The sequence below is a fragment of the Pungitius pungitius genome, chromosome 17 (assembly GCF_949316345.1).
Source record: "Pungitius pungitius chromosome 17, fPunPun2.1, whole genome shotgun sequence".
Classification (NCBI taxonomy): Eukaryota; Metazoa; Chordata; class Actinopteri; order Perciformes; family Gasterosteidae; genus Pungitius; species Pungitius pungitius.
Genome location: NC_084916.1, coordinates 5,336,619 through 5,455,374, shown reverse-complemented (window position 1 = coordinate 5,455,374; position 118,756 = coordinate 5,336,619). Strand labels below are relative to the sequence as shown.

The window sequence follows — 118,756 nt, the reverse complement described above, 5'->3', positions numbered from 1 at the left end:
TACACTTGACTTGTTTACTGGGGTAGTGTAAAGATTAATAAGACAACTTGACTGATATCTGGATTGGTGTTGGAATTCATTTCAACATTGTGTGTTGTAGTGTGGCGTTGAAATTGGTTTACACTCTGGGTTGGATTTGATTTTAAATTGGATCTGAGGGTTCACTTAATTTTGATGGTGTAATTTGAGAAGCCGTGGTGTACGTGATTGGTTTTGATTTTGAATGTTGAACTGATTCCAGATTGACTGTCATTGCATTGTCTGAGGGTTGGGGGTTGCATCATTGTTCATGTTGCAGGGTTTGTTTTGTTTCAGCATTTGAGGGGATGACTCCGCTCTACCACTTATTAACATCACCAGTAGTTTGACTGGACAATCATAACTTTGATTAATTTTGTGCTTCAATCATTGATTGGATTGAATAATTTTCAGACATTAAAATTTGTTTTCGGTTGACTTTGGACTTTGGACTTTGATACTCAATTTGAATTTTGATGTTGACATTTATGAATTTTTAATTTTCAATTTTTTGACTTTAATGTTTTTTCTCCAGTTTTCTCTCCATTCGTTCCTTTTACTCTGCGCAATCGTAATTGTAGTCTTTGAATTGGATGGTTGATTTTGCATTTTCAGTACAGTATTGTTTGATGTTGGTTGTTGAACTTCATTTATTGATTTGATTTTAGATAGACATTTTTCGGATAGGAATAATTTTAATTTGATTCAGCTTGGCGGTCTAACAGGATAGCTTTAAAATTGCATTGGGGTAGTGGATTTGATGTTGTTCATTTAGTATCTTTGTAAGGGTTAGATGTTTATACTGTATTCATCAAGTTATGGTTATAGTTCATTTTGACATTTCTTCAGACAGGAGTTGGACTTAATTCGTTTCGGATTTATTCACAGTTAGCATCAGAGTAACATCTTAGACAGAAGGGACTGTTTGTGTTTAGAATACACCAGGTTGTATAATGGCTGTGTTTACGACTCAGGAGTTGCTGGGTAGGGCCAGAGAACGGATGGAGGAACAGACAGAGGCCAAGGAAAGAGAGAAGGAGTGGAGTATGATGAAGAGTTATTTGAAAAGATGGCAAAAGAATGGGTGGTTTCCAACAGTGTCACCACCAGTGGGTGAAGACAGGCACAAGGTGTGGAGGGAGACTGTAACAGCAAGAGATCAAGCCACTACGGCTTATGTAGGAGCCACCTGTTCAGATAGATTGAGTAAGAAGAGAGCTCTCAAAAAAGAGGAAAAGAGATGTGTCCGCACCAAGCGGCTGCTTGCCTACTGGAAGTCAGTCGACCCAGCCACTCCCCACTCTGATGATGAACTGGAAGAAGACGAAGCAGGTAGCAGTGAGCCTGGCCGGAAAACACCAAGTGAAAGCCAGAGGGTCACAGAAGAGCTGCATATCACAACAGGACTCCTGTCTATCAAACTACATGTGCAGAGAACCCATCCACACAACGGCGAAGAAGGAGAGGGTGCTTTTGGAGGACGTCATCCCTATAGACATTCAATCCTGGTGAAGATGGCTCCAAACCGCCACGCAGACTACATTCTCCCTGTAAGAATTGAGCCGCCTGCAGCCTCTTTTGTGACACAGTGCCCACTACAAAGGAAAGCCAACGATCAGACAGAGTTTGTGCCCTGGAGTCATCGAGACATGAAATCACTGGAAGGGGCACTGCCGCCATTGGATGGAGGAGCTAGCCTATGGATCCTGCTCTTTGAAAGGCACACAGAAGATGATGAGTTGGCTCTTGGAGACATACGAGCCTTAATAGCCCACAAGGAGGGTGCTGACAATTTAAGAGCCTTAGAAGCGAGAGCAGGAACGACCAACCACGAAGATAAGACTCCATTCAATCAAATCAGAGGAGTCTTTTGGGCCACAATGCGAAACATCTGGCCTACAAAACTAAGGTTGACCATCCTGATGGGGCTGAGTATGAAACCAGACGAAGACATGTCTCAGTATCTAAGGAGAGCAGAAACGGAATGGCATGAGGCCACAGGTGAAGGACACAATAGTAATGAAGCTAGTTGTGTAGTTTGGCGATACACTGTGGAGCAAGGCTTGTCCCTGCCAATTCAAACAGCGCTGGGAGGAGTAGTGGGACTGAACAGCATGGATGACACCACATGGAGAGACTGTCTCACCCACTATCACCAGAGACAGCAGGCAGTGGAGACGAGCGAACAGGAAGAAATTAAGAGACTGACAAAACGGCTCCTAAAGGTTCAACTGGGAAAAGTAGATGCTGAAGCAAAGAGTAAACAGCGAGCCAAAAAACAACTTCCGGTGAGTGATGAACAAACCCAATTACCCGTTCCTCCACAGGCCCAATATCCAGCTCCAGCAGTCAGAGACCGTTCAATGTGTCACCACCAACCACCACAGTACAGGGGGCAGGGCCGAGGCAGAGGGCGTGAATGCACCGGGAGGAGAGAATTCCACCAAGGAGGTTATGGGGAAGATGAGTGTTACATATGTGGACAGGTGGGACATTGGTCAAGAACATGTCCAGTGAAATATGAAGGAAACAGGTGGTCCAATGCCCCTCCCCAGTGGGCTCCCCATACAACGCCGTCCCAGCAGAACCAGAGGACGGATCCACCTCACCCCCATCCCTCTTATGCCAAACCCTCAAAGCAGACAAAGCCCAACAACTAACTGGTGACACACCGACCCCCGCTCCTTACCAACTGCCCAGATAAGGACCCTAGCCTCCACAGTTTACGACTCACATTCCAGGTAGAAGAGGAAGAATAGGGAATATAGACCGCTAAGAGTGTCAGCTGAAGATTGATTTAAAATAAGGGAAGGGAAACAGTCATTGGAAACTAGGAGACAAGGTTATGAAAGATTTAAATGAGTAATGAGGAGAATTTTTGTGTATAGTGTCGTGTTTTGGTATTAATGTTTGTTGTTCTAGTCTTTTCCTACACTCAGAGATGAGCTGTAAATTGTTGAGTGCTGCCATTGAGTGTATAGTGCACGATACACTTGATACAGTATCTTGATGATGGAAGCAAATGTCTGATCAAGGTACATTGATAGTAGCAGTACAGGAAATATGGGAACTTTGTTACAGACGGTCGTCTTGTAATGGTTCAATGAAGAGTACACGCTACAATTGACTGTGCTAAACATGAGAGATCTGTGATCTATCAGTGTTGAATGAATGAGTGGATGTATGGAATCTAAACTTGGACACGAGCTAAGTTTGAGTTTGCAGGTAACAGACATGCCTCCCTGATCCTCTGCTTTGCTTTTGGGCGGCAGAGCAGTAAAAGTGGAGATTAACACTTAGGACAAAGTAGTGGGGGAGGTCCTGACCAGATGGGTCGGATGCAAATTGATTTCACTATCTCTGGGTGCTTTTCAGGATCAAGGGAATCACTATCTTCCCTGTTGTTTTGTGACCCCGTTTTAAAAGGGTTAGAGAACCTTTTGTTATTTCACTGAGGGGGTTGAGACTAACCTTCTGATACATTGTTTAAGCTGTGGGTTTTAAGGATACTATGATACATCTGCAGATGCTCATCCACTTGTGATAGTGGTTTACAAGGTTATAGCAGATTGACTGTAATGATGGGAGACCTCAATGAGGCCATGGGATGGTTCATTTGGAAGAAGGTAAAGGATGTTGAATAGTTTAACAGCAATGAGAGAATTGATTGTAGGATGGTGAAAGGTGAAGCAATATTTTTGTGAATCCTAGCGTGAGCAGATCTATTACTTCAAGGTTAGAATGAACAAAGATGGTTTGGTGGATGGAGTTGATTAAGACATGGAACTGTCATATTACACTTTTGGGATGGGACCTACAAGCGAAAACACAAAAAGAACATCGAATGGGGCATTTAAGACAACAGGGATTAATTTTTCTGAGTTGACCATGGGGGTCAATAATCAGTTATATAGGATATTTGAATTTTTGGTAAATGAATTGCTCCTCAATTTGGTCGCAAACAAGGCCGTTAGAAGAGGGTATTTTTACAAGCAAAAGGTAAATACACTAGGGTCAGATAGATTTATGCAGAAGCATTGGTTGATTGACATGCATAACATTGTTAATCAGGTGATGTTCTAATCCAAAGCAACTTGCAGGGAGTTTGAGCATGAGGGAACAGGACCAGTACAGCAAGAACAAAGAAGAGATTTTCCTTTTAAGAAAGCAAGATTTACAAGTGTCATCTAGGTGCTAATTACTCTAGTTGTAGTGGGTAGAGAAGTATTTTTAGCTGTATAGGCTTTATGTTGTCCTAATATTAGTAGAGAACTCTTTCCATGATTTAGGAGTTAGAGGGACTAGCAATGAGCAGATATAGAATTAGAAGTAAATTAGGGACAAGTTTGAGAGGCTGCATTTCAGAAGAGAGGCAGAGTCTGGAAGGTGATGGCGACATGGGGGAGTAAGTAAGCAGGACTCCCTGCTGCAACAACAACTGATAAGAGGAGGAATCTGATGGAGCCATAAAATCCACAGGTTGTATTTCATCTCAGAGTCACACATGCAGGTTTGAGCATCACACACGGTTTGAAAGGAAGCAATCCTTTTCTATGATTTTGACTTACACAATTTTCTTTAAATATCAGTGCATGACAATTGTTAACTCTGTTTTGCTTTTCAATCAGGAACAGGCGACTTCAATGCAAGGAAGTCCAGATCGGCTACGACACCCAGTAGAACAGCGTTGAGGGGGCAAACCAAAAACATCAGTTTTTAAATAACTGAGTTAGAATGTCTATTCCAACATAGATGTGTAGATTTCATTGATTCAAGGTGTTAGGAAGAAAATATAGTCTTACTTAATAGTTCTCGTAGAAATTACTTCCAAAATGATTAGAATGTTTGTAGCAAAACCCCTGAAGATCCAAAAGGAGTTTAGATACTCGTGTGGCGGTTTTGAGATAACAGCAGACGCAGGACGAACCAAGACACAAGGACTGATGAGACACACAGATGATACAATTAACTGAGTATTAGGGAAATGATTGTGTTAAATGTTGAGTTCCAGTTATGGTTTAAATAAGCACACACTAGATGGGAGAACTGATTTGCTTTAGCAACGGGAGTAGAGCACACGTACATCCACTCTCTCACACACATCTACACACATGCACACATAGCCGCGCCACTTGTGCTTCTCTATTCAACAGCGGATTGAGGAATCTTGTTCTCAGAGCAGTCAGCTCATAGGAACTGTGGGTGTCCGAGGACCAAGGAGGGAGTGTGAAGCTAAATCACACGTCTAGGATGGCAGCTACGTGTCATTGGACCAACCTGCTGACAACAACAGATGTTACAGCAGAGGAACATCAAAGAGAAGTATAGACACACTCACACACAACAAAGAAATCCACGAACACTGAGCTGATGTCACACACCATTTCCGGAGTAGAGGAGGGCTAGGAACTGCTGTTACATTTGAATACACTTATGATGGACATGATCAGGAGGCATAGAAACAAATGCCAAGGAGATTAACGCAGAACAGAAATTGAGGGGTTTGAATGCATTCAGAGCAGCTATAGGGTCACAATGACCATCATTACCGAGGTTAAAATTAAGCAACATTAGACACATGGACATGTGAACCTCTGGGCATACGGTGAAAGAGAAGTTCACCATTTCATAGAATTGTCCTTAAATTAGATAACTGCAGTATTTTCTCAAGTTAAAAGGATTTGTCGTTACAGAGATAATTGTTTTAAGATGGCGAGAGGTTCTTGTATGTGCTGTTTCCATTTCACTCCAAACAGGGCTGAGATCATTCTTCAATGCAAATGACTCCACACAACAACAGGTGGAGAGAGTGTGTCCATTGGTGAAGAAGGGTAAAGCTATAAAGGACAGGGTCACATCCATTGACCCGGTGGTTATGTTCTCTTCCTTAATGTGTAATTTTTATTTTAGAGCACTGTGGCGCTGCCATTATAAAACGGATATTCGGTTTGATGATGTCATCCTTCCGGGAACAATCAGGGGGAGCATTCTTTGAAAGTCACATCCTGAGCTGCCCCTAGTGGGGGTAAATTATATTCCTTATAATACTTGTTCTTTAGTTTCAGATACTTTGTCTCTTACAAATTGATGTGTGTTGAACCTTTAACAACTAAGTTACTTCACAGATTAAGTTCACAAGGAGATCCAGAGGAACATCTTCAGGAAGATTTTCCTACAGCAGCCATAAGGGGAAAAGATTGAATAAGATTTTTTGTGATAGAACTACACTGGTTTCTCAGGGGAGAGACTCACGAGGCACCTATAGAGGGTTAACAATAGACACAGTTACTGGTAGTTAAGATCACATCACTGGGAAAATACCATCAGAGAAAGCCTTGAGAAGCATGAATGAACTACATTAGTCTAAAAGTCACATTTATAAGAGAAAGGATGCTATGAAAGTGCCAAGGAGGGTGCCACAGGAGATTGAATTCTAGAATCAGATCGCAGATGGATTTGTGAACAGTAATAAAATTGTTGATTGGATGAAACTGCATTTGATAACAACAGGTGCTACGAATGAAGACCTGCATGAGTCATTAGATGCAATGAGACTCATGGCCTGGAATAATAAAGTGGCTTTAGACATGATGGTAGCTGGAAGCAGTAGCTTCGGCAAGATGTTTGGGTTTGTTTGTTGTGCGATCATCTCCAACAACACAGCTCCTGATGACTCGGTGACCAGAGCACCGGCTTGACTGACGGCACCACCAGCAGCTGACAGACAGCTAAGGCGACAACCATCCTCTCACCAACGGGTTTGTCAGTATTTTGCACAATGGAAAAGTGTGTTCTTGTCTACGTTAACCCTTCTTGTGTTACAGTTGTTATTTAGTCCACTGCGGAAGAAGCTACAACTCCTGCATTTTTGGACTCCAGCAGGGATTCGTCAACATGGGTCAACACTTAGTGAGATTAGAGTACAGGGAAAGCGGTAGCGAATAAATGTTGAAGGACAAGCTTTGCTGATGGATATGACTGTGTGATATTTTTTGTCCCTGAGAGATGCTCACAGTGAACTGTGAGCAAGGAGGGAATTTGTTAGGAATTTGAGTAGAAGTGCACCCCTAGCGGTGAGAAGTATGTTACGTGTAACAATGTTTAGTATAGAATAGTAGTTGGTGTGATGTTAGATAGTATATATTACATTTGTATGTTAAATGAAGTGAATGGATTATAGACAATAACAATTTAAAGTCATATAAATCATATAAATACTGTACACATTAACATCCTGTCATGATGTAATGTTAAAACCTGGGGACAGAAGCTAAATTTCTGTCCTGATGGATTTCTCCTACCTTTCCCCAGAGAGGGTTTTTGGTAGGAGTTTTTGTTCCTGTCAGGTAATAGTTAAGCAAGTGGATGCAAGACAGCCGCATGAGGCAATGTGTTGCACCAGATAAACTGTGATAAACCATTAAGAACTGTGATAAACCATTAAGTACTGTGATCTTATACACTCACCGGCCACTTTATTAGGTACCCCATGCTAGTAACGGGTTGGACCCCCTTTTGCCTTCAGAACTGCCTCAATTCTTCGTGGCATAGATTCAACAAGGTGCTGGAAGCATTCCTCAGGGAGTTTGGTCCATATTGACATGATGGCATCACACAGTTGCCGCAGATTTGTCGGCTGCACATCCATGATGCGAATCTCCCGTTCCACCACATCCCAAAGATGCTCTATTGGATTGAGATCTGGTGATTGTGGAGGCCATTTGAGTACAGCCAACTCATTGTCATGTTCAAGAAACCAGTCTGAGATGATTCCAGCTTTATGACATGGCGCTTTATCCTGCTGAAAGTAGCCATCAGAAGTTGGGTACATTGTGGTCATAAAGGGATGGACATGGTCAGCAACAATACTCAGGTAGGCTGTGGCGTTGCAACGATGCTCAATTGGTACCAAGGGGCCCAAAGAGAGAAGAAAATATTCCCCACACCATGACACCACCACCACCAGCCTGAACCGTTGATACAAGGCAGGATGGATCCATGCTTTCATGTTGTAGACGCCAAATTCTGACCCTACCATCCGAATGTCGCAGCAGAAATCGAGACTCATCAGACCAGGCAACGTTTTTCCAATCTTCTATTGTCCAATTTCGATGAGCTTGTGCAAATTGTAGCCTCAGTTTCCTGTTCTTAGCTGAAAGGAGTGGCACCCGGTGTGGTCTTCTGCTGCTGTAGCCCATCTGCCTCAAAGTTGGACGTACTGTGCGTTCAGAGATGCTCTGATGCCCACCTTGGTTGTAACGGGTGGTTATTTGAGTCACTGTTGCCCTTCTATCAGCTCGAACCAGTCTGGCCATTCTCCTCTGACCTCTGGCATCAACAAGGCATTTCCGCCCACAGAACTGCCGCTCACTGGATGTTTTTTCTTTTTCGGACCATTCTCTGTAAACCCTAGAGATGGTTGTGCGTGAAAATCCCAGTAGATTAGCAGTTTCTGAAATACTCAGACCAGCCCTTCTGGCACCAACAATCATGCCACGTTCAAAGTCACTCAAATCACCTTTCTTCCCCATACTGATGCTCGGTTTGAACTGCAGGAGATTGTCTTGACAATGTCTACATGCCTAGATGCACTGAGTTGCCGCCATGTGATTGGCTGCTTAGAAATTAAGTGTTAACGAGCAGTTGGACAGGTGTACCTAATAAAGTGGCCGGTGAGTGTATGTTGTGTTGTAATTGAAGTGTACTAGTTATAAGATGAAGACAAACTATGTATATGATGTTATTTTCACTCTTTGAGGCATAAAGCCAGATGTTTACAAGAGAATGCAGGGGAATGAAAGGGCCAGAAGAGACAGAGAGGGTTTCAGGTTGCTGCAGCAGATTCACCCCTAGGTGTGAAAAGGCTGGACCAGGAGGAGATACATTGAAGGAGCCAATGACATTCGAATACACCCAGAAGACCACCCCCCCTGGGAGCTTCAAATCATCGAACCGGGAGAAGAACAGGCAGATTTTTCCTGCAGCCTGAGGAGTCACTTTTGACTTGGCCGGGGAAGTCTCTATTTCGCGAAATATATCACTATTCACATTGTTCTTCACTTTGTAATTGTAGGCCTTACTCTTTGTTTAGTTATTAAATACTTTTTGATTTTTAAAACCCGAGCTAGTTGACTTTTGCTTCACTGTATCCTGCCTGGACGAGAAGAAAGGGAAGCTGGTCTCCCCTTCGGCCTTCAGAACCTAACAGCTCCCAGCGCACTACGCTACTCCATGCGCCACCATCGCCCCAGTTGTGGTTGGTACACATAATCCATACTAGAATATTAGATGGATTTCCTTGGTCAACTCAGCAGACACTTACATGTTAGTGAACGTATATGCTGACAGTTACGGTAAATGCATTCAAACGGTCCAGATCGGAGAGAAAGGGCAAGCTCAAATCAGCACGGCCGAGCTCTTCCTTGTGGCACTGGCACGCAATGGCGAGTCCGTGACTGTTGAGAAAAACTGTCGTCGACGGAGAGTGGGAGGGGGGCGCGGATGGTTCATGTGGCATGCTCTCACTCACACATCACGTTTGGACAGCAGCCCCCGGTGGACTGATTAGAGATAGCCAGTGGCGTTTTCTTGCAGAGGCCAAGGGAAGTCACTTTTTTGCATAATTAATGATTAATAAAAACATGTTTCTACGATTTTTCATAATCCTTCTGTGTTGTATCTCTGTCGTCTCCTCCTTGTCGCTCTTCATTCATTATTGAGCGTTTTGTGATGCGTAGAACAACGCCCCTCTAAATGTTGCGTGGAAAACATGCTACTGCACTCTGTTGTCTCAGACAAGGGCTATTTTGCTGGCCCTATCTGCTTTTTGAACAATCCCTGGGTTACCACAGGATTCACCCACCTTGCCGACCTGTCTCAGGCATTTGAAAGGCACGGCAAATCAAAAAATCACATCAACTGTGTGAAACTGAAGCTGTTTGGACACGTCAGGATTAATGAGTATGAGCACAAAGAAGCACAATGAGCAGGTGAAGAAAAATCTGGATAATTGAATTATATATATATATTTTTATATATATAAACAATAAGAAAAAGTGAAGGGCATTTGTCTCACATCTCACATAGAGCAGAGAGGTGCTGTAACTGTTTGGGAGAAGTACGCACCAGTTTCCGTTTATATTTCGTATTTCGAGCTGAAAGAGAAGTTTGGGGTCCCCTGCCGGAGCTGTTGCCCCCACGACCCTGACGCCGGATTAGCAGGTGAAGATGGATGGACGGCCTAACGACACTCCCAGACTGTTAAATTATTGGACGATAAAGTACAGCCTCTCGCACCTTACTGCTTAAGTACAATACAGTCCTTGATAATACAAGTGTTGTCAGTTGTAATTGATTTAGTAAGAACTGTGGTTTGTCTTGATTCCCCAGGTGGCATCCTTAAGTACCGCACAGGTCACTACGACTCGGCTGTCCCATCCCGTCAGCTCCTCCGAACGCAGCCCTCCAGGCGTCGATTTGTAGTACACATCTGATCTATCCTTTGCCGTCCAGCATATCCCAGCATGTAGTGCGGGCTGACGAGGATTCAAATTATTCAGGACGGAGTCGGGTGATCCCACAGTGCAGAAGAGTTCACTTTTAACTTTTTGTAACGTTAAGTAATATAATTTACTCAAATATTTCCTGATAGAAATGTTGTATTATAATTAGAGCTGTTAAAATGAATGCGTTAATCTATGCGATTAATGTGGCAGAGATTAATGTGATAAATATTTTAACACAATTAACGTAACTGTTTACTTCCAGTTCGACTTGTATTGCGAAAGAAATAGAAGAATATGAAGTTGAATAAAGATTCGAAGAATGCTTCAAAGCATTCCAACAATTGGAACGGTTTTGTACTTAGATATAGCTGGTCCTCCAGCCGCAATACTAGTTCCAATCACACACACAATGACATTATAGAAAAAATAACAAAGCATGAGTGTTGTATGGAGCAGGGTGTCCTTATCAGACCTGTGTCTGCCTGGTTGGCCCTTTCTGCTCTGCTTTCTGATCTTGCACTCCTCAACCAAGACAGTGACTCCATAAATGAGCAACGGAAAAACGGTTTTAATTATCAATTCCCCCTTTTACATAACTTATGTGTCAAAAATAACTACTCTAGATGGTAAAAGCAGTCAGTGAGTATGTGTGAATGTGTTATTCATGTAAATCCATTAACAGCACAGAATTATTTTCTACCATCCCTTTGTGAGGGTTTTGGGGCAGAGGATGTTGCATGTGCACACACACTGTAAAGCCCTGTGAGGCTAATTTTTAATTTGCGATTTTGGGCTGTACAATATAAAATGAATTGTACAGTCGGAAAGGCAGAACAGGAACAGGAGCTTGGTTCTCTAATTGGTCCATGGCGTCTTTCCCTAACTTGTTCCTAGTTCCCTCTCAGGGAACTCGAGCTGCGTAAAAACGCTGTGGGAACGCCTCTGCGTGACCGCCTCTGCGTGACCGTGTCATGAAGCACGTGTGAAATCTAACGAATGGCGAGCTGGTACGTCACAGGCGGGCGACGCCGGGACCAGGGCGCTATAAAGGGACCCGAAGGGCAGGACCATTCATCTCTGTGCCTTCATCTAGTGCGTGTGAAGTTTTTCCTAGTAGTAATGGCTGAGCGGTTTGTCTAGTGTGTCCCCCCGGGTTTCATTACGGGCAGTGACTCGCCCGTCCTGTGTGTTGTCTGCCTTGGCGCAGAGCACGCTCAGCTAGCCCTCGAGAGGCCTGTCATGGCCACCATTTATTCAATTGTCCTGCTGACTGGTGGATAAGAAACAATATTTTACATTCATCATAAAAATAGAAATCAGATTTGTTCTTATTTTGTTCACATAGCGTATAAGAATACACGTTCTCCTGTATCTCAAAACTCAGAACTTCTGTTAAGGCCTTTGTTAAAACTAGTGTTTTTTTTTCATTAATTTGTAATTCATCGTAATGTATTGGTGTGGATATTCTGGTAATTTAAACTCTAGGACTGTGCTTTGCACAATCAATGCATGCCCAATTTTTGTCTTTTATTTTCGTAATTAGTAGAGCTAAATGGTGCACACACACCTCCATCCCCCGGCTGGAGGTATGTATTAATTAAAAACCTGGCTAAAAATAGCCACAACTCTAAATGAAGTCTAGCCCAAAATCCAAATCACCTCAAGAGCTCAAAAGTTAAAACATTTTTCCTTCTTGCTGTGATGCATTTGTTTGCATGTTTATTTGTATTTGTTCTGTAAATAATTCATCATATCAATTTGTGGTTTCCTGTTCAAACACGATAAGCAAAATACAGGATTAAAACCCTAAAACATACAGACCAGAGATAGAGATGGTTGTTTTATTTAGGAGGATATTATTCAGCTTCGCAGCAGGACATATTTCAGCCTGAGAGAAGAACATTATAGAACCCATACAGACAGGTTCAACTACCGGAAATGCAGTGAATGACCAAAAGGCAACACTGACCCTTTAATTTTCACGTACCCTGTGCTCAAAATAATCTACATACAAGGCTTTAATGAAGGAGAAAATAATGAATGTGCCAATGTGTTAGCTTATCCTCAGAAGTCACTGTGCTGTGAAATGGTTTATTTTGGGTTTACTTCTTCCATTGTATTTTACTTTTTAGGATTTGATGGTTTTTCACATTACATGTTATGTCAAACTATTTTGGTGTTATGTCTGAAATTACACTTAGGAATTTAACATCAACTATTCAGTACATTTCTGTGGGTCCATAAAAACATCAGAAACATGTTTCGTGGTAGAATCCCGGCCATGACTCAGCAGTAGACGGGTTCTGGAAGGCTGGAGGTCATGTAGTCCTGCTCTGTAGACGCCTCTGCTGGCTGCCAATGACACTCGATCAGGGCATCGTACAGTTCTTCACTGAGCTCCATGAACTTCCTGTTGGCTTCCACCACATCCAGCTCTGGACTGGGATCTGCAACAAAGGCAGTTGCTTACAAAAGGCTACACAGATATCCTATATCCTGATTTTGGCTGCAAAAATTATTTAAATGCCATGATTCATTACAAATAGTAAAAGTATAAAGTGTTCCAAAGCAGGGATTAAACATGTATGTTCTGATTCAGGACGATTTAAAATGTTGCAATAAACACCTTTGAGACAAACAAATCAGAACTCATACAGGAGTCAATGGAAGAAAGGGAATTTGTTGTCTACCTTCAAGTCCGTCATCCGGAACCTCCTCGGTTTCCTAGAAGAAGAAGACGCGTTAGAGCGAGTCACGTATGTGAATGACGGGCCGACCCAGGTTCTAACTTACCTGTGGTGGGGGGTACTGTGTGTAATCGTACTGCTGGTAGTTGTAGCCGTAGCCTGCTCCAGTCTGATCATAGCCCCAGGAGGGATAATAGCCAGGATAGGCCTGCTGCTGGTACTGGTTGTACTGGTCATAGCTGGGCTTGTATCCTGAGCTGGACTGCCACGATCTGTGCTCTGACGGCTGCGGTCGGTTCCTTAAACTCAAGAGGTAGGGAGAGGCAGTCATTTGGCTCGTGCTCTTCTGGCCCAATTCAACGAGTTGAGCAGATTAACTCACTTGTTAGCAGCCAGGCTTAGTCGTAGAGGTTTACCCCCCAGTCCCACAGCTCCCTGACAGTCCTCAAGTGCACGCTTCTGCAGGCGCTCGTCTGGGAACTGAACAAAGCCACAGCCCCTACAGAGACACAGCATAGCTGACCTTCCACTTGTATAGGATGAGGGCTATTAGTCTGACCAACATTAAACGAAAAGGCCATCGTGAGCTTGATTAATACAGAGATTCTCAAGCAACCCCATACATCAGCCCTCCCCCCTCCCCCCACTAAGGGTAATGGGAGACCACAACACCCTAAATGCATTCCTCATGTCCCCACAACTATATTTGGTTTCAATCAACGCAGAATTATTCACAGAAATAGGATGTTGGAAATGGAAGAAGCATTTTCAGCTTGTTTATGGTGATCTCATCTTATTCCGTCTTGATTTTAATACTTTAAAGACAGAAAGTGTTGTAATGCTAAATGAGGAGCACAACACAAACATTCCTCCATATTGAGGTCTACACTCTAATACTCACTTGGAGTTCCCCATGCTGTCCAGCACCACTTTTCCACCTCTACAGGAAGGGTAGCGGTTGTAGAAGAACTCGTAAAGCATCCCATCGTCCACCTCTGGAGTTAGATCTCCCACAAATAGAGAATACATCTGTCTACAGGAAGAAGAAAAATAAATATCATGGGTCAATGACTCGGTAACTATTCTACACAGCCGGTATTCTACAAGCAGGTCTCTCCTCATGTTCATTCTTTTGACCAGTGGGGACAACAGTCTTTGACTGGTGTCCAGAACTTATGGAGACACAGCAATCAGAAGCCTTGACACCAATCGGAATACAAATGTGAACTGAAGCGTTGCACATAATGGCCACAATTATGATCAAGATTACTTTTGATTTGGTTGTCTTTTGGCGCCAGGTTGCCCCATTATAATTGGCTGCTGTCTCAAGCGATATAAAGGCCCTCTGAGACTTCTTGGTTCTCCATATCCACTCACCCACTTTCTTGTTTCCCAAAGGTGGCTCGGTTTAATTTGAACCGTGTGGGCTGTGGGAAAGAAACAAAAACAAATGTTATTTCTCTGTACAAGTGAGATAAAAAATATTTTAAAGGCTAATGTTTGAACATCCGTACCGGGTTGGCTCCTGGTAAGGCTTTTCCGTTGATTTTGCGGAGACATCTTTCTGCTGTAGCCTCATCAGTCATCTCAACAAAACAGTAGCCCAGGGCCCCCCTGGGTGATGACAAACTGTTTAACGTCAGAATGGATCAGGTCTAAAACAGACAATCGCTTGTGGATTTAATTCTTACCCAGTCATCTTGTTGCGTATGATGCGCACATTAACCACCTGCTCCCCCATGGTGGAGAAGGATCTGGTGATGAACTTCTCATCCATGTAGGTCTCCAGCTACAGACCACCAGATAAGAGACAGCTTAGGAAGCATTCAGCCATGGTTCCCATTCAGAGATTCTGCTTCTCGCCAATCCACCACTTAAGTTGTGAGACACCCTGAATACTGTTAGAAGTGTATAAACTGAACAAAGCAGCTTATCCTTGTGCTCCATTCTGATATCTATATGAAAAGCAGAGTTCTTAAACTAAAAATGGGTTCAAACTAGGGCAGGGCAGTATGGCCAGTAATTCATAAGATTCTGAAAGTATCCCGATATTATTATTATCCCGAAGTTTTCACATTTCATTCGTTCATTGACCCTCAAAAGGAGCGCTGGCCACCTGAACAGCTGTTCACCGCTAGCTGGCTAACTCGCTTGCAACTGGCCGGCGTGTTAGCTCGTTGGAGCTGGTGGTGGTAACACCAGGCGTGTTAGCTCGTTGGGAGCTAACGCGCCTGGTGTTACCACCACCAGCTCCACAAACTTTGCAATAAATCATTTTTTTCCCAAACCAAAAACCCTCCAAACAGACACAGCTCCCCTCTTGGACACAAGTTGAGTTGGTGCATCTCTGGTCTCGTTCCTCCTGCATCACTCTTTTTCTGTGTTTTCATGAAAATGAATGAGTTTCTTCTTGTTGCGATAGCAAACGAGCAGTCAGTTGGGTAATTTTATAAGTATACAATTAACAGCATCACAAACTTGTGTTTTACCCAGTTAAATGGGCCGGGAGTTAATAATTGTTGTAAAATGTTAAACATGACTCACTCTATACACGCAACACAAGTAGCAAATATTTTGTTTGTACAACAGGTCAGCAATTAGCTTTATGATTTTAGTTGAGACACCCGTTCTCTTAGAGGGGGGCGTCAAACTCATTTTAGGTTTGCCCCAGACACTTTGCCCTCAAGTGGCCCGACCCACAGACTTGCCATTGCCACAAGGAAGATCACGGGCCTGCTGTAAACATCATGAAATCTAGTCCAGATGTGACAAATGGAGTTTTATCCAACGTCACAATGTGGTCAAGAGCGATCGAGAGGAGATAAATGTGTAAAACCACCTGCTTGTTGTTGATTAATTGTTACTCAATTGTGTAAGGGTTTTTTTTACTATGAAAGCTCATTTACACCACTGAAAAAAGGAAGTCATAATAATTAGGGCTGCAACAACGAATCGATGAAATCGATTAAAATCGATTATTAAAAGCGTTGGCAACGAATTTCATTATCGATTCGTTGTGTCGCGCGACTATTATGTTTGAGTATTAAAAAAAAGTTGAGCGCGCCGCGCAGAGCTGAGAAAAAAAAAGTTGAGCGCTCGCGAACAGAGAAGACAAACAGCTCCGCCCAGCAGAGCGTTGAGACCCGTAATACTGTGAAACATGCGGAGGAAGAGAAACCAATGCGACCTAAATCCTCCCAGGTATGGGGATATTTCACGGGGGGGGGGGGGGGGGTGCTGCGGTTTTCTTTGCAGCGCCAGTCTCATCTTTTTACGTTCTAATCGCCGCGCTTGACTTCAAGGTGTAACCTTTATTATTGTTCGGTCTAAAACGGCGCGCCCAGTGACGGGTGGTGCAGCAATATTGTTGTCCGGGTGGAAGTAGAGAGAAAGGTCGGTCCGGGAGATTTTCGGGAGGGGCTTTGAAATTCGGGAGTCTGATTGTAAGATATGCAAAAGCGACATGGCCTGGCACGGGAGCACCACGGCGATGATTCAGCACCGTAAACCGAAACATGTTGGAAAAATCTAATCTAAATATTTTTTGTGCCTAATCTATTTAATTTGGCAGCTGTAAAGTATACATCATGCGATGTGTGTTTTTTGTGTTAGTCCATTTTATTTGCTTACTTAGGGATGTTCAAGGAGCAATCTGTTTGTGCAGTTTCTAAATGTTTTGCACTGTCAGTTCTATTTTTCAATAAAGGGTTGGAAATTAATGTTTTTAAATTTTTTATTTTTTTATCCGATTCATCGATTAATCGAACAAATAATCGACAGATGAATCGATTATTAAAATAATCGTTAGTTGCAGCTCTAATAATAATGATCTCATAATTATGGCAGGAATGGACTTCCATACTTCAGTCTCCAGGTTACTGTAGTTTAAGAACAGAAGCACAGTGGGTTTAATGTAGCCCTGGTCTGATTCAGTCTATAGGCAGAATACACACCTTGATTTATGACAAATAGAGTAAATACTTCACAAACAACCTCAGCATTGTGCATTGCGAGCAGGGAGCTAGTATTATGTAATAGACAAGTAACCCCCCAGTCTTTCTTTATGAATCCACTAACTTCCCCAATGAGGATTGTAACATTAATGCAGCACAGTGTTACTACGTTGCGGAGTGGTTTCCTCAGTTGATAAGGGGAAAGCATTCAATCAAACACACCTTTTAGGACATTTCCACTTCATAAAGGAAGGTGATGCCAAAAAACTGATCTTGTTTTATGTGTTTGACTTCCGAGAGCAAAATGTGGAAACTGATCCTCGGTTACATTATTACATTATTCTCCCACACTACTCCACTTCTCCTCCCTCTTCACTGGTTACCAGTGGCTGCCTCATCCAGTTCAAAACATTGGTTCTCACATACCATGCTGTGAATGGATGGGGTCAAACCCTACATCCAAACATCAAGCTGCTTGTTCCTCCCTCCCTCCCTCCCTCCTGAGAGAGAAAAGCACTCGACTAGATCACAACTCTTTGCTTCCTGGCTCCCAGATGGTGGAATGAGCTCTCTGACGACATCAGGACCGCAGAGAGCCTTTACATCTTCCGCCGAAAACGCAAGACACAACTCTTCAGACTATACTTAGACTAAAACACAAACAAATAGTACTTCATCTGTACTCATAATGGCTCTTACCTATAACGTGTTGTGAAACGGCTTATTTGCACTTTCTTGTTCGTGTGAGTTTGTATCTCTATGGTTGAAATGCACTTATTGAAAGTCGCTTTGGATAAAAACGTCAGCTAAATGACATGTGATGTAAATCATTCATTTGGGGTTAGTTGAAATCAGATGGAAATAGTTTAGTCCAGGTTCAGCTCCTCCAGCTGCGTGGAGGGGCAACGCGGGAACGAATCACCTAATAACCGTACGGGTTGTATTTCAGTGAGCCGGTTAACTTCCAATGAACACCAAACCGGACTATAATAATATTACAGCGACGCTTATCTAAACGATGAGTTTTGAATCCGAACCGATTTTCACAACGTATGAGGCGGAAGTTGAGTCCCGTTAGCGAACACGGTGTTGGAAGGATTAGTCGCATTGGACGGTGTTCAGTACTCACGTTCCCCATCCATAACGTACTCATGCTGCTGCTGAAGAAGGGACGATCGCAATGGGAACTCTCTGAGAAGCTACAGGGTCAATTAGGCGGAACCTCCAAAGCTGAACATGCTAACTGGCATAGCAGGAGAGCACACTGACTTTACGTCGACGTCACGTCCGGACGGCATTCTTCTTCGTCTCTTGTTGTTTAATGGCGATCTGCATCCACTACGCTGAATTACCGCCACCTGCTGGTTTGAACAGTCGGCTTTCACACTTGGACACTCCCAGGACAGAAAGCAAAGAGAGCAGGTAACAGTCCCCTGTGTATGAGTTTTTTCAGTGTCCTCCTCTCCACCAGCTGTTCAGGATTCTTCTTCTTTAGTCTGTTTGTATCAACAGCTTCAATGCTGCTCCCCCAGCAGACAGTGAAAAAGTACAGAGCACTGGCCACAACAGACTGGTAGAACATTTCCAACATCTTGCTGCATACATTAGAGGATTGAAGTCTCTTCAAGAAAAAGAGTTGACTCATCCCCTTTTTGTACACAGCGTTGATGTTGGCCTTCCAGTTCAGTTTGTTGTCGATGGAGACACCCAGGTACTTGAGCTCCTCCACTATGTCCACATCCTCACCCAGAACTCTCGATGGTTGTGGCGACATCGTCTTTCTCATGAAGTCCATCACCAACTCTCTGGTCTTGGCCACATCCAAAGTTAGCTGATTTCTACCAGCCCATTCCAAAAAGTCCTCCACTACCACACTACTCCTCCTCTTGTCCGTCCCTTATACACCCGACTACTGCAGTCATCAGAGAACTTCTGCAGATGGTGTGACGCAGAATTGTACAATGTACAAGGTGAACAGGAAGGGAGACAAGACAGTTCCCTGTGGGGCTCCAATATCACTGACCACCACATCAGACAGCACACGGCCCTGTTGGATAACCTGTGGTCTGCCTGTGAGGTATGTCAGTGATCCAGGAGATGGTGGAGGTGTGTGACCTCCACCACCCGTAGCTTCCCACTCAGCAGCAGTGGTTGGATGATGTTAAATGCACTAGTATCATGTACTATGTGTATATATGTATGTGTAGTGTTTTATACGAACAGTTTATAGATTGCAAGTGCTGGGATCCATGGGAAGACATTGAGCTGGTGTCTCCCACTGATAAGATGTCTCCAGGCTGAAGTGTAACAATGTAACAGGTGGTATGTATCACATGTGTTGGACGTAAGCAATGATGCCACCTGTAACTGAACTAAGGTAAGAATTGCTCTGCCCTGTATGTACATTTAAAAAAAAGATGTTCTTGGCCGTCTGAGCGCGTTGCTGTTGTGACCTTTTTTTCCCTTGCAAGGAAATAATCGGAAACATACTTGATTCAGAGACTTTATTTTCCGATTGTCTGTGCAAATCTTCCTCCGCAGTCGATGACCACATAGAACTAGGAGTTTGAATAGGTATATTACAGTATGTATGTATCATAATCAGAAATCCCATCAATTGAAGCAGTGAAAAGAAATGGTGTGTGCTCATCATGAGCACCTTAATCATGTTCTACAATAATCATATGCTATGTGTACCAGTATACCAGTGACACGGTCATAATTATAAGTGCTTTCAGTCTCCATGTAATTGCAACCCAGCCATCAAGAATGCGTTTTAATTAAATGGTGAAATATTGAATAACACAATTACCTCATTCCATAACAGCCCTCTATGATTGTATTCACTGACATGGCCATGACGTTTCTCCAGTATAGCACAGTATGCAACAGCTTTCACATGTAGCTCCCATTGCAGACCCAGTACAAATGTAGCATTTGCAAAATAAAAAGTTTGGATATGGTCATTTTTTTGAGTTACTATTAGCCCAGAGCCGAAATGACCACAAATGGACATACCTGACAGCATTGCCCTTTTTTCCTGGGACCGTTCGTTTTGGCTGTTGAACCACTTTGTGAAGCAATTAGACGACACCCAGACATAAAAAGATTCAACGTCCAAGAGGACAGAATCCTATTTTGAAACATTTTATTAAATTATGGTAAAAAAATATTGGAATGTCACCAAAAACACCTTAAAACAAAATTAACTTGTACCGATGACTCTAAATAACAATTCTGCGGACCTGGCATGATAGAGGAATCCAGCACTTGGAAGATTGCTTTCCTTGTTACCTCCAGTTAAGATACTTTTTGAGAACTAATGCGGGCCCTGGAATGACTCGGCCGGTCATAAGTAACGTGGAAACATTGCTTCTTGAGGGAAATGTGTACATTTTTCTAAAATGTACTGGATGTTGCTGAATGACCTACACAGATCCACGATGAGATGGGAATCCGACTCGAACGTAACTATTAATTAGTAACTCTAGTCTGACCTAACAGCTTGTCAATATCAGTTAATGCCCGCTTCAACTTGTTCATTTTCTGCATCAGCTGTACCTCACCCCACAGAGGCTCCTTCCCACACCGTAGCTGGCTTTGCACAAAGATGAAACCCTTTTGCCGTGATTTCTGTTATAGGAGGAATAAGATCACAGCGGTTTACTGTGAATTTTTCTAACGTTTAACAGTCTCAAATAAAATAGCAGAAATTGCTTTGTGTATGGCCAGGAAATGTATATTAATGACATGGAAGTTAGACTCCCCTAGTCATCGACAAGTGGGGAGTGTAAATGAACAGCTGTAAACCTCTTGAAAAGATTACATATAGTCTCTAGATATCATTTTGGGGGAAATTTGGCAGCCTCACTTGGAAAAGATGGGTACAACCGTGCCACAGGGTTATTTGGAGTCATAAAGTAAACTGCGTTAATGTTTTTTTTTTTTTAAGAAAGTCTTCTTGTAAATAAGCGATTCCTGTTGGCAGCATTGCTAGCACTCGTACAGGACATCATTGTGATGGCATAACAGATCTTTGTGAGCTCGGAGAACTCTCTCCCTGTAAAATGTTAATCTGACTGATATCGCTTCTCCATCAATGAGAGCTGCCCTTTTTTCCCCAGGGGGAGTGATGAACTAATCCAGATGGCTCAAACCTGCTTTGAGAAACTCAAAAGCCTGATGTATGTTATCTTATCCTTAAAATGATCCAGCTAACTCAGTTGGCCCAGTTGTTCCCAGCATTTTATTTTATTTCATTTCATTAAATGAAGAATCAACACATATCAAAGGAAACTGTTGTAGTGTGCTAGTCATGTCGCAGAGTACACCTCAGTGGAGCAAGTTGTGTCACACAAACTGGTCCCACTGTACATAAACCACATTAGCGATTTAATCATCACATACAGGAAAAAACATGGGCACATCTTGTGGTAGTAGGGTAACCTGCCCGAGCAAAAGGTGCTGTTCAATCAAAGCACTTCCACTCACAAACAGTACTGTATCACATCTGCATGGACAGTTTACCTCCAGTGCACACATTCCACAGGAGATGCTGCTGAGGTCCACTTACTACCTTCTTTCCTCAGTTCATATTTATAAGGGCATGTATGATCTTCTTTGCACACTTTATCGTCCTGTTGGACAAACTCTGTGCATTAGTTACGTTATTCCCACAGCGCTCTTTCTTAGACTGTTCTATTGCAAACACATCCTTCGGTCTACAAAAGGGATCCTACTCACACTCGGTTCTTTACTTCTGTGCCGGGCTATTTTTGGGGAGTAAGTGGACGTTGACCTACACCGATACACAGTTCAGATCAGAATGAATCAACATTTTACGAAGTCAACATACAATCAAAAACTCACCTAAACACCATGAGATAATGTTCACAGTGCAGGAATGATGTGAACACATTAGGGATGATTAACCACACACATGCTGCCTGTGAACTAATAAAGAGAATAAGAAGGCCAGGAGACCAGACTATGGTAGGCTGAAGCTTAAGAAGCAAAGCAAAAGCATGTTTCTAAACATTGAATAAAGGAACTCATTTGGATTTGTTCTCTGCAGAGGGGCAGGAGTAGAAGGCTGCATTTGGACCAAAGAAACACAAAGCCGAACCCTCTCAGAGGAAACCAAACCAGATTGAGGAGTGGTTACTGATGCGCCAATTTAAATCACTGTTAATGATCATTTGAAGAAAAAGTATTTGGAATTCACCACCACATAATTATCTGGTATTCTCAAGATACAGTACAACACTGGTAGTTACAGAAATAGCAATATAAAGATATCAGAAAGTTCAATTTGAGAACGGTAACATTGTTCGTAGGCCCTTTTCCTGATGAAGCCCACTTGGATGCCATAAAGCAGCAACATAATGAGACTGAAGAGCATATGATCACAACACTACATCTCCAGGTGATATTACAATTAAAGCCACAATGTGAAGAATTCGAAGTGCCTGAATGGAGACGCTGACCGCATCGCTTGCTGCCATGGATCAACCCAAGGACACAGAAGAACAAAAGGCCATTAAAGCACAACAAATCAACTTGCTTCCAGACCTCCATCAACTAAACAGAGTTATTAGAATTATAAATGGGGACATTATCTTCTCACATCCTCAAAAGGTCTATTTGACTTTAAGGAAAGAAATCTCTGTCTCTGCTTTGCATCCCTCACGAACTGCTCATCGGTCCACTTCCCACTCGGCAGGTGTTTAGCTGGGGAGCCAAGGCAGTGGATGCTGGCAGCACTGAGGTGATTACCAAACGCATGGAGGTTTGCAACACTAGTGAAAAATGATTCCTGAACATAAGGAAACATTTGCATCCAGCAGGGTTGGAGTATACAGAAAGGATGATGATCCACTGGGAATGCAGAGACTGTTCGGGTTTAACTGGAAGACCTCATCACGCACTGGACCCGTTTTAACCTTTGGCCTAATTGAAGGTGCAAGCTGAGGTTAGTCAGCGGGTAGCGACGCTGACTGTGGAGAATGGAAGCAGGCAGCACATTGCATGGCTCGCAAGTGCCAAAATCATCATGGATACCACTCTAGTTAGTGTCATGGGAAGACGTTGTCCACTCAATCCAGATGAGCCACACATTTCGATTTCATTGCTAGTTTGTAAGGTTTGTTACATTCAAAACTCCACCTGCACATATTCTCCATCATTTACATACATAATATCATTTTCAACAAATTACATGTTAAGTTGTGTACACTACTGATCCTCCATCAAACAAAAAGGTGTTCAATCAATTAACTTCATACAGTTTCAGCTTAGTTCTGCCTACAAGGGCAAAAAGCTCTCCGTAAGAGCGCATTTCACTGGACCCGTTAGGGGGGGACATCTTACAACCGCCGCCATTTCTACTCGTTTTTGTAGAGTTTGATGACATGACCTTTTCAGCATAGCTCCACCAAACTTCACCCTGAAGGACGTCTAACTAGCTCGTAATGAAAACCCCTTTTGGGTGTATGGGATCTTTAGCGAAGCCCAACAGAGAAATGCTCGTTGTAACAATATTACATTTAACATTTTGAGGACAGTGAAGGATTAGAAAAATGAGAAGTAGTGTTTTTAAAGAAAACTAAAGTGCGAACCACAGAGCCTCTGTACCACTGAAATAACAGACAAGAGACACCTACCTCAGGTACAGTATGTGAATATAACGTAAACAAGTGTGTGCAGAACAACTGAAGAGGGTAAATATGTTGTAGACAAAGGGGGTATAATGGAGGCAGCAGATCAGTCTGGAATCCAGACCTGAGGAAGAAGATAACGAGGAATCTGGGTCCAGATACTCCTCTCTCTCGCTCTCTCTCTCACACACACACATACACACACACATTCAGTCCATCTTCTCCTTGTGAACCAGTTTGGGGGCGTCGACAAAGTCTTGGCCGTTGAAAAGAATGATGGTGGCTGTGATGGCGCTAGCAGCTCCCCAGAACAGCACATAGGCCAGGGTCTCCGTCCATGTGTCCCCTACAAGACAAGTAGCAGTCAGTTATTCTGGTTGTCAAAACCACAGGAAGCGGTCTCCTGAAGCTGTCCAGCTAGAGGAAGAGATGTTTTAGCCAAAGCATCCTTTCAGACTGCGGGTGCATTTCTTTGGTTTTACAGTGACACAGTGGCTGTGTGCTGGGCTCTGAACACTGGAGTAAAGTAGGCAGTGTAGGCTAAGTGGAACAGTCATTGGGGCTTTCTGCTCGTACTGGTCCTCCCTGCAATAGTTAATGCTGCCCATAGTGGGCCAAACATCTTTTGAGAACTGTTTCCATGGTTTTTCCCGATTACAGACATTATGATCAGATATGTTTAATACATCCGTCTCTGGTAAATCGTCATCTCATAGATCGGTGAATCCCAGTACTTAAACTCCTCCCACATGGTGGACCCCTTTACGTTGTAAACTGACAGATGAATGACCCCTCCAATACATTATAATACAATTACTGAAAATGTCACTAAGTCATTTTATGATGTCTAGTCTGGGAGCTTCATGTAAATATCAGTTGTTGATCCCAGGAAACCAAGAGGTGATACAAAGGTACAAATGGAAGGAGTGCTAATGGTTTAATAGTCATGAACATTGCCGTATTGATTGGACTGCGGAGCCGTATGATTGGTTGATGCCTATAGTTGTGGTATGACAGCTCCCACAATGACATTGCTTTTCATGTTCTGTGAGAAAGTTAAAGTTATGAGAAGAACAATGATGAAAATATATATTGACCTATGAAATATTGCACAAAATAAATATACGGGCTTTAACGCAGTTTGATTGAACATTAGTATGAGGAAGCATCAGGAACATAGCTTGATAGTTAGCTACAGTCCATCCTTTGATGAACTTCAAATATGACAATACCGAACGTAATGTGCCCATGATGGACTTTACTTCCTAACGTTAGCTTTGAAGAGATGTGGTACATCATAGAACATATGTAGTAGAACAGGAAAGTAGAACGTTTAATGAGGTTCTGCAGACACACTGACATGGACTAGCAGAGTTTGAACACTGTGCTAATGCCACTAACAATGCTATTCAATCACAAATTGAATAAGTTCCCTGCAGCTTTAAAGAAGTTGTTTATAGAATATGATTTGTTTAAGCCACGTGGAACTTACCGGCCATGAGAAGACAGATGATGCACATGGAAAATGCCACTAGCATAATGATGGGCAGCTGCAAAAAGAGCAGAATTAAAAAGGTTAGACTGAGAGTCACGTGTCCTGCTGATGAGAAACAATTCAGATAAACTGACCGTGAGGAACTTCCAGTCCTTCTGCACACGAAGAGGAGTGGGGGCATCAGACTCATCGACAGCAAAGTTTCCGAGAAACAGGTCAATGGAATCCTGAAGCCAACAAACAACACAGGGACACCTCCATTCGAAATCAGGTTTGTCTCATTTTTGGTGCTCATTTCATACTCCGCTTCAATGGAATGTTAAAAATGACAGTCATCACTAAGGCGTCTGGACACCAGTTTCTAATTGACCAGTCAATGGTCAACTGTCTGTACCCCCACCTGCACAATGGAACTTCAACATTTAACAGACAGTGAGTGACCTTGTTGAAAATATTTTCCTATAGTGAAGGTGTGCATTAGCTACTCAATAATGTGCTGTTACAGTGTGTGTATTTACAGATGAGTTGATATCTTTGTTTTAGTCCAGTCTACTAAATATCAGTCATAAACTCCACTTATTTTCACAATGATGTATCCTCTCACAGACATCCTACCTGTCTGAATCCATCAGAAAAGTTGTTTTTGTAGTAGCGGATGATTGAGTTCCAGCCGTCCATCAGGAGCCCCCACCTGGTCCTCTTTCCTGTCCTGATGGGGAAATCAGTTTTGATTAAACTACTGTAGGGGCCCTCCAGGAAACACGACGATGGTCAACTCATATGTGGGATCGGCTGGAACGGCACTGTACCTCGTGAAGTCAGTTTTCAGGGCTCCGGTTCCGGCGTACTGTACGGCGCATGCATTGGCATTGTCGGCCCATGCTGGTTAGAGCACACACAAACAACAGTGAGGGCTCACTCCTACAAACACGACACATGCTTCCAGCACACAGAGGACATTACCATTCCTGTAGATCTTTTCAAACTCCGCCTGCTCTTCAATCCTCTGACCCACATTCAGGACCCCCATCCTCTGTGGACACAGGCACAGCACATAAAAGAACTATTACAAACATTGCATTAGTGTATAAATGGGGTTTACTCATAAAATCTAGTAGTCTCTCTCTGAATACATTTGAATTAGTCTAGTTGTATTGATATACAATAATTCTGAAATTTAACAGTAAAGGTTTCTCTTAAACGCTTGCAAAATGAACCATTCTCAGTAAGGTGAACGATACCTGTAGCTGAAACTGAAGGGAGCGTCGGGCCAGCAGGCTCTGGATGACGTTGGTCCTGTCCAGGCAGTCCATGCAGTTACTGCGGAACAGTCCACTCTGTTGGGCCAACGTCTTCCCCTCTGGGTTCACCATGAAGTAACTACACAGAAAAGTCAGAATAGTCCCACACGGTAACCAACAGATATCAGCCCTAAGCAGACACTGGTGAAGCTACCTGTATTGGTCTTGTGTCTCAGCGACATTATCCACCAAGATCTGGAGACGGTCCCACCTCATGTGGCTGCACTCTTTGTGGAAGTCAAAGGCTACGTAGCTGAGGGAAAAGGACACAGGGTCATTGTGTCAAATGCCTTTTTTAGGAGTAGATATCTTTTTAGAGTGAACTCAATGTCTTCTATACAGGAGGGCTGGATGGATAGATGAAAGATGAACCTGCTTCCCCTAACAGCAGCGGCGGGTACACCCAGCAGCATCACAAAACATAAGACCAAACCAGCTTTACAAAAGAAAGTTTGTTTACTAGAAAGTTCATGTGTTTTCTGACAAGAGCAGACATGGCACAGCATCAAAACATCCTGCCCCATTACGTTCTATGTTCAAACCCCACACAAGCAGATGCTCATAGTTAGCCGTGAAGCTCAATTACTGAGTCAAGTGTGACACTTACTGGCAACAATTGGTACACCAGCACAACAGTGTGAACAGAGGGAAGCAGCTCCTCCAGAAGGTCAGGGCTTGTGATTACAGACCTGCTGCTTGTGTGCACCGACTCAAAGATACACCAATAACCTGGAGGCACACTTACTTGAGCATACCATTGTCCATGTCAGCCACCATCTTGGCAAAGGCCTGCTCTAGTGGCCTCTCGGAGCCCTTCTGGTTCACCTGGAACAAAACCTCATCACACCAACTGGCCTCAAAAGAACTGGTATTTATTTTCAAGGAAAGAATGATTATGGGTCCTCACCAGATTCAGAATTGTTTGCTTGCCATAGACCAGAAGCTGAGAGTCAAAATGCCTCTGGAAACCATCCATCTATACAACATTTTCAAATGGTTAGCATTTTCACACCCCCCATTGAAACGTACAAGCACCTCCTGCTCTTACGTGATTAGTGGTTTTGGCAATGACAGGTTTGGGTTTGTACTTCAAGTTGGGCCTCTGACTCCAGTAAAAGGGGATGGAGCCTCGTGTCTGGGGGTGAGAGAGAACGGAAATCCGCATGTGTGGTAAAAAAAAGCCAAGTACCAAGTGAGCCCAACAGCAGCACCGGCCCTCACACTCACCTGTATAAATGAAGCCCTGGCTCCCTCATACAGAACAATCTGCTCAGTCTCCACAAAGTTGGCAGCATGGCCTTCAGAGTCGATGCCTGGAGGCAGCAGCACACAGAGCACATGAGCAGCTAGCATGTCACCAGTGAGGCGGAACAACATGAGCTGCTGCTGCACCTTTATATTGCATTTCGACGGAGAGGGAGGTCTACCTCTCACGTAGTATCTGACGCCGGCCCGGAAGCAGCTCCTCCTGGATATGAGGATCCATTCAAAGATCTTCCCGTTTATACGACATGGCTTCATGACGATGACTGCACCAGGAGGGTCAAGGAAACGCTTTGCTAAGGAATTCATCTCCTTATGTTCCTGACGCCTCGTTACAAACCATCACATATCAGATTCAGCAGAAAGGATACATCCATGGACAACAGGAAGTGCAAACTTATGAAGCTGTGGGGAAGCAGTAACATCATTGTAATGAAATAAGGAATCCATGTGAACAACAAATAGGCAGAGTCATGCACGTTACCTCTGGCTGTGCAGACAGCTCTCTCAAAAGGTTCCCGTTCCACACAAACCTCTGATCAGCCTGAGAAGCACAAGAACCACATCAGTCATCAGGCTCATGAATCGCACAAGCTTCTGATCAACCTCCTGGCATCCTAAGGGCTATTTAAACAAGGAGAGTGTTGGAGTGACCTGGCCTCCACCATCACCCCACCTAGACCCTATTGAGAGGTTCTGGGATGAGTTGGACTGCAGACCTCATGGAGCAGATTGAAACATTACCAAGAGTGAGGAAAGGTCTAAAATATAAAACATTCTGGTTTGTTGTTGATATTTGGGTCTGTGTATTGCTGATGTGTCGTCTTCTACCAGAATGTGCACATGGACGCGCATACACACCGCAAACTTAGATTTGAGAAGGACTGAGCGCAAGCAGAAGACTAGCCTGCATTTTGGCTGTTAACATCACTAAAGTGAAACGGCCCGTAGGAAGAAAGAAAATAGCGTGAAACTGAGGCTGCAGACTGCATGTCTCACCCTCTCCAGCAGACTCATCTCGTGGAAGTCAGGGCTGGTGTTGGCCAGCCGCTGCAGAGTGTGTGTCAGGTCATAGTCAGTGCAGAAGTAGAAGCCGTCCGTCATCAGTACATTGTTTATCATGGACAGGAACGTCTTATTCTCCTGAGTCTGCAGGCAGGAAAGAAACACACCGTTAGGAGTAGCAGGACGATGCACTTCGGAGAAGTACTTATATTTATACTGGTGCCGCGTGTCCGGGATGCATCTCTCATCTGCCTATAACCGGTTCCTATCTGCCTGCAGCTCTCCTCTACCCACACTCAGATTGGAGAACCCTGCATGGAGCATCTCTGCTGATAAACATGCCACCTTGGGCTTAAGTGACACGATACACTGACAATAAAACGTACAGGTTCAAAGAGTATTCAGAGCGGGCACTGTGTTCACTTCCTGCGGTGTACCGATAATACCATTTGTATCCATAGTTTGAAGTTGCACTACACAACTTGGATCTTCTCCTTCTGTGATTGCATGTAACCCCCGCCCACAAGTAACCACTTAGTGGGCCGATGATGAGAGGTGGATGCAGGCTTTAGAGGAAATGAGCAGCCAAGCTCTCAGCTGAGAGGTATAAGCTACAGATAATCACTGCAGCACAAGACCTACATGGGATGGGATCCAACATACGTCTGGTGGGTTAAACAAGGGTACTCTTTAGATGGGTAATGAACACACGGTTGAAAATAGCAGGAATATGTTGATGGATGTATTGGAGTGTGGGACCATCATTGAGGATGGTCCCACACTCCAAGCTGTCATGACAGCTGTCTTAATCAAGAGTAGGTCACTCGGATTTTAATTAAAACAGATGCTTTCAGGGTGGCTTTGACGTATACCGCACAGCACAACCTGTTTGAGCAAGTTGAGCCTGAGCAGGACCACAGCTCACACGGAAAGTGTCCTCAGGGTGCTGGGACATGAGGGCGTCAAATCGAAATGCTTTAGAGCCCTACTGGAATGGACGAGTGACTGCAAACTCTTTGAACCCTAAATCGGATTCAAAACATTTATGTGCATAGATTCAACATAGGAACCATACAATAAAACAAGTCCAGAACATTATACACTCATTGTCATTTGTTGAAATTAATTTTCTGCGGTGCAGAAATGGCAGTGAGGCACAAGCATCAAACGTTCTGATTGCTCCAAACTATTTGCAGATCCCACTTATGAAGGCCTTTGCCGAGCACAGACAATAGAAACACAATAAATTAAATAGTATCGGTTAGCTCATGGTCTCATGTATGAAGCAGTCGTGTAAATATTCAAGACCTTCTCTCAAGTTTTTTTTTTTTTTTTTTTTTTTAAATGAATCAAGTAGAAAGATTGGAAAAAAACTGGAGGACTGTGGGCAACTAGAGTGTAGCAGCAGTTAGTGAAGGGTGGGTTTCTCTCCTCCGTCTGATTGGATAACACAAACCTTTGATGTGTATTAAAGCACATTGTTACTCCAAGAAGCTTCGCCAGACTTTCTTGCTGCCCACAGGAATAAGTAACAGATGAATTGAGCCATTGAAGTGTCTTTGTTTGATGTTTATTATGTGTTTAGGATTTTTCAATGTTAGTCCGTAATAAATACTTAATCACAAACAAGCTTAAAATACATTTGATTTCTCACATTGCACTAACTAGATCAGTTCTACCAGTCCTTATACTTACAGCCTAGTTAGTACTTGCTACTAGAATCTACTGCAACAGTCTACACAGGTGTTACTTTGAGGCCACTCTTTTAATTGGAATAAAGCAGCAGATCAATAATGCACAATGCGCTGCACTGAAATATGATAGCACAGTGTGACTGTAAAGACTTACTGATGCTGAAACATATCGTCTCACTCAGACATTCACACATGTTGGCTGAAACTCCCATCTACTCGGTACTGAACCAATAAAACAGTGCAGTAAAAGTACTCCGGCCAAATTCAGCAGGCAATAAGAAAATACAATTACATAATTTCACTATTTTATTTTGACTACAAGTGGTCCCTAATGAAATTATTTAAAACAACCAAAGACACTCTTTTAAACTCTTGTTTATATTTTATTGTTTATGTCAAAAGTTTGGGTTGTTGGAAGGAGAGGGGGTGAGATACTGCGTCTTATTTTTGTTGACCACTAAAAAAGCCTGGCAGCAGCATTTTGTATCATTCATAGGCTCTGAATGTTTCGTCTGCTAATGCTTAAGTGCGTTGCAATTATCCAGCCTGGAGGAGATAAGCGCATGAATGACCTTTCCAGGTCTGCAGGTGAGAGGAAAAATGTGATATTCCTTAGTTGTCCCAGTTGGGCGAAACAGATCTGCACAACTTTGGTAACATGAGCATCAAAGGACAAGGCAGGGTCAAAACAAATGCCCAGATTGCGTGCTTCATGCTGAACATTTGTGTAGCTTGCCCAGTCCGGAACACAGATCAGACACAACTTGTGCAGGCAGGTATAATAATAACAACCTCGCATATGGAGTCATTCAACTCCAGAAAATTCTTGGACATCCAATTCCTATGTCGGCAAAGCAGGACATGGTGGCTAGGCTTAATAGGGATGTAAAGTTGTGTATCATCTGCTTAACAATAAAACACTATTCTTACTCTATTACTATTTTGCTGAATGATGTGGCCTATGGGTAACATGTTTATGGCAAATGAAAGGGGACCCAATATAGACCCCTGAGGGACACCACAGAAGAGAAGAAAATGAGGAGGCATCTCCGAGCCTTACAGAAAATGACCTGTGAGACAGATATAAAATTAACCAGTCCAATGCTACACCACTGACCCGGACCTATTTTATTAGACGTAAAAAAGTATTGTTTTAAAAAGGATTTGTGACCATGTTTTATCATCAGATCTGAATAATATGTGTTCCTTGCTTCTTTAATGGTTTCCTGATGTAAAAAGAGCAAGCTTTTTAATTTCCTCAAATCTTCAGCAAGCCGTGGCAGAGAAGATGGAGTGCACGTTTTACTGCTAAAGGGAGCAATGGTATCCATAATGTTTGTACAAGAACCGTTCTCATAAGCTCTTCTACAAAGAAGCAATGCTTTTTTTTTTGATTCAGTGAAAGCACAGCAGAAGCGAGGAATACCAAGAGCAGCAGCAAATCATTTAAGTATTTGGGCCGCATAGACTGGGCAGGTTGTTAAGAATAAAACTTACATTTTTAAATGTTTGAGGCGCATTCCTTTGGGCTAGTCCAAGATTCAGTAAATCGTAAAAAATAAAGTTTAAATCATTTGACAAGCTAAATTCATAGTAGTTGCTAAGGGATGGATTTTAACTGCTACAGCAGAGAGAATAGTGGAAACGGTTTCAACATAGATGAGGTTCTTTCTGTGCAGACTGTGTGAACAATTTCAACATATCCTTTCAGTGATCCTGACTGGAATTAGGGAACTGGAAACAAAGCCAGACCCAGTGGAGACAGGACCATTGTGAGTGCCAGCAACAGGACCCGCATTGTCATGGACAGGGTTATGAGAAATAACCAGAAAGCTGGGCACGGTCTTGTGGCGGAAGCCATCAATTCAGGCTAAAAGCAATGTAATCAATGAAGTTCGGGGTCAGCTTTTCAGTACACTTTCTATTTAGGTGTAGTCCTGCTTGGTCCAGAGTGTATAAAATTGGTTAATGAAACCACAATTTAGCATCTAGAGGTGAAGGCTAAAGCGCTCACAGCTTTTGCCTATGGTGGGAGTTGGTCCAGATAGGATGCAGCTTTCCCTAAGCTCTCAAACGTGGAGGCAAGCGACTCAAGTCCATAATGCAACCTTGTGGATTGTCTTGACATCATTGGTGCCAGTGTGTACTATCACATTGAGGACAGAGGGATGCGTGTCATGGGCAGGAATGAGCTCAATGAAATCAGCTGTCTTGCCTCCTGACAGTATGCAATTGCACCTAGGAGCTTAACAAATACGATTATTGTATCTCCAACTATTAAAATCTCAGGTTGTTTGCATTTTGTGGTCCCTTTATAAACTCTGAGCGTTCAGATTGAACGTTGATGAGCTGCTACAACCTGGGCTGATGCATGGGAGGGGGGGAGGCACTGAGGCGGGAGAGGAAGTTATAGGGGGTGACCCAGATTGTGACCTGTAGACGTGCTTCGATTGCAGGAGTGAAAAATGTAAACCTTTGCACCGTGGCTGGCGACAACATGTGTGAAGGGGAGACTGTTTACAAAGTGGGACTAACTACACAAAACTGGACAAAATAAATGGGGAAAAGTTAGAGACGTTCTGCGAATTCCCATGACAAGGAGTTATATTTACTTCCTAAATGGATACACCTAAAAATAACTAATCCGTAAACATCAAAATTCCTAAAAATCCTGTCCCCTTAGCATCAGAGTGAGATAGAAGCTCAATAGACCCATGGTACAGAAATTATATCTGGCCACATTTGAGAGGTACGACTGGGACAGGTGACCTCTATCAATTGGAGGGAGGGAGTAGTAGTGGTCCTGAATATAAAAAGGTTGAAGAGTTATACTTTGGATATACCATACGACAGCTTTGGCTCCATTCAAATATATGTTGTGGTTCTTTTCTGACATTGGAAAGACATTAAAAAGTTGGTTTTCATATAAATATGACTTCAGATTGTAAGGAAAAGGGTAAACAGCAGCACCAACATTTATTAGAGGTGAATCTGTAGCTCATTTGAGACATGAGAACTCTTGCTTACCTGGATCTCTGAGAGATGCAGCATAGTCTTCTTATAAGAGATCACGTCAAAATCCACAGCCTTCCACACGGCGTGCCCCAGGAAGCTCCCCACATTCCTCTTCCTGGTGATGACTATCAGGTACATCCCTGTGTGATGGAGGTGGGAAGTCAGCAGTTTACCAGTAAGATGTACAAGGCGTTGACATCAGCATGCTACTTACCTGCTACCAGGCGGACGGTTCCCATGATGCCACATATAGGTCTGGTGACTGTTGAGGAGGGAAGGTCTTTCTTTCCTGGGAGAGGACAGAAAAAGTGGAATGCTTTATAAAAGCAATACGAATGTAACATTCTATTTAGTCTGTATTCCTAACAAACTGTATAATATTCTTATATTTATATATAATATTCTTATATTTACATATTGATAGTGATCACAAGTCCTTAGTTACTCATACATTTTCAGAAGTTTAACCTTTGTGGTTTTAATGGGAAAAAAAATAAAAAATAAAATACAAGAAAATTCATTTATTTCCCAGTCAGTGAAATGTCAATGACTTTTTACGTGCAGCTTTTATTTGAACTGTATGAAAAATCCCAGCCCTGAGATTGTATATCAATGACACATGTGCTAGTGTTAACTCTGTTTTTTTGTTTTGGCTGGAATAAAGTCTGGTTAATTAGCTACAACATTGATTCTCTGAACATCACACTGAAGCACATTACAGCAGCAACAACACCACACAAAACAAGAAAATAGCCCAAAATAGTCCCATTGGCCTGACAAGGGAAAACGGCTAGATCATTAAAGCCAAAATGTGTGATGACTAAACAAAAGTCAAAAATGGTCCTCAGTGGGCCTGAAGTGTTGATGTACATATACGTGTTAACCCTTTAAGCTGAAAATGTACCACTGCCATGTTGGTTGACGGCTCACCGTAAGCTACACAAGCTGTGATGTATTCTATTGCATGAAGCCAATACATGTGGAGAGCGAGGAATCAAAGCTTGAAGGGCAGTGTGTCTGTCGAACGGTCACACTTCTACCTGTGAGGGTCATCTCGTTTGAGACCCGGTCGATTGCCAGCACAGCATCAGCCCCCTCATCGCAGGCCTCGATGAAGAACTTCTCAGGGGTGGTGTGCCTGAGAGAGAAGAAGTTTTCTCTGTTCATCCAGGGATAAAGAAACAGCTTGAGCACACTTATTAGACAGGTATTGCATTGGGGGCAGGGACTCGTAACCACACGCTACAACCAAGACATGCGCAATACTATCTACAAAATTTGGCGTGATTTGGGTGTAATCCTGCTTTGGATGTTTTCAGGCTACTGGTGGGGATGTATTTTTGTGGGGGGTGTTTTCTGGGCACACTTTGGGCCCCTTGGTACTAATATAGCACGGTCTAAATGCTGCAGCCTACACGAGTATGTTGCGGACCATGCCCATCCCTTTATGACCACAGTGTACCATCTTCTGATGGCTACTCCCAGCAGGATAATGTCACAATAGAGTCACCAACTGCCGCACTAAATGGACCAAAGGTTATTGCACAACAAAGCTTCAAGTCCTGGCAGGAACATGTAATGTTGTAGTGACACAACCGCACAAACACCCTATTGTGGGCCTTCCACACCCCGCATGCCTGTGTTACACAGACCTCGCCCAACTGTACAACAACTCTATATTTTCACCACTGTGAATCCCTGAGGCTTTGGTCGAGGATTTAAAAGCTGCACCAGCAGGTCGTCTTTATCACAAAGGTCCTCATTGTCATGTCAGTGTCAGACAGGATGGAGCAAATGTTGAGGTCATAAGCCTCAGAAGTACAGAGAGAGCTGTTCCAAATCTTCAGAAAAGTACAACTCGTTTAGTTCCCCCGGATGTCAGTGTCCGGGTCACAGACAGCTGACTGAGGTGCGTTAGTCACGTGAGTGGATAAAAACGTTACGTTACCCCCCTAAGTGGACACGCTCCTCTTAGTGAAACAACGAACCCACCACGTTAAACAAACCTGCGCTGCGAGCGATGCCCTTCATACGTGCGTCAGGCTATCACAGACATGCAGAGCAGTAGAACCGGACCGCTTCCTGCTTTAACCTTAACTTCAGCCGCTGTGTCATCGAACCCAGCGGTACTCGAGCTCCTGCTCTAACGGCCCCTCACGCACGCGTGTTGCCTCTCGTTTGTCTTCCATTAGACTTGGAAAAAGAAACATTTCAAGAACCTTTGCTATATTTTATATACTTACAAATTGTATCTCTCGTAGGCTGTCGCCATCTTCGCTCCGTCTACCTGAGCCCAGTGTGACGACAGCAGCTGTGGGCGTGGCTTTCTGTGTGAGTTGCCAGGTACAAGCTGTAAAACCCACAGAGGACGCAGTGCTCAAACAACCTGGCATCCAGCAGGATTCTCTTCTTCTGCTGCTTCTTCTTCTTCTTCTTCTTCTTCTTCTGCTTCTTCTTCTGTGGTGTTTAACGGCAGCTTGCATCCTATTTGTTGCATTACCGCCATCTTCCGGTTCCCAACTATTACACTTTCCCCATCAACACTGTTGCTCACAAAGAGTGTGAAGAACCTTACTTACTAGAAGCCTTAGTCGACCCCCACTCGAGTATACTGTTTAGCTGTCTTCCTTTCATTCTTTCCATTTCTCCCAGCATGTCCATCCTTTCTGAGCTGTGTCTGGTAAAGGGGGGGATGACATGTACAGTTTCTGTTGTCTGGCAGTGTTCACAAAGGCCTGTTGGATGATTCCCTATAATGTATAATATGCTGCTTAGATTGCTGTGTCCTATTATTAATCTTGACATTATAACTTATTCTCCTGTTTCCTCCCCCTTGAACAGCAGATACTGTTTTGTCTGCAGCTAGATCTTTAGATCCATCAGTAAACACCTGCACATGTTCTGCATATTTTGTATCAAACTGTGCACCCAGTGAACCACAGAACATAAAATCACTGAAAACATCACCAAAGAACACGATAAGATATGTGAAATAAACACTGAGAAACACTGTGGACATATACACACATTTATTTGGTTCCTAGTATATTTAGTTACTGTGTTTTTTCCCCCTGTTTATTATTATAATATTTTTACCTACTTACTTATTACTGCTGCTCTTGTCTTGTTTTACCATGCATCTTGTGTGCACTGTCCACTTTGCTGCCGGGATCCTGTAAATTTCACCATTGTGGGACTTGTAATGGAATATCTTATCTTATCTCTGTATTCGTAGAACCCAATTACAAGATCAGATTTCTTTTGTCTTACCATAATTGGTTAGTTATTAAATATCAAAATGTTCAGCTTGTTCAGCTCAGGAGAGGGGTGCTATTACTTTTCAGCTTTCTAGGTCTTATAATTGAATTTATATGAATCAATAATCATCGATATTTTAACATGGTTTCCAATGGAGTTCATTTTCAAATCCTCTCAAAACTTCTTCAACTTTCAACCTTTTCAGCTTTTCCAATCGTTCAGCTACAGACACCGTTTAAACTTAAAAATGTTGACAAAAGTCTAAACTATTTTATGAAATAGACATTGATATCTATTTTACTTTTTTCATAATCACTGATTATGTTTCATTAGTTTTTTAGTCCTCTTCTGAGATTTACATGGTTTTCTATGTACAGAGCTAGAGTGAGACATTGGAATGTTGGAGGGATCTAGAGGGTGGACAAGCGTCAGAATTCGGTAAAAAACTGGCACTTTGGCCCTCACAGCCACAATATTCACTTTTCAGGCTTCATTTTTGGATCAAAACGACGCCGTTCTTGTGCTGGTCGGACTCATATTGGTATTGAATCCCACAGTTATTTACTTTTTCCGTGAGGAGCCTCAGAGTGAGACAAAGTCTGTCTCAAGCCCCATAGGCTCCAATACAAATCTGCTGACATATTTCTAAAAAGACGGTACACGTTTTGTAAACTGCTGGTCGAGCCATATTATAAACCCGACTGACATGTAAACCACAGGGAGCGTCCAGTAGAGTCTTGGGTCTCTCAAAATGCAATTATTTTTGGATACCCTTTATAGTTTTTAGACATTTGTTTGAGGTGTGGATTCTGTGTGTAAGCCCCTGAGGACCACCTCGGCACTGGTGGGCAAAGCTTATTCGGCGGCAGGGCAGGCGGCTTCCTGCCTGCATACGATGGCGCTTGTCCAGGTGTATCAGGCAGAGCTGCTTGCCGACGTGGCCGAGGGGAAGGAGCTAACGCTTGAGGTAGTTCGTGAGCTGTGGCACACGGCTGACCTCGCGTTAAGAGCCACCAAGGAGACGGCCAAGTCTGTTGGCCGCTCCACGGGAGCCACGGAGAGGCACCTGTGGCTGAGCCAGTCCAGCCTTCCATAGCTCCAGGCGGGGGTGAACGATGGGCGTTATCTGGGAAGACACCCACTGGCATCCCGCTTCCTTCGTGGCACCCTGAGGCTGAAGCCAGCAGCCAGCACTAGACTACCGTCCTGGGACCTGGCCATCGTACTAGAAGGTCTCTCCGGTGCTCCTTTCGAGCCCATCGGAGAGGTCGCAGTGAAGAATGTGGCTCTTAAGACCCTCTTCCTGCTTGCTATTTCTTCCCTCAAAAGAATTGGAGATATGCAAGCCCTCTCGGTGGCCCCCTCGTGCTTGGAATTTGCACCCGGCATGGTGAAGGCGTTCTTACTACCTTCCCCCGGCTATATTCCTAAGGCCCTGTCCACTGCGGTCGGGCCTATTGTGCTGCAGGCATTCTGTCCTCCTCCATTTCTTGACGTCGGACCAGGCGAAGCTCAACCTCCTCTGCCCAGTTAGGGCCTTAGACTCCTACGTCCGCAGGACCGCCCTGTGTAGACTTTCCGAACAGTTGTTTGTGTGTTTCGGACTACCCAATACTGGGGGCCCGGTGTCTAAGCATAGGATGAGCAAGTGGGTGGTTGAGGCCATCTCACTTGCTTGCGAATCGGCCGGTCAGCCCGCACCTTTGGCTGTCCGGGCCCATTCTACCAGGGGTATGGCGGCTTCTACAGCCCTTTTGTCGGGTAAAGTGTCGAACTCCGCGCCTGGAGCGCAGGTGCTCTCGTCTGAGTGTGCGCACTGACTTCACACTACGGTCACTTGCTCGTATGGCGGAGTGGGTATTGGCGTTCCCACAGCGTTTCCACGCAGCTCGAGTTCCCTGAGAGGGAACGTCTCTGGTTACAAATGTAACCGTAGTTCCCTGAAGGGAACGAGACGCTGCGTGTCGATGCCATACTCCCGGCTTGCCCGTGGCACTTGATTCGGCCGTTCAGAGATGAATGGTCCTGCCCTTCGTGTCCCTTTATTGTGTCCTGGTCCTGGCGTCGCCCGCCTATGATGTACTAGCTCGCCATTGGTTAGATTTTACTTGTGCTTAATGACGCGGTCACGCAGAGGCATTCCCACAGCGTTTCCACGCAGCGTATATTCATTATATATAGCAGTGAACATCTTCCGCTGTCGGGGCAAAACAAACACGCACGCATAGCCAAACCAGTAGGTTCAAAAACCAGTAGGCACGTAAACATGGCGTTTGGCGAGGAATAATCCTTTCTGCGGTACAACCCGGCTTCGTTCAGGTTACTTTTAAGAGTCCTCAAGCTGATGTTTATACCGTGTAGACTTGACATCATGTCCACGATTACAGCGTACGAGTGGCCCTCGTTAAAATATTGAACGCAATGATGCAGTATGTCTAGTTTTTCCGTCTAGTCCGTGTCCTTTAAAAACTCCAAACACCGACCACACAGCCTTTCATGTGTTTGCCGTAAAACATCCCTCGGCCGCAGTCCATGTTCGGACGGTCACCATGAACTTCTTTGATCCCATAAACAACGACAACTCGAAAACACCGTGCTCAACACTTCCATGTCACTTCCAGTATGTGGTACATTCCCTTTCCGTGAAGAATCTGTCATTTGTAAATTTGTTTCGGGATTGGTAAAAGTGTTTTGCGTCTTGTTAATTTGTTTTCTAAAATGTAAATTTATTTTCTAAAATGTAAATTTGTTTTCTAAAATTTTAATTTGTCTTGAGCTTTGTAAAAGTGTTTCATTCTTTGTAATGTTGCTTTGCACTTCCCGGCCACCATAATGTATCCTTAACATTTAAGAATTTAGCTGCTGCCTTGACAATTTTCTCTGTTTTTGTTTTGACCTGGTCGGAACCATTGATCACAAATGCAAGAATCCATGGGTATAACTAGGGTATTTTTCTGTCTGTAATATACCTGGTTCTGCTGCTGTGAGCTTTTTCTTCCTTTCTTTCAATTTTATATATTTGGACTACCTCCGCATATATCACCTTTTATTTATTTATACCTTGTTGAACTTCTTCTGCCTGTTTTCTGACTGAACACCCGCTGTAAGCTGCTGGAGGCCTTTTCCCACAGTTATATAATTTAATGACTGCTTTTTCTCTGCATTGCCCAAAAGGAGGTTCTACACCACACCTTTCCTTTATATATTTTTCGTATATTCTTCGCTTTTTTCAAGTGCTCAGTGTTCTTACATTTTTTAAGTAGTTTTTTTGTGTGTTTTTTCAAATCTATATCTCCTATTGCCCTTTTCAGTCCAGATATTAGTGTTATTGAGCTAAGCTTCCTATTTTCACTTCCTACTTTAAACTTCATAATGATTTTGTATTCATCCCTCATGATCATCTCCTCTCCGTTTTTCCCTTTTATCGTCTTCAAAGCTATTTTTACCTTGTGTGTATGTGTGTGCCTGGAGAGTTGACACTGACTTATGGGTGGTTCTTGTAGTTCAATCAGTGCAATAAGCGACATAGCCTTTGCATTTGTACAATTATGAAAACTAGTTGATAAGCTTGTCCTGCTTGAGTACCTTGTCAAATAGATCTTCTACAAAACCCACAATCCACTGCTTAAATAGTTCAAATGCCATCAGTTTATACAACAACGTTTACATTTGCAATTACTAGTCAAAGACTGATAGCTGCAGTTCCTATTCAACCCATTATTTCCATTCATATGACATTGTCCTCGCATTGATAAGAAGTTCAATTAGATGGACATATTAAGACTTCAAAGGAGACATTGGTTTACTTTATGTATCCTAGTAGGGTAGGGTGAAGAAATATGTATGTCTACCGTAATTATACATAAAAGATCATTGTGTATTATAAGTTGATCTTGTACTTTCTCTTTGTCGAAATGTAAATGTAATTGATTCATAGCAAGACCGTTGTAGAGTTTACACAAACAGGCATTATTGTGGACATCAAAAGCACGTGGGTGCTGTGAAGGACCCGTGTATATAAAGCCTAGCTGGACCTCGCTTCAGTCTCTCTCGTGCCGCTTTCACTGCAGAAGGACGCAAACGATAGTCCGCCGTAGCTTCAGCACGTGGATAGAAACAATGAAATCTAATGTAATGCACTGCGAGGCGTCTTACATGCTCTTTACGACCATGACGTAGTCCCCTTGTTCAAAGGGAAGGAAAGCAGAACGCGTTGTGGTTTTTCCACGATGACAACATGGTGCTGCGAGCAGGGCACGTGGTCAGACGAATGAAAGCTGGCCTCACCCTGTGAGCCTCGGTCTCTTTGGCCTGGTCGAGAGTGCCTGGATGCGGTGAAAAGTAAGTCAGTGGTATATTAATTCCTCAAAGGAAATGCCACTATCAGTCGTCTTGATAATTTGATGCAAAATGATTGAATTTAATGTAAACTATTTAGTTAAATAACAGGCTACGGTAAAATGATGCCATTGGAAATTGCATTCTAAATGATCCAACAACTTTTGTTTTAATATATTCGTTATAGTACTCCTAGTACTCTTGAAGATATTTCCAAAATGAGGTCTCCATTGAATTGGGTAGTGTCTGCAGCAGCTGGAGCTCCCTCTGCAGGGCTGTACATGCAGGTTATAATCTTAAATGCCAATAACGCCGTGGTATCCGTAGACCGTAACTGAACTAAATTTTCTTGGCTCACTTAACTTCCACCATGCAATCTGAGTAATGTATTGCTATACAGTAAATGATACGTGGCATTTGTTCCTTAACCGTTATGCATGTGGATTTTAAAACTATGGCTGTCTAATTGAAATTAATAGCTCTGTATTTTCAGGCTCAATGACGAAGATGTATACAACTGAAGACACTAGTTCGTTCTCTGGACTTGGCAGTAGTCCTAGTATCCTACCTTCCGCGAGGCGTGGTCTGCAGCCATGGTGAGGGCCATGATGGGATGCCTGATAGATATGCTATGAGAACGTGCTGCTGTGATGATTCACTAGACTAGAGTCTCTGATTATACCATGAAGCTATTTCACAGTGCACTGAGCATGCATATTACTCATTGTAAGCACAAAGAGTGAACATGAGAATTGGTTCTGATACTGTTGTCTCTGTACCCAACAGGTATCTAAAGCAGTGGGACGAAATGTACCACCAGTTCGTTCTCTGGATTGCTGGCAGTAGTACTGGTGTCCTACCTTCTGTGAGGTGAGGGCCAGGATGGGATGCGTCTAATATAAATGTTATGAGAACATGCTGCTGTGATGATTCACTAGACTAGAGTCTCTGATTATACCATGAAGCTATTTCACAGTGCACTGAGCATGCATATTACTCAGTGTAAGCACAACGAATTAACATTAGAATTGGTTCTCATACGGTTGTTTCTGTACTCGACAGGTAACTGGATGTAACACCAGTTCGTGCTCTGGATTGCTGGCAGTAGTACTGGTGTCCTACCTTCTGTGCGGCGTGATCTGCAGCCATGGTGAGGGCTAGGATGGCATGCCTGCTATGCTATGAGAACAACATGCTGCTGTGATGATTCACTAGACTAGAGTCTCTGATTATACCATGAAGCTATTTCACAGTGCACTGAGCATGCATATTAATACTTCTAAGCACAAAGCGTGGACATAAGAATTGGTTCTGAAACTTGTGTCTGTACTCAACAGGTATCTAAAGCAGTGGGACTAGATTGAGACTGCTGTCTTGGTAAGTTTGGGTTCTAAAATGTTGGGTTCTTTAAGATGGCGGTACGTTTTCCAAAGTGATCTTGCCATATAACTACACTAAGGGCATTGAATGTTTTCCCATTTTAATTTAATCACAAGCTGCAGAACTGCTCTTGAGTATTCCATTATTTTCCTCCACAAAATAGCTTATTTTATGAATTTACAAAAATGCCTGGAAAATTAAAGTGTATTTGCTTTATGGAAATTGTATCATGATAAAGTAATCCCTACGTCGCTAAAAGTTTGTGCTATATAAGTATTACTATATTCCTGTAATATGGCTTTACTAGAAACTTAGTTTTGTCTCTGCAATTAGTTTTCGAACTTGGTTATCTGAAACTGGACTAGCTTCTCGTATAATGAAATGACTTTTTACATGTCATTGTTCTTCCAAATGGTGATAATCTTTTAAATTGCCTTTTAGATCGTCAACATGTAGGAGGGCATTGCAGTTGTAACAGCTGCGAGCGCCAACCTCTCAGGTAATGGCCAAGTGTGTCTGCGGCCCAAAGCCAGTTATATTGAAATTGCATTACTGACAAGGCAATCAGCAATGCGTTCTCCCATAGCAGTTATGTCCGAGTTTGGTCAATGATGAGTCAGTTTTTTGGTTCACTGATCTTAACTGAAGTTCACTCGCAGCGCACTGAGACACTCGGACTACTTGTCTGCTATATTCTCCTCAACACGAGCGCAAAGCACTGTTTTCACTGCTTTCTATTTTCTCAGGTATGACTGACAGCCCAAGCTGCATGACATTCAGACTGAACGGCCAGGTTGGTGTTGATGTGACAGTGACGTTTAGGATCAGACTTGCTGAGAATTAACCAAAGATTTCATTTGTCTTCATAGGCGCTGCTTTGAGTAGGGATCCGCTACAGAGATGGACCTAATACCAAATCTTCAGGAAACTAAGCATGAACCATCTCACATTGTATGGATACATTGTCATTTGTTTCTTTGTGCAAAGTTTCCTAAATGTTTGTATTTAATTTATTTTAAATAAAATGAAATGACTCAAGGATTTTGTTTCAGTGATTGTAGTTTGATTACAATTAATAGACAGGCATTTCCTCAATTAGTGTTCTGGATTGATGACACCACTTGACTATAAATATATTAATGTACTGAATATGGTAAAAGCAAATTTCGTCCAGTTGGCTTGTAAATGGGTAGAATGTAGAATTTGAGGCTGTGCAGTTAATTTCCTGCTTTGAAGACCACTCCCCATAATGGCTGGTTACCAACATGTTTCCCACTGAAGATTGTCACACTGGCTGAAAGACGGCCTTTTGGCCAATTTCGGCCTATTTACAGAAATGTATTAATGACGTTACTGAATACAAACTCCATGACTGAAGAAGGCCTACTCAATGGAATAAATATTGTCTGGAATCACCGAACCCAATAAAATATAAACTAAATTGGTTTTATTTTGAAGGATGTCGCCCAACCGGTAGTCAGTCTTTGTTCTGATTAGACTAGCTAGATAGCGTTAACGAGACACGTCTCGGTGGACCTTTGTCAAGCTTCACCGTAATCTAGCGCTGCCTGCCGTCGGTTCGCTCTGCCCGGAAGCTGCTGTTAATCCGAACCACAAAGATCAGTGCGTCACAGGAGGCGAGCGACGTGGGTCTGTCGTCCTATTTGATGCTAACAACGAGGGCTAACTGACGGACAAACTTATGCCGACGTAGTTAAAGGTGAGCATTTATTCATCATATTCGACACAAGGAGAACTTATTGGCTTCCCGAAACATCTGAATCAAGTTTAAACTAGCCTAACGTTACGTTAGTTGCTCACCAGTTTGAGGAATGTTGCAAAGCTACACGACTAACTTTAGCCTAACTTGCCTTTACGTTGACGTATGACTGGACGGAAGGCGTAACGTCACCTAAAGCTTCTCGTGGCATTTGCAGGTGTGGAGACAGAACCGATCGACACGTTTCTCCAGCGGGACCACCGATTCTCGTTGGGTGACGTTTTGAACGCTGAAGCTGAACTCGACCTCTCGACGTGGAACCAGCGCGTCGGCGCGGATTTGAGTTTTTGGGAAGCAGCCGTGACAGAAAACGGTTGTCAGGTTAAAAAACGACATGTAGACGAGGAATGCGGTAATTCATTAACAGCATTGGAAGTAATGCCGGGAGCTGTCCCACCATGTCTCTGTTGAACTGCTCAAACACACCCACAGGTGTGTCTATGGCTTGATGACGTCATCTTGCCGAGGCCTCAACCCGTGTGAACAAGTATTACAACTTTGCAACGGATCTGGCACTACGTACATGCTTCTCTAGTGAGCCAATATAACTTTAGCCAGAGGAGCTGAGAACTGAGTGTCTTTGATTTTTATTGAACTCTTGGAAAGCATGGCGGCTGAAGTGGGCCGAGTGTGGGGGTGGATGCGCTCATGGGGCAGCGTGTCAGACAATACCACAACAGCAATGAACAAACGCCAGATTCCCGTTTTGAGCGGACCGGGCACAGGGGGGTGGACCTCTTGGATCTTGGGAGGGTGGAAACGTCAAAATGACCAAATTAGCCCAGCCGAGGAGTACTGGGAGGCGCAGGAGAAGCTTCCTCCTGTGGCGAGACAGGAAATAAGTGCACATTCAGAGCATGTTTCTAAATGGTGGGATAAATATCTTCCAACTTCTTACCTTCCATGGCCCAGAAAAACCGAACCAAGTGGATTGAGACGGAGGAAACGTGATGTGTGTGACTGTGATATTGACGGGGACTTTTCTGATTACGGAACACCTCCGCCGTCTCCTACACCCCCTTCCTCGGAGCTGTCGTCTCCTTTTCGAATCTTTGCGCATAGCTGGAAGGTGGAAATCCTTCCAGAGCACTATGAGATCAGTTTCAACTTCCTCCGCCACTTGTTTGATCTGTTTGTCGTTGGCTTTCTGTGGACTGTGTCCCCCCCTGCCAAGCTGATCTTGGAAGTGTTGGGGGTCCAGGGAGCCCTGAGGCTGTGGTTCCATGGAATGGCCATGTTTTTTGTGTCCACAGTTGGAATGGCAGGATTACTCTGGTTGATCCAGGAGTATCTGCCTCAGTTTGCTCTGATCTATGGCATCATCCAGGCATTGGTGATCTCGGTCAGTGTTCGTCAGAGTGTCATTCTCGGCGTGGAGGAAGACAAAAAAGACTGTGATGAGGAGGGAAAGATGAATGAAGACAGGAAGAATGGGACGGAACCTCAGGAAAGCCTCGTGTCTGTTGATGACATGGTGAAGGCTATGTAAGGTAAGCACCTTGACTCATCTCATGTGTTATTTAGGTTTAGGTTTCATTTTAACACCGTTATTTCAAATTTCAAAAAGTCTCAAACCAGAAACCTAAGAGCTCTAGATCCCTGGGGCCAACTGTAGTGCAGGCAAAGGACGCACCACACCCGTCAGCTCGGTAGAGGTCAAATCAGCATATTGAGTTGTGGGTGAAGGTGTAGAATGTCCTCATCAGGGCAGTTTATCACTAACTAGTTACTTAATATAGAATGAACCACACAAATATTTATTAATTAGTTTAAATGGTTTCAATTTACACAACAACAGAGGGATATACTACCCCCACTTTCACTGATAACTAATATAAAACCTAGTAAGAAATCACTCACAGGGGCAATTCTGTTACAGTAGTACAACATTCTTTTTGAAAAGATTATTATAATTATTATTAGAACGTATATACTGGAGATTATATATATATATATAGATTGAGAGTGTGTTGTGGAAAGACCAACTCACTGCAGTCCTGTGTGCATCACACGTGCGTACACGTATTGACTATTTGTAAAATGTATTTTTAATATAATTAAAACAAATGATAATCTTTAAAATCATTTTTGATGTTTTCTTTTGGGCTCAAGGTGGGGCCACACCCCATTGCTCTGTATGGACCAGCCGCCACTGCTGATCACTGCTTATTTGTGTGTCTGACACACTGAGGAGGATCGGTGTACCTCTTTCTACATGTTATATTCTTTATATTGCACTAACCACCTATTTATTAAAGGCTGGTATCGATGCTTTCAACAGATTCTGATACCAAAAAGTAGTGTGACATGTCAGTGCTGTGGAATCCACATATAATAAAGGATTCCGAGTTTTTCCTAAAAGTTTCTGTATTCACCCACCTCACAATGACGCTCCGTTCTCCAGACCAGCTGCTCATTGGAAAGTTCTGTCTTTCCCACAGATGCTGAGAAGACGCAGTGTGTCACGGAGTCCAACAACATCAGACTGTTCATTGCACAACTGGCTTCTGCAGGGTCTCTTAGCAGTTGTATTGCACCAATATCACTAAACTCATACAAGTTTTGCAGATGTCACTATATGTTCAACACTATTGATCTGTCCTCATTCTGAATGTTTTAATGGATCGCACTACTACTATATTGGTGGTCACTAATAAAAGGAGCCATTATTATTCATAACTTTTGGTTCGGTTGTAATGCTAGTGCTTTAGGTACTCGTCATTCTGTTTTGGTACCACGTAACTGTCTGTGGTTCTGAAGCTTTAATTTGGGATTCGTCTTAGGCCACCATCTTAAGACATAGTCACATTCAATGTCTCCCAAGCTCATTTTCTTCCCAACTTCCTTTCAATTCAACTGCAGCTTGCGGGACAGAAACATTCCGGCATGTGATCCTTTGGTGTCAGCTCCAGTCCGATCCAATAGACCAGCTTGACTTTGTCCATCAACCTTTGTTCAAATTCAACCAGCTAATTTCCACGCCGAGGACCGAAGCACTGCACTGCATTTGGAAATGCTTATTAATCTAGCACAGCATCGTCACCTAGTAATGTGAAATTTTGCACACCTGGATCCAAGTCCCTGAGTGAATGGATGAGTTGGGACACACACACACACACACACTACAAAATCTTAGCAGTTATATTGTCCTTTGAGGCAGATTTGTGGCTTCTGAAAAATGTATTGAATTGCTTCAAGTGTATTTTGCAAGCGAACACTAAATGAATAAAATGTTTTGTTTTGTTTGTTGTTGAATAAATGGTTCCAGCACTCAGCTGTGATGGTTAAATACTATTAATAGATATTCCCTTTGGTTTAGTATTGAAGTGGAGGATCCCTCCCAACCCATTAGCAGTACTCAATACAACACTGCGATTGCCTGTCAGGTGGCATCCGTTTGGAGATTATACCAGCAGCACTTTTTCATTGGTTTACTGCACAAACCTTTTATACTCCATGTCTATTTTCTCTACTATGGTATTTCTTGTCTCAAACGTAGCTCTTCTCCACTATTGCATTTTTACATTACCATGCTTTAGATTTTAAGGTACAAATGATGTGTTGGTTTAGTGCACAATAGCATGTTTCAACAACAATGTTGTACTCAACCACTCTATATAACATGTGCCTGTATTCCATTCATTCAAACACATAGCTAAGTTTGCCTACCTGTATTACTGCCTGTAAAATGTGGAAGCCATATTGTAATTAAATCATCTTATTGAGATGTAATTGTCCAATTGTGTACACATGATGTATGACAGAATCAGAATATAAATGTTAAAATCCTATATTGTAAGAAGGCAGAGCAGCTACCAAAATGAGAAAGAGAAAACTGCCTTTCCGAGTATTGCTGAGCAGACACAAAACGTGTGTGTGTCTTCTCAGTTTTCAAATAGGAAGACAATCTGCAACCAAACCATCAGATCATTTAGAATTTACGGTTAGAAAATCCATACGTCAACAGACAAAAAAAGTTATCTGCAAATGCATTGATGATTGTTTGACGGGGAATCTGGATGAACAGTCACTGAGAAAATCAATGACTGTTGCTTTCTGGATCGGTGTACCAGGACGCAGTGTGAGCAGTAAACTCACTACCTCCATAAATAAACAGAGAAGAAACTATTTTAGGAAAACGTAATGGCCAGAAATTTTTACAGAAATAGATTGTTATTTGCAGCCATTTAAATTAAAATAATGTTTTGATTTAAATGATTGGTAATGAAAATAAAATATAAATACTCTTATTTACAGATTTCATTGAAAGGAGTGGAAACCAGCTAAAATCAGGTCTTAAAAATAACTTTCAAGTAGAAGTACACATTGTGTAGTGAACAGATGAAGTTTTTCAGACCTCGATGGCATAATATTACTATTGTTTTCATGGAACTAATTGCAGAGAAGAAAGCGTAGTAATCGGGGGGGGTAGTAATCGGGCGGTTCAGTCCCACTCTGGTGCTCTTTGCCCCGTTGTTTAAAGAGGGACATTGTGAGCTTGTATGCTCATGACTATCAAGATACGTCGGCCTTATCAATTACTGGCAGATAATATAGTTCACAGTTAACCAGGGTATGACAGTACGTGTCTATTTGTTCATTCATTTTATTTGAAAGGCATATTATGAAAGTATTAGTTGTATTTTTCCATATATTCTACAGTCCAGGTGGACAAAATCTTTCAGCAAGACGATCACCAGAAACAAGGACCATCAACAAGCACAAATGGAACCATAGATGGAACCAAGACTGTGTCTGCATCTCAGATGGGATTTAGGCTCTGCTTTTAAGTCTATACTCTGCTTCTATAGTATACATAGGCCAAATGTGTGATGCTATTCTCATGTGATTGATATTTGCTTGTTGATACAAAGCCAAAGTTTATGGGCTGTTAATTACCAATAATAAAAAAATCTAAATATATATCTAATATATATTTGTTGTCTTTTAATAGATCTGCTAAGTTACACTGACATTCTGTGACTGTTCTTTCCTTTTGGGGGGGGGGGTTCACCAGAGCTTTGCGTAGCCCAAACCTGAATTCTCTGCTATACCAAATTGTGAGAAAACGGAAAATCTAGAAAACTATTTTAATCAGTGTTTTGTTACATTTTCATCAGTATTTGGTATTTTAATACTTAATCATTTATTTTAGGGGTATTTTGTATTAAACACTGCAGGTCAGTGAAAAGGAGACTTCTAAAGGGGGAAAGTTTCCACAAACAATATGCAAACTTCCTTATTGATGTCATTGATTAAGGATATGTTGAAAAGGTGCCAGAGCATCAGTTGGGATGCAGCAATAGGAAAGTTTGGTATTTCACTAAGGAGTATACCAGTGGCGGCTGGAGCATTTTCTTTTGGTAGGGCCTGCCAATCAGTTTCAGTAGACATCCCAGTACGATTCAATGTAAAAAAGGGTATCAAACACACATTATTACTGTGCAATTTAACATAAGGACATCAAACTATTCCGTATATCAATGAATACACACACACACACACACACACACACACACACACACACACACACACACACACACACACACACACACACACACACACACAGCGGGGGAAATACATATTGAACACGTCACTATTTTTAATAATTATATATTTCGAAAAGGAGCTATTGACATGTCATTTTCACTAGATGTTGGTAACAACCAAAGTAATACACACATACAAGGAAACCAAAATAATGAAGTTCAGAAATAAAGTTATGCGTAATAATGTGAGATGACACTGGGAAAAAGTATATATATATATATATATATATATATATATATATATACAGTATATGTACACTTATTCATTGATATACTGAATTGTTCTTGCAGGTCTTCTTGGAAGGACACGGACAGCGGTCGCTGTTGTTAAACTGCGCGTTGCAAGACTTGCCCTGACGAGAGCGCAGCGTAAGGCTGTAATAAAGGAGAGAAATATTCCATTTTAAATTAGAAATTTGAAAACTGTATAACTTCCATCATTCCTAGCTGCGGTATTCAGGCGACCGGGCCTGCTTTAAAGAAGTTGGTCAATGGTCAAGAACATTACAGTGATCTTCAAGTTTGAAGGGTTTGATCTCACAAAGTGGATCACCAACAGTCGTGAGGTGGGGTGAGATTAGATATTCCAGAAGAACATGGATCCAAGAACTTCATGGAATTGGATACAGAGATAAATTACAAGTTGAACGTGGTCTTGGACTACAAGGGTGCATCGAGACGCCACCTGCAAATGCAAATGTAACATCCGAGAACAAGCCATACAAGACGTGTGATGTTATCAGTGATCATATCAGTACTAAAATATCAAAATGAGGACGAACAGCACCTGAAGGACTCAGATCCTGAGAAATAAAATTCTCTGTGTCTAGTGAAACAAACATTGATCTCTTTGGCCTGAATGCCAAGCGTCATGTCTGGAGGAAACCAGCACTGCTCATCACCTGGCTACTACCATCCCCACAGTGACGCATCATGTTGTGGGGATGTTTTTCAGCAGTAGGAACTGGGAGACTAGTCAGGATTGATTGAAAGATAAATGCAGCGATCTACAGCGAGATCCTCAATGAAAACCTGCTCCAGAACTCTACTGGACCTTTGGGACAACTCTGTGAATGTGTCCCAGCCAGAGCCCAGACTGGAACCTGATTGAACATCTCTGGAGGGATGTGAATGGCTGTGCACTGACGCTGATGGAACCTGAGATGTTCTGCAGAGACAAATGGAAGAATGTGATTTCTGCCAACATGTTATATTTTCATCCTTTATTTTTAATAAATTTAAACATTTTGAACAAGCTTTGTCATTATGGGATGTTGTGCGTCACATTTTGAGTAAAGAAATGAATTTAATCCATTCTGGAGTAAGGTTGTATCATAACAAAATGTGGATAAAGTGAAGCACTGTGAAACCATTCTAGATTACATATTTGCCAGTGTAACACACATTTGAAGACCACTTTCATCAGTTTAAAACTTTAATTCATGTTAAACCCGCTCTCATTAAGCTTAATAGTATATACAGAAAGGTGCATTACCAGTACAAGAACAATGTACACCTGTAGTTGGTCTGAAACTGCAGAGGAGGATGATGATGATGAGGTGTTGGTCTTAACTAAGACATGTGTCCAAAGCCTGTGTCAGCAGTTATGCAGCCCCACCTGTCCCATCCCCTCTGTCCTGTCCATCGAGTCTGTCCCTCCTGTCCTTTCCCTCTCTCCTGTCCTGCCTTGGGAGGAGAAACCTCTGGTCACACACACAATAGTCGTACACCAGTTACCTCATAGCATCACGCAGCAGTCTGACATCTTGCACGTAGCCTCAGTCTTTAAGTACACAGAGCTCAGTCAAAGGGTGCCCCAAGTGTACCGTTACTGAATCCTAACGGAGCCTTAACAGAAAAGAGCTTTGCTTATTTGTCCACACTGGTGTGACTTCACACATTAACATCCTGTCCTTGATTTAGGACTGCCATGCCACCAACAATCCTCGGTCAGAGGAGAACTCCTCCTCCTCCTCCTCAGTCTGTAATCTGAGGAGGTGGGCGTGTCTGGAGTCACAACTACTCTCATCCACTTTCTCCATATGTACTTCACTCACACAGCCTCAGCTGGATCATTCAGTCCTTCCAATGTAAGAGAAGGGAGCTTTTCAAATCAGATGATCTCTACAATTATAGAAGTCGAAGAAACAAGTTTGAAGAATGCAATGAAACAGATTTGAATCAGTGACAGATCAAGTTAATGATTCAGGGCGGGCTTCTCCATCACGAATTACATTCACTAACCCTTAAACGTGTCACCAAACCAGAAACAGAAAAAGCTCACTCAGCTAAACAGAATAGAGAATATAACCACTGTTTATGGGAAGCAATCCTCTCACATACTGCATATGGGTAAGTTACAAAGAAGTCCAGCAATGAAGCAATAATAAGCAACGTGGTAACAATAAGCTCAGCTTTATGGACCCCACCCTCCACATGCTGCATTATAGAATCTCAGAACAGGTTCAAACCCTTTCCAGTACTGCTCCGGCCTCTCAAAGCCACTGAAGCGCACTCATTCCCGTACGGCAGAGAGCTGCAGCTGTCCCATCGGTGCAGCCATGCTTAGATGTGCAAAGGGCTTTGTAGTTAAACAGACTAGAACATGGTGCTTTGATCGCCCTGGATGTTGAAGGGTTTAACAGCATCGTGTTCATGTGTACAGATGAGAACACAACAATCAATGATGCATGGTGACATCACATGTTGAACTTCATAATTTAGGCAGATTACATAATTAAGAAATAATCAACAGTTGAAAACGTAATGCATATCGGCACTACCCAGACAAAAATAAAAGCTCACTGAAGTTCACTGCGAAGCATCGCAAAACTCAATCGTTTATTGTCAGCAGGGTGAATTAAATGGAAACCAATGGCTGCCCAGGAAATAGGAACGCAGTGTTAATGCTACCATTGTTCTAGCTGCTTTGGAGAATGCTCAGCAGTGAAAAAGAGGGACGCACACCACGTGCGATCGGTAGTCAACAGGCTAAAACATGCAAAGATCCGAACAGCATGTCTCCTTTAAGAAATTTAAAACTTTTTGTCATCATTCCACGTAACGCATGTCAGTTTGCCATTACTGAGCATGCTTTTATCTGGCGAAAGAAGAGCAGGCTTTTCATATAGGCTTATTCAATAATCCAAGCTGCTCTGTGGGGTACAGACGCAGTGATGCAGCTTCTCTCTCTGCTGTACTTCAGTGATGAACGGGATTAAAACAAAAGAAAAAAAGGGTGCAGTCGTTGTCATGGTGTGGTGCCTCTCAGACACACATCGCTCACTAGTGGGTGTGTGACCCTCCAGAGCTGGGGGGCACTGTGCTCCCTCCAGCCCCCGTCTGTCCATGGCCTCTCCTGCTGTGGCCCAGGATACAGTGAGCACTGCCACAGCCTTCATCATCATCAATGTCGTCGTCTCCATCGCTTTCAGAAGACGACTCTCCAAACTGCCGCGGCTTCTCGTAGATACAGCAGCCTGGAACACAATATGCAGGGTGAGGATCCAGCTACTTGCTCAGATGATGCCTTCACTGACTCGTAGGGAGCTCCCAGTTCTCCTACAGCACGTCATTGTGTTCAGGAAAGGGGAGCGTGGTGTAGAAATAGATGGTTAGATTTTATAAAGGAAGCAGTTCAGGGCGAAGAGCTTTGTATCAAAGGAAGTTCAATACATATTGAGGAAAAATGAATTATTTATGTTCAGGATTTATAGATCAAAGCCTTTGAGGGTATTTGTACAAATGAACCCTCTGCTTTGTTTGCTCAGTTTTCCCTTTCAGTTTTCAGGAGTGCCATCTTTTGGCACATTTATTGCGTTATAAATGTCTTAGGATAGTTTGATTGATCAAGTAAATAAAGTCGCCTGTGAAGAGCTCAGAGTGTTCACCCTGCTGCCACGATGAAATGAACCACTTCAAAATACATAGCACAACTACAGAAATAACAGGAATAGAACGGTCAGGCAGAGGGTTGGATACCCATGATGTGTGCATTTATTGGTTGTAGCAGCAGTGACTTTGCAAAAATTGCCTTCTAGACCTTGATCAGATCGGGATGTGATAAGTTGCAGAACAATGGCTCAGTGAGATCCAGCGTTTAGGACTATCCGTACTCGATGCATAGCAGCACGTACCATAACTAACTGCATGTTAAATCCTATTCAATAATCGGACCCTCACGGGCAGACAGGAACCCGTGTAGAACTACTTTACAGTGCGGCTCCTGAGGAAGATGAACTCACATTTTGAAGACCTCCTCCCTAGGTGCTCGTTGTCGACCGTGTCACTGGACCACTCCACCTTCTTTTCGGTCTTCCTCTTCCTCAGCTTGATTGTCAGGCTCCGTCCCTCCTGTAGCATAGGAGGGATACAGTGTTAAGTGGGAATGGGCAGGAGTGTTTGACTGTGACCTGTATGTAGTACAGGTGGTACGAGAAACTCACACGGTATTGCTCTGTGGCTCCAGGGCCAAAGCACGAGACAAAGGTACAACTTGAGTTGTAAAACATAAAACATTGGTATGTTTGGTCAGTTTGTCACATTGGATATTTAAAGTGATATCTTCATCATGTCAGTACATTCAGTGGGAAGATGTGTTGCAGATAAAACGTGATCGTGAACATGTGACCTTCCAGGTCATCCCAACGTGCTGATGGGGTCGAGGTGGTGTCATCTGGACAGGGCCCGCAGTTAAAAGAACACCAACGTGTCACGTGTGCAAGTACTCCTCTTCCCCTTCATTGGGACTACAGGTCCAGACCAGAGGCGCGTGAACAGCGTAGCGCCACCACACTAGTTGAGGTTTAGGATTGTTTGTACCATATCCGGGCTTTCTTGTGTTTTCTCCGGACTGAATGCGATTCCAGTTGCGTATCATCAGTACCGACCGCATGCCTTGCACATGGGTCCCACTGGTACCCGCCCTATGCAGAGAGCCGCGAGCCAGCGACTCTGGTGATGCAAACGGTTGTTAGCTAGTGCCGAGACATACCGCGATGCCCACGGTACCGTGACGTCACAAAGCTCTACGTGACGTCAGTGCCATGTTGTTACAGGTGAGGCCTCGTGAAGCTCCATGAAGTCACGTTAGCACGTAAAGCTTGACCAAGCACTGTTAGCTAAACAGTATAACGTCCTCACGACCAGCCGGCTTACCTGCTGCGGCGGCGGGGTGCTCGTCTCGACAGTCTCCGTTATGGTCTCACTCGATGTCCCGGGAACCTCCGCCATCCCTGGAGCTGTTGGCTGCTACTTACTGTTAGCTGGCGTAACGTTAAGAAGAGCCCGAGTCGACCGTCAGGGAGAGACAACGTCTGTCCGTTAGCTAACTAACGGACGTTATAATGGCGGATCTGTGTATTCAAAGATTCGAAGACTGTAGACGTGCAGATTGTGAGGCGTTGGACATGTCTTTGAGATGTGGTCAAGCTGCCCATGAGGTGGTCACACCTAAACGGAAGTTGAAGGTTTTCCCTTCAGAACGATGCTCATCTAATTAAGATACGTGCATATGATGTCGCATGAACAAAACCCAGTCCCGCTAAACCACCGTGCTACTTCACTATCTTATTTATTCCAAACAAGGAGCAGTCAGGCCATTGCTATTGCGTTTCTGTACAATATTGTTTCAACGTGTGAGTTTATTTTGAAAGGTCTTCACGAGGTTTCGTCTCTGACACCAGTAGTGTTTGGGGAAGATATTCACAGACGCACACGGGTTACTTCCTGTTGTATCAGTCTGTCAAAAAGATGATCCACATGCCAAGAATAAAATAATAAACTTACGGTACGAAGTGCTATGGGATGATAATTGTTGTACGGATATATGTTTACAAAGGCCTTGATGAAAAACAGGATATAAATACCCTCTCCTGAAGTGGCGAACTTGAAAGGTCGCGCAGCATTAGGGGACAGTGCGTGTATTGAAAGTACAGTAAGTCTCGCTTACCTCACGTGCATGCTAATGCTTAACGTGTGTGTGTTGCCTCCCGTCAGTGCGTCACTCAGGATGTGGAGGGCAGGACGTGTCCTGAGGCTGACAGCCACAGGAGAAGCCTCCTTGTGTTCCAGCAAGCCAGCAAAACCTTCTTTGTCCACTTCACCTCAGTCCAACTGCTCTCCGCGGTCTCAGGCAGAGAAGCAGAGACGGAGACGAGAGCGCGAAGAGGTCATACTGTCAAATGCACACTCAGTAAGTAGGAGAGAAGCTTCGGGACAACACAACTGCTGTAAAAGCAACATAAATCTAGTCTCAACTATCATCAGGGCTGTTTTCTCCAGGTAGGATCAAGTCCAAGGTGAGTCTGACAGAGATCACACATGATCTCGTCAATGACAGGTGTGCTTGGATGTGCTAAAGGGACTGAACACACATGGACTCCTGCACAGACATGCAGGACACAGCACAACTCAGTTCCCTTCCCTTTAAGAACAAACCCCAAATGTACAACTTAAGTATGTCTGTTTGAGACAGCGCCTTGTCCTCAAGAATCCAGGCTGTGTAGAAGCACAGCAGCAGCGTTGAGCCACAGTCCTGCTGCGTGGGTCCACTGTGGGACGCTCACATCGCAGCTCTGTCACGGCAGCTTCACCCACCACATGCAAAGAAGTAAACCTAAAAAGATGATTGGACTTAGCAGCTTTTGGGCAGTTTCTTTTGGGATATGATGGAGAATTATTTACATATTTTGACCGAATTATTCTGTGGATATTTGAAAATATAATAATTATTTGGAAAGTTGTGAACTGACTGTCAGATATTTAAATAGAACTTTATCCTCAATGCACAGATTTGACATTTGCCCATTTCTGGAGTGTCCCACCCACTGCGTGGCTTCAAATGCTGAAACATTGGGACCTCTAGTGCTTCGTAGGGCTTCTTCTCCATACACTGATCCTGTTAAAAAAGGGATTTCTCAATACAATATCATTACTGATACTAGTAGTTCAAAATTCCCCATCCGCAAGCCCCCACGTTTTAGTTGAATTGATGAACATGTTTCCCATAGTGCTGTCTGCTTGTCTTCATGTTCTGGTGTGGTGGTAAGCATACAGGGAGTGGTAAAGCTGCTGGTCTGCTGCTTTCAGGCCGCTAAAGATGAAGCAGTGAGATGGAGTGAGAAGCAGAAGACGGTGTACGCCGCTCAAACGCCGCCCGGGACAAAGAAAGGTGATTGACCTCTGCAGCAGCAGCAGCTTGTGTATCTGTGCACATCTAAAAGGTGTGTTGTCCTCTGCAGACACCCTGTCTCCATTCCCGTCTTCTTACTGTCCGGAGTATGTGGAGTCCAGCTGGTATCAGTGGTGGGAGAAAGAGGGATTCTTTCGTCCAGAACAACATGTGAGCAATTTCTAACCAAACAGCGCTTTACTTCTCGTAGAATAAGGTCATGTCCCTGCCTTTAATATAATCTATATCCTACTAAAGACAGGTTTTGGACAGAAGAAGGAGCATTACCGGTCCAAATGCTGATGGTTCTTTACATTCTTTGCATTTAGTCCATGATGATGTTGAGGAACCAGAACAAGATACAATTACTAGAGAAGAACAATCCAAATATGTCCATGTACTGTTCCTCCACCAGTTTGTTGTCTTGTTTCTTCGTTGTCACAGTTGAGTCAGAGCAGCGGCCTTATTTCACGGCCATCATTATTGAATTCATAGCATTGATGAACGCTTCATTGCAGCAGTTACTGCACGGCAGTGTAGCAGGAAGTCACTAGTCCCTGGCACTCACCGCCGCCATGTTCACCAGGAGAAGCTGGGTCACCGCGTGGATCAGACCTTCGCTCTGTGCATGCCGCCACCAAACGTGACTGGTACTCTGCACCTGGGCCACGCTCTCACTGTAGCTGTGGAGGACGCTCTGGTTCGATGGTAATATCTGTGTCCTGTGTGGCTGGTTACCATTTGATCGGTTAGTTTGATGAAGTCAAATATCAATGTGTAATCCACTAGGAGGAGGATGCAGGGCTACAGAGTCCTGTGGGTCCCTGGATGTGACCACGCAGGTATTGCAACACAGGTAAGACAGCGTCTAGTCTGGGATTCTAAGGATTGGCTCACATTTTCTCAATTTCCACATGGCCATATGTAAACTGTCTGGAGAGGCCTTTGTGGATGTGACACACTCCGACTAGCTCCAGATTACATTAAAACTGTATTGTTCAAATAAAAAGTAGCATAACAGGGTTTGGTTGGGATGTTGCTCTTCCTCTGGCTTCACGTGGACACCCTCGTGTCGTCCTCTGTGTCTCTGCTAGACGGTGGTGGAGAGGAGGCTGCTGAGGGACAGAGGCAAGCGCAGACAGGACTTCACCAGGAAACAGTTTCTGCGTGAGGTGTGGGAATGGAAGAAGGAGTGAGTCTTCACACTCACACGGTCACTCCTCATCGGGTGTCTATGCGGCAGCATGTGGGCTTCAGTCTGTCCCTGCGTCTCCCAGGACCGGGGACGAGATCTACCACCAGCTGAGGAGGCTCGGAGCGTCTCTGGACTGGAGCAGAGCCTGTTTCACCATGGATCCAGTAAGCTGTGTGCTCTGCTGTACTGTGAGACGTGTCCCACCTGGTGCACTGCCCACTGGGCGGTCAGCAGTGTTTGATGATACTGAGGTCAGGGTTATTCCTGAGGGTGACCAGTCCATTTAAGACAGAGGCTGCTTGCTAACTACAAGGTGACCCCAGCATTCCTTTCACAAGCTCTCCATGTGTAATCAGATCATAATGGCTGTCTAGCAGAGGCTCTTAGATAGAAAAGAAATAACTAACCTCACGTTTTGAAATTCTTTAATTTAGATTAATCACAAATAAAAGACTAACAAGTAATCACACTGTTGTTTAGTTTAGTATTTTATTTACAAACGTGATCGTCTTGGAGGTGGAACACGTTGAACTAGCGACTCTCTGTCCTCGTGCACTTTGCTCTCAACTCTCCATCCATTGACGGCTGTGTTTCAGGTGCCAACAATCTCCCCACAGATTTAGCAGGACGTTTCCCAACCACAGCCATTTAGGGACACAGTGGTGGTCCTCTGCAGGGTAGATGTTAAGATGGAAGTAGGGAGCACTATGAGTCCCAATGTGGTCTGTTTTCACTCGTCTCCCTTCTGTTTGACACCTTAAATGGGATGTGTAATGTGCTTGAGTGTGATTGCAGGCTTTCAGCAGGGCCGTGACTGAGGCCTTCGTCAGGCTCAGTGACTCGGGTCTCATCTACCGCTCAGAGGCTCTGGTCAACTGGAGCTGTGCTCTGGAATCGGCCATCTCTGACATCGAGGTGAGTACAACAAGGACAGGGTTACTAAGGCTCTTCTTATTCTGGGTACCAGCGGTATGCTCCTCTCTCTGCCAGTGGACGACTGGGAAATATCTATTTCTAAAGATGGCTCATTGAATATAGGGGTTAATTGCCCGTCCATTTGTCGTCACATGACCCACAGGCAGAATGGATCTCTGGGGAGTGGTAACGATTGCTTATAGGAGGCGTGAGCTTTCTGTACACAAATGACTAAACTTCATCCAAATGCAGTTGAATGAGCTGGAAGAAGATTGTTAGATGGTTTCAGACAGGATTTTGTTTGTGTCAAACAAAGTATAAGAGTCCATTTTATTCTTGAACGACCTTCTGTGAGTTGATGCCTGGTAAACACGGCCCATCTTTAAAACACGGCTGGTGATGAGTGCTTCTCATAAAAACAAATTTGGGCTGTATCATTTTTTAAAGGGAATGTCTTTGCTCTAATGAGAGAAGGACAGTTGAGTAGAGATGGAGGTTTGTTGGTCAGCCTGTGGATCTGCTGTCAGGTTGACTCAAAGGAGCTGTCGGGACGAACCATGCTGTCTGTTCCTGGTTATGACGAGGAGGTGGAGTTTGGAAGCCTGCTGACCTTCGCCTACCCTTTAGAAGGCCACGGTGAGTGTGTGGGACTGCTCCATGTTCTGGTAGATGTTGGGCCGTGTGATGATCCCCTCCACCTGTTGTACTTTAGATGGAGAGGTGGCGGTGTCCACCACCCGTCCTGAGACCATGCTGGGAGATGTGGCTATAGCTGTTCACCCTGACGATCCTCGGTATCAGGCCAGTACCAGTCGTTATGCCTCCTCTGTCCGTCCCTCTCGTTCTAGCCATTTTGACATGTCTTTGCACGCTGAACAAGAGTCATTTGTTCCATTAATCATTGCTACCTTGCCCCCCCACTGGGATACATCGCATGTATCTATGCCAAAAATAATCGGATGTTCCATTGAATCTGAGCCAAGGACCTGCACAGTGGTATTCAAAGTATTCACCCCTGTGGAACGTCTTCATTCTGTCATGGTATAACCACAGATTCAAAGGTAGTTCATTGTGATTTAATGGAATAGACCACAAAATAGTCCATCATCTGGAAGTCAGGGGAAAGTTTACATGGATTTCAAAATGATTACAAATAAAGGTCTAAAAGGGTTGAGTGCATACATATGCACCCTCTTTTATGTAAAAACCCTTACAAAGATGTTGTTTGAGAGCATTACTGAACAAGGAGCATCATGGAGACCGAGGAGCTCACCAAACATCTCAGGGATGAAGTTGTGGCTAAAGTATGATGGTTCGCTTATAAAAGAATATCCAAAGCGTTGAACATTTTACAGAGCACCATAAAATCATCAAAAAATGGAAAGAATATGGAACAATGCAAACCTACCAAGAGAAGGTCGTCCACCCAAAGTGAATCAGGATTCAGGAACATTTATTACCAAAATATGTTAGACATGGAACAAGGAATTTGACTTGGCGGTTGGTGCATAACATCAGACAGTAAGACAATGGACAACAAGACGGAAAACAACTTATTGCACTGCACACCTCATGCTACTCCTTCTCAGACAGAAAACATGTTACTTAGATATTGTACAGGTGGCATTGGGACCCTCGGATGAATTCATTGTGTCAGATGTATATGTGAGTCGAACCGAGTGGATTAGAGTTCAACTTTTAGACCACATGTGTAAAAAACAACAACAAAAAAATACTGCAACAAACACAAGATTTCTTCCATGTTGAGCAGAATGTATTAAGGAACAATTTTGGGAATGTGTTCATCGCAACAGCTCAACATGCCCCCACAATGTAAACAGATGAAGATGCAGAAACCTCTTAACACGTTATATCAAGGTTTCAAAAGAAAAGGTTATAAAACATTTGACAAAAGCTGATTTGATATATTCCAAAAGATATAAGGCGTCTGTCCATCAGTCGCTAGTTACAGGCAAATGGAGTGAAGTGTCTTTCTCAAGGACACACGGACATATTGGTTCAAATATAGCTGTTAAAACTTCTGCTTGTCTCGTTTGTTCCAGTGTGTGCATGGGAAGCAGTGCAGACACCCGTTCACCAACCAACTCCTGCCTATCATCACTGATTCAATGGTGGACATGGAGCTGGGAACAGGTGACCGCAGCACTACTCCTCACAAACCAAACTTTGATGCCGGACAGCTGGTCGCTGCCGCTGTCATGTGATGTGCGCTCACTTCCCTGTGTTTGCGTTCTGTAGGTGCCGTGAAGGTAACCCCAGCTCATGACCACACGGACTTCCTGCTGTCTCAGAGACATTCATTGCCACGCATCACTGTGATTGGAGGAGATGGGACCATGACTCCGCCCTGTGGAAAATGGCTTAAGGTACATTAAGACCACTGTTATTATGTGCAAAACCCGGCTGGATTTTCATGATCGATTGAATGTTTCTTCATCCTACGTGTTTGTCTTTGCTAAGGGAGTGAAGCGGTTTGATGCCAGACAGATGATTGTGGATGCCCTGGTCGAGAAGGGGCTGTTCAGAGAGAAGAAGACTCACCCCATGACCTTACCTGTCTGCAGGTTCTTATTCAGACTTTTTGTGTGTCTCTCTTTTCCCTCTTAGAGTTAAAAAAAGAACCTTCTTTACAACACATATCATCAGGCCCACAGGCTAAAGGCTCTGACCTTGCAGGTTTCATCACTAAAGAGTGGAAGGTGGAATGAACTTAGAGAGAAGAGCAAACAAAGGGGAATCAACCCAAAACACCCTCTGGGATATTTGTGTAGTTTGAAGCATGCCACAAAGCGAGACACTAATTATTTTCAGCTAATAGAACAATGCAGTGGGACCTTGAATACCCTGAAATGACCACTTTACTTTGGTTTATACAATGGCATATCACTGATGGCTTACAAGCATTCATAAATTCATCAAAGCTCAGTTTACTGATACATTTCTGTTCTGATTCTTTTGAGCAATATGATCGTATCTGTAAAAAATGCAAAAGTATAATTGCATTACAAACTAAAACACAATTCATTAAGTAGAATTTAACACTAACTAGTTTTTGGCAAACACACACATAAGAGGGGGCAGAAGGTAATTAGACAGCCCAAGAACCCCATGTTACTTTTAAAGAGTTTTTCTCAGTTAAACTAGTTAAAAAAATAAACAATTACATGACTAACTGGATTATCATGCTTAAAGGAACAGAATATTGTAAACCCCCACAGACACTGTATTTGATATTTCACTGTCTTTGGACATTTAGAGCAATAACATTCAAGTCAGAAGAAAACGAGAAGATGGCCTTGAGAGAGCGAGACCTGTCAATCGGGGTTCAGCCCCACCCTCAACATCCCCTGCTTTATGGTCTCTGACTCTAAATAGATTCTCATTTACTAAATGAACATCATGCTGAGTTGAAGAAGTCTTGACACTAGAGACCATAAACTACTGATTACAATGTTTACTGAGGGAATAAATCAAGAGAGAAGTAAGGTCATTTTTTCATAGACTTCTGTAGGATCAGAGAAATCGCCTCCTGGTGGTCACTACAGAGAAGAGAAATGTTCTCATAGACTTATATTGGGACCCGTAGAGCTGCCCCCTGGTGGTCACTAGGGAGAAGTTGTCATTTTCTCATTGACCTCTATAGGACCAGTGCAGTCGCCCCCTGGTGTTCAATTCTTCATAATTTATTGTAACTTCCTGTATGTCCTTCTTCCCTCCTCTCTCCTTTCCTCAGCCGCTCAGGAGACATCATTGAACCTCTTCTAAAGAAGCAATGGTTTGTAAGCTGTGAAAAACTGGCTGAAAAGGCTATCCAGGTAAGTCAGTTGAGATGTTGACATAGTTGCACTACATGCTTTTAAGCAGTGGTTCTCAACCTTTTTTTGGTGATGTATCCCTAAAAAAATCTTTTTCTTTTCCTAAAAAAAGGTTTTTGAATTGACTTGGAGCACCTTCACGTTCCCCCATTTAAGAACTACTGCTTTAAAGTAACCATGTCAGGAGCCATCATGTAAATATAGATTCATGACATGCTATAAAAGGGGACTACTTGTTTCCCTGTCAGGCTGTGGAGGACAGGCAGCTGGAAATCATCCCTCACTACTACACTAAGACATGGAATAACTGGCTGTCCAACATCAGGTAGGCTGTCCTGACTTTGAACACTGGTGTTACTGGTGTGATATTTGGGTAAAATGACACCTCTGTGGGGATGAATGAGCTCCTTTTCCAACAATGCACCTCTGTTTGCCTTGCAGTGATTGGTGCATTTCCAGGCAGCTTTGGTGGGGTCATCAGATTCCTGCTTACCAAGTGATGTTTCCCAATTCTTCCAACAAACATGAGGTTCGGTTTTGGGATTTGTGTTTGAATAACAGCATGATATGTGCTAAATGTTAGAATGACTTTATCCAATGGAACCCTAAGTAAAAAAGACATGAATGGGAAGACTAAATGATGTACTCCCCGCATGCTGTACAGTCAGGTCCATAAATATTTGGACATTGACACATTTTTCATTATTTTGACTCTGTACACAACAACAATGGAGTTGAAATGAAAAAATGAAGATGTGCAGACTTTCAGCTTTAATTTGAGGGTATTCACATTCAACAGTGTAGGAATTACAACAAATTAAAATGTGGCCACCCCGTTTTTAAGGGACCAAAAGTAATTGGACAATTGGCTGCTCAGCTGTTCCAAGTTCAAGTGTGTGAAAATCCCTCGTTATTTCATTTACAAGGAGTAGATAAAAGGTCTAGAGGTCAACTTTCAATATGAAATTCAAAGAGCTGTCACTATCAGTGAAGAAAGCCATCATTAGACTGAAGAATCAAAACAAAACCATGAGAGAGAGAGAGCAAACACATTAGGTGTGGCCAAATCAACTGTTTGGTACATTCTTAAGAAGAAAGAACGCACTGGTGAGCTCAGCAACACCAAAAGACCCGGAAGACAACTGTGGTGGATGACAGAAGAATCATTTCCCTAGAAGAATAAGAAGCCCTTCACAACAGTTGGCCACATCAAGAACACTCTGCAGGAGGTAGGTGTATCTGTGTCAAAGTCTACAATCAAGAGAAGACTTCACCAGAGTAAATGCACAGGGTTCACCACAAGATGTAAACCATTGGTGAGCCTCAAAGACAGGAAGACCAGATTGGAGTTTGCCAAAAACATCTTAAAGAGCCTGTACATTTCTGGAAGAACATCCTATGGACAGATGAGACAAAGATAAACTTGTACCAGAATGATGGAAAGAGAAAAGTATGGAGAAGGATCTGCTCATGATCCAAAGCATACCACCTCATCAGTGAAGTATGGTGGAGGGAGTGTTATGGCGTGAGCATGTATGGCTGCCAATGGAACTGGTTCCCTTGTATTTATCGATGTTGTGACTGATGACAAAAGCAGCAGGATGAATTCGGTGTGTGTTTCGGGCAATATTATCTGCTCCTATTCAGCCAAAAGCTTCAGAACTCATTGGACGAAGCATACTGCGAACGCAACCAAGGAGTTTTATAAGGCAAAGAAGTGGAATGTGCTGCAGTGACCAAGTCTGTCACCTGACCTGAATCCAATTGAGCATGCATCTCATTTGCTGAAGACAAAACTGAAGGGAAATACCCCAAGAACCAGCAGGAATGAAGATGGTTGCATTAGAGGCCTGGCAGAGCATCACCAGGGACGAAACCCAGTGTCTGGTCATGTCTATGGAATTGATGCTGACGAGAAGATTGATGCTGTGATTTTTAACAAGGTATTATAATTGACCATTAGATTTAGGATTATATTAATTTGTCCAATTTATTTTGGTCCCTTAAAAACGGGGTGGCCACTTATACGTTTGTAGTAGTTACTACACCGTTCACCTGATTTGTAAAGTCTGCACTTAAAGCACATTTTTTTTCATTTCAACTCCATTGTTGTGGTGTATGGAGTCAAAATAATGAAAAATGTGTCAATGTCCAAATATTTAAGGACCTGACTTTATAGTTTAAGATGTACGTACCACGTGTGTGTGTGTGTTTCTCATAGGAGCTGTGGGTTTGGGGACAGAATGAGGACGAGGCCCGACAGAGAGCTGCCGTTAAATATGGAGTGAAGCCAGAAGACATCACGTTGACTCAGGGTGACTTGCCTCGTATCTCTTAGCCTCTCTATATCCAGCTGGAAGGATATGTGGTCTTATATTTGCTGTTGCTAAAACAGTTTGAGTGAGCCCCTCTGTCTCATTCTGCTGCAGTAATCTGCATAATATCTAGTTATCTAGAGTTATAGCTCAGAAAGCACAAGAACACATGCAAATAAAAATGTATATTATGTTCTACAGCTGAAGGCCTCCCAATGTTTTCTTTGGTAACTCCTGCTTTCCTAAGGGTGACTTTTTGCTCTGGTAGCAAACGGTGCACCTGTCTAGCAGCCAGGTCTTCACTCACCTTTCCCCGCCTCCAGCCTCTGAGAGAGTGTGCACGTGTCCTGTCTTTATTGTAATATATTTTTTAATATTAAATCAGACATTTACTAATTGTACGCAGATACATACGCATACATTAGGTTTGTCGGACAGTAAATAACATAAAAGCTACTCGGTAAATGAAAATGATCACATCTCCTAATGCAGCTACAGATTCTGTAGTTATAGATATTCTTGACCCTGGCTGTCATATGTTGCTGTCTCTGTCATGAAGTGTGCGGGCTCTTCGTAGGATTAGCCTTGCTGCCACCATGGAACTTGTTAACGAAAGCCTGGATGTCCTTGTTGTTTGTGTCTTCATACGTCCTGTGGCAGACCCTGATGTCCTGGATACTTGGTTCTCCTCAGGGCTCTTTCCCTTTGCAATGCTCGGCTGGCCTGAGCAGGTACTGCATCAACACCAGCAGAACATAGTCCTCAATAAACCACCCCGTCTTTGTAGTAACCACACCTTCACTTTCCACAGACCAATGACCTTCAGCGCTTCTACCCGAGCTCCATTCTGGAGACGGGCAGTGACCTCCTCTTCTTCTGGGTGGCGAGGATGGTGATGCTGGGCACAGAGCTGACTGGACAGCTGCCCTTTAAACAGGTTCTTGGTCAACGACAAACCTAAAACACAACAGGTCTGATACAAACACTTTCAATTGATAACTGTGTGTGCCCATCCCGCTGTGTTTCTCTCTCCCTTTCAGGTTCTCCTCCACTCTATGGTGAGAGACAAACATGGCAGGAAGATGAGCAAATCTCTGGGAAATGTCATTGACCCATTAGATGTTATACATGGAGTTTCTCTCGAGGTAGGTACACTTGGTTTGGTCCATGAGGCAAATATCTGGTAATGACTTGCTGACTTCCGTCGCACAGAATGAAGAGGCGGATCTAAGGGCAGGTTCAGGCTAACCTGAGCCAGCCCTTAGATATGCGATATTAGAGGAGTCTTAGGCCTACTCTTCCGAGACAGGAAATGCCTGCATTTCAATAGATATTTTTAATATAAATATTTTCAACAAATTATCCATTGTTATGTAGAAAGTCAAACAACCGTGTGCTGGGAGGGTTTTTTTCTTTACTTTGAAGAATTGGGATGTGTACAGCTAACCCACTGGAAGTAGGACAACCGTCTGTTCTGGTTCCCTCAGCCCTGAGTTGTTGCTTGTTTCCTTACAGAGGCTTCAACAGAAAGTGAAGGAGGGAAACCTCGACCCCAGGGAGAGACTGGTTGCCATGGGAGCTCAGGTCGGCCCCCGTCTCTCCTGTCTGTTGATTTGTGGCTCACTAAGCACACTCATTACTCCGTCTCTTATCTGTCACTTCCATCGGCTCCCCTGCAGAAGAAAGACTTCCCCAAAGGGATCCCTGAGTCTGGGACTGATGCTCTGAGATTCGCCCTGTGCTCTCACAAAATGCAGGGTGAGTGACTCTCATCTAGTCTCAGTGGACGACTGTGTAGATGTGTGACACAGGAAGAGAAGAGCTAGCCTGAGAGCCCTTAACACTAGATGATCTTCGAACTGGGTCAAATAAATGTGCTTTCCCATTGGTGGAAAACTTTAGAGTTCATTTCATCTTGAGTGACTTGTGCCCTGAAGGATCCACTCCCATGGGATGATGAGGAATGTGTTCAGAGCATTCGCTGTCATTGTAGACTTGGGCTCAGGTGAAACTAATTGAAATGTACCTGAACCACTGAGTATTGAGGCTTTAAAGGGGTATTTTTGGTTAAAACAACTTGTTGTTTGGGGCATGAAGTCAGATTCCATAACACTTGATTGTACTGTATAATTCATGAGCTTGTACGACTCATTTGTCCTTAAAACACCATTTGGACCAATTCATGAACCGTCTATTAACTATTCGCCTTGAGTCTGTTTATCTTCACACTGTGTGGGACTCCTCCTTTTCTTCAGGAGAAGACATCAGTCTGTCCATCTCTGAGGTCCTGAGCTGCAGACACTTCTGTAATAAAATGTGGCAGACGCTGAGATTCACACTAGGAGTGCTGGGTGACAACACAACACCAGTGGGAACTCTGGAGGAGGTACATCAAAGACACTAGTTCCTTTTTTATTTAGTTATTCATGTACGTAGTCACTGTTCAGCAGCGTAAACCATCACAAACTCCTACAACAGGAATGTAGTGGTAGTCGATGCAGACACGCGCTCTGTCCATGTACGTGCACACGTGTCTGTCTGCACGTGTTGGGGCGGAGCTGCTACGCACAGCGAGGAGTGGACAATCGTACGCCAACGCCCAACCTGCAGACTTGTAGGACTCTGAGGGTTCAGTTCTGTCCCAGTGTCAAATCTTTGAGTGTTTAAGGGCTCTCAGGCAGACGTTTTGAGCTCTTTATGAACCCTTTCCTTAAGTCAGCATTGGAAGCTGACCAGGCCTAAGGGGATGACCCACAAGTCATTGCAATGTGACGTCAAAAACAGAATAACCCGTGAAGCATGGGTAAACAAAGAGGTTTTTCAGGCTGTGATGATACAATGCATACATTTAAAACCTCAACAATCAAAGACAGTAAATCAGACCATATATCTATTAATGAATCAAAGCAATTTTGACAAAAAATGTAGAGCGCTATTTAAAATGACCGATTCTTTTCATGAGGCAACAGCTTGAAAGACGTTCAGAGAGAAAAATCTATTAAAAAAATACCCTCAATTGTAAATCATATTTTTGACGTTGTCATGGCGACGTGACATGTGGCAGCCTAGTGCTGTCCCATTCAAATTTACACAATTTAAAGCCCTCTGACTCTCACACTCAACTACTGAACAGGTGGGCTCAGTGCGTCCCGGAGGGGTCAGGGTTTAGGGTTTAGGGAACATATTGGGCCATAGAATTTCTTGCGGGGGTGGCCCTCCTATAACACACCTTTAGTAGTAGTCCTTGAATGCTTTGAAAGTTGCTTAAAAATGTAACACATTATTGAAAGCTATGTGTTTGTACGACATAAAGGACGTAAGAGATGTATTAACTAAATGATATAAACGTTTCAGACGAGTGCTGTGAGCAGTTTGGACCGCTGGATCTGCTCCAGACTCTACAGCACCGTAGTGGAGTGTGAGACGGCCCTGGAAGCCTACGAGCTGCATGCTGTCACTTCTGCATTGTACTCCTTCTGGGTCCACAGCCTGTGTGACGTCTACCTGGTGAGGAGCACAACTTTCACTTAGGTTTGCGCGATTATGCTACTGGTCCTTATCACAGTGCGTCTCGTAGAGGGAAAATGAAAAAACACTATTCACTCAAAATGAAGCACTACTTTCACTCTCATGTTGTGCTACATTTTGGCTAATGTGCAAAGTAAAGGGCTGGTCAAAGTATTTATTGGACACATGTCTGAGAAATGCATATATACATATATATTTAATTAGAATGTGTACATATGTCACAAATTAGCATCAGAGGGCTAATTTGGGCTTTAAACTCACTCAAATCTTAAGTCTATTACATTGCTGGTGTCACGCTTTCTGCTCAGTCTCATACAGTTTGGGCTTTTAGCATGCAGCAATTTACCATGTTTAGGCCTTCTTTTTTTACACATAACTTGTTAGATTCAGCCCCTACCCCATCCTAACTGTATTTAGCCCCCTCGCTACATTAGGTGTATAAATTGAGCAAGAAAAAAAAAACATTGTATGGGTAAAGCAACGGTCCACAAAACCAAAAGCACAAAAAACACACTGAAAACATCCTGGGATGTTTACTTTTTGTCCAGGTCATCATGCTGAACGTTAGCATGCTCCTGTATCGAGTGGGCAGAACAAGTAAAACAACTGGTTATAGCTCCAGGTGGGCTTCATTAAAACACTCACATACTTGGAGTAATGGAGCTGGTAGCCGTGGTTTTATCAGCCTGTTCATGTCGCTCTGGTTCCGTACAAACTTCAACTTGTGCTGCACCCGGAGGAAGCTTCTAAGAACTTGGGCATGCGCGTTACAGATGTGATACAGATTTATAAGTAATGTTTCAAACTGCCAAAATAACATTGTCCATAAAGCGTCTTGTTAACGGCACACAGTCTATAGTTCCATGACATTATAAATGAACTAGAAAATGCATTTTCTGCTGAAAATGCTTTGGAATGCATAAAGCTGAAATTTGCTTAAAGTACAGAAATGAAGAAATTAATTCAAAAGATTGCTGAAACAAATGAAATTGCAAAAGCTTAAATTAATTTAAAAATTGCTGAAAATACAGAAATTAGAAAAGCTGAAATTAATTTTTGGCGCTCTCCCATGTTTGAAATATCTAACCGTCCTGCCTCCACATTACTTACGGTCTGCTCGTCCCGGGTCTCTGTCCCAACTCACGACATGCACGTCCATACGTACCGTTAGCTAACCACGGTTAAACCTACACGTCCCTGCACAGTGGATGACTCCTGAGCTACGTCTTTATGGCCATCGAACTTTTCACTTAGGTAGCGCTCACAAACGAACCAGCTGGTCACTAACGAGCTCACAGGGGCAGAGACAGACAGTGATTTACTGAGAATCCACACCTCAAACAAATGCCCCCTGGAGCAAAACAAGCCAAGTTATCCAAAAAATAATGTGATTATGAGAGACACAAGACTCTACCGAACGCATGAGTGTAGTTTTCATGTCTCTATGTGTTTTAGAATTGCTCAACTAGCAGTTTAAAAAACATGTACTTTCTGTTTTTATTTTTTTAAATATGTCAGCAGATTTGTATGGGAGCCAATGGGGCTTGGGACAGACTTTGTCTCACTCTGAGGCTCCTCACGCAAAAAGTAAATAAATGTGGGATTCAATACCCATATGAGTCCGACCAGCACAAGTACGGCATCGTTTTAATCCAGAAATGAATCCTGAAAAGTGAATATTATGGCTGTAAAGGAACAAGTGCAATTTTTTTTACCGGATTCTGACTTTGCTCACACTCTAGGTTTCTGGAACATTCCAAAGCTGCCCTCTAACTTTCCTCATAGAAACACATGTAAAACTCAGAAACTGACCCAAAAACTAATGAAACATAATTAGTGATTATGAAAAAAGTAGAATAGACATCAGCAAGCGGTTTTATGTCAACATTTTAAAGGTTAAATGGTGTCTCTAGCTGAAAGTTTGGAAAAGCTGAAAAAGTTGACGGTTGAAGAAGTTTTGAGGATTGAGGATTTGAAAATGAACTCTATTGGAAACCATGTTAAAAAAGTTGATCATTTTAATTCATATAAATTAAATTATAAGAGCTAGAAAGCTGAAAAGTGATGGCACCCCTCTCCTGAATGAGCTGAACATTTGAATTGTCTTAAGGGGGCGCGGAAGAAAAAGAAAAAGTTGAATAAAGATTCATCAAATATCCAACCAATATTAAATATGTGGAAATCACGTCTTCGCGTAGACCAAATTTCGACCAGTTAATTAATTATATTGAAAAACTGAAAAAATCTCTTTCAACCTTGTGTTACAACATGACACAGCATCAACAAGTTGGTTTGTTCGTGTTTGGCACGCTGTTCTTTCAACCAGATTTTAGCTGGTTGACAACTTGTTGAATCAGCTGTGACCTCATTTCAACCCGATTTCAACACTGCAATGACGTCTAGTGCTCACTGAGCTGTGTGCCTGTGTGCCCTTGTTTGTGTTTAGGAGTATGTGAAGCCTGTGCTGCTCCAGCAGGAGGAAGCGGCGCTGGCCCTTCCTGACAGGCAGGCGGCCACCAGCATCCTGTATCACTGTGTGTCTACGTCCCTGGCCCTGCTCTCCCCCTTCATGCCTTTCATCACTGAGGAGCTGTGGCAGAGACTTCTGCCGTTCCAACCCCAAGCTGCTGCCCAGGCCACTCTGTGTTTACAGCCGTACCCCTGCTCCTCTCAGCTGGTAGGACCACAGCCGACACCCCTCTCCTCCCCCACATACGCCGTGAGAGCACAGAAACGCCTCTGAACCAGCCATGCTGAGGCCTTTGGTTTTCTTTACTATCAATGCGACTCTCTCCCCAGAGTTCCTGTTCCATAAGTTTTAGCCTTAGCACCACACTTGATGTAAACCTTTTGTTTAAAGTATCTTACTTTCACATTACTTTCACTCTGTGGTGAATTTGTAGCCTGAAACGTTTCTTAAATAAGAGTCTAAATGAGACGATTACACGTCGTCACTAGAACAGAGTGGTGGAGATGTGAAGTCATGAACCCACAGGGGTTTCAAAAAGAGAAGCAAACATAAGAGGAGTTCATTGGGGAAGATTAACTAGCTGAACCAAACAAGTATCAAAAAGGGCTTTTTGCTGCAATAACTCAGAATGCCATTGGCTGTTTGTAGAGGGAACCAGTGTGTTCTTGACTTCCTCCCTCTGGAGACCATTTTCCATGCATGCAGTTCTGTGTCTGCGTTGTAGTCAAGTAATGCAATAATTGTCAGGTTGGGACATGGCTGGACCCAAATGCAGAACGGACAGACACAGCCGTCAGGAGGTGAGTGAATACTTTATTAATCAACACGACTGGAGGTGCAGCAGGAGCGGGCGTGAGGGGTGCAGGTGAAGGAGGGGGTCCCGGGTGATGATCTCCTTGACAGTGCGCGGTGCCCGGTGGTCCTCCCACGTGCAGGAACAGACAGGTGTAACTGAAACCAAGGAGGTGAGACAAGAGGTGAGTAACAGGATTTAAACTGAATGACAAGAGAACTACTTTCGGCTCTCGGCTCGACTGGGTGCTGGTCACTGAGACTCGCGAAGACTGAGGTCGACATACGTGACGTGAGTAACGATCCGACGTCGGCCGGTTGTCAGGCTCTCCCTCTTATCCCCTGGTGATTGTGGCTCCGGTGCAGGTGTGCGATTGCAGAGCTGAGACAGGTGCGTGCGAAGCCAACCTCTCCCAGATCCACCAGAGGGAGACCTAAACCAGCCTTTACCTGGGTCCAGAGGGAGGGACTCTGACAGTACCCCTCCCCCCACGACCGCCACCAGGCGGTCCACCTGGAGCCCCCGGCTTCCGCCGATAAAACTCCCGGATCATGCTGGGGTCCAGGATCAGGCGCCGGGAAACCCAACACCTCTCTTCCGGCCCATAACCCTCCCAGTCTACCAAAAACTGGTAGCCCCTCCCTCGGCGTCGGGAGTCCATAACCCTCTTTACTGTATAGGCTGGGGCCCCGTCAATAATTCGGGGAGGCGGCAGAGGAGGTGGGGGGGGAAGGAGGTGACAAACCGATACCGGTTTAACGCAGGACACATGGAACGCTGGGTGTACCCGAAGGGACCGAGGGAGCTTGAGACGGACCACCGTGGGGTTGATGATGCGTTCGATGGGGAAGGGGCCGATGAACCTTTGCAATAGTTTCCTGGAGTCCGTGCGGAGGGGCAGGTCTTTGGTTGACAGCCATACCTTGTCTCCAACAGAGTATGAGGGTGCCGGGGTGCGTCGGCGGTTAGCCTGTTGCTGGTACTGCTCAGAGGCTCTCAGCAAGGATGCCCGGGCGCGGTGCCAGGTCCGATGGCATCGGCGAAACTGCTGCTGTATCGAAGGTACGGCCAGCTCCTTCTCCTGGGACGGGAACAAGGGAGGTTGATAGCCGTAAACACACTGGAATGGGGACATACCTGTCGCTGTGGTGGGAAGCGTGTTGTGGGCGTACTCCGCCCAAGGGATCTGCTCAGACCAGGTGGAGGGTTCAGAGGAAGCCAGGCATCGTAGGGTAGACTCCATCTTCTGGTTGGCCCTCTCTGCCTGGCCGTTAGTCTGAGGATGGAACCCGGAAGAGAGGCTGGCAGTAGCTCCCACTGCTGTGCAAAAGGCCCTCCACACTGCTGATGCAAACTGAGGGCCGCGGTCCGAAACAATGTCGGTAGGCAGGCCATGAATACGGAATACCTCCCTCACCATAATGTCCGCAGTCTCTTTGGCCGTTGGGAGCTTGGGCAAGGGCAGGAAATGAGCAAATTTACTGAACCTGTCCACGATCGTTAACACCACCGTGTTACCCCTGGACGTGGGAAGTCCAGTGACAAAGTCCATGGCTAGGTGGGACCAGGGACGATGAGGGATGGGCAATGGCCTCAATAGCCCCATGCTTGGCCGGTTAGAGCCCTTGTTCCGTGCGCACACCGGACAAGCCGCCACGTACATCCGAACATCCTCCCCCATAGCAGGCCACCAGAACCGTCGTCGCAGAAAGGACATGGTACGTGCGACGCCCGGGTGACAGGTCAGCTTGGAGGCATGGCCCCACTCCAACACTGCCGGTCGCGTCCCCTCGGGGACAAACAGCCTCCCCGGAGGTCCCTTACCCGGGCCCGGGTCCTTCCTAAGGGCTGCCCGAACCGTTCCTTCAATGCCCCATTGGAGGGCTCCCACTACCCGCCTCAATGGCAGGATGGTCTCTGGTGGCGTCCTCCTCGTCTCCTCCTCCTTTGAGAAGACCCTGGACAGGGCGTCAGGCTTCCCATTCTGGGATCCGGGTCTGTAAGACAGAACAAAATCAAAGCGTCCAAAGAATAGCGCCCACCTAGCCTGTCGGGCATTTAGTCGTTTGGCACTCCGGATATATTCAAGGTTTTTGTGGTCCGTCCACACCACAAACGGTTGGTCCGCCCCCTCCAGCCAATGCCTCCACTCCTCCAGGGCCAGTTTCACCGCGAGCAACTCCCTATTGCCGATGTCATAGTTCCTCTCCGCCGGTGACAGCCGATGGGAGAGGAATGCGCAGGGATGGAGCTTGTTGTCCTCCTTGGCTCTCTGGGAGAGTACTGCCCCAGCTCCGACCTCCGATGCGTCGACCTCTACCACGAACTGTAGAGACGGGTCCGGTTGGGCGAGAATGGGTGCCGACGTGAAACGCTCCCTGAGCTCCTGGAAGGCGGACTCTGCCCCAGGAGACCACCGGAACGCTCTAAGATTGGAGGTAAGGTCTGTTAGGGGGGCTGCAATCTGGCTGTAGTTGCGGATGAACCGCCTATAAAAGTTAGAGAACCCTAGAAACCTCTGTAACTCCTTGCGGGAGTTGGGTCTGGGCCACTCCAGGACGGCCTGCACCTTCTGGGGGTCCATTCTTACCTCTCCCTCGGCGATGACATAACCCAGGAAGCTTGTGCACCTGGTGTTAAATTCACACTTCTCCGCTTTCACAAAGAGTCTGTTCTCCAGCAGCCGCTGAAGAACCTGGCGGACGTGCCTCTGGTGTTCTTCCTGATTCTGTGAAAAGACAAGTATGTCGTCCAGGTATACAAAAACAAAGCGACCCAGCATGTCACGTAGGACGTCATTAACTAGGCATTGGAAAACGGCTGGGGCATTAGTTAACCCGAATGGCATAACTAAGTATTCGAAGTGGCCCAGGGGGGTGTTGAACCCTGTGAGCCACTCATCCCCCTCTTGAATGCGGATCAGGTGGTAGGCGTTGCGGAGGTCGAGTTTGGTGAACACAGTGGCACCCTGTAAAGAATCGAACGCAGTGTTCATCAGAGGTAACGGGTACTTGTTTTTGACAGACACGTTATTCAACCCCCGATAGTCGATGCACGGCCTGAGAGTGCCGTCCTTCTTCTTAACAAAGAAGAACCCTGCGCCCAGCGGAGAGGAAGAGGGGCGAATGATTCCAGCTGCCAATGAGTCCCTGATGTAATTCTCCATGGCCTCTCGCTCTGGTCTGGAGATATTGTAGAGTCTGCCCTTGGGTAGGGAGGCCCCGGGCAGCAGTTCAATGTGACAATCGTAAGGCCGATGAGGGGGTAGTGATAGGGCCCGTTGTTTACTAAATACTTCGCCCAGGTCGTGATAAGCGGGTGGTACCAGAGTGAGGTCGGGACCAGGCGTCGAACTCCCCCGCTGGGCACCCTGGGGACGGGCAGACTGTAAACAATTAGCCAGACAGAAATCACTCCAACTCAGAATACAGCTGGTGGACCAGTCAACTGAAGGATTGTGCTTTGCTAACCAGGGGTAGCCCAGCACAACCGGTACCAGAGGGGACTTAAAAACAAGAAAACTGATCTGCTCAAAATGGTTACCTGAGATTTGCAGCTGGACCGGCTCCGTCCTGTCCGTGATTCTGGCCAGTAGTCTGCCATCTAGGGAGTTAGCCTCAATAACCTCCTCTAACGGAATTCTACGGAGTCCTAATTGGTCTACAAGTTTATGGTCCATAAAATTGTCATCGGCCCCGGAGTCTATGAGTCCCTCCACTGCCATTGCTGCAGTGCCGTTGCTGACTGAAATCTTCAGCGGAGTCCGTGATGTGTGGGGGGAGGGGCATAGACTCTCGCTCGCTAGAATCCTCCTTACTTCTAGTGAGCGGGGCCGTTTCCCCCCTTTAATGGGCAACGAGAGCGAAAGTGACCCGACCTGCCACAATATAGACAGCTGTTAGTTGTTCGTCTGCGCAGAAGCTCCGCCTCCGAAATCTGGTAACGGCCCAGTTGCATGGGTTCGGGGTCTGTAACCGTCTCAGGAGTGTCGACTCTGACGCACGGCGCTCCCCTTGGTGCCGAGCCGTGCTCACGCCTCCGCTCCCTATTACGGTTATTAATCCGTGTGGTGAGACAGATCAGCTCCTCCAGTCCCTGTGGCTCCGGGTAGGAGAGCAAACTGTCCTTAATGCCCTCATTTAATCCGTTGTAGAACACCCCCTGTAGTGCCTCCTCATCCCAACCACTCTCCGCAGCTAGGATACGGAACTCTATGCTGTAATCGGCGACACTGCGTGTCCCTTGCCGCAGTGATAATAATCGCTTTGAAGCGTCTTTTCCCCGAACGGGGTGATCGAATATCTTCCGCATCTCCGCGGTAAATAACTCACATGACTGGGCGAGTGCGCCCTGCTTCTCCCACACGGCAGATGCCCATTCCAAAGCCTCCCCGCGCAATAATCCGATGATGTAGGAGATCTTGGCTCGCTCGCTCCGGTAGGAGCGGGGCTGTTGCTCGAACACAAGTCCCACTTGTATCAGAAACGAGCGGCACCGGCCGTTGTGTCCGTCATATCTCTCCGGCGTGGGGACCTGGGGCTCGTGGTCTGGCATGGACATGACCACAGAAACGGGTTCAGGCGGGCTCTGAACCGGAGGCTGGGGTGGTGCGCTGAGGTGCGCCTGGATCGCGGCGATACTGTTAGACAGGGAGTCCAGGCTGGCCATTATTCCCTGCAGGGAGGACTGGTGCTGCCCCAACATGGCTCCTTGGGACGAGATCGCCTGACGTACCGTGTCGAGGTTTGCTGGGTCCATTGATGGTCGGATCGTTCTGTCAGGTTGGGACATGGCTGGACCCAAATGCAGAACGGACAGACACAGCCGTCAGGAGGTGAGTGAATACTTTATTAATCAACACGACTGGAGGTGCAGCAGGAGCGGGCGTGAGGGGTGCAGGTGAAGGAGGGGGTCCCGGGTGATGATCTCCTTGACAGTGCGCGGTGCCCGGTGGTCCTCCCACGTGCAGGAACAGACAGGTGTAACTGAAACCAAGGAGGTGAGACAAGAGGTGAGTAACAGGATTTAAACTGAATGACAAGAGAACTACTTTCGGCTCTCGGCTCGACTGGGTGCTGGTCACTGAGACTCGCGAAGACTGAGGTCGACATACGTGACGTGAGTAACGATCCGACGTCGGCCGGTTGTCAGGCTCTCCCTCTTATCCCCTGGTGATTGTGGCTCCGGTGCAGGTGTGCGATTGCAGAGCTGAGACAGGTGCGTGCGAAGCCAACCTCTCCCAGATCCACCAGAGGGAGACCTAAACCAGCCTTTACCTGGGTCCAGAGGGAGGGACTCTGACAATAATGATTCTCAACATTAGCAGGAAGATTCAGGTGCTGTGTAGGTCAAATCATCATTGCCCTGTCCCTGATGACATTGATGGGGTTGGCTGTAGTTTGCAGGTGGAGTGGGTCCTTTTGGTCTGATTTATGATGTGTTTAACTTTCCATGGGTTTTAGCTGATGTGTTCTTTTTTCCAACATCTTCACCCTGCCAGGCACACTGGCATTTCCCTGAAGAGGAAAAGGATTTCCTACTGGTGCAGGAAGTGATCCGAGTGGCCCGGTCACTACGAGCCCAATGTGCCATGACAAAAGAAAAACCAGCCAGTGAGTCATTTAATGGCTTAAAAGGAACACTTTAATGTTTAATCTGGATGTGATTCCATTTATGCTTTAATACAAAAATACACTGATGATCCGACTGTTAAATGAATGGATTACATAACATGAGGGGAAGTGGTTGACGTGGGTGTTGTGTGCTTCAGTGTGGGCAGTGTGCTCACCCAGCCAGGCCAAGGTCCTCCATCACTTTGGCTCAGCTGTTTGGACCTTAAGCCGGATCTCTAGCCTTCATATCTACTCTCCTGGAGCGGAGCCGCTCCTCCAGGTCCACTCCACCCCCCCACCTGTAGGGAGCCTTGTCGGCGTGGTGGACCACACATGTCAACTACACCTTTACATTCAGGTTTGTACCAATGTCTTCCTGCTTCAGTCCTTAAGAACCTGACTGTAGTGACAAAGTAATAAGTGGACGACAGAGAAGGAATCTCCTACAATTTTAATAATCAATGAATCGTTATTTAAAATGAACAATTTCTGGTTGAGGCTTCGGCATTGGGAGGACTAATGCTTTTCCTGATGTTATTTATATTTTTTAAATATAAATGTAATCTTACACATGTATAATGCAGCAAAGACAACCCCGTCACTGACCCAAAGGAATGAGCAGGCCGAAGATAAAAACACAAATCTACCTCAGTGCACCAACAGTCTACAGTGTCTACAGTGTCCATTGAATTGTCACCTTGGCCTTTTATCAAAGCTGATCTTGAAATACAATATAATCAAATATCTTTGGTTAAATGACTGCCTGACACGTACACTCAGATAATAGTGAAAAATGTCCTCCGTCATTTTTAACATTAAATAGAATGAACAATAAATCCAAGAAAGAATCGACACATTAACCTGCAAAGCTAAAATCTGATAGTTACAGCAGAACCAAGGTATTGAAAGCTTGTTGAAACTTCAAGCAGTCAGCATCATGTTGTAGCAGACAAGGTATCAACCCTTGAAGTAAATGGAATAAAAAGCTGTTATTTTTGGGAAAGGCACTGTATGTGGTTTTAACACATGCTGGCCGTGAGGCCGGATCAAACAAGTCCTTCCTGTGCCATGTATGACACGCCGTCATCAGCAGGTCATCACTGCATGTGGTCAAGCAGTGTCCTGTCTCGTACCCACTGTCCTCTTTTCCACCCTCAATCTTCCAGAAATAACACCACCTACATTGAGTGTTCAAGCCTGCCATGTCCCTCAGTTTCTCCCTCTGCACTATACTTGTTATTATGTTCCAAAAGGAGACTACAACCTGCGTTTCCTTACAATTGTGTTGTACGATGACAGTAAATCTACCCTGTAACTTTGTAGTCTTGAATGAAGTTACCTTGTGCCAACATAAATGAAAAATCTCCCTTCAATCTTGCTTCTTATTGCAATATAATTCTTTGATGGAATAGAAAACGTATGTATGTTAATGGATGTGGTGCGCGTGGATTATGTAGGACACTATGTAAGTATACACATTCAAAATCCAATCCATTACTATTGAAATAAATGCATTTTCTCGAGTAATTGGCATAATCTGGAGAAGTTGAATGTTTAAATGACTTTTCTCATCAGTTTGCTGGAGTTGGCTTGGCGTGCTAGTGTGTCTAACACTCTGTACGATTTGCTCTCGCAGAGTGGAATGAACATCGATAAGCAGATACTGCAGCTCAGCCAGCGCAGAGACAAGCTGGTTCCAAAGCTGGAGAAACTCCTGTGCAGAGTCCAGTCTCCAGACTACCTGTCCAAGGCCCCTGCTCATGTCAGGCAGCAGATGGACACTAAGGTGAGCGCTGAGGAGGCTGCTGCCCCTTTGGTGTCATGTGTCATCATTGGCTGGACATTTGATACGTTTTTTTGGCCTTAACTCAACAATATTGCAAAGCAATGAGCAATAAGGTTAAAGTCTGCTTAAGGTTTGCCGAGGCAGTAATTCTATTATTTGTTAATATAGTGCTTTTGCCTCATTTACTGCCCCATTAGGTTGGCCTCCACTTTGGTCCAGACTGAAACCATGTCACTCCTATCATGATAGTGTTTACCCTAAAGGGAATGCTGCTGTTAAAAAGCTCCTTAGTTTAAAGTGTTGGACAGAAAAAAGTGCACAATATACTTCTGAATTCATTAATCAACATTTAGCATTACAATTAATCAGAGATTAATGTGATTAATAATTGTAATCTTTGCCTGGCACTATTTTTTTACAATGCATTTTTTTCAGTGTTTACAGTATTCATTAATGTAATTAATTGTATATTGTAACTATTGTCATTCATGTTGTCATTACTTGGGTTGTTATCAAGATCTGGTGAAAATTTCATGTCAATAGCGCCTTTGGAAATATATTTACTGAGAGAAGTGGTGACATGTCCAATACTTATTTCACCCGCTGTACATGTTACATACATGTGTATGTAAACTTTTGACCATGGCTGCACGTTGAATTCTTCCCCCTCCTGTGATTACAGACATCTGCTCTGCAGCAGGAGCTGAAGGCCATTGACGACCAACTGAAGGTCCTGCAGGAGACTCAATCCAAAGAGTAACTACAGCTGCTGTGGACATGGTTAATTATTTATAATGTTGTCTGAGCTGGATGGAAGGACATGTTTCATAGTATCATGTGCCAGTGTCAAAATGATATTGCAATAAGGAAGTTATGACAGGCCATTAATCCTTTTATATGATCATTGTTTTTTTTTTAAAAATCAGCCAAACTCAACCAACTGTTTTTGTGAAAATACACATATTCACAGATGGAGTCTGATGTGGCCACACTGGAACAGTAAACCTGATACTCCAGTAGAGATGTTACTCCACACATAAACTGTACACTAATGGTATCTTAACAGGAAACCAGGAGCCCCAACTCACTGTTTGTTAACTGACTGGAGCCTAATCATTTACATGAAAGTCCCACAGACCTGTCTCTGAACAAGGAACTTGGGACAAGGCTATTTTGCCCTAAAAGAAAAGCCCCATGGAGTAACTGCATCCTAACATAGGCATGTTCCTAAATTACTAGGGTTGGATCAAGTTTTTCAAAATAAAGGTGCATAAGCTGCTTCATTCTGGATGATCGCATGATGATATTTCGTCCAAGTGACAAAACAAACAAGGTAAATATTTGGGAAGAGTTTTACGCTGCATATGTTTTTAAAACAATAATGTGCAGACTTACAAAACAAAATGTGTTTATGTATGAGCTGTCTCGTATCATTAGCTGCGGCGATACCGCCACTCAGTTCATCCTCAATGTTGGGCTTGGATCTACATTGAGTTGAGTCGCAACAGCAGTCTGTGTACTTTGGTAATATGGGAAGTTCTTGAAATAACTGAATTTACCCATGCGTCCCACCTGTAATACCGCGGCGACCCACTAGAAGGTCGCGCCCCACAGTTTGAGAATCACTGCATGATTGAGTTGTATCTGAATATTATTCAAATTGTGAAGTCAATGACTCCAATGCCTATTTTTCCATTCTGCATTAACACCTCAATTTCCTCAAATGTAATTAGTGACTTTATATCAGAATAAAACTGACTCAATCCACAGACGCAATTCTAATAAAATATTTTTAGCCAGTTTTTTTTAGATCTTGGCCTATATTAGGCAATTAAAGTCAGAATACGTCGACCTCTGCTGCACTGATTTGACCCATTCTTCTTGTTATGGAGATCGTAAATAAAGGAAATAAAAGTCATTGTAGTTCGCTATCAATAATTTAATAATAATTTTACAAATAGAAAAATAAATTTGTTCGGACTCGACCTAAACATTGAATTATCAGGAAGTGATCGTCATCATACATCGCAAGAGGCCGCCTGTGACAGACCCAGCCGAACTAGGATCGCTCCACCAGGCGACAGAAGCAACATGTCAGTGTGGCTCCGCAAGCCGGATGCAGCGGGACGTTGCTGTTAGAGCCGACACTGGACCCTGCTAACATTAGCAGCTAACATTGCTAGTGCTTCATCAAAGAGCAGAGCCGAGCCGAGATGTGATGGTGTCCAGGGGTGGAGGTGCAGGCAACATTGGAGCCGCCGTGTAGCACCACAAATATGTGCTTTGAATGTGACATCGAAGGAAAGACGAGGGCGGCTCCGAGTGCTGTTACCCAGCTAGCTAGCTAGCTAGCCAGCTAGCCGGTCAGCGCTGCAGCTTGACATGAGCCGCCCCCCCCCACCGTGCAAGTGGAACCGGTTGGTTCACAACGGAACGTCAGGGGTGAGTGACAGCTTTGGTTAGAGGGGCTTCTTCGTGAAAATAACCCGTTCTGTTGTTCAGCATTAGCCGGCAAGTTAGCTAAAGGCACGTACTGGCTAGCGTGCACTTAAGCTACCCTCCTTGCCCCGATGCTAAGCAACTACAGAAGTCATGACGAGACACCGGCCATGCCCCTGCAGCGCGGCGTGCGCAGCGTGCGCGGGGTTTCACTAGCAGAATCGCTCCAAAGAGGACTGAACCCTCACGGCTGGGTTCCGTGTCCATAGGCTGCCGCTGACCCACTATGCGCAGCGTGGACACTTCACCACGTGTTTGCTGCTTTACGGTCTTGGAGGCCTCGCGTGCAGCGGCTCACTGGCTTCCCACAGCGGGGTCCTGCGACCTCTCCGCCGGCTGCTACTCGGTCCGATGCCTCAGTAAGGTCACCTGTCTGCCGCAGGCTCCTCTGTGCGCTCCTACCAGCCCGCTCCACGTTGTCTACCGGGAGGAGGCGCGGGGGGGGGGGGGGTTAGGAAGAAGAGGCTTGAGCTGCAGCTGGTGCGCTCAGTGAGCACAGCAGCAGCAGCAGCTCGGAGGGACGACCTGTGGGTAACGTGTCTACTTTTGCACTTTCTAGTCACGCGCTGCGGACTTCACTTTTAGTCACGTGTGACTCTTGGACATTTGTTCTGTTCTACCTGAATGGAACAGTGTAGTGTTACTGCTTTAGTCCCTCGTATTAGCTTTAGTCCACTCGTGGGGAGTGATACTGACTCCAATGGCTGCATTGTGTATCGGCACATGATCAAATGGAATATTAATTCCTTGTTTGACCACTTTTTTGAAGCACAAAAAGTTGTGGTCTTATATTGTAATTTTACCCGATTTATATCACAAGTAGTTTTTAAAACTAACATTTTATTTCCATAGTCTAGTGTTTCATTACAGCTGAGTAATTCAACACTGGTATCGGTATTTAATAAGGCCAGGTACCTTCTAAGTGTGTGTTCATCAGTGTACTGAGTTTGGTTCACTTTTCAGAGCCACATAGTGGGAACTGTCCGTCTTTCTGGAAATGGCCACGTAGAATAAGGTTATAGTTGACGGTATTAGTGAGGATGTTTGTGGGTCGTTTTATGAGAACTCATATTCTATGTCTGTTTTCAAATTCAGAAGTCATGTCCATTTTTTGTTTAAGCTTTAAATTCCTGCTTATTGTTTGTGGACAACTCTTGTGAGTAAATTTGTAGAAAACATTTTCATGTCTGGACCTGCGAACTAAAAAACGTTTCAATTTATCAGGCAATATTGTAGGATCTGCTTATGTTCGGTCAAACCGAGAAGCACTTAACCCTCGTACTTATTTTTTGTTTAATGTTCCAAATATGACGTATATAAAGTATTATGAACAACAGTTTTTGACTCATCTTAGAATTCTAAAAAGGAATTTGGGTATGTTTGATCATCCCAAAGCCCAATCCCCCTGGCCCTAAATCCTAGCATATGGGTGGTGGGGTTGATTCTTCATAGCCTGATGCAAATATGAAGATAAACCGTGCTGGTAGAGGTAAACATGCAGAGCATTGATGAGAGTGATCAGTGTTTGTTTCTAGTCAAATATCCCCACTACAGGATTATTGCACGGCTATATTTATCAGCTGTAATTGGTTTAGGTTTCTAATTCTGAGGATCTCCTGTGGAGCAGTCAGTGTGACCTTCCTCCCTCACTACGTCCCTCCATCTGTTTGGACAGAAGCCCACCTTCACTATCACACACCCCTTGACCCTGGGCTGGAGGGATGTGCAAACATTTCCACATTTGTACGGGGGCATGTTTGTTCATCGGCAGTTGGACTTTGTTCTGTAAAAAGTCAGACTCTTTCTTCAATATAAAGGTTATTTAAATAGTATGTAAATGTCAGACAACTAAATTACAAAACAAGTTTCTCACTTGCTTCTCATGTCATCAGAGATGTAAATGTCTTTAGTGTCTACATTGACCAGCCATGTCAGCGTGGTCCCAGGAGAAGCTACATGGCTCACTAGCCAGCCGCCGTCCCCCGGCTTACTGGATCCAACAAAAAGGAAGCGCCGTGACTCCTCTTATCCGCTGATCCTCGTCAGGTCCGTCTAATTAATCACAAAGAAAGTTATTTACCAGTGCACTTATTTCAAATATGAATACCAACAAAATAAATATTATGTTTTGTAAAAAATATTGAAAGTATGGCTCCAACAGGAGACCTTCTCAGCTAGTGTGCGTGCTTGTGGTCCATCTGGTATGCATCACTTCAGAGGAAGTGTGCACAAAGAGGGTTAGCTTGGCCACCTGTTGAAAAGTGTAAAAACATTTGCGGTTCACTATGAAACTGTCCAAATAAAAGAGCCTTTGGCCGGCTGCCATTGTCTTAGTAATTGGTGGGAAACACTGATCCAGCTCCCATCTTGTCCACAAGTTTCTTTCCCCTCTCTGGGTGGACCGCCACTTACATTGGAATACTCTATTTCAGTCTTCATTCAGGAGCACATGAGTGTGTTTCCCACATCCCAAAGTGATTTCTTCAGCTGGAGCAGGGGCAACCAGAGAAACTGGTTTACGCGTTGTGTTGTAGTTAAGGGGTCAGACTACTAGGGATGTGAATTATGCTCCTGTGCCGAGTCAGCATTTTCATCCAAGTCGTTGGTAGGCACAACAAAATGGCACTAAGGGCCCATTTGTGCCTTCAGTCTAGAACAGTACCTTAACAGAATCTGAACATGAATGCTCATGATCAGCGCAAAGCTCTTTGATATCTTTGTCCACACCTTGTTCAGTGAAAACTACCAATACATGCAGATAAGCAGGACATCCTGTTTGACATAATGCAGGGGTCCCCGACCTTTTTCCCTCAGGGACCGTTTCCTTGTTAGACAATATTTTGCGGACCGGCCTTGGAGGTGTGGCATACAAACACTACAAAATACGCTTTTATTTTAGGGTTGGTTGGTTGGTGGTCGGGGACCCTGCCTTACTGAGCAGGTTAAGTGCACTTCTGAAGAGGAATGGAACACCGTTAGGTGTGTCTTATGAAGCAGATGTGATGTCTACAATGGGACAAACCTGATAGCACCATGAACAGGAAGAGATGCAATGGCCACAATAATAATATATCATTACAATGGCAGAGTTATTGTTACAAAAAGCTTACTCGACACAGGTGTAAAATCATTAAAGAGCTACTATGGAGTGGTTTGGGCAGTAGTCGCTCTGCCTCCCTGTATGCGCGGAACTACCATGCAAAAGAAACTTGGAAAAAGAATGGATCTCTAGATGTGCAAAGCCATGTGTAGCAACATATTGGCTCATGGGGGTCAATACTTGTGCAACGTTTTGTTCTCATTATTGTTTGTGTCACGTTAAAAGGAATTTTGCACCTGCAAAGCACTAAATGTGCTGATCACATGTGGTAAAGTCGATTTAAGTCTATATGCATTCCAATTTGTAACGCCATAAACAGGGAAAACGCAACAATCAAATATTATGTATTAAGTATTATTTTCCTCTGCTCATCTAAAAACAAGATACATGTGTGCTTATTTGATTACAAATACAGATGTAGTCACTTCTAGGAAAAAGCCAAATGTATTTGGCTCAAGTAAAATGTAATATCTTCGCCCTACTTTCGTAAGTCTAATCTACTTTGAATGATTTGACAATCCAACACACATGTACATAAGAGGCAATGATACAGTTGCTGCCTTTGCTGACAGTGTCTCGTCTCTCTTTCAAGTGTCCAGTGCTTTCATGGAAAGTGCTTTTCTTACTGTTCAGTTAAATGAGCTGTGTTCATTCTGTTGATTCTTTGTTCTGCTCTTCTGTTTTCAGGAGGATGGCCAAAGGGTAATGTCCAAGAAGTCCCTTCACCAACACCCACAGTGACCCCACTTCCCCCTTTTTTAATTCTCCTCGGCACTTGTGAAACCTCCCATCGCCTGACTGACTTTGTGTCCCATCTCAGACAATGTCCCAATCCTCCTCCTGACAGCCTCTCAACCAAAACATAGGATGACTCTCCAAAAAAATCAAATGTGATCAGATCTAACCTTGTGGGATTGCCTGTTGGAGTTTGACTTTGTTCCCTACCTGCAGCCTCCACAAGCACTTCTTGGGTCATTGGGCCATGGTTCGCAAGAAGGGTTCTCTTATACTATGCGGTGCTTTCCTCTTTGTGGCCTGGAATGCTTTGCTTCTACTTTATCTTTGGGGTCGTCCTCCTATCGGCCGCCTCGGAGAAGGTGTTGGAGCAGAACCAGGAGGAAAGGACGAGTGGGCCTTGGGAAGAGGGAAAGGAGGCCGAGTCAACCTGGCCGCAGAGGTAATCAGGCTGGCAGAGGAGGTTGAAATTCAGCTCGAGACCCAGAAAGAGCTACTGAAGCAGATTGAAAGTCACCGGGCATCGTGGGCTCGGCAGAACGACGTCGGGAAAAGAGAAACCGAGGATGCAAAAGAAGTCCAACAAGAGGTTGTCCACCAGCCCTCAACCCCTCCACTCCCTCTCAAAGAAAACCCCCCACCAGAGCCTGTTCATACAGTGTCTTCACACACTGCGGTACACATGCATCAGGTCATCAGCATAAAGGAAGACGTTGCTCAGAGCAACGAGTTGCCGACTTCTGTTGCCAATCCGGAAGTTGTCATTCCCGTTTTAGTCATTGCTTGTGACAGAGTGACGGTAAAACGGAGCCTCGACAGACTAATCCAGTACCGGCCCTCCCCAGCACTCTATCCAATCATCGTCAGCCAAGACTGCGGCCACGCAGAGACGGCTCGAGTGATTGGCTCGTATGGGGATCAAGTGACACACATTAAACAACCGGACCTGTCTGACATCAGAGTTCGACCAGAGCACAGGAAGTTCCAGGGCTACTACAAAATTGCCCGACATTACCACTGGGCGCTCAACCAGGTGTTCAACACCTTCTCCCATTCCACTGTGGTCATAGTGGAGGATGACCTGGAGGTGAGTGCTGTCAGCTATGTGTCAATTGAATGTCTGTACATACTACGATGGTTCATGGATGTAGTGTTGACCGACAGCTGTTCGGCAATGCAGCGAGAATAACGGAGCAGCAGCTTGAAGGGAATAATCCAAGTTACTGACGAGACGCTGAAGAGATCACTTTATCTTGTCTATAGATTGGAGCACTTTACAAACTAGCACCTCTTCAGCAGGTCATTGTATGCTAACCATATCCAGCACTCCATATTCATACACACATTCATTTGCTCATTGTACTGTTGATCTAAAAATATACTAGTACCTCCAGGGTGGGTTAAAGTACTTCTTTGATTTGGTCCAACTCACTGAGACTGGTCCAACAGTAGAGTGCTTCAGAAAAGTTTAACAGACCTCGATGACATCTGTTTAAAGTTAGTAAAACATGCAGATACACGTGTTTTAAATTTGGTCTGCTGCAGCTTTACTGTGTTTACAATGACCAATGGATTAAAAAAGACTGCAGCGTTCCATTGCAAGTTTCTGTGCTTTTATTGTGCTCCTAAAGTTCAAAGACGTTTGGCTGTGCAGGATCAGTGACTCAGTGTATCAGTCCAGGTCACACAGGGACTTTGTAATCATGCTGTGTCTGGTGAGCTCGGCAGTTTACAAGATGTTTGATGGCCTTTCCATTGCCAAAGCGTAATTACATTTGGCTTCTATTCAAATGTGGGTTAATGATAGCGCAGGTCACACTGGTTCCATGATGGCCTCAAGTGTTCACCGAAGAAAAACTCCTCAATATGGGCCACGCAGCATGACTAAGTGATGACTGCACTCTCACCAGGAGTGGATTCCAGTCGCATCCTTCACTATGTGGGGCTCCGTGTGTTCTGGATCACAGACTGTTTCTTCCTCAGAGTTGGTTTTAAGTCCAATATGAAACCCTTAACACTTAAATTGTCCTATTTTAACGGTGGAGTGGCGTGGTCGATATGGTCCACGGGGGGGGGGGGGGTGAAGCGGAACCACCACGGACCAAGGTTTTTTGTGTGTGTGTGTGTGTGTGTGTGTGTGTGTGTGTGTGTCACACGGGGAAACCGGAGAGTTTGCAGCTCCACCATTGGTTCATTAAGGGCAGGATTCTGTGGCACTCCGTTTCCTTCTCAGACAGTCACATTAGTTGCCCGTAACTGGCACCTGTCTCTCTGAGCTTGGTAAAAAAGTGCAACTAACGATTATTTTTGTAATGGACTAATCTATCTGCTATTTTTTGGATCAGTCGACTAGTAAAACAGTTATTTACCACAGTGTAGGAGTGTAGAACCAAACAAAGATGAAGTATTTTGAAATTCAAATGTATTTGAGTAACAGGTTAATACAAATCATAATAAATACATTGAATAGTAATGCCAAATGTAGGTGTAAATATACGTTTAAAAGTAAAGAGAGTGCAAATAAAGTTCTAAAAGTAACTCAAATGATCAATAAAGTCTTTGCAAGTGACGAGCATGTTGCGGATGTTCTCTGTCCAGACTCCTTCATCTGAGGCGGCACAAGCCTTTGCTTAGTACTAAAAGAGACAAAAACAGGGCTTTAATCGTCACGTTATAGACTTTGGTAAGTTGGTATTGTGCTATAGTAGAGCTCTCGTAGTTGTGTTACAATTTTGTTCCACAATCTTGTGTTTTGAAGAGTTTGAAGTGGAGGCTAACGTTAACTATTCAGAACAAACTAAAAGACAGGCTGATTTACTACATTGCATTTAACATAATAGCATTAGCGTCGTCCACGAGACGTTTGGTTGTCCCACATGTCAGTGTAAACCTTACGATAAGCTAACAAGGCTACTGTAGTTAGCTAAACTTACCACGAGACGTGGGGGCTCCAGCACGTTTTCTGTTTTTTCCGTTCTTTTTTTCGTTTTAATGCTCTTATCGACATGGAAAAGTGGATTGGCTTGGTTTATGCAAATGTTTTATTTTGAAAAACAACATTGCCAAACAGTGCGGTACAAAATAAAAAGTGCATATTTCAGGTTAACAAGGACTCGGCCTGTAGTGCACTCAAACCATGGCTTAATACTTACTTAAAAGTTTGCTGTGAACAAAGCAGTCAGGCCTTTGATTTCAGAAACAATGAACCGTAACAGTAAAGTTACCAATAAAAGGTAAACTACTACTGCTTTGCTTTCAGCAGATACTCAACAGACAAACCTGTTGACATTTTCAGACATCCACACCCCCTCCCCCCCCCCCAAAATAAATAAAACGGGTAAAATGGGTTTGCAGTAACGTCGTAAATAACGCGTTTAACTGACAGCACACATTTTTACATTACAAAGATATGAGTAAATGCAGTGCAAGCATTAAACAAGCCCCCCTGATAAAGAGCAGTTTCCAGTTTTTGTTTCTGAATTGTTTGCATAAAAACTTTGAACAATCGGTTTAAAAGAACAACTCCTGCTGATCTCATGTGGGGTTTGTTTTTGAAGTTCTCCTTGTAATAACATGAGCTGGGAACATGCTGACGTCCCTAAAAGGAAGTAGGAAACCCAGGTCCCTCCTTCAACTCTGACCCACTGTGCTTGTTGTATTTGTGCTTGTGTTCTCAGTTTTTGGGCCTAAAGCTTGTTCAGTGCAATATTATGAATCATGATTAAAAACAACGGACCCAGTTATTTTTTTTTAATGCTGTTCTGTGCTAATTAGAGTTGAATTACACGTTTTAAAATGATAGCCGAGCATATAAGTGTAACGAGGCTTTCTGATCTAAGACTGTGTTTCTGAAGCAAACGCTCACCACTGTGCTTCTTTCTCTTTCATTTAAGGTGGCTCCGGACTTCTTTGAGTACTTCCGAGCCCTGTACCCGATATTGCGAGCGGACCCCACCCTGTGGTGCGTTTCTGCGTGGAACGATAACGGCAGAGACGCCTTGGTGGACCCATCCAGAGCCGAGCTCCTCTACAGAACAGACTTCTTCCCCGGTCTGGGCTGGATGCTGCTGAAGGAGATGTGGAATGAACTAGAGCCCAAGTGGCCCTCGGCCTTCTGGGACGACTGGATGCGTCAACCAGAGCAACGCAAGGACCGCTCCTGCATCCGACCCGAAATCTCCCGGACGATGACCTTTGGCCGGAAAGGCGTCAGTTTAGGTCAATTCTTTGACCAGTACCTTCGCTATATTAAGCTCAACACTAAATTTGTGCCTTTTACCAAACAAGATTTGTCTTATTTGTTGAAAGAGAAGTATGATGAAAACTTTATAAAGGAAATTTATGGCACCCATCTGGTGAGGATTGAGGATCTGCAACAAGGGGGCGGTTTAAAAGGCCCTGCCCCGTACAGGGTGCAGTACTCGACCCGGGACAGCTTTAAAGTCTTTGCTCGAAATCTAGGGGTGATGGATGACTTGAAATCTGGAGTTCCTCGTACAGGTTACAGGGGCGTGGTGAATTTCCTGTACCGGGGGCAACGGGTGTTCTTGGCTCCACCCGAGGGCTGGACGAAGTATGACGTCAGCTGGAGCTGAGAGAAGGTTTCAGACTCTGTGAAGGGTGTTGAAGAGGGGGGGGACACACACCTCTCAGACCAAAGAATAGCAGCAGACACACGAAGGAACTAAAGCGGCACCGATGGGCGAGGACAGCAAGTGTGGAGCCAGACCTGCTTGTTACGAAATGCTTATTCAGCAACACATGCGTCACAAAGAGAACACACACTCTGCTTCACAACAGCTAGTGGCAATGGGTACTGGCCAAGGGTTACCTCACATTCATTAGCCAATTGGAAAAGCTAGTAGGAAACCTCTGTGTTTCAGTGTCTGAGGCCAAACGCGAGAACTGGTTCATCTTTTCACTGTCAGCAAGTCGGTTAAAGTTGAAATTGATTCAGCTCTTTAGATGATCTTACTTTTCACCTGGCTAATTACAGGCAGTTTGAGCAACATGAGAAGCTTGCCTTAACGTTTCATAGGGAATACAAAAGCTCACCGTATAAACTCGGCTGCTGGTTAATATTAAACACATTATTTCACTGCGTTTGAACTGAAAGGAAAATAGCAAATGTACAGAAAGCAGGAAGTGCAGCTGGAGCGAGGCATGTTCTTTGATCCAACAAACTTCTGTCAGACATGGTCTGTTGAGGTGGTCAGGATGGACAGGAGACCTTCTAGGATTCCTGTCCACCAATAAGCAGGGAAGACATGACCTGCTGTGTGTTGCCTGTAAAAGAAGAGTGCGTTCTTTCCAGAAGACATCCTTCCATCAGCTGACTTGGCTTTACTTTGTCTAAACACTATGTGCGCACATACAAGGTCTCAGTCAGCCCAAACATCACTAGGTTTTCTTTTGGAAGCTTAGGAAATAATGGGAGGGAGTTGTAGGTGCCAGAAAGTAAAAACACCAAATACCTGATGTATATAGGTGCTGCTGAACACGGCCTGGGAAGCAGTGGGAGGACGAAGCACAACGCCAGTTAAAGCAGAGAGATGATCTCATGCCTCTAACTCCGTTGGGTGGACTTGATTGAAATACACTGGTGTGCGCTTTGTTAGTAGCATACTGAGGCCTTCACAATGGAAGGCCTCATGTTTCTTACTCCTTTCTTTTGTATTTAATGTTTCTGAGGTTAAACCTTATCAGTGTGACGGACGGAGATAATGTGTTTCTAGAAGGAAATAGTAAATATCAAGGATTGAACTTTTGGTAATGCTCTTTTGAGTTTGTTTAATTGTCTTGAACTTGAAGTTCAAACAAGTTTGCAGTCTACAGTGCTGGCTGCTTGTGATCCCGAAGCCATGATACAAGTAACACAACATGTCATGTCATCTTGGGTTTGTTTGAAGAACCACTGATTGTTCCAACCGTCTGGTTTCCACAACAAGAAGGCTGTGCAGTTGCTGGAGTGATTTTTACTGTACTGTACTTTGCTTTGGGAGATTATCCACAGCTCAATTCTCATTTCTATGGTGATGTGTAAAGCCACTGCCTGGTGTTTATAACTTCAATACTATATAAATAAAATCAACTATTTTAATTGTGTGTGTGTATCATGAGAACTGGTTGGAATACTTCATCGGTTGGTTACTGCATCAGGAAGTATGTCCTACTTTTTTTAAATGACAAAATCCAACCTTTTTTCAAACCCTTTAACTGGATGCGTTCTTCACAATCAAGACCGTCTGAAAAACCACAGCAGCCAAGTAAATGTCAGCTAACATTTGATGTGTCTGGTTCATGAGTAATCCTGCTTCAATGGCAACATGACGGTAAAACAACAGTCGATGCAACTCCGAGATAAAATGATTGAAAAGTTTTAGTCACAAGATGGGTACCAAAATCTTTCCGACTCCATTATCTAACTGAGTTCAGTTGAATCCGTCATTATTTATTTTGCAGGTATAATTCACAACATTCTACTATAAATGAGCCAGAGGCTAATTTAGGCACCTGAAATATTTAGCTGTCAGACTAGATGCTGTGTTTGTGAAAACTAAGCACTGCGCATGACCACAAAGCACCATCTCCACCGTAAAGCATGGTGGTGGCAGCATCAGGCCCTGGAAGGCTCGTACAGGGAGCATGAATGCAGAAAAAAAAGACCAAATCCTGGAGGATAACGTACCTGCAAAAAAATTGCAAATGTAAAGTTATGAGTGAGATGAGGAGAGATGGTGATCTCATGATCTTCACAATAAAACATTTGACGTTGATGTGACTTGTCGAGTCTTGGCCAATCAGTGATGAAATGTCTACTACGTCTTAATTTCCATCTGTGATCTTAATTAGATCAGTTTAGTTATGTTTTGGTTAGAACAATATAAAGGCCGTTGTTATAAAAGCTTAAACAACTTGGATTTTGCGATGTTTGTTTAGGAAAATGAAACTGCACCCAGCCTAATTTGTGTTATAAATCACTCTACATTGGCTCACTTTTTGGATTACACTGAACCGGCTGTCGTGTCGTGTGAAAATCCTTTTTTTGGTGCATATTGTTGTAAAAAAAAGGACAATTGTACAGACCATGACAACCATGTATAAAAGCATCAAAAGGACATGGCTCTGAATCGTAGGAACAGGCAGCCTCGGAGCGCCCAGTGACGTCAGAGGAGGCGACGGAGAGGAGTCGCAGGACCCGTGGTGTGAGACTGGGCTGCGGGGCTCTGACCGAACTCCGCGCTACGTCAGCCACTCTCGGACTTTCCGCGGAACCCTGCGTCCATACGTTAAAGCGGGTGAGTAAAGTCAACCAACTTGTGTTCTATAACCAATGTGATTTACATGGTTTACATTGGCGCTAGTTCCTTCCACATGTGAAGCGACGTGCATTTAGTGCTCTCCAGTGCCGGTATCATGATGTAGCTCTGAAGGCAAGTCGTTGAATCCTGAGGACTTTAAAAGCGCGACATGAACTCGTGCCTGGTGTAAACCTATCAATACGTGCTGCTTTTACACCAAGGACTAAGTTAACTAACGTGAGTTGTGCTGATGTTTCCAGCTGCGCGCGTAACAGGCCCCATCCCACGAACACGCGGACGCCCGTGTCTTCACCCAGATGGCGTATTTTGGTGGCGATCCCAATTTCTGCTCTCAGTGTGGGAACGTGCTGCCTCTTCCGGGGATACAAGACGTCGTGCGCTGCCCCCGCTGCTCCTTCTGCATCCCGGGATCAGGTAGAGCTGCCCGGCCACCTGTCTCCTCTAGACCCCCTGAAGGAGCCTTCAGCACAGTAACCCTGGAATAATACTTCCTCAGTATTGATGCAACCAAAGTTTGGCTGATCTGCCTCCCAGTGACTATCTGTAGAATGAATCGTACTCTTTACATATTTTCTTGCATTCCTAGCCCCTACAAGGTGTAATATCGTACGTTGTTGCCTTGATGGCACAGATTTGCATTGATTATCACACACACATGTATCTGATCCCCTAGAGTTCTCAGGCCGGGAGATCCGCTCTACTCTCGTGTTGAACCCAGAGAAGCAGTCGTCGTTGGCTCTGAAGGACGAGGAGGACGCTGAACTGAAGGGACCAGTGGTGAGAGCAGCTGCTCGCTGTGTGTGATCGCTGTGTCTGTGTGATCGCTGTGTCTGTGTGATCGTTGTGTCTGTGTGATCGTTGTGTGTCTATGTGATCGTTGTGTGTGTGATCATTGTGTGTGACTGTTCAGCGTATTAATGAAGCTCCCTGCTCCGTGTAGATTGACAGACGCTGCCCTCGTTGCAATAAAGAGGGAATGGTTTACCACACCAGGCAGATGAGATCTGCAGATGAAGGACAGACTGTCTTCTTCACCTGCACACACTGCAGGTAATCCATATGGTGGCATTTTCTATGTTCATTTGAATATCAAGTGCTTCTGTGTGATCTTTTGCTGATCATTTTGATTTTGGGTGTTACAGGTTCCAAGAGAAGGAAGATTCCTGAGAAGACGTTAAACTCCATTCGTGGTTGTGTCCCCATGTCACTCTTTTGGATGCTTCCCAACACATGGATTGTCAATCTTGGACTGGGCTCTTGCCCTTTGGTTTAGCTAATGACACTGCTGAGCTTCTTACCTCCTGTTGTGGCAGTGTAATACACCTCATTAGTGGTTTATTTATTATAATTCCATTACACGGTAAGTTTTCACTATCTGTCTTTACTTGATATGTACACTGGGTGGTGCTGTTCTTGGGTCCTGTGCTGACTGGTCATTATTGACAGCAGGTGTTGGACCCCGGAAAGTGAAAGGGTTTTGACCTTTGACCGCTGTCTCAGTAAGGGGGAGTCGGCTCCACTGTGAACAAAAGGAGTATCTGTACAATAGCAGAACCAAATAAACTAAAACCAACAGCAAAGTGAACGTGTCGTGGATTATGTCTACGATCAAACAAAACACAGAGTTAATTGAGGCTGACACCAGCAGTAGGGACATTAAACATCAATTCATTACACTTCTACACTCCAGTTCTCTAATCTGCCACTGAATCAACTTCTCATCACTCTGGAGGAGACATTCAACAAATGAAATCAAGCTAGCTTGTTTATGACGCACACTTTTAAGAAGTTATGGTTTTGAATAGTATATGTATGGACATATGGAAAAACTTCACTCAAGTGCTGAGGTAGACACCATTTCTGCATTATCGGGGAAAGTAACATGGCCACCAGAGGGTGGTTGCACCAAACTACTGTTGCACTCTTACAAGTTTCATGCTTTTATGACTCTTTCACACATCACCTGGACAATGCTCTTTTAGCTCAACACCTGGAGACACAACGGAAACATTTTGGGGGTTATGGACTGTACTTTGTTTTCAACATCACAAATTCCCATTCAGAATTAGCAGCGTGTTGACATCTTACTTGGCACGTGTGTTCTAGTTGGTTTATTTATATGGGTTTACTATCGCGGTTGAATCTGAACTGAGGGCTCAAACAGACACGCTGGATTCAGGTTCATGAACCGGACAGCAGGTGGCGCTGCGAAGCCCTTCGACTCGTCCCACGACTTGAAAACCGCTGAAGAAGAAGGTGACCAATGAGGAAGCTCGTATTAAAGTCACGTGACCTGAAACCATGGCTCCACCAAGAACGCGATGTGCAGAATGAACAACGATGCTGTTCTTTTGTACTTTCCAATAGCGATACTGTGAGGACTACTGCTGCATTCACGGTAAATAATGCACCGACGCGCACGTGCTTACAAGCTGATACAACAAAAGTCGCTGTGTCGTGTCTGTTGTACATTTAACACAACATCTCGCAGTGGGCTGTTAACACACTGGCTCACTAAATAAAGTTCCGGTTTACGAATAAGAACACAAACCTCTTGTCTGTTATTCTGTCACTCTGACGTAACGTTAGGCGCTGACCTGAGCTGTCGATTCGATGAACGACGTCACTAATGGGGACATTCTGCTTTATTTGCTAGATAATGAAGCTTCGCGTCCAGTTGCAGTGTAAGAATTTGCATGAATACCTGAGAGAGCTGAGTCCAGACATTTTGGATCGGCTGTACAACCATCCGGCCACATGTCTGGCTGTGTACAGGTGAAGCGCTGTCCCACATCTCTCGCTGGTTGTCCTGGTGTTGTGTCCTTTGACCCGCTGTCTCATCTTTCACAGGGAACTCCCCTCTCTGGCCAAGAATTATGTGATGCGTATGCTGTTCCTGGATCAGCCTCTCCCCCAGGCAGCGCTGGCGTTGTGGGTGAAGGTAGACAGTCAGAAGTAAGTCCCGTCTGTTGTGTCTTCATCACTCTTCCATTTGGATTCGCCTCTGCAACACTGTAACACGTGTCGCTGTGGAGTTTGATTTGTGCTGATTGGTTCGCTCAGGGCCGAGTGGTGCAGATCTGCTCGTCACTCACAAGCAAAGGGAGGAAGACTTCAGTGATAACTGCAACCCTTTTTAACCCAGCTACCAATGAGCTGTGGCCTTTCATTGGTTTTCATCAGACGTACAATCCCAGCAATATAAAACTTTGCAAAAGAAATGAACTTCCATAAAAAAATAATCGGAAGGAAACCTTATCCCTCTTGGGATGGACAGCAACGGGACAGATGTGATGAGTAGAGAATGAACAACGTAGATACAGAAATGTTTCATACTTGTCTTAGTGGGGCGGTTGTAGCTCAGTAGAGAGCAGAGTCACGTTATTTTACCATTTACTTACGTGGGACAGAAACTGGCTCACTCATTTCAGATAACAAGCATTGGAGTTCACTGTAGCTTTTTTTGTCTTTGGTGTCTCCCTGCAGGGATCATGATGAATGTGTGTCGGTGTTGGCGGGACTCCGCCTCTGGCACAGTCAGCAGCTGCAGGGAGGTCTGCAGGGATATATTTTAAATCCAGTGTTCAAAGACAACCTGAGGATTGCTCTGCTGGGCGGGTAGGTGTGCACCTTGTCCTCACTCCGCACGTGCACGTGGCAGTGGAGATGTAGTAGAAGCTCACGTCCTCGGTGTGGTTACCAAAATGTTAGTGCCACCTCAAAGTGTCTGTGGTGGTAGCTGAGTGTAACAGTGAAGCCTGTCGCACACAGGGGCAAAGCCTGGGCAGACGAGGGCAGCACTCTGGGTCCTGACCGCCATGCACGGGACATTGAGAGCCTGGACCGCTACGCCATGGAGCGCTGGGAGGTCATCCTGCATTTCATGGTGGGCTCTCCCTGTGCTGCTGTCAGTCAGGACCTGGCTCAGCTGCTGGTCCAAGCAGGCCTCATGAAAAGGTACAAGGTTTCTCTCTTCACTTATGTTTGTCTTTGTTATCCCACTGTTTTCATATAAATATTAATGATGCCGTAGAAGTTCATAGTAATAACAATCACTTGGGAAACAGTACAGTACAGCGTGCCCATGATGCACCACTCACCTCTCCATGCAAACCCACAACAGAGGGAATATGTTGTGAATGTGACCATTTCTCTGCAGCTTTAACATCAAATCAAGGGACTGTTAGCAAAGGTCATTTCACATGGTGATCATAAGGTGAAAAAAGGCGATGAGCTTTGCATCGCTTGGCTTACATCCGCAATGACAAACTCACCTGAAGAGTACGTCCTCATCCATTTACATTACATTTAGCTGAGGCTTTTATCCGATGCGACTTACAAGTGCATTCAACCAAAGAGGTAACGGACCCAGAACAACAAGAATCAAGAAAGTACAATTTCTTCCATAAAGAGAGCGTACAAAGTGGCATTGTGAGTGCTATTAAACAGCTACCTAAGCCAGCTTTATCCTGATGTAATTCCTCATTTCACCATTTATGTAGAATTAAAGTAAAAAATCCAGAGAGAAGAATGAACATGATTAAAGTCTGAACTACACGTTAAATAACTGTTGTGTTAGTGCCACAGAAATAGGTCTGAAGCCCACATGTCTCATGCTGTCCTCCATGTTGCCCTGGCAGTGAGGCAGGAGAGGCGCCCTACATCACATCAGCTGGTTTCCAGTTCCTCCTACTGGACACGGCTTCTCAGCTGTGGTACTTCACCCTGCAGTACCTCAAAACCGCTCAGGTATCTGGGGATCATCTGCTTCTATCACCAGACTAACAGCAGGCCAAGAAAACCCAAGCTGTCTGACAGCGTTATTGTGTTGTTCTATGTAGCCACGTGTGTTCACTGGGACACTAACTGGGTAAGCTCACACTTTGCCAGTTGGTTTATTGGCCTGGGTGTGGAGGAGAAGACCAGAACTTGTGTTTTTGTTTGGTTACTATGCCAGAGCCTCAGCAGAGGGCTGCGTCCAACCTGTCCCTGGGATTACACACTGAAGACGCCTCCTGGCTTCTAAAGCATATACAGACCATGCATGTATTACTCACTCTTGTACTCGGCTGGAGAGACAGACGAACGCCTTGTGAGGCGTGAGAGGTTTTAAAAGACGCTGACATATATTAAATGTAACTGCTCCACATTCTGTTGATGGAGTTCACATTTAAATTCTGTCCAGAACACGCTGCAGCCTTCATGGTAAATGGAGGACATCATCTAGTCTAACTTATTTACAGATAGTCAACTGACTATCGGCTGTTCTTTCAGAACTGATGGACCAAGTAGTAGAGACCTTTTTAAGGTTCTGATGGAGAGTGAAAGCTGCAGATCCATTTCTAGGATTACTACTTCCTGCCATACTACCGGCATGAGTGCATCACTGCCATCAAGCGTGTGGAATGAAAATGGTGATGATGGTGTGTATGACTTGACTGAATCAGAGCTCTGGTCAACCTACCAGGTGATCTAATATCAGTCAATGCTGTTTGTTTGAAGCTGACATTCATTTATTTCCTAAGCTGCATTGCTGATATATACTCCATGACTTGTCTCCTGCAGACCAGAGGGATGGACCTGGTGGAGATCTTGTCTTTCTTGTTCCAGCTCAGTTTCTCTACTCTCGGCAGAGTGAGTGTTCTGCCCTTAACGTTGGTTCAATTCCCTGTGTGCTGCAAAGCGACATGACGATGTTAGCGCCTTGCTGTCGTTGACCATGTGTTGCCTGTGGGCCTCAGGATTACTCCGTGGAGGGCATGAGCGACTCATTACTCACCTTCCTGCAGCACCTGCGAGAATTTGGACTCGTCTTCCAGAGGAAGGTGAGTTCCTTAGAATGGGAGGAAGGGTCCACTAACACATGTCCTTCACATGGTCCTCATGGGGCAGCTAGGTCACTGAAAGAGGCAGTGCAGCAACCACCACGTGAAGAGATTAATGGAATTAGTTTCATTATACTGCTTACAGTCAAACAGATTGGTATGCTTCTGAAATGTTAATATGTTGGAATGCTGCTTCAAAATCTTTATCTGTCGCACCGTTTAGCGATCAACAAATTCAGCAGTTTCAAGGGCTTCCAGCAATGACTTTTCAGCCCTCTACTGTTGCATTAATGTACTCGCCATCGGTGTGAAATCGTTCAACTATTATATGCTTGCAAGCATGGAGCAGAGATGACACAAACAAGACCTGCATCAAGCCGACTCAAAAGAGTTCTTCCTTGGTCTTAAAGTTACTCACAAGGTGACAAACATCTGTTTCCACCCCATGAGGAGGGGGGGGGCTAGATCAGCTCCCGCTGGTTACCGCCACATCAAAGAAAGAGATAGCATTGTCATTCATGATTGAAGGCGATGGACGAGAACTCTTGGTTACGCTGAAGCAATAAAACTTCACAACGCGAGTTCCTTGGGAAAATACCCAGATCCTGGTTCACAAGGAACACCGTGTATCAGTTCAAGAGGTCAGACCTTCTGTCCACTTACAACTTCCTCTTAGTTCAGCTGTAGAATCATTCTTCCTCAATCAGCTACAGCCACCATTTGAACTTTAAAATGTTGACAAAACCCTGAACAATAAAAAAAGAGCTTTTTAACATCACTTCAACTTTTTTCAAGTTTTTCAGTTTGAGATTTAGACCCCCGGCCCCGAGACGCTCCCAGGGCGCCTTTACTGTGTGTGGGACGGGTTACATGCAGAGAATCAATTCCCCAAAGGGGATCAATACAGGATTTCTCCTTCTTCTCTCTGATTCACTGCACGTCTTCTGCTATTGATACTAAAGCTACTACTACAACTAATACCACAAATTCATAGCCATTTGTTTGAATTATTTTCTGCAGGAAATGCATGTTCTAGTATTCTGTAATTCTTGTGCTTATTGTCTGCAGAGGAAGTCAAGGCGGTACTACCCCACTAGACTAGCCATAACCCTGGCTGCAGGAGTTACTACCTCCTCCTCCCTCTCCTCCCTCTCCTCCTCCTCCTCCTCCATCTCTGGAGCTGGAGATGCAGGCTTCATCGTGGTAGAAACAAATTATCGTATCTACGCCTACACCGGTACGTATGAACTCTGGAAGCTTTGTGTGCTACATGCCATACAAAGCATATATTTGAAGTCCCTGATAAGTAAGATGACTTTTGTGTCAATTTCTGAATGTTTGTCACAATATCTCTGAGTAGGAGACTGCAACTCACAGAACCTGTACTGACCTGTTCCCTCAGACTCAGAACTTCAGATCGCTCTGGTGGCTCTCTTCAGTGAAATGCTGTATCGCTTCCCCAACGTAGTGGTGGCGCATGTAACCAGGGAGTCGGTGCAACAGGCCATTGCCAACGGCATCACAGCACAACAGGTACTTAATACCCCTTTTCATTACTCACTGTTTATGTGTTGATATTGGGAGTTTGTCCTTAAAAAGACTCAAGCCAGAGAAGCTTCAACTATTTGAACCAGAATGAAAATACTGAAGGATTTATTGACTCGAGGCCAAAAGAACTGCTAGTTATGTTAAATTCATTGAAAGGATGGGTTCACCGTACCTGAAGAAAAAACAAGTGCTCCCCCCATCCTAACCCGCACTGTTCAACATTTCCCCCACTGCAAGATGACAAAGAACAGCATGGACTGATTGGGAGCTGGAGAGGCCAAGAGAGAGAGGGGGGGGGGGGGGGGGGCGCTGGCCTCCATAGGCTGCCTCTTAGGCTCAGCCGTCCAATCACATGCAACACAAAAGAGCAAAACAGGCCACCATATAACAGCCCCCGTCCCCCTCCCCGGGCATTGTCCCAATAAGGCGCAGTCCTAACTGGTTTAAACACAAACAGTTATTACAGGAAGCCAAACCTTTTTGTTGTTCGAGGTCAACAAGTCCACATTGTCTCAAGTATCTTTAATCCTCCTTATATATTCTCCTGTTATATTCATGTACACTATATGCATTGAGCTTTTCTTACAGGTCACATGTGTAAAATATACCTCTGCAGGTGTCTGTTCCAGACAAGAATGTGATTAACAGATCATGTCTGTATGATATGTTATTCAAAGGGACATCAGTCTTCCCCTGAAAACATCCAGTTGTCCTTTTCCTCCTGTAGATTATCCACTTCCTAAGGACCAGAGCTCACCCTATCATGCTCAAACAGGTACATCCAACACTTCCCATCTGTTCACTCTTCATTCTACCAGTTGTGCACTGTCTTAACCTCCTTCTCGCTGCTTCAGACTCCAGTGCTGCCTCCAACTATAACAGATCAGATCCAACTGTGGGAGCTCGAGAGAGATCGGCTGCAGTTCACAGAGGGTAGGTTTATTTTTCAATGTGGGTCGAAGCTGCTCTGTGACTGGATGACAGGCCTGGACTTCTGATCGGCTCCTGTGTCAATGCTTTCATGTTTACCTGTAATCAATGTAGTATCATGCACTAATTCTAACTAAAGCTGTAAAGATCTGCACAACAACTGAGCCATGAGACAAAGCACCTGCACAAAGAAGCTGCAGATATGTGCATTGATCCAAACCACAGTGCACCTCTGGGTGAGATAAGTGAAAAACACAAGGGATATATTTTCCGAGGAAAGGAGGGTCAGTTGATGATTGTATTTGTTCAATCAAATATTGCAGCATTGGGCGTTTACTCACCATTTCTTCTATTTCTGCTGCAATAATACCAAAACCTTTCTTTGTACTTGTGTGTAACAAAAGTAAATGTTTTATAGCACAGCTTTTGAGATTTGTCATCTGTTAATTGATGGAGACATGATTATGTGAGCTTGAAGAGTAATGCGGAGGAGTACCAGCGATGTGTTGACCATTGACCTGTTTGTATGATGTTGATGTTTCCTTCAGGAGTGCTCTATAACCAGTTCCTCTCCCAGGCTGACTTCGAGGTACTCCGAGACAGAGCTCAGGTTAGATTTTATTCCCCATCTCTGTTAACATCTTATATTAAGTTGAATATTATGTGGATCAAATAATTCAGGAACTCTACTGTACACACCAGAAAGCACACATCCACTATAAAAGGTGTACAGTCATTTGTTTGTGTACTTGAAGGAGAATCTTCAGGGAGCACTGTGGTTCATAACGATTTGAGCCTTGGGATTTGTAACTCTGGCCTTCACTTGTATTCATACATGTATTCATTGCTATGTAAAGGAATGTGCCGTCACAAACTATAGATCTGACGTGGCAAAACGCACGGTGCAAAGTCTGAAACCCCAGCAAGGGACAAGGCATGATTCAATGTGAAGCCCCAGTGACAGAGGACCTTTGTTCCTCACACTGTGTCTAATGAAGCCATTGTGGTGCAGGGTCTGGGCTGCCTGGTGTGGCAGGACGTGGCTCACAGGGTGATGGTGGTGTCACCACACGGACACAGTGAGGTCAAGAGGTTCTGGAAACGGCAGAAGACTCCACACACCTAACTACGCTTACTCCACTGATGTCAGGATTGTCTTGTAACAATAGTTCCTTACTGTCAGTGCTGTATGAACGTGGCAATGGTAATTATTTTTTATGTTTTATAAAATAAATAAATAAATAACAAAACCTTTTCACTGCTTCAATTTCTGATTTTCTGATTATGAATAATATATATACTGATATAACAGATTCTCTCTCACACACACACACACACACACACATTCTAATTCCTAGTTCTATAGTATTGGAATGATGAATGTACAGACCCTCCGTTTTGCCCCAGGATAACGTATGGCTGTCAGCGTCAGTCCCTCCCCATAGTGGAATCTAAGAAATTGGCTCCTCTCTTCGTAGGCCCATTTTCTATGTCTCGGGTCGCTAACCCTTCGGCCGTCTGCCTTAAACTGTCATCGTCCATGAAGATCCATCCCACCTTCCACGTCTCCAGAATGGATTAAACCTGTCAAGGACAGCCGGCTTCAGCCCTCCCCCAGGCTCATCGGTGGGCCACACGGTCCGTCGTATGCTCAGATCTCGGTCACAGGGTAGGGGACTGCAATACCTTGTGGACTGGGAGGGCTATGGTCCCGAGGAGCTTTAATGGGTTCCCGCTCGCAACATTTTCAATCTCTTCCCGATCACACTTCCACCAGGCTAATCTGGACCAGCCCTGTGGGACGCCAAGGGCCATTCTTAATTCAATTCAATTCATTTTATTTTGTATAGCTTTACAGTCTGTACACATGCAACATCCTCTGTCCCGAAACCTTCACATCAACACAGGAAAAATTCCCCAAAATATGAAAAAACCCTTCAATGGGGAAAAAAGGGAAGAGGAGGGATCCCTCTCCCGGGATTGACAGACTGCAATGGATGTCATGTGTACAGAATCAACAATGTAAAAGATGTACAATACATTCAATTTCTCTAACAGAAATGATACAAGTAATTGCAAGTAGCAGAACAGTAGCAGGACCACTGCAGGGACAACCACCATCAGATAGAACCACCATCCACAGAGGCTTCTGTGGGGAGGGAGAGCAGAAAGATGTTGGTTTTTGATGACAGTAATATGAATCATATTTAAAGTAATGATGATGGCAGCAGCAGGTGTCAGCAGAGCCATGCCAGGAGTCAGAACCGGGGTCCGCACGAAACTATGATCCACGGAGACCTGCTAGGCGAGAAAGCACAAAGAACTCCCGGAAAGAAGCTGAATTAGTGATGTACATAAATAAAACATGGATGATTGTGGAAGGAGAGAGTGAGAGTGTGAGAGTGAAAGAGGGGCTCGGTGTGTCCTAAGAAGTCCCCCGGCAGTCTCAGCCTAGAGCAGCTTAACTAAGGGCTGGTCCAGGCTAACCTGAGCCAGCCCTAACTATAAGCAATATCAAAGAGGAACATTTTAAGCTTTATCTTAAATGAACTGACCAAGTCTGCCCCCCGGACTGAAAGTGGAAGCTATGACATCCTTAGAGGGGGAGGTTCTGTCTGAAAGTCTCCATCTTAGACAGATTAGTTTTCATCCTGCCTGCTTGTTTAACTCTCCTGTCATCGACACGAAATTGGGTTGAAATGAGGTCTTAATGTCTAAGATCTCATTTCAACAGGCTAGTGGATGAAACATCAACGATAGTAAAGTATGATACAGTGTAATACACTTGGGAATGTTACTTCAGCAATGTAATAAGTTGCAGATAAATTGTTTTCTTGTTTATAATGTACCTTAAATCCTCAAATAAAGACCGGGATTCAATTAGTGGCCGGGCTTCAGATAGTAGCCGGGGGCGCGGTCGATACAGATAAATAAAGGCCGGGCCCCAAATACAGGCCGGGGGTAAAAAATAAAATAAATGTAAAAGTAAAGAATATACTGCTGGAGGTAACCGGACAGCCCCTGCCCGCCACCTGCTCGTGAACTGGGTAGTCGCTGCCTGGGAGAAGCTGGACAAGGACATGATCCGAAAGTCCGTCAAAGTTTGTGGACTGACACTGAAAGATGACGGGAGTGAAGATGATCTCATCCATTGCTTCAAAGCGGGACAGCCATGCGCCGCTGGTAGGGATGCGCTGCCACAGCTCCGGCAGCTAATTATGCCCATTATTTTATTTAAACAATACAATTCTATAACAGAAGATATCGGTAAGTAAGAAATAAAGGCCTGCCCCTAATACAAGCCTGCCCCAAATACAAGCCGGTGCGCTGTGCAGTCTATGTAAATAAAAGCCCCGGCCACTATTTGAGGATTTATGGAATTAATATTACCAACTTTTTTTTTCTTCCCTGAAGTCGTTGTGCTTTCCCTCCTCACAGGTTTCTGTGGATGTTGATTACATCTGATGTTTCTTGTTCCTGCAGTGGTCCTGCCTTACACCTGGCTTACTACTGTCAATATCTTATTTTATTTTTGGGGGGAGATTTTCCAGTTCTGATGTAAGGGTTTCAGGACAGAGGATGTTGCATGTTTACACACGGTAAAGCTCTCTGAATTTGTGATTTTGGGCTATACAAAATAAAATGATTTGAATTGAACTCAAGAGACAGATCTTGTTACAGAATCTTAAAACGAAGTTCCAAAGAGTTATAAAAATGGACTACAAACATAATTCTAAACTAACCTTTCCATCCTAACCCTCTTTTAATTCCATAGTTTATTTTTCATAATAATTATTTATTATATTAATTAAATTACCTCTTTTGAATAGCAACTACTTTTATTGAAATCCAATTTATGTCTTTCTGCAATTCTTACACTAGCAAAGTCATCCGGTGGGCCACACTGGACCCCCGGAGGGCCGGATTTTGGCCCGCGGGCCTTACGTTTGACACATGTGCTCTAAGATAATAACACAGGACGAAACATTTAACATATTATCACTTTAAAATGTGGTCTCAACTGAACATCTTTTCAACGTCTCCAAAAAAACCTTTCACTTTTAAAACCAATTTGCAACGTCTTTTCAACGTCGGCCGTCGGTCTTTTAAACATCTTTTCAGCCTCAAAAGCTCGCTGGGTGGTGTCATGTGCAGTGAGTGACGGAGGCAGGATGCTAGCGGCTAGCATTAGCCTGCCACTGCTGCTTGGAACTCAGGCACAGCGACACTGGAGAACCCTTCAGGTAGAGGCCGTTTTTACTGCGCACTTGTCCAGTTACCGGGAGATACGGTAACGGAGCTACAGGCCGCCAATAGAGCCAGCGACGTCGCATCCAATCCCGAACGGGGCAGGGTTCCCCAGACCGGCCGGCCGACGCCAGGAGACGCCGGGGGGAGAGGCGACGGGCGACGCGTGGAACACCGTCATGTTGAAGGGGAGAGAAGGGGAAGACACCGGAGGGGAAGAGGATGAAGGCAAATACGAGGAGGAGTTGGACCCTAGAATCCAGGTATGACGCTAAACGACCGTAGGTACTGACGTGACGCTTCTTCGTGTTTTACACAGCGTGTCCAGTTCTATTTGAACAACGTTACTAGTGCCATGTTTACTGAGCGAAGCGGAACGCCGTGCACATGTAGCGTCCACGGTCCGGTCCCGTCCGCTCCTGTCACACACTGGTACCGGGGATTGGTCTCGTCGGTGCTGCATCCCTGTCTACAGATGTCACACCTTCTGTCCCCGTGTTGTGCTTTTTTCATCCACACCTCCTGTCCTCGTGTTACCAGGAGGAGCTGGAGCAGCTCAACAAGGCCAGCGGCCAGATCAACGAGCTCGAGCTGCAGCTGGATGTGAGGCAGTGGTTTCATTCACAAGGTTCTCAGCTTCCACGTGGTGCCCATGCACACCAGGGCTCACTGCATGTGACTGGTGCTGTGTTTGCTTCAGGAGGCGCGGTCCAGCTACAGGAGGATCCTCAGCGACTCGGCCAGGAATCTCAACTCTCAGGGCTCCCAGCTGGGCGTGTGCATAGACAAAGCGAGGCCCTACTATGAAGCCCGCAGACTGGCCAAAGAGGTGCGTTTTTAATGTGCACAGATTAGAAGGAGAGGTACTCACTCTGCGTCCTCCCTTCATGCACCTTGTGTCCTTTGGTTATTATACAAACCGTTTCAGAGGGATGTTGAAACCAGTGGTCACACAGGAGGCTGCGCTGCTTTTGAATTGTTTTAGGTTTTATTGAGAGGTGTTGGGATCCTTTAGTCCAGTGGGTCTCAACCTTTTTAAGTGATGTACCCCCTAAAATATAATGTATTCAGCCAAGTACCCCATGGGCAGTGCAAAGCACTTTTGGTTAACATAAAGATCTGTAATACACAGAGGTGTATTTCTTAAACTGTTAACACTGAAACAACACAAAATGTAAATGTAGCCACTTTTGAGAACCACTGCTTTAGTCTACCTCTCAGTATATTGAATGGCTATAGATCTACATCTGCGTGCCCTCAAACGAAACTGGAAGGACACATATTTTAATGATAACCAAAGATATTTACGAATGAATGACAAAAGTAAGACAACTTCACAAGTAGAACTACACTCAAACTCATGAGAAATCAAATTATATAACTTAAAATAAGACTAAACCTAACTCAAAACTGCACCAGACTGGTCCCTGTCCAAGGTGCTGATCTGAATGCAGAGATCCAGAAGTATGAGCTGTTTCTCCAGCAGACAACAGAGCAGCTTCTTTTTTCCTCAACTCATCCTCTGCGATCCATGGAATGTTTGCGATTGTATAATTGCAATACCTTATTGTTATATCCTTGAATAGGTAGTTAGTGTTTCTCATTAGGTGGATGTAAACACCTTCTGAGAGAATAACATTGTTGTTTAGAACATTAATATTATTCTAGAAAACCGTTGATACTTTTCTCATTTATTGTTCAGTTTGTGTGAATAACTACTTTCCTAATCAGCTTTGTAATATTTATGCTTCTCTCAGACTGTAGGTCAGCTGTTAATTATGCATGATAAATATGCATTTAATGGCACTCACATGGCTTCATAAGTGTGTCGTTATAGTTGTTCCCAAACAATGGGTAACTGTGTCATATTGAAGGGTCTTTGAGCCCGGATAATTCTTTATCATAAGCAACGATGTTGTGTGTTCATGTATTGTCTACACTTGCTCATGGGGGATAGGGGACCTCACAAAACGCATGTCCTTATTGTTTTATTATCTTGCCATAATGTGCATGGCTTTAGTCCAGAGACATTTTATTGAACATTTTGGCTGATTGGTGATAGTTATTTAGTTATTATTTAGGGCTTAATTTTCCTATTTTCATTTTTGGATTTCTCTAGTTCTCGTTTAGTTGCTTTGCATGAATCAATGTTAGAAAGTATCCTGATTCATCTTAAACTGGCTCCTCATGCAGACGCTCAGTTGCTCCTCTGTCAGAAACAAGCGATTGCGGCTCATTGGTCATGGTTCCAGAAGCCAGAGCAGCTCAAAGTGATAATGAAGTTGTAATGGCAGCACCGATAGGCACTGATTACATGCACGTTCCTAAATACATAGGCACAAAGTGAAAGGAAACTAAAATGGCGAGTCATATTCAACCACACCTGTTGGAGGCCTCATTCAGATCCAGAAAACAACAGTGAACAACACAAAAAGCAGCTCTCTACTGGGTAAGTACTCTTAGTACTTGCTTATTGGGGGACATAGTAGTGGATTTAGTATCTCAATCCCAAGCTGCACATGTATGCATGCCATTGTTGACACCTATTACACCTATACACCTATTGGTGGGAAATAGAAAATAAAGCTGAATAGAGTGTAAATGGTCTGCTCCAGGAGATAACAGTAGGATGTTATTTTTTTCTTTCTGCAGTGCGGGTAGTGTTCATGCTGAAGCCCATTCATTTCCCATTATACTAGACTTCCTTATGAGAACCTTTTCATACGTGTTTTGCACATTTCATGACTATCCACGTCTTCTTTTGCCGGAGGATCACTCTACCCTCCACCGTTGTTGAAGACGACCTAGAGAGTGACGTATTCGTGTGTGGAAGTCGTTGGTTTGTTTATTAATTCATCAGAAACTTTTCTGCCCCGTGCATCGCCACTGCTGCTTTCAGCAGGGCCGAGATCCTCCTTGTGGCACTGGCAAGCAATGGCAACTGAGTGGCACCTTGTGGCACCTCATGGAACGCAGTGGCAAAAAAAGGCAAGTGAGTGGCAATTACCAGTAATTCGGTGGCAAGTCCGGCGCGAGCGTCACAACGGCACGCTGAGTGGGCGGAGCCAAGTTTTCCTAGAAAACGCCTGTGGCCTCTGTGGCAACTCTGTGGCGTTTGTGGCACATCAGTGGCCCCGAGACCTTTTTGTCCTGTGCGTCACCACTGCTGCTTTTCATTGAATTTTTGTCACGGACATATTTGTCCCGTATTTTCCTCCACAACTTTGTTCACCCCTTGACCGGCAAACCTACGTGTACGGAGATCGGCGTCCACTATAAGGACGCCATCATCGCGTCCTTATAGTCCGCCAATGACGGGTTGTATCAGTGGTCAAATTTCATTTTTTTTCCCGACAAAAACACTTCAAACTGATTAATTCTCTTGTCAAAATTCCTTGTTTTAATAATGGCAAAGAATTTAAGAATTATGCTATGAAACTGGAAATGTGAGACTCCTGAAAGGATGTAGTTAGCAGACCAATCACAGCCTTGCAGGCTGCGTGAGCTCGCAAAGCGTTTGACGCAAATTTAGAAAAAGGGGGTCGACACACGCAAGCACACAAGAGGGGGTGAAAATGCAGCAAGGCGCTCTGTGTGTGTGTCCTTGCGTTTCTCTGAAAACGCAGAAGCACAAACTAGGCTTTACATCCAAACTCTAGACGCGGCGCCTGTTTCGCGTTTGTCGGTCAAGCTCGTGGTTTGCTTTTAACAAGCCGGATACAGCCATGTGCCTTTTTTTCACAAATACTTTTACTGCGCTGAAAATAGTACATTGTTTAACGACACTTTGCTATTCAATATTAATTATTATTGCAGGAAGTTTGCTCAGTAACATTGTGTGTCTGGCACTTGTTTGGATGTCCTTGAGCACCCTAACGTGTCTTTTATGGGACGGTTCCCTCATCAGAGAAGAATGGCGTGAAGCCAATTAAGTCCTGTCCCTGAGCCAACGAGCTGTCACACGGGCTAACACCGATCCTCATGTACTGCTGGAAGAATCATTCAGACGCACTTCCTGTACAAGTTGGTGTAATTCACTGAGCGGTCTGCGCCTACGGATGCTATTCTATACCCAATCACGACAGCGTTTGGTGGTTCAACGTGAGTAGGACTTCCACAACAGGTACAGGTACAGAGTTTGCAATGTCCTCCATATTGATGTGGAAAAACAATGGCGGCTAGTTGAACTGTTCCAGGGTGATAAGCCACGCCCTCGGGCCGTCACGTCCAGCGTTAATGGCGACATTCATGCGAATTGACTAGAAATGAGAGCAGAGTGTTTGAGCGCAGCATTAAGGAAAGTAGCTGATGGTCAATGTTCATGCCGTGACACTTCATGTCTGCATGCATCACTTTTTCAAAGACTTTACAATGATCAATATTTTAAACATTATTCGAGATGATGCAAATGTGTATTTTACAGTATTTCTAATATGACACGAAGAAGACGGAGGAATCTCCTAGAAACCTTGTATAAACTGATTACTACATAGAATATGGTTTGATTATGAATCATGCTACACAAATAACAGAACATTTGGGTTGCTTCCTAAATTGATTTGGATTTTCTAACTTTGTTTTACTCTCCTCATAAGGTTGTAACAAGAATGACCCAAATGCTAAACACTACAACATGCATGGCCGCTCATCCAAACCCTGAATCTATATCAACTATATCTGCAGAGTTGACAATTGAACAGTAAGTACTTAGTATTGAAAAACGAATATCTGAGGTTGTTTCTGTTCCCTGGGTTTCACAAGACAAAATAACTTTCTGCATCTGCGAATGTTTTCCACCGGCTGCAGCAGGATGAACACGACACAGAAAATACAACATGTAGGAAAAACATGATTGTTTTCTGTGATTGTCTTCTCTCTCTTTCAGATGTTCAAGATACCTAGTTTTGTGAAATGGTGTAACCTTAAATTACACATCTTCCTGATGTGTGCTGTTGGTCCTGCTGGACCTGGACCAAAGGTGGCAGAAGGAAAAAGTCAATATTACCTGAAATGATATTCTCTGTGATATCGGCCTTTTTTTAAACAAATGATATAAATGAAGTGAGAAAGTACATGCCATGACAGTCAAAAGGTAAAGTAGACTTTTACTTTAGAAGTAAAAGCGATCTAAAAAGAATAAGAAAACTTACATTTCATTTGAGTGACCACAGTCATTCTTTTTTGCCAGTGCATCAAAAGTTCAGTTTGGTTGTGGCAATCTCAGGTGATTAGTGGATATTTATCACACCGCTCACAAATGTAGGTAGAGCCAAACAAAAACCGAATCTTCTGTGCCGTCCTCCTAATGTTTGGAAACTCGGCTTCGCTGAAGCATAGCACTCATGTAATGTAATAACTGCTCCTTTAAGTCACACTGAAAATCAATCAGTTCGACCTGCGACTTTGACACTCGCTGAAGTGACGGCAGAATTCTCAGTGCAGGTTGTCCAATGATTCGCTGTATTTCTTTGTATGTCAAGGGGACCCTTCCAGTGTCAATAGTGTGAGGAAATGACACAGCAAAAGCAAAATCACAAAGACGTTGACTTGGGAAAAATGGTCACCTTTCCTAATAATGTCCAAAATGAGCTAATCTTTCAGCAATTTCCTCAAGGAGTTGAACACATTGAGGAGGATGAAGTCCTGGTGGTAGAAAGTTGACGGGTTTTACAACTGGCTTCACTATGTGATCGAGTTACAATACACACGGTGCTTCCTGATGGCGTATGCAGTGTAGGGAAATGATAACCAGCTCGGGGCTGTCCTCTTTTACCATATCTTGGATTCAATTCAGTGACCCAACGTATTTTTCTGTTAAGTTTGGCGTTCCGTCTGTGGTGAAATCTTACAGGCGTACAGGTATCTTTAGCCTCTGACATCCTGTCATACCAGCTCTCTCCTCGTCATGTGCCTTTTTAAAGATTCCATGGTCATCCCTTTTATCTCAAAATGGTCATTAATCCTTCTGAACGGTCACAGTGAGCGGGAGGCGGGGTGTCTTCTGATTGGACAACACAAACCTCCCTGATGTGTGTTAAAGCTTCTATTCACACCAAGAAACTTTGTCAGGTCTTCCTGCTCCTATAAGGGAACAAACTCAGCTGAACTTCTGTCTGTATTTACGGCTTGTGTTAATGACGTCGGTATTCTTCTACATTCTAGTTAGATACTTAATGACATTAATGTCTTCTCACAAGGACATTACACCCACAGTTTCCCACAGCATGGTAATCTTAAGCATACTTAACCAGCACGGCTACCACAGCATTCTGCAGTTGAGGTTGAACGTTGTCTGTAAATAGTGTTAATATGTTGTGTATATTGTATAATTATTTAGTCACAATCGCTCTCTCTGATGTAAACGACATTTGAATGGTCCGTGATTTAGTGCTGAAGTTTTGATGGATTGTTTAGTCATGAGTTTTAAATAAATGACTGGTTCTTGTGAGTTTGCTCTTGTCATTGAGTTAATTACATTAATTGACCATATGCATCGTCCGTTAATTACACAGCATCCCGTCCGTGTATTTGTACGCTTTGAGCTTTTATACATTTTATTTAATTTAAAATGTTAGTCTTCTGTGAATATGAGGTGTTTACACAAAACAAATGATAACCTGTAACTGTGGCGTCATAATGACATTACTAGCTTTGTAAACTGTAGTAAGACGCCACAAGCCGTCGGAAAGTGATGCCCACTATAGTCTTAGGCGGGGTGGACCTGTCATAGGGGATACCAGAACCTCCCTGTTGGGCTGGTCCAATATTGGCACACATCCATGACCAAATGGCCCCGAGCGCGAGCCGGTGTTACACCCCAACTGGTTTTTAAACCTACTGATTTCCCTGCGTGTTTGTGTTCATTTAACAGCAGCACCCAGCATGCAACACTACTGAGACCACTGATGTCCACACGCCATTGTAGATTCTAATCATTTCTACAAAGCTCATGCTAATTCTACCTTGTGATTCCAGTGTCTTTATTGCTTGGTCTTTCTGTGCTGACATTCATTACTTAAAATCTCAGTGGGTGAAGTTATCGCCCCCTGTTGGCCAAACTCGTTATTATAAAACCTCATCCAACAGATCCCAACAATACTTTATTATATATTTTTAATTCCACAATTGTGGCGGGCCGTGTATAACGAGTATATGTGTGTCAGTCCTTGTACGTGTAGCTAAACCTATATACGTGGTTCTCAGCTAAAACAGTGCTGCAAAGAAGAACAAAAGAAAACAAACTGTTACTAACCTCACTTGCGTTGACTGACCATTTTTTATATGAGACTAGACTTAAACAAACAAGGCTAAAAAACACAATCTGACCTATCTCTCACCAGACAACTGCTGCAGATGAGTAGGCGTCACACTATCACAGAGACTACACAATGAATATACATAATATATGTACAATTTGGATATCAGAAGAAATGTTTATAAAGCTACTGCCGTCTGCCCCCAGGCTCAACAGGAGACCCAGAAGGCAGCTCTGAGGTATGAGAGGGCCGTGTCCATGCACTCTGCTGCCAGAGAGATGGTGTATGTGGGGGAGCAGGGCCTCTTGGCTGACAGGAACACCATGGACCCAACCTGGCAGGAAATGCTGAACCACGCCACCGCTAAGGTACACACCACCAGACATCTTAAACAGCAGCAGCACAGAGAGCAGGATGAGGTTTGCCACCCTGGAAAACTTAATGGGAGCTGTAGTTTACAGAATCGATACATAAGCTGATACAGTTCATATATCCTATTCATTTGTATCAATTAGACTCAACACTTGCACATTCAACTTGTCTGAACTTTGTCGGGCTTGTAGCCTCGCAGGGGAACGGTATCAGTTTTTGCCATGATTATTTGATTCAAATTAATTTTATTTCAATGATCTGGCCCTCATTTGATCAAAGTGAGCAGTACCTGGCATGTTTGAGTGTGGTGGAAATACTGCATTAAGTCAGTCAGTCTGTGCTCTTTCACACGGGAGCACCTTGTGTTCTGGGTCCAATGATGACTTCCAAGGTTAAATACCAGCACTTTGTTTTTGCCCAGAGCCCCTCCCTCTTCTATATATTCTATATTCTATATATACGTTTGAGTAGCCTTGGCGCATGACTTGTGATGATAATTTTACACCTGTGTTGAGTAAGAACTTCTTAAAATGTATCAGAAGAATTGTAGAAAATTGATCAGATTTAACTTTCAACCTATTCAGTCAGATAAATCAGACCTAGTCTGTAACCATTAGTTGTCCAAAACTCTAATCGTGCATTGCCCCTTTTCAGTCTTTTCTTCTATTTTGGGACCTAATATCCACAACAAATGTTCTATATGAGGTTCCTTCTTGGATAATTATGGGCTCAAATATATTTGAGAATTGTTTTGTGTGCATTTTTGAGTCGTTTTGCAATTATTGAGACTGATCTGACCCCATAGATAATTACTCCGGGTCTATTATTTATCATGTATATACATGCTGTTGATGTTTTGTTGTTTGCTGGCCTTTCCAACTGTGCTACTTAACCGTAGTTGATCATCAAAGTGAATGCTGACTACTATTACTTTATGTTTTATGTACTTTTGTACAAAAGCAGTGTTTGATATAATGCATTTAGCAATTAGACAGTATCAAGCTTTGGAAGGGACAACCTGTTACTGTATTTTCCTACTCCAGTATCTTGTAACTAACTGACCATCAGAACAAAGATGGAAGATGTGTGATTCTGTGATGATGACGTGTTCCTCTCGGTCATTGTTCCTGTGCTGCTCAGGTGAACGAGGCGGAGGAGGAGCGTTTCCACAGTGAGCAAGAGCACCAGCGCGTCACACAGCTCTGCCAGGAAGCTGAGGCTCGAGTCCAGACCCTCCAGAAAGCTCTAAAGAAGGTCATCCTCAAGTCCAAGCCGTACTTTGAACTCAAGGCTCAATTCAATCACATTCTGGAGGTTTGTACCAGTATCAGATACTCAGCTTTTTAACTGATGTACTTTACCTTAAGTTTTAGCTGCCATGTTAGATCATGGAAGGGATGTACTTTAGACCCTACGCAGAGGGGGTCCCCAACCTTTTTACCTCATGGACAGTTTTTATGTTAGACAATATTTCTCGGACCGGTCTTGGAGGTGTGGCGGGTAAACCGGACAGAATAACCAGCCCTGGGGGGGGGAGGTGTATTGCTCTCTGTCCGCTGCTGGGCGGAACTGCCATACGCAGCGAGTAGTTGGCAACTGTATAAGGTGGAAAAAAAACGGTCCGCATCCCGGTGGTTGGGGAACCCTGCCATACAGTCTCGGTTGGAACGTAGGAACTTGAGTTGCTGTTACTCTGATCACGTTGGAGAAGGCTACATTCTTCAATTCATTATGCTCGATGATACAAACAGGAGTCCAAATCATTTCTAATGTTGCTCCTGGTTTGGATGTCTGAATAAATATAATGTTCACTGCAGCAATTTTATCAGGCGATGACTATGTTGTGTTGTTTGAAACACTTCCTGATGTGGCCAAATTGTCTTTTCATGCAGCTTAAAAAACTCTTTCTGATGTAATGGTTTACTGACAAATGATCAGTTCAACCAGGAAGATAGTTGGACAAATCAATTAATGACTCTATTCTCTTTTTTCAGGATCATAAGGCTAGAGTAGTTCTGCTGGAGGAGCGAGTGGCGAAGGTAAAGACACGTTACTCTGTGGCCCTGCGGAACCTGGAGCAGATCAGCGAGCAGATCCACACACAGAGGGGGCGGATAAGGGCCAGCAGGGGGCGTCCGTCACTCTGCAGGGGGCGCAGCTCCCCTGTAGGTGCTGAGGCTGAGGTCCGAGCCAGTGTTGTGAATCGCAGCGGGAGCTGCATCGGGAGTAGCTGTGCAGGAGTCAGCGGAGTAGAGAGCAACTGGGCGGATGGAGAGAAAACCAGGCTGTGGGTGGAGAGGCACAGAGAGAGTGGCTGGGGCCAGAGGGAGCGGCTGGAGGCGGAGCCTGCCGCCTCAGACACCATGTCTCTCATCAGCCTGCAGACCATTGCCTCTGACCTGGAGAAGTGTGACTCGGTGGAACACTTGGGAGACATGAGCGAGGCTGGGAGTGCTCTGGGTGAGGAGCGGCAGTGCGGCAGGAAGCCTAAACCACAGCCAATCAGCAGAGAGGAGTTGACTGTGGAGTCCCAGCAGGAGAAGGGAGGGGTTACTAAAGAAAAGCAGGAGAGCTTGATCAAACAGCACCAGAGAAGTGTCAGTCTATAATAGTCACCAGGAGGGGAGGATCATAGCGATGACTTACAATGAGTGATCATAGAGGACTTTGGAGAAGAAATCCCTCTAACTGTGGGGTGGTAGGCAAAATGGAATGGAAAAGTGGAGATGCTGACACTGACGACACACACTGGCCATACACGGCAGTTAGCAGGAAGGGTCGGCAGGAACATGGGCCACACTACTGAATATCTGGCAGCAATAAACAGAGAGCCGTCCTGTGGGAGCACTGACCTGCATTCCCTTGTGTACCCTGCAGTGTTTTATCACGTCTGTTTTTTGCATGAAAAAAACAGCAGGAGGATGCAGGGTGTGTCATCTCGTGTTGTGCTTTAGTGGTGGATAAATGTGCCTGTTTAAGGTTAAATCCAGTTTGTAACAATAACAATAATTTAGTTGGAGCATGGAACATAATTTCTATTGGTCATAATAACACTGGATTTATGGAAACACTTCACAGCTTTGATTCTGAGCCATGTATGTATTTTTCATCCCATGTTCAGTATACCTGCATGTCACAGTTCACCTTTGCCGTCTCTTCCAAACAAGTCTGTACTTTTGTAACATTTTGTAGATAATGATGTTCAAAACTAGAAAGGCAACTCATAGCACTATAATAGTTAAAACACCCATAAACATCTTACAAATGGAATCAAAAGGCACAGTTCTATCACAAAACATTTATTGAAAGTTAATTTACAGGATGATGCAAAAACTATCCATCTCAATCATCACTCGTGACCTAATAGAAGTGTGTGGTGCTGTTTGTATCTGCTTTTAACAGTATTTGAAACAATCACAAACTAATGTTTAATTCTTCTGGTTCACAGCTTTTTTCTCAGTAATGGTGCCTCTCCCTCTCCTGTCTTGTGGCGTCATCTTTATACACTGCTCAAAAAATGGTTTGATTTAAAGTTTTGATTTTCCTCTCAGTGTTGCAGCCGATCATTCTCGTGGCAAAAGACCAAGCATTACAGGTCAATTGGTTAATTGGACTGTTTCTGCAAGCACAACAAGGGCATTGTCAGAAGCCTTCACATCTGACCTACAGAGGAGAAATGTCTTAACACTGCAATTAGCTATAGACTGTCATGCTTCACAATGTTGCATGAAGCACAGCGTTCTCCTTGGCTTCTCCAGACCATTTCACATATATCACAGGAGCTCGGGGTGATCCTGCTCTCATGAGAAGCACAGGGCGCCAGTGGCGGACATGCCAATTCTGGTGTTCTATAGCAAATGAGGAGGCCACCCTCATGAACCCTGTTTCTGATTGCAGACATTAACACCAGCGGGCTGCTGGAGGTCATTCTGTAGGGCTTGAGCAGTGCTCAACCTGTACCTCCTTGAAGGAGTCACAAAACAAACTCTACTGACCTTAAAATCTAAATATTGGTCATAAATACCCTTCTTAAATATCAGACATAGTTAAGCTTGATGAAAGATATTTGCATGAAGAATGCAGTACCTCCAGCTACATGACAGTGTGGTACAGTTGTATATCCTGGCAGAAAGACCAGTGTTGATGAGTCAAATATTGAGCTGCTTGGACTGAAGTCCATCAGCCTCCACACAAACCTTCACAAAAAGCTCCCCCAGTAGCGGACTGACTGAGGAGAAATAGCGGAGAATAACGTCCTTTGTCTCTGACTTTTAGGATTTTCCTTTTTTATGAGTCAACCATTTCCATTATTTTATTCTTGCTTTGTTAAAATGATTTAAAACATTTATGTTAGTCAGTATGATTTAAAACATTTATGTTAGTCAGTATACAGCCATGAAACTAGAAGCCCATGTCTGTGGTTACCCTAATTATTCCATGTACTGTATCTACGATAATAATAATATGTATTCCACAGATAGCCATATCCCATGTTATGCCAGGGAAAATAGCCAAATGTTTTTATTCAAAGTGCGTGTGACTCCTAAAAGGGTTTGGTTCTACAGAAATGATCCTACTAATTATCCTGATTTTTATTTTCATTTAAGCTTTATTCGATATGGACATCACAGCGGTATTAGAGTTGTGACATACAATTATGCACAATAACCAGGTGCACTGTGTTTAGTATTAGCAAAACGCTAGTTTACACCTGTCCATATGAGGCTTTTTTAAAGGAAAAAATAGAAGTGTGTTAACCACGGCTTAATGCCTGTATTAAAAACATAAAAATGTATTGCATTTTCAATTCTGTTGGTAGACAGTTCCAGAGTTTTGCTCAGAGAAGACTGATTGTCTAAAATTCCACTCTAAGAGTGAAATAAATAAATAAATTGTGTGACAAATATTTTTTTTTATGTTTGAGGCTGATTGAAAATGTCTGACTTGAAAGTTTAAAGTTTGACACTAATAAAAAAAAAACTTTTGTTGTAGATTGTTCTTTTTCCTCAGGTTAGTCGCATGTGTATTTAGTGTTTGTTTAAGATGAATAACAATATCCTTTTTGAAGTTTACTATCATTTCACTAACATGTCTGTTAAACCATAATGTTAGAAAATGTGAAGAGCCAGTGTGTGGGATCTGGTGGCATCTTGCCAATCGTCTTTCCAAAACTGCGGTGAGGGAGCCGAAGTGCGAAAGCAAAGCACTAGCAGCCGTCGCCCAACCTTTATATGGTATGATTACGGGTGAGCGAGGTGAACGCAGGTACCACGGTTCACATTACCATGGTTTCACAGGCATGATGTTGGTGCCCAGGTAACATGACAACAGAAAAGGCTATTTTCCTTCTCTTCCGGTGGAGAGGGATATGGAGTAGTAGCACGCGTCACACTCTCCCGTAAC

General features: G+C 44.1%; 8 protein-coding genes and 2 long non-coding RNA genes across 22 annotated transcripts; 6 read left to right on the top strand and 4 right to left on the bottom strand.

Moving 5' to 3' along the window:
* Positions 1-12,350: 12,350 nt before the first annotated feature.
* Positions 12,351-18,486, bottom strand: LOC119218806 (tRNA selenocysteine 1-associated protein 1-like). 4 transcript variants are annotated; one of them, XM_037473510.2, is made up of 9 exons: positions 18,293-18,486; positions 14,902-14,999; positions 14,725-14,824; positions 14,588-14,637; positions 14,112-14,243; positions 13,593-13,709; positions 13,317-13,509; positions 13,214-13,247; positions 12,351-12,970 (listed from the first exon to the last, which is right to left on the bottom strand). In XM_037473510.2, the coding sequence occupies exons 1-9, from the start codon at positions 18,314-18,316 to the stop codon at positions 12,810-12,812; spliced, it is 909 nt and encodes a 302-aa protein (XP_037329407.1). In that variant the 5' UTR covers positions 18,317-18,486; the 3' UTR covers positions 12,351-12,809. The 4 variants fall into 4 exon arrangements, with proteins under 4 accessions (XP_037329407.1, XP_037329405.1, XP_037329404.1 ...); XM_037473508.2 differs by having other exon boundaries at positions 14,725-14,839; positions 18,293-18,485; XM_037473507.2 differs by having other exon boundaries at positions 13,317-13,515; positions 14,725-14,839; positions 18,293-18,484.
* A 2,905-nt stretch (positions 18,487-21,391) lies between these two features.
* On the bottom strand, positions 21,392-36,045 carry sacm1la (SAC1 like phosphatidylinositide phosphatase a). The gene is made up of 20 exons (XM_037473420.2): positions 35,836-36,045; positions 34,633-34,730; positions 33,807-33,881; positions 33,605-33,732; positions 28,878-29,027; positions 28,363-28,422; positions 28,250-28,283; positions 28,043-28,144; positions 27,843-27,928; positions 27,664-27,750; positions 27,523-27,591; positions 27,361-27,440; positions 26,770-26,868; positions 26,556-26,694; positions 26,278-26,347; positions 26,124-26,196; positions 25,930-26,023; positions 25,449-25,541; positions 25,312-25,369; positions 21,392-24,165 (listed from the first exon to the last, which is right to left on the bottom strand). Exons 1-20 carry the CDS (start codon positions 35,862-35,864, stop codon positions 24,029-24,031), a joined length of 1,761 nt encoding a protein of 586 aa, XP_037329317.1. The 5' UTR covers positions 35,865-36,045; the 3' UTR covers positions 21,392-24,028.
* A 4,842-nt stretch (positions 36,046-40,887) lies between these two features.
* Positions 40,888-43,983, top strand: LOC119218845 (uncharacterized). Of its 2 annotated transcripts, none has more exons than XR_005120431.2 (8): positions 40,888-41,191; positions 41,668-41,784; positions 41,975-42,058; positions 42,251-42,338; positions 42,526-42,565; positions 43,010-43,067; positions 43,315-43,361; positions 43,438-43,983. It is a non-coding gene; the product is annotated as an uncharacterized LOC119218845 (long non-coding RNA). The 2 variants fall into 2 exon arrangements; XR_005120430.2 differs by having other exon boundaries at positions 40,889-41,191; positions 41,682-41,784.
* A 7,122-nt stretch (positions 43,984-51,105) lies between these two features.
* Positions 51,106-55,325, bottom strand: ppp1r11 (protein phosphatase 1, regulatory (inhibitor) subunit 11). Its single transcript, XM_037473562.2, has 3 exons — positions 55,055-55,325; positions 54,142-54,250; positions 51,106-53,376 (listed from the first exon to the last, which is right to left on the bottom strand). Exons 1-3 carry the CDS (start codon positions 55,127-55,129, stop codon positions 53,183-53,185), a joined length of 378 nt encoding a protein of 125 aa, XP_037329459.1. The 5' UTR covers positions 55,130-55,325; the 3' UTR covers positions 51,106-53,182.
* Positions 55,326-55,537: 212 nt separating this feature from the next.
* On the top strand, positions 55,538-80,801 carry vars2 (valyl-tRNA synthetase 2, mitochondrial). Of its 3 annotated transcripts, none has more exons than XM_037473365.2 (30): positions 55,538-55,685; positions 55,895-56,090; positions 56,987-57,068; positions 57,139-57,239; positions 57,655-57,776; positions 57,858-57,924; positions 58,163-58,260; positions 58,346-58,427; positions 59,059-59,178; positions 59,706-59,814; positions 59,891-59,979; positions 61,242-61,332; positions 61,438-61,565; positions 61,660-61,763; positions 62,933-63,014; positions 63,263-63,339; positions 63,456-63,543; positions 65,239-65,329; positions 65,990-66,060; positions 66,141-66,266; positions 66,370-66,474; positions 66,845-66,913; positions 67,009-67,087; positions 67,585-67,715; positions 68,684-68,836; positions 71,304-71,534; positions 77,621-77,732; positions 77,891-78,090; positions 79,369-79,518; positions 80,201-80,801. In XM_037473365.2, the coding sequence occupies exons 2-30, from the start codon at positions 55,908-55,910 to the stop codon at positions 80,276-80,278; spliced, it is 3,219 nt and encodes a 1,072-aa protein (XP_037329262.2). In that variant the 5' UTR covers positions 55,538-55,685; positions 55,895-55,907; the 3' UTR covers positions 80,279-80,801. The 3 variants fall into 3 exon arrangements, with proteins under 3 accessions (XP_037329262.2, XP_037329260.2, XP_037329261.2); XM_037473363.2 differs by having other exon boundaries at positions 65,236-65,329; XM_037473364.2 differs by having other exon boundaries at positions 55,653-55,791; positions 65,236-65,329.
* LOC119222451 (uncharacterized) lies at positions 76,951-77,417 on the bottom strand. The gene is made up of 2 exons (XR_005120783.2): positions 77,234-77,417; positions 76,951-77,105 (listed from the first exon to the last, which is right to left on the bottom strand). It is a non-coding gene; the product is annotated as an uncharacterized LOC119222451 (long non-coding RNA).
* Positions 80,802-82,220: 1,419 nt separating the features above from the next.
* Positions 82,221-92,025, top strand: mgat1b (alpha-1,3-mannosyl-glycoprotein 2-beta-N-acetylglucosaminyltransferase b). 7 transcript variants are annotated; one of them, XM_037473437.2, is made up of 4 exons: positions 82,468-82,548; positions 83,910-84,063; positions 85,805-86,939; positions 89,746-92,025. In XM_037473437.2, exons 3-4 carry the CDS (start codon positions 86,100-86,102, stop codon positions 90,445-90,447), a joined length of 1,542 nt encoding a protein of 513 aa, XP_037329334.1. In that variant the 5' UTR covers positions 82,468-82,548; positions 83,910-84,063; positions 85,805-86,099; the 3' UTR covers positions 90,448-92,025. The 7 variants fall into 7 exon arrangements, with proteins under 7 accessions (XP_037329339.1, XP_037329338.1, XP_037329334.1 ...); XM_037473438.2 differs by having other exon boundaries at positions 82,483-82,544; XM_037473440.2 differs by having other exon boundaries at positions 82,505-82,544; positions 83,928-84,063.
* A 973-nt stretch (positions 92,026-92,998) lies between these two features.
* polr1h (RNA polymerase I subunit H) lies at positions 92,999-94,788 on the top strand. The gene is made up of 5 exons (XM_037473566.2): positions 92,999-93,150; positions 93,414-93,588; positions 93,848-93,951; positions 94,115-94,224; positions 94,317-94,788. Exons 2-5 carry the CDS (start codon positions 93,471-93,473, stop codon positions 94,339-94,341), a joined length of 357 nt encoding a protein of 118 aa, XP_037329463.1. The 5' UTR covers positions 92,999-93,150; positions 93,414-93,470; the 3' UTR covers positions 94,342-94,788.
* A 653-nt stretch (positions 94,789-95,441) lies between these two features.
* Positions 95,442-102,712, top strand: gtf2h4 (general transcription factor IIH, polypeptide 4). Its single transcript, XM_037473444.2, has 14 exons — positions 95,442-95,572; positions 95,831-95,949; positions 96,025-96,129; positions 96,661-96,792; positions 96,946-97,131; positions 97,815-97,923; positions 98,740-98,808; positions 98,916-98,999; positions 100,068-100,236; positions 100,402-100,532; positions 101,275-101,322; positions 101,402-101,480; positions 102,026-102,087; positions 102,490-102,712. Exons 2-14 carry the CDS (start codon positions 95,834-95,836, stop codon positions 102,601-102,603), a joined length of 1,404 nt encoding a protein of 467 aa, XP_037329341.2. The 5' UTR covers positions 95,442-95,572; positions 95,831-95,833; the 3' UTR covers positions 102,604-102,712.
* Positions 102,713-105,281: 2,569 nt separating this feature from the next.
* sh3bp5lb (SH3-binding domain protein 5-like, b) lies at positions 105,282-118,309 on the top strand. Its single transcript, XM_037473463.2, has 6 exons — positions 105,282-105,988; positions 106,266-106,328; positions 106,426-106,554; positions 113,188-113,349; positions 114,494-114,667; positions 115,348-118,309. Exons 1-6 carry the CDS (start codon positions 105,905-105,907, stop codon positions 115,960-115,962), a joined length of 1,227 nt encoding a protein of 408 aa, XP_037329360.2. The 5' UTR covers positions 105,282-105,904; the 3' UTR covers positions 115,963-118,309.
* Positions 118,310-118,756: the final 447 nt, after the last annotated feature.

Coding starts and splice junctions, on each gene's coding strand:
- vars2 (XM_037473363.2), top strand. CDS start 55,908: ATGTGGAGGGCAGGACGTGTCCTGAGGCTGACAGCCACAGGAGAAGCC. Junction 61,566..61,659: donor CCTGTGGAAAATGGCTTAAG/GTACATTAAGAC, acceptor GTCTTTGCTAAG/GGAGTGAAGCGGTTTGATGC. Junction 66,267..66,369: donor GACAGCTGCCCTTTAAACAG/GTTCTTGGTCAA, acceptor TCTCCCTTTCAG/GTTCTCCTCCACTCTATGGT.
- sh3bp5lb (XM_037473463.2), top strand. CDS start 105,905: ATGTTGAAGGGGAGAGAAGGGGAAGACACCGGAGGGGAAGAGGATGAA. Junction 106,329..106,425: donor AGCTCGAGCTGCAGCTGGAT/GTGAGGCAGTGG, acceptor TGTTTGCTTCAG/GAGGCGCGGTCCAGCTACAG. Junction 114,668..115,347: donor AATTCAATCACATTCTGGAG/GTTTGTACCAGT, acceptor CTCTTTTTTCAG/GATCATAAGGCTAGAGTAGT.
- ppp1r11 (XM_037473562.2), bottom strand. CDS start 55,129: ATGGCGGAGGTTCCCGGGACATCGAGTGAGACCATAACGGAGACTGTC. Junction 54,251..55,054: donor GCACCCCGCCGCCGCAGCAG/GTAAGCCGGCTG, acceptor CCTATGCTACAG/GAGGGACGGAGCCTGACAAT. Junction 53,377..54,141: donor AGGGAGGAGGTCTTCAAAAT/GTGAGTTCATCT, acceptor ATTGTGTTCCAG/GCTGCTGTATCTACGAGAAG.
- sacm1la (XM_037473420.2), bottom strand. CDS start 35,864: ATGGCGACAGCCTACGAGAGATACAATTT. Junction 26,197..26,277: donor TGAAAAGATCTACAGGAATG/GTAATGTCCTCT, acceptor TGCTCTAACCAG/CATGGGCCGACAATGCCAAT. Junction 25,370..25,448: donor AGGACTGGAAGTTCCTCACG/GTCAGTTTATCT, acceptor CTCTTTTTGCAG/CTGCCCATCATTATGCTAGT.
- LOC119218806 (XM_037473507.2), bottom strand. CDS start 18,316: ATGAGTACGTTATGGATGGGGAAC. Junction 13,710..14,111: donor GACAGCATGGGGAACTCCAA/GTGAGTATTAGA, acceptor GTGTCTCTGTAG/GGGCTGTGGCTTTGTTCAGT. Junction 13,248..13,316: donor CACAGTACCCCCCACCACAG/GTAAGTTAGAAC, acceptor TTCTTCTTCTAG/GAAACCGAGGAGGTTCCGGA.
- mgat1b (XM_037473442.2), top strand. CDS start 86,100: ATGGTTCGCAAGAAGGGTTCTCTTATACTATGCGGTGCTTTCCTCTTT. Junction 86,940..89,745: donor TAGTGGAGGATGACCTGGAG/GTGAGTGCTGTC, acceptor CTTTCATTTAAG/GTGGCTCCGGACTTCTTTGA.
- gtf2h4 (XM_037473444.2), top strand. CDS start 95,834: ATGAAGCTTCGCGTCCAGTTGCAGTGTAAGAATTTGCATGAATACCTG. Junction 96,130..96,660: donor GTGAAGGTAGACAGTCAGAA/GTAAGTCCCGTC, acceptor GTCTCCCTGCAG/GGATCATGATGAATGTGTGT. Junction 100,237..100,401: donor TCGTATCTACGCCTACACCG/GTACGTATGAAC, acceptor CTGTTCCCTCAG/ACTCAGAACTTCAGATCGCT.
- polr1h (XM_037473566.2), top strand. CDS start 93,471: ATGGCGTATTTTGGTGGCGATCCCAATTTCTGCTCTCAGTGTGGGAAC. Junction 93,952..94,114: donor CTGAACTGAAGGGACCAGTG/GTGAGAGCAGCT, acceptor TGCTCCGTGTAG/ATTGACAGACGCTGCCCTCG. Junction 94,225..94,316: donor TTCACCTGCACACACTGCAG/GTAATCCATATG, acceptor TGGGTGTTACAG/GTTCCAAGAGAAGGAAGATT.